Source organism: Alosa sapidissima, chromosome 18 (genome assembly GCF_018492685.1).
Source record: "Alosa sapidissima isolate fAloSap1 chromosome 18, fAloSap1.pri, whole genome shotgun sequence".
NCBI classification, from domain to species: Eukaryota; Metazoa; Chordata; class Actinopteri; order Clupeiformes; family Clupeidae; genus Alosa; species Alosa sapidissima.
In genome coordinates this window covers 1,052,343-1,175,549 of record NC_055974.1, presented here as the reverse complement: position 1 = coordinate 1,175,549, position 123,207 = coordinate 1,052,343, and the positions used below count along the sequence as shown (strand labels likewise).

At 41.8% G+C, this 123,207-nt stretch overlaps 6 protein-coding genes across 15 annotated transcripts in view; 3 read left to right on the top strand and 3 right to left on the bottom strand.

The window, feature by feature from the left end:
* Positions 1 to 5,174: 5,174 nt before the first annotated feature.
* LOC121690383 (low-density lipoprotein receptor-related protein-like) lies at positions 5,175 to 39,497 on the bottom strand. 2 transcript variants are annotated; one of them, XM_042070901.1, is made up of 12 exons: positions 39,400 to 39,497; positions 39,142 to 39,245; positions 35,488 to 35,827; positions 31,556 to 31,697; positions 30,754 to 30,956; positions 30,176 to 30,292; positions 23,076 to 23,176; positions 7,274 to 7,613; positions 6,887 to 7,031; positions 6,517 to 6,719; positions 6,210 to 6,326; positions 5,175 to 5,517 (listed from the first exon to the last, which is right to left on the bottom strand). In XM_042070901.1, the coding sequence occupies exons 2-12, from the start codon at positions 39,217 to 39,219 to the stop codon at positions 5,378 to 5,380; spliced, it is 1,926 nt and encodes a 641-aa protein (XP_041926835.1). In that variant the 5' UTR covers positions 39,220 to 39,245; positions 39,400 to 39,497; the 3' UTR covers positions 5,175 to 5,377. The 2 variants fall into 2 exon arrangements, with proteins under 2 accessions (XP_041926835.1, XP_041926836.1); XM_042070902.1 differs by lacking the exon at positions 39,400 to 39,497 and adding an exon at positions 39,334 to 39,397.
* Positions 39,498 to 40,572: 1,075 nt separating this feature from the next.
* On the bottom strand, positions 40,573 to 63,755 carry LOC121690384 (tetratricopeptide repeat protein 39B). 2 transcript variants are annotated; one of them, XM_042070904.1, is made up of 20 exons: positions 63,258 to 63,755; positions 59,225 to 59,259; positions 57,409 to 57,513; positions 57,101 to 57,232; positions 55,589 to 55,665; positions 55,425 to 55,492; positions 55,167 to 55,231; positions 54,135 to 54,240; positions 53,395 to 53,460; positions 52,973 to 53,081; positions 50,915 to 50,982; positions 50,407 to 50,466; positions 48,247 to 48,408; positions 47,846 to 47,937; positions 45,775 to 45,895; positions 44,843 to 44,954; positions 44,312 to 44,423; positions 44,040 to 44,156; positions 41,980 to 42,071; positions 40,573 to 41,913 (listed from the first exon to the last, which is right to left on the bottom strand). In XM_042070904.1, exons 1-20 carry the CDS (start codon positions 63,300 to 63,302, stop codon positions 41,909 to 41,911), a joined length of 1,749 nt encoding a protein of 582 aa, XP_041926838.1. In that variant the 5' UTR covers positions 63,303 to 63,755; the 3' UTR covers positions 40,573 to 41,908. The 2 variants fall into 2 exon arrangements, with proteins under 2 accessions (XP_041926838.1, XP_041926837.1); XM_042070903.1 differs by having other exon boundaries at positions 40,573 to 42,071; positions 63,258 to 63,750.
* A 5,949-nt stretch (positions 63,756 to 69,704) lies between these two features.
* On the bottom strand, positions 69,705 to 83,031 carry LOC121690382 (hepatoma-derived growth factor-related protein 2-like). Of its 3 annotated transcripts, XM_042070898.1 has the most exons (12): positions 82,929 to 83,031; positions 82,748 to 82,809; positions 82,304 to 82,442; positions 81,127 to 81,883; positions 79,746 to 79,873; positions 77,774 to 79,509; positions 77,633 to 77,694; positions 77,467 to 77,543; positions 74,129 to 74,230; positions 70,664 to 70,898; positions 70,508 to 70,541; positions 69,705 to 69,849 (listed from the first exon to the last, which is right to left on the bottom strand). In XM_042070898.1, exons 1-11 carry the CDS (start codon positions 83,013 to 83,015, stop codon positions 70,534 to 70,536), a joined length of 3,393 nt encoding a protein of 1,130 aa, XP_041926832.1. In that variant the 5' UTR covers positions 83,016 to 83,031; the 3' UTR covers positions 69,705 to 69,849; positions 70,508 to 70,533. The 3 variants fall into 3 exon arrangements, with proteins under 3 accessions (XP_041926832.1, XP_041926831.1, XP_041926833.1); XM_042070897.1 differs by having other exon boundaries at positions 69,705 to 70,541; XM_042070899.1 differs by having other exon boundaries at positions 69,705 to 70,541; positions 70,670 to 70,898.
* Positions 82,925 to 108,110, top strand: LOC121690379 (coiled-coil domain-containing protein 171). 6 transcript variants are annotated; one of them, XM_042070892.1, is made up of 23 exons: positions 82,925 to 83,029; positions 85,379 to 85,523; positions 85,985 to 86,159; positions 86,371 to 86,545; positions 91,654 to 91,844; positions 95,118 to 95,264; positions 95,627 to 95,787; positions 95,987 to 96,125; positions 96,464 to 96,575; positions 96,782 to 96,873; positions 97,707 to 97,796; positions 98,361 to 98,540; positions 99,108 to 99,275; positions 99,552 to 99,740; positions 99,989 to 100,598; positions 102,430 to 102,593; positions 102,837 to 102,983; positions 103,118 to 103,303; positions 103,704 to 103,849; positions 105,535 to 105,589; positions 105,817 to 105,948; positions 107,291 to 107,434; positions 107,745 to 108,110. In XM_042070892.1, exons 1-23 carry the CDS (start codon positions 83,014 to 83,016, stop codon positions 107,889 to 107,891), a joined length of 3,711 nt encoding a protein of 1,236 aa, XP_041926826.1. In that variant the 5' UTR covers positions 82,925 to 83,013; the 3' UTR covers positions 107,892 to 108,110. The 6 variants fall into 6 exon arrangements, with proteins under 6 accessions (XP_041926826.1, XP_041926827.1, XP_041926825.1 ...); XM_042070893.1 differs by having other exon boundaries at positions 91,654 to 91,847; positions 96,785 to 96,873; XM_042070891.1 differs by having other exon boundaries at positions 91,654 to 91,847.
* A 4,380-nt stretch (positions 108,111 to 112,490) lies between these two features.
* Positions 112,491 to 119,081, top strand: LOC121690187 (zinc finger protein basonuclin-2). Its single transcript, XM_042070610.1, has 6 exons — positions 112,491 to 112,547; positions 113,401 to 113,535; positions 114,374 to 114,565; positions 117,566 to 118,012; positions 118,265 to 118,450; positions 118,971 to 119,081. Exons 1-6 carry the CDS (start codon positions 112,491 to 112,493, stop codon positions 119,079 to 119,081), a joined length of 1,128 nt encoding a protein of 375 aa, XP_041926544.1.
* Positions 119,082 to 121,187: 2,106 nt separating this feature from the next.
* The window catches only part of LOC121690392 (endophilin-A1-like), a 16,660-nt gene continuing 14,640 nt past the window's right edge, over positions 121,188 to 123,207 (top strand). The window contains exon 1 of the mRNA XM_042070918.1: positions 121,188 to 121,343. Within this exon, the coding sequence (XP_041926852.1) occupies positions 121,299 to 121,343 (45 nt within the window). The 5' untranslated portion in view covers positions 121,188 to 121,298. The remainder of the gene's footprint in view (positions 121,344 to 123,207) is intronic.

Below are 123,207 nucleotides of genomic sequence, written 5' to 3'. Positions count from 1 at the left end.
GTGCAAAGTCAGTATAGTGTGAGTTCAGAGTTCGGATGGCCTGGGGATAAAAACTTCTCCTGAGTCTCTCAGTTCTGGCTTTGTGACTACATAGGCGTCTTCTTGATTTCAGCGGTAGGAATAATCCATTGTTAGGATGAGAAGAGTCCTTCAGAATCTTTTGGGCTCTTAGGAGTACTCTTCTGGAATAGATATCTTGTAGAGCAGGGAGTTGAGTTCTTATAGTACGTTCAGCTGAGCGCACTACTCTCTGCAGAGTACTACAATCTCTAACTGTGGAGTTCCCATACCAGGTGATGATGCTACCAGTTAGAACACTCTCAACCGCTGAAGTGTAGAAGGCCTTCATGATGGATGTAGAAACTTTGAATTTCCTTAGCTGACGAAGGAAGTAGAGTCGTTGTCTGGACTTCTTCAGAACATATTGAGTGTTAACAGTCCATGTTAAGTCTTCAGTAATGTGGACACCAAGGTATTTAAAACTTGTGACTCTCTCTAGAGGTTGCCCGCTGATCATTAGTTGGGTGTAACTGTAGTTCTGCTGCTGCCTTCTGTAATCCACTACAATTTCCTTGGTTTTATTGATATTCAGTGTCAAGCTGTTAGATTGACACCACTGTGCCACCTCATCAACCTGATCCAAGTAGAACTGTTCATTGTTGTTACTAATCAGGCCCAAGATCACTGTGTCATCTGCAAACTTGATGATGGAGGTATGACTACTGTTGGCTTTGCAGTCATGTGTGTAGATGTTGTACAGCAGTGGACTCAAAACACAGCCTTGGGGAGCACCAGTGCTGATGGTTAATGTCAGACCCATTAAGTAAAGGGTGTCCCTACTTGCATCAATTTAGGAACGTTTCCTAATGGATGCCCCTGCAGTGCAAAACATGTAATAGGTGCCTTTACAATGAGATAAACAACAGTGCTCCTTATAGCTATATATGGCTTTCTGATGGAATAAAAAAAAACTCATGAAGTGCCCTTTTACATAGCACTGTGGCACTAAGTGCCCTTGCAATGGAAAGACCCCAATGGAAGTCCCAGTATAATGAGATGTAGTGCCTACAGCCTTCCTGTAGCCTTCCTGGCAAAAAGGAATCATTTAGTCTTTATTTCAGTTTCTCTAGCAAGTAATATGCTGTTTTTAGCCTGACAAAAATGGTATATTTAGCTGCCAGAATTTCAAAAATCTCCTGGTGGAGGTCCCCCGAACTCCCCTCCAAGTCTGACCTACAGTACCGACACTTCTGTCTTTAAGTCAGATTATACAGTGTGTTCAGCTAAACATGTTTGTTTGCAGAAAGTTAACAATTTAAAGCATTTTAGTTCATTGTTTGTTTGATCAGAGGGCTTCTCATAATTTTAGCCTGGATAGCCTGATAACACAGTGTTCATTTCCATAAAGGTGAAAAACATTTAATCTTACTTGATACCAGGGGCACAAGGGCTCACAGGCCCCTGAAGTGCAAGCCTCTGTGTGAAGTGCTATGTTCTCAACCCCCAATATCTGAATGGATTATGTTATTTACCCTACTTGAATGGGCCCCTCAGTGAAATAACACATATGGTACTGTATATGTGTGATAGTCAAGCTTTATAATTGCCATCTTTTTTCACAGTAACCATCTGTTGATGGTTATGTCATATTTGCAAATCTCAGTTTGTCCATTTTTTTCCACAGCACTTGTGGTCAATCATCATTTAAAGGGGTAATTTTTTAATTGTTCTACCGGGGTGGCATGCCCCCAGACCCCCTTATCTTAGCTGTCTGTACCCTAGGGCCCAGTGGCTCCATCCTTGATACAGCGTAGCCTTTTGTATGGGGTCGAGGCCCAAGTTGTGAGATATGTGCCCATTTTGTTTTTATTGCTTAAAGAAGCACAAGACAAGATGGTGAAATCAGGGTAAACATGTCTGATACATACATCCATACAGGAACAAAACAACATAGAAAACAACTTACTGTATGCCATGTAGTGAGGACTCACTTTAATGTATGTGTACTTCATTGTTTTATTGGTCATTGTGCAGCAGCAGTGACACATGGATTCACAAATCCACACACACACACACACACACACACACGCGCACACACACACCACACGCACACACTATATTGGTATAGTGTTATCTTAGGGCCTTACAGGGATTGGTCACTGGCAAATGCATTGGAATGAGTTTTAGTGTATCGATTTAGACGGATGTTATGTCTGAAAACGGCTTCTCACACACACAGACACACATACATGCAAACAAAAGAGACACTTCTGAGCTATAGCAGGTTATGGTTTTAGGAACATCTCTCTACATAAATACATACACACACACACATACACAAATACATGTAGGCTATCAGTTGTCCAGTGTCCCCCTACAGGCCGCCTGCTGTTTTCCATGGTTGCCGGCCTGCAGTGGGGAGACGAATCAAGGGAGATTGTCCTCACCTGGCGCCGGTGTAGCCATATAAGTCATCACTATCCCTTCTATCACTCTCTCTCTCTCTCTCTCTCTCTCCTGTCGTTCCTAGACATCTTTTTGACACACCGCACTGCATAGCACATCTACTCACTTATACACGACCGACACACATCCACACACTTCATTTCCACCCCCTAGACATTTCCTTTATTCTACTTTAAAGAATTGATTTAGAATTGGAATCTGTTGTCAGCCTTGTTTGTGTTGTGTTGTGAGACAGGCGTAACACCCAGCCAGTCCTAAACACACACACACACACACAAACACACGTCAGCAAGTTTGTCGGTGTGTTTTCATATGTGGATTCAGTACTGAGAGAGAATGTTTTAATTTCAAAGAGTCAGTTCTTCTGTTATCTCTGGGCAAATATTGCTGGCTTTTGTCATAAATTGACAACTGAGGTCTGAATAATGACTGCACTCAGTGAAGAAATGCAGCTCTGTTACAACTGCACTTTGGTTGCAGTGAGGGCTCAGCCTGGCCTCTCAAGGTGCCCAGGTCTGTTATCGCCTACCACATTCTATTGCCAGGTTGTGCTTGCTGAGTCTGGACATTGTCAACGCTTTTGAAAGCTTGGTGATTAAGGCACTAATTCGCCTTATTCACCTGGCGGCCAGAACAAGGCTACAGGGTACACTTGCCATTACACCTCAGTCCAGCAGATGGTGGTAATGCACTCCGTTTGCAAACTGCCAAACAAAACTCATTGAAGAAGAAGAATAAGGAGAAGAAGAAAGTTAATTTGACTGTTTCTCAAAGTCAAGGATGGGTCCTTCAAAGCCGCTTTTTCAAGGACGTTACGTCATCAAATCTCGCCAAGCACTGTTCCAATGTCAAGGTTGCTGTAAAGTTCTATCAAGTAGAGTCCTTCGTTCTGAGATTTTCTGAGAATTTTCGAGGATGCATGCGTGTATCCTCTGTGTGCTTGGAACACCCACAATCCTGTGCGCACATGATTTTTAATAATGCACCTGCAGCTTCCTGCACACTAGCTAGTCTGTTCTATTGTGTGTTTTCCGAATGCTAAGAAAAGCCTTGCCTCGTCTTTGAAGGATTTGACTCAGCAGGACTCGTTCTACCAAGCACGAATCCTTGACTTTGACTCTGGCAGGCCAGCGCACCCTTCTTCTTTTTCTGTGAGCTTTTATGTTGGCAGTTTGCAAACGGAGTGCTTTACCATCATCTGCTAGACTGAAGTGTAATGGCAAGTGTAGCTTACCATGTAGCAGGGATGGAAATTAAATATTTTTCCACCTGCCACTGTGGCTGGTGGATTCCAAAATCTACCAGCCACTTAACTTTTTTACCAGCCACTAGAGAAATGGCATGAAAATGTGATGATAGAATTATAGTAGGCTACTTAAAATGATCACGGTTATCGGCATTATTGCGATACGACTGAAATGTGCTGAATTTTTCCCTAAACCTACAAGCACAGTAGCAACAAAACACTATAACTATAAGTCAACAGAACCACAATAATATGCCATATTGTCATGTCATAAAAGTGGTGTGGCTCCTTTAAGACTCCGTTTGTGTGAGTTCTGGAGCATCCTATAATCGACTCTCCAACTTGATCTAACTATACTGTACATCATCTGATTTAAATATTTACAGGTATCAAGGCTATATTTAACATTTCGTATTTATTTTCTGTTTGGCCTGTTATGAAATCATGCACTGAACAATAAATGCACAGCTCAGCTTTAGGAAACTTAATGCTTAGCATTTTGTGAAACTACATAGGAAAAACTCTGGTTTTAATATTTACAGTTATCTTTGCGATATTGTTAACATTTATTTTGTATTTGGCCGTATTGTGTATTACAACAGTCCAAAGTTAGACCTTGTAGACATTTGCTTCAATTTCAAAACCGGATTACTCTGGAACGGCTAATTGCATAACGGAATGTTTTACACCTTTGTGTTCGGTAAATTCTGCTGTTTATTCTGATATGTTTGTAATTTCTTGAATGAAAAGTTTGTGTGATATTCCACCACAACGAATGGGTGTGGAGATGTCCGCCTGTTTGCCTCATAGGTCTAAATAGTAGCATGTCATCTTTAAAATAGCTACGGGCCACTTCAAAAGATAAATTCGCATGAGAATATTAGTCTGTTTAGATACAACGCAGATCCACAGATCTCACTAGATTTGTTTATGCAGTCATCCTGAAATAAGCTAGCAGTGGCACATGAAAGCATAGCGACAGTTTCTTAATAGTAATGGCAAAAAGTGAAGCACTGCACCAGTGACTATAGGCTATGCTGCAGGTGGCGGCTCAGTTGTTGTAGAACTTCAAATCAGCGCGATTTACGGCTGGTAACGTTACATGATCCCTACAGACACTTTCTTATTTTTAACCGTCAATAACTATGAAAATTAGATCGGATCTGACTATTTGTGGTAGCCTATGCTAGCTCTATTTATCTACCCGCCACAGTGGCTGGTAAATTCACCAAATTCCCCGCCAGCGCACAAAACTACCCGCATTTGGGGGGGTGCGGGTGGCTAATTTCCATCCCTGCCATGTAGCCTCGTTATAATGGCCGCTGGCTGAATAAGGCGAATAGCATTCAAGCTTCTATTGGGTTTTGGTGATTTGATTCCATGTTACATATTTTCTTTTTGATAGAAATAATGTTATTAGGTGTGATTTTCTCTGCTAATCAAATTGTCAGATAAGTAGGTGTAAGATTACTATATTTTATTATACATTGTCTGACAGCAGTATCAATATGTATACAATGTTGCTATGGCATCCAATATTAAGAGAGCTGTAATAACATTTAATGAAAATGGTCAACTATTAATTAATGATTAATGTCATAGTTACATTATATTGATCAGATAATGGGGGGGGGGGGGGGGGGGGGGGGGGGGTCAAGTTGAGTGTTAAACAGAAATGCTTAATGGTGGTGTGGAAGTCATAACCTCATCATCTCCATCCAGACAGTCCAGGACTCCGTCATTATGAGCGTGCTGAGAGATACACACATTGGACTTGCAGTGGAAAGCCTTATCATTACGACATTCTGGGGGTAGTAAACACACACACACACACACACACACACATACACATACACACACTCATGTTATATTACAGTACATAATTGTAAGTCTATTGTAAGTGTATTACAGTATTCAGTCAGGTACAGCTATGTTCATGTATGTTAAATTTGAATGGTTCTAAAATACTACTCTTACTGACAGTGCATTTAAGGAAGTACTGTTGTTTTGCCTTACTCTTTAGAAGGGCTGCACACTATAAGGATCCTAATTCCCAGGCTGATTATAATCCTTTCAATCATATGTTGTCTTCTGATCAACTGCTCTGCTTCATGGAAGCACAGTGGGCCTAAATTGTGGGCCTACTGTCACATGCTTGTCACATGTCCAAAGGACAAGCTAACTATGGACAGGAAATGTAATCAAATACATTGTCATGTCTCGATTGACTCACTCTAATGGTCTCACTACAACAATGGTCTCAGTCTGTTCAACAACTCACCATGTGATCTCTATCAATGTAACCAATAACAAACTGCTTAGCCTATTTAAGGGAAGTTGACACAATGTTCTAGGAGTCATTCTGTAGTCAGAACTCCCGCACCACTTTGGTGTGTAGTCATCATCTTCTGAGCTGGGTATATATATATATATATATATATATATACACACACACACACACACACACACACACACACACACACACATACATACACACCTTTGCAGCACATCTCATCGCTGCCGTCTCCACAGTTGTTGATTCCATCACATGTTTTGTCATGCAGCACACACTTTCCATTTGCACACTGGAACTTACCGATGTCACATTTATTACCTGAAACATCAACAGTGAACAGATTTGAGTTTGTCTTTGAGTTGTTTTTGTCCCTAATGAAAGATATCTACGATAGGGCTCAGGTTGAAAAATGCCATTCTCCATTAAGAGAGGGAGACATAAGGAGAGAGAGAGGGTGTGTGTGTGTGTGTGTGTGTGTGTATGTGTATGTGCACATTTGTATTCTGACCTGGATGTAGATTACTACTGTTACTGTAACAGTTGGCCACTGCAATGTGACTTTTATCATTAAGTTTGACTGGACTGCCAATGTGACACTCAGCCAGAGAGTACTCATGTCCTTTACAGAAGACAGGAACACACACATCTGGCAGAATGATGTTCTTTCTTGGAACATCAGAGTACTTCATATTGGCTGCAGTCTTTGCCAACCTGAGGTAGAGAAAGAGAGAGAGAGAGAGAGAGAAATAAGAGGATACTTTATTCCGTTTAATGAATCTTATTGCTTTGGTAGTTTAAGATAGTAAGCAACACAGGAAGCAAATATGTCATGAGGTAGGCTATAGTGTCATTTGATTGGATGGCGGCGAGAAACATACGTGCGGAACATTCCACGACACGTAACATGGGCAGCAGCGATATTCCATCCCTCATGACACACCAGTGCTTTTGTTGAATCTTTAGGCAGCTGCACCTCAATCACCTCCTTCTCAGTCTTTAAGGATTCTTTGAAGACATTGTTAGCTACACACAAAAACACACAAACATAAACATCCAAAGTGTGTTGGCGTTCATGTATGTTTGCATCTGTGTGTCTGTGTAAACGTGTGTGTGTGTGTGCGTCTTTATGTCTGAGTCTGTGTGTCCATGTATCTGTGTACCAGTATATGGGTTTGTGTGTGGCAGCATTACAGTTAGTGGAAAACTTTGTAAAATTCTTGTTTGTGTACGTGTACTGTATGTGTGTGTGTCTGTGCAGGTCTCACAACGGCAATTGGTTCCTAGGTGAGAGAAGACAGGAATTGTATTGTTGTCCTTGCAGGTCTCTGCCACGGCGTGACATCGGTTCTTGGACTCCTTCCCATCACGGGTGCACACTTTCTCCTTAGCATAGCACTCATCTGGCTTAGGATCACATGTGCACATTGCAGTACCCTCTGAGCAGCGATGCCCCAGTGGACAGGAGACCTTTGCACACGACAGTTGTGTGTATTGCTGTTTGAGACAATCCTCTGGGCCCAGGTATCTGTCGATGTGTATCTGAGACTGTGAACCAGATGTGGGTTGTACTGCTGGCTTGCTGATCACCACTCCTGCTGAGGGGAGCTGTTTGGACAGATGATGAGACTTCAGATTATTTCCGCTATGTCTCTCTCTCCACACACACACACACACGCGTACGCACACACACACACCAAAACTAGTGAGCGGAGTGGAGCGCGAGCGAGGAGCGGAGCGGATGGAATTTTGTTGGAGCGGGGAGCGCTTTTTTATTCAGAGGCAGGAGCGGCCGCTCTGTCCCGCTCCATTTTCGCTCCGATACCGCTCACACCACGAGTGTAAGCCATGCTCAAATCCACCCTGAACTCACGTCTTCATAGTACAACCAATACCGCTACAATTCAAAACAAACATATTGACCATATTTGTAGGCTAGCATTCAGAATCGGGGGAGAGAACTTGTCTGTTATTCGCATGTCTCTCGAACCGTTCATCCGATTGATTTCAAACGTGGCAAGTATCTTGCTACAGACACAAGTAAGTGTAATGCCAACTTTGCCGTTGTTTGGATAACAAATGCAAAATATATTGGTAAATATACTGCGTATATACTTCTGCTCAATATTTGAGCCTGAAGCATATACAGTAAAAGAAGGTCTCGCAGAAAGACTACACCCGTTTCCGGTGGCGCAGTAATATCAAGGTAAGGTATGTTAAAACCGCTTGCCATAGAACTTCCAAGTCATGGACAACGGCATTTGCAAGCAAGCTAATCTAACAGGGACTCTACTTTCCAGTTAATTCAGTGTATTCCCAAATGCTTCAAGAAGTTTCATGTCTTAACCCATAACACGTAATAATTAAGTGTGCTTGCAAAGCAGCACACTTATTGTTCTTCTTAAGTTTTATTGGGGGCCAAGCAGCGAAGCTGCGAAGGCACCCATTGAGTTACTAGCTTTTCCTATTATTATTACACTTCCGCCATTGGAGTCTATGGCAGCCCATAGAACGCCTGGCTAAAAAGTGCAGATTTTTGGCAGAAAGTTTCGGGACACTCCACTGTCCACTCACACTCATTTACGGACCTCTAAACCCAGCCATCTAGCGCCACCAACAGGTCAAAATCTGTCCGGAAATTGAACCGCTGGGTCTAAAGTTATGAAATTTGGCACACTGATTCAGCACTGTCCCATGATCACTCTCACCAATTTCCAGAACTCTATGCCCAACACTCTAGCGCCACTAATGGGTCGAACCTGGATTGCATTCACGCATGTGACCATTGAGCGGTGTGTCCGATTTTCACATATCAGGCACCGTTGGAATCCCTGGACCGACCTAAGTTCAATGACCCCTATTACGTCACTTTCCGCCATATTGGATTTAGTCCAAACTCTACGAAAAATTTCAGCGGTCAGAAATTTCATCCGATTTTCACAGAACTTGACGGAGATGATCTTCTGCCCGAGCCGCAAAAACGATACTTGCCAGATTTTTCAATTTCAAATTTGTTTGCCCGTAACAGCCAATCAAATACGGCGACGAAGCCGCCAAACAGGAAGTGGACTAACATCTCCGTGACGCTTTGAGTTAACATAACAAAACTTGATACCATTAGTCAGGACAATGTCCCAATCACTCACAGCAATTTTTATGCATATACATTGAACGCTCTAGCGCCACCACCAGTTCAATGCTGGACATGCGTTCATGCGCGTGATCCTTGACTCTTTTGTCTGATTTTCACAATTGAGGTAGCGTCTGAATCCTTGGACCATCCCGAGTTTCATCCGATTTTCACAGAAATTGGCGGAGATGATCTTCAGACCGAGCCGCACAAATGATACTTGTCAGATTTTTTATTTTCAAGTTTGTTTGCCCATGACAGCCAATCACACATGGTGACGATGCCGCCTAACAGGAAGTGGGCTAACATCTCGGCTATGCTTTAATGTATGAAGTCCAAACTTAGTATAGGGACTTGGTACCTGATTGTGGAGATGCACTAGGAAATTGGCGTCATTTGGCCTCTACAGGGGGCGCTTCAATACAGGAAGTGAGCTTGTATCTCAGCAACGCTTTGATGTATGAAGTTCAAACTTGGTACAGGGACTTGGTATCTGATTGTGAGGACACAGTAGGAAATTGGCATCATTTGGCCTCTATAGGAGGCACTGTAATACAGGAAGTGAGCTCATATCTCAGCAACGCTTCGTTGTATGAAGTCCAAACTTGATACATGGACATATTAGCTGATTGTGAGGACATGCAAGGAAAGTGGTCTCATTTGGCCTCTAGGGGTGTTGCAATAAAGAAAGTGAGCTCACATCTCAGCAAAACTTTGGTGTATGAAGTCCAAACTTGGTAGACGGACATGGGAGCTGATTGTAAGAACGCACAAGGACATTGGTGTAATTTGGCCTCTAGGGGCGCTGTAACAAAGTAAATGAGCTTATTTCTCAGCCGTTCTTTATCCAATTGCCATCAAACTTGCTCATGCCATGGCAACGCCATTCCTGCTATAGCGCACTGCTTGGCCCCCGCATTGCTGCTTGCAGCTATATTTGGGGGCCAAGCAGCGAAGCTGCGAAGGCACCCATTGAGTTACTAGCTTTTCCTATTATTGTGAGCCAAGCAGCGAAGCTGCGAAGGCACCCATTGAGTTACTAGCTTTTCCTATTATTATTACACTTCCGCCATTGGAGTCTATGGCAGCCCATAGAACGCCTGGCTAAAAAGTGCAGATTTTTTGGCAGAAAGTTTCAGGACATTCCACTGACCACTCACACTCATTTACGGACCTCTAAACCCAGCCATCTAGCGCCACCAACAGGTCAAAATCTGGCCGTATATTGAACAGCTGGGTCTAAAGTTATGAAATTTGGCACACTGATTAAGCACTGTCCCATGATCACTCTCACCAATTTCCAGAACTCTATGCCCAACACTCTAGCGCCACCAATGGGTCGAACCTGGATTGCATTCACGCATGTGACCATTGAACGGTGCGTCCGATTTTCACATATCAGGCACCGTTGGAATCCCTGGACCGACCTAAGTTCAATAACCCCTATTACGTCACTTTCCGTCATATTGGACCAATATTGAACATATTGATTTTCACAATTGAGGTAGCGTCTGAATCCTTGGACCATCCCGAGTTCATCTACCCCTATCCCGTCACTTTCCGCCATATTGGATCTTCGCCATATTGGATTTAATACAAACTCTATGAAAAGTTTCAGCGGTTACAAATTTCATCCGATTTTCAAAGAACTTGGCGGAGATGATCTTCTGATCGAGCCGCACAAACGATACTTGTCAATTTTTTTAATTTCAAGTTTATTTGCCCGTGACAGCCAATCACACATGGCTATGATGCCGCCTAACAGGAAGTGGGCTAACATCTCGGCTACGCTTTAATGTGTGAAGTCCAAACTTTGTACAGGGACTTGGAATCTGATTGTGAGGACGCACTAGGAAATTGGCATCATTTGGCCTCTATAGGGGGTGCTGCAATACAGGAAGTGAACTCGTATCTCAGCAACGCTTTGATGTATGAAGTCCAAACTTGGTACAGGGACTTGATATCTGACTGTGATGACTCAATAGGAAATTGGCATCATTTGGCTTCTATAGGGGCGCTGCAATACAGGAAGTGAGCTTGTATCTCAGCAACGCTTTGATGTACGAAGTCCAAACGTGGTATAGAGACTTGGTACCTGATTGTGGAGATGCACTAGGAAATTGGCATCATTTGGCCTCTAGGGGGTGCTGTAATACAGGAAGTGGGCTCATATCTCAGCAACGCTTCATTGTATGAAGTCCAAACTTGATAGATGGACATATTAGCTGATTGTGAGGAGATGCAAGGAAAGTGGTCTCATTTTGCCTCTAGGGGTGTTGCAATAAAGAAAGTGAGCTCACATCTCAGCAACACTTCGGTGTATGAAGTCCAAACTTGGTAGACAGACATGGGAGCTGATTGTAAGAACGCACAAGGACATTGGTGTAATTTGGCCTCTAGGGGCGCTGTAACAAAGTAAATGAGCTTATTTCTCAGCCGTTCTTAATCCAATTGCCATCAAACTGTGAGTGCTTGCTCATGCCATGGCAACGCCATTCCTGCTATATCGTCCCGCTCGGCCCCCGCATTGCTGCTTGCAGCTATATTTATTAAGTGTGCAAAGCACACTTATTGTTCTTCTTAAGTTTTATTATTATTATTTTTCCCGTCTCCCTAATTTTTTGTCAGCCCTAGCGCCTAGGCCCTTTGAGACAGAGACACCGTTCCAACTTTAAAACGTCCGGTCAGTACCGGTGTAAGTTGCTCGCGAAGATGACATCAGGTGGGTGTGTTGTTCGTCCGCCATATTGGATTGAACAGAAAGCGAAACTAAATTTTCACAGGTCACAAATTTGGTCAGAACACCACGAAACTTGACGTACATTATCCTTGGACCAAGCCTCACAAAAGTTACCAGGAGGATTTTTGATTTTCGAAAGCGTTTGCCCGTCACAGCCAAACGAAATCGGCGGCGAAGCTCCGAAACAGGAAGTCGTCCATATCTCAGGAACAGTCACATATACCAAATTTTGTATTTGAACTCGGGACTCCAATGTGAGGGTGCATAAGCTAAAAAAAAGAGAAAACATTCCAAAAGTTTTCAGCATTTGGCAAACCACCCACCCGTATTTGGTAACTATCACCTTCCACATTTACAGTTGTACATCTATCACAATGCTTTCCAAGTATGCACAATGTCTCTGGGCAGCTACAATGTTTCCGGGCAACCTTGCCCAATCATGAAATCCTTGCTCAGCCATGGGATAGTATGGACTTACGAACTGAAATGGCAAGGATAACATGAGCTATTTATTGCTGACGTAAGACAGTTATTTTCACATTGACGGTATTCAAATTTAATTTTTCATTATTGTTAAATATCATGATGGGAGAGTATTATTAAAAATGTTACAAGTATGCAAATGTATATGTTTACGGGCATTTAGGTTTTACTGTGTTGTTTTGTTGTAAAGACATGCAAGGCATTCTGGGCCGTAATGAATAGTGGTCAGCACTCCATAGGCTACGTATTAATATGAATAGGTGTTTCTGTAAACCTAGAGACAATAAACAGCTATCTCTGTTACAAAAACGAGCTGGTAATCGCTCATTGAAGAGGGAACTATGATAAAAAGATTGTTTTCCTAAAAGCATGGAGTTGACGAAAGAATAAGCAAGCAATGTCACGTTAATGTTAAATAGCCTACATCTGAACGCTAGGTGGCAACGTTGTATTACATTTCACTAGTGTACTTGAAATACAGTGTGAACTTCACAAGTAAGGAAGGTGCAAATATTATGTAATTTTTCATGGGAAATTATTGGAAATGTTATTTCTTGTTTATTATGACCGCCGCTAGCGAAGCGGTCATATAGGGATTGTCAAAGTTTTTTTTTTTTTTTTACCCGTCATCTACTTCCTGAATTTTTGGTCAACGATACCCGGGACACCGAACCACCGGGACACATGAAATTTGGTGGGTATGTAGCCCCACTAGACTTTTATGGAAAAATTTCGTTTCGTCCCCGGGGTCCACTCCCCCCCCGTGCTGGGCCACCCGAACCGCAAAAAAAGCAGTTTTTCCTAAATAACTACCTGAACCGTGGCACCGAGGATGAAGAATCTTTTATGGTATGTTGGTCTCAAGGGCCCACATCAATCTGGCCCATAATCACTCATTTGTGATTTGCACCCCCCCCCCCCCCGGTAAAAAATTAAAATGCAATATTATTCTGCTTTAATCGCCCCTATCTTCAGTTAAGATGTTCAGAACTGCACCAAATTTTATTTTTATGATTGACCTGGCATTCTCTGGGGGTATGCCAAGTTTCGTAGAATTTCATCCATGGGGGGGTCTTAAAAAAAATAGATTATGTGTACATTTAGTGACTGTACACTCATTGGCCTGTAGATGGCGGTGCACACATATACACATGCACACACACACAGGCACCCACATACTATCGGTATTAGAACGGCCGATACATAATTACAAATTCAGTAGGATTAAAAGAAAGCCAAAATATATATTCATCATCATCATCATGGCTGCATTTCCAGTATTGGCGATAAGTAGTCGTTTGTCCACTAGATGGCGCATCGTTGCAGTGAGACGTAATTTTGTTGGAAGTTAAACGTGGGTTGGAATAACAATGGACGCTTCCTACAAGGACTATAGTTTACCGCAGAGAACGTCTAATAAGGATAGGATGATGTTCACATGAAATGTAATTCCCATTTCTTCTTGAAGCCGAAATAAATCTGAGGATGTTTATCGGACATGCTTGGTTTTTACTGCAGGTACGTTAATCTTATAATATCAATAAGGACCTAGGTAATGTTACCGTTAGCGTTGGTTGAGTGATGGAGGCCAATTTGATTGCATTTGTAGAAAAGCATGCGGTTATACCAAGCAAATTGATAGCAGCACTGTAATTGTATCTTTCGACTGTCATTTGTTGCATGTGCTACAAAAATCATTTTGTGCAATGGAAGATTTACCAACGTTACACCGGTCTGATACAGTTTTGCCTATACATGCGTGAGCCTGTTTATTTTGTTTTAAGTGCGTGCAGGGTGTGAGAGGGGAATCGATGTGCTTTGATTCCAGCTTGGTAGTTGTAGTCTGTGAAATTAAAAAGCACGTGTGTGTGAAATATCCAAACAATGACACCTTCATTTAATTATGGCTGCTTTAGCAACACACCTTAAGCTACTGTGTAGTGGGTCCCATTTAGAAGTGGCTACTTCATTCGCGCTTTCCTTGACTCATGGAGCTGCGTGAATTTTATTACAACTTTTTGCCACGATATAGCAGTTTAAGTCCGCTTGATACTGTAAGGCGTAAGCCATTGGTTTCCAAAGGAGATTTTATTTGTGTCGCCAGCATAGCCTATTGACAATTTATGTTGTAAATAGGCCTACCTTATAAGCCTACCTGTAGCTTAGGGAAGCTAACAGCTTTCTATTAGGATCTAGTGTGTTAGTTACAGTTTTGTCATAACTCCCTGATGCATTTTTGCATTTAGAATAGCCAGAGCGTGAACAATATCGGGTGCCTATGGACTAGGCTTGGTGAACCCAGCCTGATCTGCCCGCTATTTATTTTTTGATTTCTTAAAAGATTGAGGTTGGTCTGGTGAAAGCCAGACTAGCCATGGACCTATATTTGCACGAACAAATAACAGCTCTTCAACTTTGGCCCGTTAAAATGTGTATGAACAGTCTAGCGACGCATTTCATCAAGGCCCATTTGGACATGTCAGTTATTTGCACCACTAGATGTAAAACAGCATTTCGTTTCAGACTACTGTTACTTAATTTGTGCATTAACAATAACGTTTCAGACTACTGTTACTTAATTTGTGCATTGACAATAAAGTATTACATGAACTAAAGATGACTAAAATCTTATGTAGAAGAAGAAACATTCACAAAAAATCCATCCATCCAAAAATGACCTTTGTTTTTGATAGCTGTTGAAAACAGCACGGAACTGACAGAGATGTTTTTGTTTATAAATAAATAAATAAATAAAATTATGCTGATACCTTTTGCTTTTCCCAAATACAATGTAGCCTACAGGTGTAAGTGACCTTTCATCAATCCAGTTGCAATGGATGAACTGTGATGAACTGCCCTACTTGTGATTGTTTAGAGATGTTAAAGGTTTTATAACAATGCTACATCTTCTTTGGCTATTCTACAATCTATTCACCTTTTCAGCACCAGTAGGCTACTCTCTGTGCAGCCGCACACACACACTCAGGCATGCCAAACAAGCATACACAAAAGTTTCAAGAGTGGGGGATGGAGTAAAAGATGGAGACAAATTGAAGTGTGATTTATTTTTGCGGAATGGATGTACAGGACTGAGCGGCGGTCATATTTTGTACCGCTATGCGGTACATCTAGTTCTAATTGCAAACCACACACATCCATTCGTAATCACACGTACACTTGAAAATACTCTCATTTTGTTTATTTGATGTTGCCTAGCAACGCAGCTTTCAGAGAAAAGATTCTAGAACAGCTTCAGAGAAACACGTTTTGAGTTCGTGGCCAAGTACCTAAAATATCGGTTTCCATGTGTATGTGCTGGATGGTGTGCTTCCTTTATGAAAGTAAGTGTTTTATAGAGTTACAGACATAATGAGTCATGTTGTAGTGGTCAACATAAATGTGCCCCTTCTGTTATTAGCATGCTAAGCGGAGAAGCATGCTAAGCGGAGAAGCATGCTAAGCAGAGATTTAGTATTATTAATTTCTTGTGTGGCTAGCTATAGGGATGTTGTATACATGTATATGTATGTTGCTAATTGGGATTTATGTTGTTTAGCGTAATGCCATGGTCATTTGAAATGAGATGCTTGCACTCGTAACTTCGTCACTTATAACTTTAGGACTGCTATTTAGCACTTTAGCCCTAAAAGTAGCACCTAAGTCTGTGACAGCTTAAAAGAAGTGGCGAGTACTTCTAACTCCTAACGCGATGTTTTGAAATGTGTCTACTATTGTGTACAGGAGCTTCCAATCGCGAGGGAACTTGCATTGTAGGCATAACTAAGGGATGCAATAACACCACCAACAACCAAAACTAGCCTACTTATTGTCAACATGTACATTAAATGTAACGTTTCATGTGAATCAAATTAAAATGTTTTCTTTGCAAACACAGGCATAGGCATATGGTGACAGATTAATTTAATGATGCTGCTGTGTGAATCACGGTAAGCACGAATGAAGTGGCCACTTCTTAATGGGACGCACTGTATGGAAGTGGGCTAAGTAAAATAGAGATGTTTCAAATCAGATAAGGTTAATCAGAATTCTACGATATACCCGCTTGACAACGGCAGAGATAGAACTGGCCTTTGGCCATAGCAACCAAGCAAACCAAGCAAAGTATAGAAAGGTGATGAAATATACAGGTCAAGAAATATAGTGCAATGTAGACAGTAGTATACAGTTGATTTACAGACGGTGGTTTAGAGTAATATGAAGTATTCCTTTATTCTGACATACATCTGAGATAAGCTACATCAATAGGCTCTCAAAACAACCCCAGGCTCTCAAAATAATCCCAAACAGACATAAGGTCTTTATAGAGCAAATCCATATAGATTATTTGTCAAATAAACCAGTAAAACATAATTAGGGGATGGAATATATAACATTCACACTCATAGCTCATATTTTTTTTAAAATAAATCAGTGAAAAAGTATCCTGACAAACAAGCAGCATTTTAATGCTTTGGTCATATTTCATAATTTCAATTCTTCTGTAGGTTACCTGATAGCCCAGTTTGAGAGGCGCAAGACATGTGACATATTTATTTTTGCAGCCAATCACTGCTGTCGTTCTATTTTATTGATTTGATCTTAGTCATAGAAGCTAAATTTGAAGACAGGCTACAGGTAAAATCCAACAAACCGCATTCACCCCATGTCAATAGTTGAATAGCCCTCTCCTAGAGCTTTTGAGATATTGCCACTGCTACAACACTGAAAGGCACTGTTAGAATGCTTGGATCAAGCCAGGTTCAGCATAGCTATGCCACTGTCTGCTCACGTTGCTGACCGGACCAGGGCAAGCACACTTTCGCAGTTCCCGCCGGAAATGCAGTCTAGTTTTGAACATGTTAGGCTACATGTCGGTGTTGAAGTGTTTAGATTCCCAACGCTATGTAGGCATTTTAACAGCAACTATGGCTATGCGCTAACACCAGTCAGCTGAGTTTAGCAATAATGTACGGAGATGGTTTCATAGTCTCTTTGACAGCTCAGTGACATCAGGTATGTAACCTACATATTTATGTTTTTGCCAGCTAACTTTTAACATGATCTTCATATTCATTGTGATGCTATATGGACCTCATGCACATGAAAGATTAATATCATGTTATTATGTTGTTTAGAACACACCTTGAAATAAAGTTTTCACCTTACAACTTTGCTGATAACATTTCAAATAAATGCCAGTTAGCGCATTAGCAAGGATATTGTGTAACGTATAGGCTACTGTTAGGGTTGCCACCTGTCCAGGATTTTCCTGATTGTCCAGGATTTTCATGGTCTGTCCAGGAAAATAAAAATAAAAATCCTAGACACTGAATGTCCCGGATTTTTGTACATGATGCGCAAAATGTGTATTTCAGTTTAATTGAAGCGTGCCTACGTCCATAAACGTATACACAGCCTTATTGGCTCTACAAAAATGACATAGCATAACATGGGTGGTGGTGGTGGGGGCACGCACCGTGGAGGTTCATTAGAAATGGTAAGGTGGAGACAGAGAAAGGAAAGTTTATTCCACATAAGCAAAAAAGCAGAACTTAATTATGTATTCCCCCTTTTTTCTCAATACTGCCCCCCCCTTTTTTCTCAATACTGCCCCCGGTGTCCACAACTAAAAACTGTTGAAAATACAACAAAATAATAAAGGTCTGCTATTAAATAAAGCAATTAACTAAACAAATAACTAGAAATTGTCATTCTTACTAATTTTAGCTATACAATTGTTGCTTAGAATGACGGTTTTTATCTTGGTTTAGATGTGCGAAAGGCGCCGTTGCTTACAAACAAAAAGGTCGATTGGATGGTCAAAATGTCCAGGATTTTTGTCAGACACAGGTGTCAACCCTAGCTACTGTTGATGTTGTTTTATAGCCTTTTGCTTGTGCGTAGTTAGGCCCACTGCTGGATTTTGACAGGAGCTCGTGATATCGCTTTAAAGTAAGCTACTTGAGCTCACGCAAGCTGTCAAACACTGTCCACTGCACCCCTCTGGTTTATACATCCAGTGTTTATGTTGGGTAACTGTATCTGGATGTGTTGCTATCAGAGCAAGACATTAGAGATGGCGCATGACATGCAGTGATGCCTATAAAAACAATAATAACAAAAATGCTATTTAAGCACCGAAATCCACGTTGTTATTCAATGCAGTTACTACCGTTTGCATCGGCCATGGCCGGATCTAGAATAGGGCTGGGAGGGGCAATGCCCTCCAAATATTTCTTCTGCCCCACCTAATTGGTCAATTTTAATTGACAGCTATTGAATCTGCCAATCACACTTTTCTAATTGGTCCCGTCTGAATTTCGAGGGTGCTGATATGCTGGTTGGATAGGATAAATAAACTACCGGAGCAGCAGCGACGCGTTCCCCTACCATTCCACACTGAGTGCATCACTTGCTGTTTCATACTTCAGTAGAGAGGGCTTAGCTATATTTCCATAAAGGTTATAGGCTACTAGAAGTAATATAGATCTTGTTGCTGGTTTAAATAAAGACCTTTTTTGTATTATTCTCGTTTGAATAAGGTTTGTTTTTAGCTAATGTGCATGTTAGCTTTCTAAGGTGATCTAGCCAGTTAGTTTGTTAACATTGGTCATTGCTTAACTGTGTTATAAGCAGGGTGGGAATTTTACGGTGGCCACGTCGTTGCCCCTTGCTGATGTCCCTTTGAAAATCGGAGGTTCACAGGTCACTGTGGCCTTGGTGCCCATTTCTTTCTATATTCTGCTTTGCATCCGACTAGCGATTTTTATTTAGCCTATGGCTTGATTAAGCTTAGCATTCACAACGCAAATTAATTTAGCCTATGTCTTCTACGCAGTGGAGAATGTGACAGCGCACGGAGTAGGCTATGGGAGTATAGGCTGAAATAGCCTGTACTCAGATATACTCCGATAGCCTACTCTTCACAAAGATATTACATGTATCACATCAAACGAAAGAGCTTTTTCTCAGCTTTTAAACGATGTTGGCCGCAAGTTGTGGTAAACGGTTCGCGAGAAAAGTAACTTTAATTTATCATGTTACATTCTGCGCCCATCTCCCCACCCATTCATCTCGGTGAAATACTACACGATTTTTTCCCGAACACATGACAAACCATATATTAGAAGAAACAGCAGACCTTACCGAATAAAAAGGTGTAAAGCATTCCCCTGTACAGTTAGCCATTCCAGAGTAATCCGGTTTTACATTTGCAGCAATGTCTAAATGCATGTCTCCAACTTTGGGCTTCAGGTTTCACAGTGTGTTCAAATTGTCCAATACATGATTTCATAACAGGCTACATAGAAGAGTTTGTCAAAGTAGCCTTAATGATGACAAAATGCTATGCATGCATGTATACTATTTGAGTTTCTTAACCCTTTAGCCGCCAGGGTAGCCTGGCTAGCGCCACCACTTCTCAATGAGACGTGGTCTGGGAACCAAAAGTTAATTTTCTCGTATTTGAAAAAAAATGCCCAGATCCGTTTATTGGGTGCCACGGATGTCTATCAAATGCGTCTGTGCATAGCTCATCATCGTCTTGCTTTCCCCCCTGTTCTGTGATTGGTTCCCTATCTCAGGCGAAAATTTGCTCCATGGTCTCCAGGCTGCCTTAGCAGCGTGAATCAAATCGCACGCAAGGCAGCATGGGAACACCCAGGCTACCGCCAGGGTTTAAAAATATAAATTGGATTTTTACATCAAAATTTCAAAAAGGCCATGGCTTGCAAGTGGTCAGAGATAAAGTCCTACTGTAAATGTGAAAATCATTGAGTATGACCAGAAGTTTATGAAGGGGGTAAATTTACTCATCTAATTTTACTATAATCACAAACCCTATGCTACTATACAATAAAGTAGCCTGGTCAAATCAGTTCCATATCGCAGGTGACTTTGAAGTTCTTCAGAGCCCTATTTTTTACAACCCCTGCTGTCTATACCACGTCCATTACGGACACTATCATCACTACTGTCACTGGCACCTCCAGCTATGTTGGGCAGAGGGTCGAAATAAGCATGGTATGCTTAGTGGACACTGTCGAAAAAGACGCACCTCCATTCACAGACGCTCCGTGGCTATCAGTCAATAGACGATCGATCATATTCTCCAAAAGGCAGATATTCTCCTTCAGAATCAGAATAGGTGAATAACAGACCCAAGACTTTTTTTTTCAACATTTGGTGTATTTCTGCTTCAATTTGTGCAAAACTAAGGCCCGCATCGCTTCCGCGTTATGGAGGAAATGCACGTCTTCTTCGTGTGTTTCTCGCGTGTTTTCGCGAGCTTCCTGAAAACTTTGAAAAAAAAGGTTGAGCTTGAATCGAAGCTCTGGGTGTCTGCCAACTAGTGGTCAAGAGTACAAATGAGATTTTACACTGTACTCGCGTCTATCGTCTGTTTTATTCAGTATTGACTCTTGTCGCAATATTGCGACATGGGCGGTTAGAGGGTTAAAGCTGAACTGTGCTTTAATTGTTCAATACATGATTTCATAACAGGCCACATAGAAAATAAATGTTAAATATAGCCTAGATATCTGTAAATATTAAAATCAGGTCTATGATTAACAGTTCTATGTAATATGTCATGTTTGCTATTAGATACGGGTTTTAAGGTGAAAAGTAAGACATTTGTAGGTGAAACTGAGCGGGGGGGGGGGTATTCATTGTGCCCACTCCAAATTTCTATTTGCCCCCCCAATCTGAGCAGCCTAGATCCGGGCCTGGCATCGGCATCGGTGCCATATTAGAACCGTGTTTTGGTGCCCAACCCTAATAGGCAGCCACTCTGAAGTAGTCAAAGTCGATTCAAAACGAGTCAGAAAAGTCGAGACAGGACTCATCGTCAAAATTTTCGGTGTCCACCACTCTAGTTCATCCAAAACAAACCAGAAAAGGGACTCAAAGTGCTAAATACCGGAATTATCCTTTAAATATATCGGTAAAAGCAGCACACGTTGGGTTTCTCCACTCCCCCTCTCACACAGCGCAGGACCAGAGACAGAGAGGGTAAGCGGAGTTTTGGCAGCACTGAATCAGGGCACAATGTGGGTCAAGAAGCATGATGTTTGGATGATGATCATGTCTGACATCAACAATAAAGACTCCCTGTTTGCAGTTTGCTTGCATAAAATGATTCTGTGGATTTTGCAACAAAAACCAGAATCAGGAAGTTATTCAATAAGCTTAACAATAAACATAGCCTTAACTCAAAACAGCTGTTAAGCTTATGTCACATTCATTATTGGCTAATATAATATTCATGTTATGTTTATCATTTTATGTTTAAAGCAGGCATACCTGTGGGCATGTAATTGGGATATGGGTTTCCTACAGGAATGACATGTTTGACAGGGCACAGCACTATACATTTGAATAACACAGAGTACTTTGCATTCATAGATGAAATAGACATAACAAAATCCAAATACTATGTTGTTTTGAGCCATTCTGGTTATAATGGCACATTATGGATATAAGTAACAAATGTATATATATGTTATGTATATATAATAATGCCACAGCAAAACATTTCTACAATGGACTCTCTTTCATACACTCATACACACACACACACACACACACACACACACACACATTGTTAGATCATTACTATTAAATTAATTAACCATCAACGTTTCAAGTAACATCTTAAAAGTTTATGTCATACTATAGTTACCAGTGTTGCGCGGTCTGCCCGAAATTAAGCGGTTGCCCGCGAATGACCGCGGTTATGAGTCATAAACAAAATATTGTAATGATATTCGGGTCATTTGCGGGCGGGTCAGTTAAAATTAATTAAATATATATTTTCTACAAATAGGCCTAGGCCTACTTAAAATATCACAAGAAGGCTGGCATCAATACAGTAAAGCATCAATAGGCCTACAGTAAAGTCAACAGTAAAGAAGCTGAAGACGCGAGTTAAAAATAATAGACACCCCTTCAGGAAAAGCGATATAGGCTATGGGAAATTTTGGGAAAAGTTCTTAAAGAAGATGACAGTAAGTTATGGTCTATGTAGGCCTGCTTCTTGCGAAGCCATTTAAAAGTATGACAGCCAAAACGGGCAGCCTGCAGGAATAAATGTTATGGCACAGACTACACATCCTATGTATAGGTTCGCGCATGCATAAAAGTTACAGTTCGTTGTGTTTGTGACTTTAAACAGTGGATGTGCTTTTGTAAAGCTTTGTGCTTCATTCAGCATTATAAACCAGTTCTTACGCTAACGTTTTGACCAGCAATGTATCTCTCTAGCCTACCTTGCCTCACCATTTCTGTTTTCGAAAGAAAGATGTATGTCCATGGCCTTCAAATCTTATCCTAGTGTTCTAATCCTTGGTGGTTGCGTGCGTGCTTGCGCTCTTATTCTCATTCTCTCTCCTACGCAAACATTATGTTCTGCATGCCTAAATAAATTAGTTTGTTTTACAGAAATGGCCTACTGTCACACTGCATGCAGACTATAACCAAAAGCACACATTTTGTAAATAAGCGGGTCGGATCGCGGGTCGGGTATAATTTTGTCCTAATTAATATTCGCGGTCCGAGTTGCGGTCGGGTTGATTAAAATATCGGGCGACCGCGGGCCGCTTGTGACCAAACCCGCGCAACACTGGTAGTTACAGTATATTGATCAGATGGGGGGGGGGGGGGGGGTTCAAGTTGAGTGTTAAACAGAAATGCTTAATGGTGGTGTGGTAGTCATAACCTCATCATCTCCATCCAGACAGTCTGGGACTCCGTCATTACGAGCGTGTTGAGAGATACACACATTGGACTTGCAGTGGAAAGCCTTATCATTACGACATTCTGGGGGTAGTAAACACGCACACACATACAATACACACACACACACACACACACACACACACATTGACAAAGGTTAATTAATTTGGTTGATTATATAACATTGATGTATTTACAGTGCATGAAAATGCACTGTACTGTTATTCCAAGGCTTTTTACAGTGCATGAAAATGCACTGTACTGTTCTTCCTAGGCTTCTTATTACAGTGCATGAAAATGCACTGTACTGTTCTTCCTAGGCTTCTTCTTATTCTTCTTCTAACACATTTAATGCAGTTTAACGTAGAAACTTCATTCAAACTATGTTACGTAGGTCTTACTTAGGACAAGAGTGCTATGTATTTTTTAGGTTTGTAACTTTTATACTTTTTAAACTATTAATTAAAAACTGTTCAAAATTTCCCCATAGACTTAACATGGGCTGATGACATCACAATAGAGCCGTTAAGCAATTAGAATCCTATGGCAGGTGTTCAGGCCACCTGTCCCAACTGCCATTCTCAGGCTTTAAGCATACAAACTGGCCCTATTAAGACTACACATCCTGTTCAACTGCTTCCTCTGCCAAAAACTGTTTCAAAATAAAAGTCCTCACTACAATATTTCACTGTTAAACAATTTAACCCTTTAAACTACTGAACTTTTTAACTGTTCAGCCATTGTAACTGTTACTTATCATCAACTATGACTCCTACCCACTGTAGCTAGTTAGCATGGTTAGCATAGTTAGCATTGTTGGCATTTTTAGCAAAACTGCTAAAAATGATTAGCTAAGTTAGCTAAGTCACATGGTTAGCATAGTTAGCATATTAGCATGCTAGTTAGCATAAATGCTAAAAAGGATTAGCGAAGTTAGCTAAGTCACATGGTGAGCATAGTTAGCATGCAAGCATGCTAGTTAGCATAGTTAGCATAACTATTAAAAATGATTAGCGAAGTTAGCTAAGTCACATGGTTAGCATAGTTAACATATTAGCATGTTAGTTAGCATAGTTAGCATAACTAATAAAAATGATTAGCTAGGTTAGCTAAGTCATATGGTTAGCATAGTTAACATTTTAACATTGTTAGCATGCTAGTTAGCATAGTAACTTGGTTATCATTATTACAGTGCATGAAAATGCACTGTACTGTTCTTCCTAGGCTTCTTCTTATTACAGTGCATGAAAATGCACTGTACTGTTCTTCCTAGGCTTCTTCTTATTCTTCTTCTTCTAACGCGTTTAATGCAGCTTCAACCGTTTAACGTAGAAACTTCATTCAAACTATGTTACGTAGGTCTTACTTATGTATTTTTCAGCTTTGTAACTTTTATACTTTTTAAACTATTAATTAAAAACTAGTCAAAATTTCCCCATAGACTTAACATGGGCTGATGACATCACAATAGAGCCGTTAAGCAATTAGAATCCTATGGCAGGTGTTCGGGCCACCTGGATCAACTGCCAGTCTCAGGCTTTAAGCATACAAACTGGCCCTATTAAGACTACACATCCTGTTCAACTGCTTCCTCTGCCAAAAACTGTTTCAAAATAAAAGTCCTCACTACAATATTTCACTGTTAAACAATGTAACCCTTTAAACTACTGAACTTTTTAACTGTTCAGCCATTGTAACTGTTACTTGTCATCAACTATGACTCATACCCACTGTAGCTAGTTAGCTAAGTTAGCTAAGTAACATGGTTAGCATGTTAGCATGCTAGTTAGCATTTTTAGCAAAACTGCTAAAAATGATTTGCTAACCATGTGACTTAGCTAACTTAGCTTAGTTAGCATGTTAGCATGCTAGTTAGCATTTTTAGCAAAACTACTTATAATGATTAGCTAAGTTAGCTAAGTCACATGGTTAGCATAGTTAGCATGCTAACATGTTAGCATGCTAGTTAGCATTTTTAGCAAAACTATTAAAAATGATTAGCTAAGTTAGCTAAGTCACATGGTTACCATAGTTAGCATGTTAGCATGCTAGTTAGCATTTTTAGCAAAACTGCTAAAAATGATTAGCTAAGTTAGCTAAGTCACATGGTTAGCATAGTTAGCATGCTAGCATGTTAGCACGCTAGTTAGCATTTTTAGCAAAACTACTTATAATGATTAGCTAAGTTAGCTAAGTCACATGGTTAGCATAGTTATCATGCTAGCATGTTAGCATGCTAATTAGCATTTTTTACAAAACTGCTAAAAATGATTAGCTAAGTTAGCTAAGTCACATGGTTACCATAGTTAGCATGTTAGCATGCTAGTTAGCATTTTTAGCAAAACTGCTAAAAATGATTAGCTAAGTTAGCTAAGTCACATGGTTAGCATAGTTAGCATGCTAGCATGTTAACACGCTAGTTAGCATTTTTAACAAAACTACTTATAATGATTAGCTAAGTTAGCTAAGTCAGATGGTTAGCATAGTTATCATGCTAGCATGTTAGCATGCTAATTAGCATTTTTTACAAAACTGCTAAAAATGATTAGCTAAGTAACATGGTTAGCATAGTTAGCATGTTAGTTAGCATAGTTAGCATAACTGCTAAAATGATTAGCTAAGTTAGCTAAGTCACATGGTTAGCATACTTAGCATTTTAACATTGTTAGCATGCTAGTTAGCATACTTGGTTAGCATTACTATCTTTGTTAACATAGTTAGCATAACTGCTAGCAAACATTAGAGCCATTCCAAGTGTCAGTTATCGTCAACTATCTACCTAAATAATTTAACCATTTAAACTATCCACTTATTTAACTGTTCAGTCATTCCAACTATATTAAACCTCATCTACCTAGCAACCAATATAGTTTGTTTTTACTCTGTATGATATTTTACATCATATTTTTGCATTTTCATGCACTGTATTTCCTTCAGGAAATGCTTTTCTAGTTATAGTGTACTGTTCTTCATAGGCTTCTTCTTCTTCTTCTTCTTCTAACGCATTTAATGCAGCTTCAACTGTTTAACGTAGAAACTTCATTCAAACTATGTTACTTAGGTCTTACTTAGGACAAGAGTGCTATGTATTTTTCAGCTTTGTAACTTTTATACTTTTTAAACTATTAAAAACTATCAAAATTTCCCCATAGACTTAACATTGCCCTTTATGACATCACAGCAATTAGAATCCTGTGGCAGGTGTTCTCAGGCTTTAAGCATACAAACTGGCCCTATTAAGACTACACATCCTGTTCAACTGCTTCCTCTGCCAAAAACTGTTTCAAAATTAAAGTCCTCACTACAATATTTCACTGTTAAACAATTTAACCAAAGATCCTTGATTACTAGCAAGATAGAGCAACGTAATTCGTTACTATGGGAGCAAAACGGGACAGTTCCGGTCTGCATAAGTGGGAGTGTCACCTTACGTCACTAAATAAACTTTCTCTCTTAATAAGCAATAAGAACAGATAAACATAATTGTGTTCACAGTAGTATTGTCTATAATCATGTATGATGCCAATGAATCATTCTTTAGGACATGATATGAATAATTTAATTAGTCATGTGAACTGAGCTAGCTAGCTTAAAATGCTATACAAGTGGATGGGAGTAGCTATGGCAATACAGCTATGCGCTAACAAGTGACTAGTAGTTGAAGGACTTCGCTTAAACTTAATATACTGTTGCAAATTCACTTGAGTTTAACTAATGTCAGTAATGTTATTCAGCTAGTTGTCATTTCAAAGAAATTACACTTCTCCGTTTAAAATGTTACCTTAGCTAAGAGGCTAGCTAGCATGCTAACAACCGGACAGTAACTGGCAGCAGCATGGTCTGATATTAAGTTATTTTATTACAAATCCGAACGCTAAAAAATTATACTTTTAGGCTTGAAATGATCCCAAACACTGACAAAATTTTGCTAACCATGTGACTTAGCTAACTTAGCTTAGTTAGCATGTTAGCATGCTAGTTAGCATTTTTAGCAAAACTACTTATAATGATTAGCTAAGTTAGCTAAGTCACATGGTTAGCATAGTTAGCATGCTAACATGTTAGCATGCTAGTTAGCATTTTTAGCAAAACAGTTAAAAATGATAAGCTAAGTAACATGGTTAACATAGTTAGCATGCTAGCATGCTAGTTAGCATTTTTAGCAAAACTTTTAAAAATGATTAGCTAGGTTAGCTAAGTAACATGGTTAACATAGTTAGCATGTTAGCATGCTAGTTAGAATAGTTAGCATACCTACTAAAAATGATTAGCTAAGTTAGCTAAGTCACATGGTAAGCATACTTAACATGTTAGCATGCTAGTTAGCATAGTTAGCATACCTACTAAAAATGATTAGCTAGGTTAGCTAAGTCACATGGTTAACATAGTGCTAGTTAGCATAACTACTAAAAATGAAAACATTAGCTAAGTTAACTAAGTTAAGTAACTTGGTTAACATTATTATCTTTGATAACATAGTTAGCATAACTGCTAGCAAACATTAGAGCCATTCCAACTGTCAGTTATCGTCAATTATCTACCTAAATAATTTAACCATTTAAATGATCCACCTATTTAACCGTTCAATCATTCCAACTATATTAAACCTTATCTACCAAGCAAATCATTTAACTATATAAACTATCCACCTATTTAACTGTTCAGTCATTCCAACTATATTAAATTAAGTTGTGTATTTAGGTTATGTTGTAGCAATTTTAAAAGCCATTTGATAATCTTCCCCACTATGGGAGATTCAGTCATTCCAACTATATTAAACCTCATCTACCTAGCAACCAATATAGTTTGTTTTTACTCTGTATGATATTTTACATAATATTTTTTGCATTTTCATGCACTGTATTTCCTTCAGGAAATGCTTTTCTAGTTCATATTATTATATTATAAGGCTGTCAAATTAATTGATTAATTTCGATTAATTAATTTGAGAAAAAATAACTGATTAAAAAAAAATAACGCAGATTAATCGATTCTGTATGACCTTTGACCCTGAGACGTTGTAGTCAGTAACCATTAGACTGTAAAATGAAAGAGAGAGAAGAAAATGTGCTGCCTAGATCATTGATTGGAACATTTACTTTTCAAAAACGGCTTGATGGTGTTGATAAAAATAAAGTGTTGATTAAAATAAAGTCCTCTGCAATGTATGTGATAAAAAAAACTTCTTCCCGAAGCACTTTTGAATTTATTTCCTCAGCATATTAGGTCATATCATAGATTATTATAGCCATTATTAAAATAATAATAAAAGAGTTTTTGAACTTTAATGTCACTAAAATACTTTCATATATGCAATTAATTTAGATTAATTAATCACAGAGTATGTAATTAATTAGATTAATTTTTTTTAATCGATTGACAGCCCTATTATATTACAGTAATTGTCGGTTCATGTTCACTAGAGGCGATTGCTAAGACTACAGGTAAAGCTCAGCCTCCTAAAATATCGCAGAAAATTGCATCAAATACTGTATTACATTAGACTACTATTCCAACTAGAACATGCTAAAAACGTGTTCAACATCATGGCTAATTTGTTCAGCAATAAGGTTTTGCCTGTTATCTATCGTGATTTCGCACCCCTAATACATTGCTGTGACGACAAGATCCATCAAAAACCCAGACGCTCACCTAGCGTTCATGGGCTTCGGAAAAACCTTTTTCCCAGTGAAAACATCATCATTCCATGTCATTCACGTCACGTTATGTGTGAGTCAGAGGTCGGAAACTGATTTTGCTAACAGAGTTGCCCAGTTCGTTGTAGTTCGTTTGTAGTCCATGTGGCCTTTCATGTCCAACAGTTTTAATGTGAACTTGGGAATTTGCCGTTTTTGTCACTTGAAAGCTGCATATCTTTCTTTCACAAGCGTCTTACACTATATTTTAAGCAAATACAGTTGTTTATTTAGGATTAGTGAGTGTTTTAACCTTTGTTGTGGCATCCATGTTTGTCACACATTCCAACGGCAAAGCACATGAACACTTGCTGTGGGAAAAACAAAGTAGCCACGGGGGCGGTCCTTGTCATTCTGAAGTGCCATGAATGCACCATCAGCTTCACTGGACTTTCAATGGCACTACAGAGTGGGCTGATCTCGGTGCATAAAAACTAGATGTTTATTGAACAAACGCCACAAAATCGTCATTTCCAGGGAAGCCCGGCATCTCTGGGAGTGAATGGGGCAGTGGGATGGCCCGGACGCTGAGCTTCTGTATGATGATTGGAGGAACTGTCATAGTGGCTGGACTCTTTTTGATTGACAGCATATGTCGCGATCAGAGGAAGAGTTTCAAGTTCAGTGATGCGTAAGCGTTAGTATTGGCAGGTGAAGTTCAGAGGCAAGGCAAGTTGCAGCTCCAATTCCTATATATTTGTGAGCAATACAGTCGGTTTCTATTTGTCCTTGTACATATCCTACTGTAGCTGTACATACAACCATAATGTGGAGTTACAGAGTTTGTGACTTGCTTTGATTCAGTTGTGTATTTAGATTACGTTGTAGCAATTTTAAAAGCCATTTGATAGTCTTCCCCACTAGGGGAGATTCAAAATAAGACAGCAAGGCAGATGAACATACAGAATAGTCACAGAGAAATACTGTAACTCCAGTAGGCTACCAAATAGCCTAAGCTCCCCCCAAGGTGAACTGGTAAAATGTAGCCAAACCAGCTGCCACACTCACAATATAGCACCTTAATAATATTAATTTAATATTACCATTTTATCAGAGCTTCTCCTATTCCTAAAGACCAGCAACCTCCACTGATATTCATGTATGTTAATTTTAAATGGTAAGAAATCATTTTATTTGTAACAGTTCTCAAATACTCTTATTAACAGTGGATTTAAAAAAGAACTGTTGTTTTGCCTCATTTTTTCAAATGCTAAAACAAGGAAGCGTGTATGTATTGGTGTGTATCCCTATGTATGTGTGTACAGTATACACACACATACACACAAACATTTACGTGCACACAAACACACACACACACACACACACACACACACACACACACACACACACACAACATTCACACACATACACACACACACATACACACCTTTGCAGCACATCTCATCGCTGCCGTCTCCGCAGTCGTTGATTCCATCACATGTTTTGTCATGCAGCACACACTTTCCATTTGCACACTGGAACTTACCGATGTCACATTTATTACCTGAAACATCAACAGTGAACAGATTTAAGTTTGTGTGTGTGTGTGTTTGCCAATAAAAAAAACACTTGCAATGTATGAATGAGACTTAAAAGAGAGAAACAGAGGGAGAGAATGTGTTTTTGTTTCTGAGACATTGCACCTAAAGACATCTACCGATAAGGTCTCAGGTTGTACAATGCCAGAATTCCCCATTAAAAAAGGGAGACATTTTGTGTGTGTGTGTGTGTGTGTGTGTGTGTGTGTGTGTGTGTGTGTGTGTGTGTGTGTGTGTGTGTGTGTGTGTGTGAGTGTGTGTGCCTATACCCTTGAATCTGTAAACTCATGGTAGATTGCTGAACTGCTTTAATCTACTGGATTATTCAGAAGATTTGATTCCTAATGTAACTTGACTTGTAAAGTGTGTGTATATGTAAACATGTGTGTGTGTGTGTGTGTGTGTGTGTGTGTGTGTGTATTCTGACCTGGATGTGGATTACCACTGTTACTGTAACAGTTGGCCACTGCAATGTGACTTTTATCATTAAGTTTGACTGGACTGCCAATGTGACACTCAGCCAGAGAGTACTCATGTCCTTTACAGAAGACAGGAACACACACATCTGGCAGAATGATGTTCTTTCTTGGAACATCAGAGTACTTCCTATTGGCTGCAGTCTTTGCCAACCTGAGGTAGAGAAAGAGAGAGAGATGGAGAGCGAGAGAGAGAGAAATTAATTTGTCATATCAATAAAGCCAATAAAGTCATACCGATGTCATTTAAATGTGAAGGGGCTACTGTATGTAGAATTCTATAGGATTAGAGTTGTCCTGATTGCACCATTATGTTCACAACAACACTTCCACTGACTTGCATTATATTTGATACAGCACCACATAATGTACACAGTGCTGTTACAAGAGACACAGTCTGGAGCATGCTGCTTTAGTGGATATCTGAGCAACACACAGTATAATCATTCTTTACATTACATCAAAATACTTATTTCTTTACATTCTCTTGCCATTTCAAGGTTCATGTTGAATGTTTCAAACTTAAAAAAAACTATACATAGCCCCTTTTAAACGTGAGAAATGAAAGCAGGTGGTAAAGACACTCCACAACTGACTGCCTGACATCAAACCTTTCAAGCTCTGCCACCAGCTGCAAATGGATTCTGGTAGTAGATAGTAAGCAACACAGGAGGACAGCAAGCAATACAGGAAGCAAATATGTCATGAAGTAAGCTATAGTGTCATTTGATTGGATGGCGGTGAAAAACGTACGTGTGGAACATTTTACGACATGTAACATGGGCAGCAGCGATATTCCATCCTTCCTGACACACCAGTGCTTTTGTTGAACCTTTGGGCAGCTGCACCTCAATCACGTCTTTGACGATCAGGGATTCTTGAAAGGCATTGTTAGCTACACACAAAAAAAAACACACAAACATAAACATCCAAAGTGCTCTACTCAAAATGTGTTGGTGTTTATGTGTGTTTACACGTGTGAATGTGTGTGTGTGTGCATCTGTGTGTCTGAGTCTGTATGTCCATGTGTCTGTGTACCAGTATACAGTATGGGCAGGGTTGAGTAGTAACTAAATTACAAGTAATCTGGATTCCGGTATTTAGCACTTTGAGCCCCTTTTCTGGTTTGTTTTGGATGAACTAGAGTGGTGGACACTGACATTTTAACGATTGGTCCTGTCTCGACTTTTCTGACTCGTTTTGAATCGCCTTTGACTAGTCAGAGTCAGTGTTGCGTGGGTTTGGTCACAAGCGGCCTGCGGTCGCCCGATATTTTAATCAACCCGACCGCAACTCGGACCGCGAATATTAATTAGGACAAAATTATACCTGACCCGCGATCCGACCCGCTTATTTACAAAATGTGTGCTTTTGGTTATAGTCTGCATGCAGTGTGACAGTAGGCCATTTCTGTAAAACAAACTAATTTATTTAGGCATGCAGAACATAATGTTTGCGTAGGAGAGAGAATGAGAATAAGAGCGCAAGCACGCACGCAACCACCAAGGATTAGAACACTAGGATAAGATTTGAAGGCCATGGACATACATCTTTCTTTCGAAAACAGAAATAGTGAGGCAAGGTAGGCTAGAGAGATACATTGCTGGTCAAAACGTTAGCGTAAGAACTGGTTTACAATGCTGAACGAAGCACAAAGCTTTACAAAAGCACATCCACTGTTTAAAGTCACAAACACAACGAACTGTAACTTTTATGCATGCGCGAATCTATACATAGGATGTGTAGTCTGTGCCATAACATTTATTCCTGCAGGCTGCCAGTTTTGGCTGTCATACTTTTAAATGGCTTCGCAAGAAGTAGGCCTACATAGACCATAACTTAGTCATCTTCTTTAAGAACTTTTCCCAATATTTCCCATAGCCTATATCGCTTTTCCTGAAGGGGTGTCTATTATTTTTAACTCGCGTCTTCAGCTTCTTTACTGTTGACTTTACTGTATTGATGCTTTACGGTATTGATGCCAGCCTTCTTGTGATATTTTAAGCAGGCCTAGGCCTATTTGTAGAAAATATATATTTAATTAATTTTAACTGACCCGCCCGCAAATGACCCGAATATCATTAAAATATTTTGTTTATGACTCATCATCCGCGTGCAACCGCTTAATTTCGGGCAGACCGCGCAACACTGGTCAGAGTGGCTGCCTACAGGCATGCTCAAACATGTCCTAAAACAACTCTTAACGTTCGTTTTCAAAACTGTGCAACTGTGCAACACCGAGTGGTTAGTGGTGTTCGTTGATTATTAAAATCAAATATATCGGCGCAATGTATGATTTCCAGCCGTCTTATTTGCTATTGTGGAACTATTTTTTCAGACACCTCACAACCGTGAATAAACTTACGCTCAATTGTGAGCCTGATGTGTCAACAGACATGGTGACTATGTTGTGCAAAAACAATAATTACAATAAAAGCAGGGCTGTTGAGCTCTGTACGCAAGATTAGGCCTACCTCTTTTCAATCCATTATTATTAGATATTTCTTTTGTAAAGAAAAAGCCTACATCTATCCCTCATGTTATACCAACATATTTAATTCACCTGAATATAGGCTACAGTAGATAGAGGATTATTGACATCTGCTGTTGTCAGTGTGCAGGCTATCCTTTAAAGGCAGTTTAAAGGGATAACCAAAGTGCAGTTTCCTACCCGAAACTAGAAAGTTACTAGGTCGGCAATCGTCTAGAGAAGGCCGCTCAAGACAATGGCAGAAGTGCCGTTCTTCATGTTATATTTTTTACAGTCTAGTTATGAAGTTATGTGCCATCAAAATGATTTTGGAGACGTAATGTTAAGGTCGAAAATCTCACTTTAGCTGATGAGCTCTCACCCATCGCTGCCGTTCGATGCTTTGCTGAACATTGTGTAGCCTACCTGAAGGTCGTTGACACCTTTATTTGCAACCGACAAGTAGGCCTAAGTGCCTGCTTTGCAGGTCAGCACTCAGCTTCATGTTGATCTCGACCGAGACAAAAACATGGAAATATACGTTTTAATTTGTCAGTGAACTTACACTAGGCTAAACAAGGCCGTTTGCGCTATTGAGGTGACTGACTGACCAATTAAATGTTTACAGAGATTACTATCGACCAATGACGGTAGCTAAGGTCAGGCTCTACACACTTTCCACTCAATGCAAAGCGAACTGTAGGGGGAGGGCGTGACTATATGTGAATGAAAGACATAGATAGGCTATATATGAATGAAAGAGAGAGCAATGCAAATTCGCTGTAAACACGTTTGAGGCTAGAATAAGAAAATCCCGGACAACTTTGAAATTCCACCCGGACACATTTTTAGGTTTCAAAAAGAGGACATGTCCGGGCAAAAGAGGACGTCTGGTCACCCTAGGTTTCTGTGGCCATGCGGCCCCTCTAGGCATTAAACAAAGACACCCTCCCCTCCCCCAATGAAATGCTAATGTACTGGTTCCAAGGGCTATCAGATCCACAAGACAAAGGATGTTACCTTGCTATACTGTATCCATATGTCATGAAATATAAATGTATTCATGTTTGGTATCATTGTAATAGTCTCAGTACAAGGATTGTAATGATTTAATTGTAAGAATGTTTGGAACGTTCTATAAGTGACATTTCTGATGTATAAGATATCTCTCCTCATGCTGATCAGATAGGAATGCATAGGTGTGATACAGGTGTGAGTGGTCTGATGCCATCTGGAGAACCAACCACGTTGACTTGTGTTGCCGCCAAATTCTTTCTTTGTTTAACCCATACAAAATTGACTAACTTTCATTGTTAGAGGAACGAGAACTAGGACGAGAAGATGGTGAACTGAAGAAGAGAGAGAGATGTTGATCCAACAGAGGCCATGACCATAGACCATTTTTACCCTCTCTGCTTGTAACAGAATAAACCTGAACACCACTAACCACTCGGTGAGTTGCACAGTTTTGAAAACGAACGTTAAGGGTTGTTTTAGGACATGTTTGAGCATGCCTGTAGGCACTCTGACTAGTCAAAGGCGATTCAAAACGAGTCAGAAAAGTCGAGACAGGACCAATCATCAAAATTTCGGTGTCCAACACTCTAGTTCATCCAAAACAAACCAGAAAAGGGACTCAAAGTGCTAAATTTCGGAATTTTCCTTTAAAAGTCGGAAAATTAGATAGACCTAATTTGGATTGAATGCACACTCACAAACACACACAAGTCAAGTCAAGGGGCTTTTCTATACACTTTTCTTTCTATCAATTCATCTGAAACAGACAAAAAGGGTCATGCTCCTACCCATGATAATAACATTACAGTACATAATGCAATAGAAGGCATTCTGGGGCTGCATTTGCAATGTCAGACATGCTATTCTCCGTACGTATTTTAAGTCAGTGTAGCATCAAAATGAGCTTGACGCTATTATTTTAAGCCAGGTTTGATTTCAAGTCAAAAAGAAAAGGAATATTGGTGGAACAATTTTTTGTCAGTGTAAGAAATGGATTACATTTTAAAGTAATCTGACCCAACATTGTATATGGGTTTGTGTGTGGCAGCATTACAGTTGACAGACAACTTTGTAAAATTCCTCTTGTGTGGGTACGTGTGTGTGTGTGTGTGTGTGTGTGTGTGTGTGTGTGTGTGTGTGTGTGTGTGTGTGTGTGTGTGTGTGTGTGTGTGTGTGTGTGCATCTGTGCAGGTCTCACAACGGCAATTGGTTCCTTGGTGAGAGAAGACCGGAGCTTTATTCTTGTCCTTGCAGGTCTCTGCCACGGCGTGACATCGGTTCTTGGACTCCTTCCCATCACGGGTGCACACTTTCTCCTTAGCATAGCACTCATCTGGCTTAGGATCACATGTGCACATTGCAGTACCCTCTGAGCAGCGATGCCCCAGTGGACAGGAGACCTTTGCACACGACAGTTGTGTGTATTGCTGTTTGAGACAATCCTCTGGGCCCAGGTATCTGTCGGTGTGGATCTGAGACTGTGAACCAGATGTGGGTTGTACTGCTGGCTTGCTGCTCACCACTCCTGCTGAGGGGAGCTGTTTGGACAGATGATGAGACTTCAGATTATTTCTCCCCCCTTCTCTCTCTCTCTCTCTGCACACAAACACTCCACACACACACACACACACACCAACAATTAACAAAGCTATACATGACCCATTTGAACAGAAGGGTTTACATAATACGAAACAGATATTAATATCAAGATGTAGGGGACACACATACACACACACACACACACATAGGGCTCTATTTTGGCGATCAGAAACAGATGGTCAGAGGCTTACGTTTTTAAAGACATTAAAGGCGTGGCCAGTCCATATTCACTGCCCAAGGTTTCTTCCTTGGTAAGGGAGTTTTTCCTTGCCCCTGTTGCTCTTGGGTGCTCCTTGTTGGTGCCTCCCCCAATCCCAATCCTCCCCCACCTTTCTTATGCAGTCCTTGCCACTTAATCTACTAAACCCCTCTTCTACTGCACTTTTTACCCCCCCCCCCCCCCCCCCATAAATGCACAAATAGGCTGACACCAGACATAATTTCACTGCATTTCTTACATCCAGTAACTATATGCATGTGACAATAAACTTCCTTGTATCCTTGTATCCTTGTACTTACTGAATGGAGTGATTATGTGATCAAATGTCGGGGCTTGGCACAAAAAGGGTTGTTGTTATGTTTCTTAATCAGTCATGGATGTGCTTTGGGCGTAACATCCTTTAAACCATAAGAATGACATCTGTCATTCCCTTTAACAGCAAGCAGTGCAACTTCAAACAGTGCATCAGTATTTTGATAGTCAGCGGCGCATTTGAAGGAATCTGCTTGCACGTGAGACCATATGGAACAGGTATGTAAAAATGTAAATCAGGTTTCTAGGCCAAGTATACTAAGTATAATGTCTGATTTTAGCCTTATCAATTATGAAACTCTGATTAATACTGTTCAAAATCTCAGCTCTGCTACATCCCAACTGGACACTTTGCCTACTAGTTTTTTTCAAATCGGTCCTTCACCATAACAGCAAATGTGCTTCAGATTGTAAATACATCGCTACAAACTGGCACTTTTCTAGATCCCTAAAAACAGCAGTTGTAAAGCCCCTGCTCAAAAAGAATAATAATTTGAATCCGCTAGTACTGATCACAGACCAATATCCAATCTACCTTTTATTGGGAAGGTCATTCAAAAAATTGTTTTCAACCAACTAACTGCTTTTTTATCATCAAATAACTATTTTGATGCCTATCAATCTGGCTTTCGTGCTAATCATAGCACCGAAACTGCCCTTGTTAAAGTGGTAAATGACATTTGTCTAAACACTGATACAGGCAAAGCATCCTGGCACTATTTGACCTTAGTGCAGCATTTGATACAGTTGACCACTGTATACTACTGCATCGACTGGAGCACTGGGTTGGACTTTCAGGTGTGTAAAATCCTACCTACAACACAGTAGTTACTTCGTCGCTATAGGAAACTGCATCTCAACACCATCATCCTTGACTTGTGGTGTTCCTCAGGGATCCATCCTAGGCCTGTTATTGTTTAATCTTAATCCCACTCGGTCAGATTGTCAGGAACAACTCAATGTGTTATCATAGCTATGCAGATGACATTCAAATATACCTTGCTTTGTCCTCAAATGATTATGCGCCCCTGGATTCTTTATAACAGTGTTTCGACCAGGTTAACACCTGGATGTCACAAAACTTTCTTCAGCTGAACACAGACAAAACTGAAGTCTCAGTCTAAGATCTAAGATTACTACCATACTTGACAAAAAAAGAACTTAAGGCGACGGATGCAGTGAGAAATCTTGGCATCATCATAGTTTGAATTTTAACAATCACGTAAAATCAGTCACTAAATCAGCATTTGTTCACCTGAAGAATATTGCAAAATTAAGGAACCTAATGTCAAATAGTGATCTGGAAAAACGTTCACGCTTTTATTTCGAGCAGGATAGATTATTGCAATGCCTTTTTAACTGGTCTTCCTAAGAAGACTATAAAGCAGCTACACACCGTACAAAATGCAACTGCTAGGGTGTTAACCAAAACAAAAAGGAACGAGCACATTACCCCAATCCTACATTGGCTTCCTGTTAGTTACAGATTTGATTATAAAGCATTACTTGTTGTTTTTAAAGCACTAAATGGCATTGGACCAAACTACACGACCTGTTCAAACAGTACGCCCCAACCAGATCACTCAGGTCTCAAAATCAAAATCTTCTGGTTCAACCTGTTGCTAAAACAAAATGTGGTGAGTCAGCCTTTAGTGTTTATGCAGCTAGACTCTGGAACCAACTACCAGACAAGATTAACAAAGCACCCACTATCACTATTTAATTTTCTCATTAACCTTTTACTCTAATGCCTTATTTTAAATATGTGATTTTTATGTTACATGTGTGATTTTTATTTTTTTAATGTATGGTTTTATTGAAGGTCTTTTATTATTTGTTGGCATGCATTTTGTATGATTGTATTGAAGGTCATTATTTGTTGGCATGCATTTTGCCTCCTTATCGTCTATGTTTTCTTCAATTATACTGTTTTTCATTCTTTTGTAAAGCATATTGGAATGCCTTGATGTAAGAAATACGCTACAAATAAAACTGCCTTGCCTTACCCCAATAATATTCGAATGACTGAATAGAAATCCAAAGGATACAGTATTTGTCCTGCAGAGGATTTGCTGCTTACATCTTGTGACAGTGCATCTTCAACTGTGCCTTATATGCATCTTTCACTATAGACCAGGTTTTTCTTGGTCAGTGGCGTAATTTGGATCATGTGCCAGACCACACCTTATGTTGCTAATTACCGCACCCCTGGGCGCAAGGATTAAATGAAGATGAGCGCATGGCAAAAAATCAACACTTTATTGAGTGTAAGATAAGAATAAGCTTTGCGTTGCACTTTGCTCCACCTTGCACTGGGTACACGATAGGGGCTGACACAGCAATACTTTTGTTAATTGACACTCTGTCTCTTTCTCTCTCTCACACACTAACACACACACATGTCCATGTCTATGGAATGTTACAAGCAAAATGACTTCTATGGTGGTCACTACAAATCTGTCATTAAACATTATGCGGTTGCTTTTCATGTTACAGTGTAATTGATTTGAATCTTGTCAACTCAAAACAAACAATTTGAAAGAGAGTGTAAATCTTCAAATGTTTTCCCATGCAATGGACATACTCTCTGCTCCCTTTAGCAGAAAGCACTGATTTATCCACCAAATAGGGCCAGCAACACAATTGCCAACATACAACATGTGTGTGTGTGTGTATATATAGATATAGTTATATAGATATAGATATGAGCATACAACTTACCAAGTGTGCATTTTGGATGAGTAGGAGCAGCAGTGGTATAGCTCCCATCTGAGGCTTCATTCTTCTCTTTATTTCCATAACCCACTAACACACAGGCATGTGAACTAGAGGAAAAACACGAAATCTCTTCAACACACACACACATACAGGTAGGAGTAGGAGAAACAAATAAGTTAACACAGACATACACACTTTTTGTGTATTAAACAAAGACGCTGAGACAAACTGCCCAATAGAGGTGCAGCATCCTGTACTTACTTTTTGTTGGTGATAGAGAGACAGAAAGACAACGAACTCTGTCTGATTAATGATTGTCAATGCCTGTGAAGAAACACTATTGCACAAGAGTGAGTGAGAGAGAATGGAGGAAGAGGAGGGGGGTGTGCAAAAAGGAGGAAGAGGAGGGTGTTTTTGCGATGTCTTTATGCGCATGTGTCTGCAATAGTGTACAAACAAAAAAAACACATGATAAACTCTGAAACTATGCTCTTACAGAGTACCAACGTTTATACATGCATGTGTGTGTGACTGGGAGTTTGTCTGGTTGTGTCCAGACGTGTGTCTGCTGAGGCCCAGCTGATATGGAGTAGTACAGGTCACAGAGGGAGAATGCCCTTACTGGAAGTGCGTGTGTGTGTTGTCAGCAATGAACGTTCAACTATTAAAAGCTGAACAAACACAAGCCACCACTGTGTCTGTTCTGAGTGCTTTGCATGTCTACAGTTTATTATTTAAGAGCACACACATACAGACCTGGAATGTCTTTCTTTATGTACTGTAACTCTTATCTCAGCTGTGTACACAAACACACACATACATACACACACACAGAGTCAGCTGCTCACACAAATTCAAAACAGATCAGGGTTTCATCACTTATTCTCTTTCCTGCACTCCCTCATTAGCATTCATTTCTGCATTTCTGTTAAACAAATCTATGTTAAACAAACATATTTTACAACCTGTAACTAAAGGACTATGTATGTGCATCTTGTTTTGGAAATACACATTCTAGAGTCACAGAGCATTAGCCTTGCCCTCTCCCCTCCTCATACCCCGTCACCCCCCTGCCTCCACCCCGCAACTCGACCCCCATTGTGACTGTTATTGCTCATGTCTTGTCCTGGATGTCTGTACTATTATCATTCATTCCTCATTCCACTATTGCTCTTGTCTTTGATGCTTGTACCAATATGATTTATTTTTTTATTCATCAATTCATTGCTGCTCTTGTGTGTGTGTGTGCATGTGTGTGTGTGCGTCTGTGTGTGTGTGTGTGTTAGCACAAGCTGGAATTGGTATTTTCTGTTTTCTGCTTAAAGAAATACAAGGGAAGAGGGTGAAATGAGGGAAACATATCTGATACACACATCCACAGGGACAAAACAACATAAAAAACAACTTATGCCAAGTAGCGAGGACTCATTTTAATGCCTGTGGAGTGTACTTGTTTTATTGGTCATTGTACAGCAGCAGTGACACATGGATTCACACATTCACACACACACTGCTAATCAAACATAACAGTAATTCAGGCACTAAAAGACTTCAAAGACAGAAATTCCTCTCACAAAACATACACTGTGCGCTCTCTCTCTCTCTCTCTCTCTCTCTCTCACACACACACACACACACACAAACAACAGAACAACATACAGACCAGACTAGATGCGTGCTTACATACACATACACAGAGCAGACATACATTCCATATTTGTGCTATCTTATAATGCTGACTAGCCCCCCCCCCCCCCCCCCACACACACGAGACACTTCTGATCTATAAGCAGGTTATGGCTTTAAGAACATCTCTACATAAACACACACACACAAATATATGTATCAGTTGTATCCCAGCTAGTTCAATAAACACACACACATTCAACACACACACGTCAGCAAGTTTGTCAGTGTGTTTTCATGTGTGGATTCAGTATATGATGGTCCGAGAGAGAATATGTTAATTTCCAAGAGCCAGCATCATTTACTTGTTTATATTGTTTACCAAAAAAAAAGAAAAACACACAATCACTGCAAATGACATAGCAGGAAGGTTTAAATGATTACTGTTATTAATATTGTTACAATATTATTGCTTCATAAAAAACATTTTTACCCTCTTTCCTTCAGATTGCTGAGAGGCATCAAAGGCAGCCCAAAGCAGACTTTCGACAGTTAAGACATACATAATAAGACACTATAATATAACAACAGCAAAAGACTAATATCGATAATGGCCATCAAAATGTTAATTATTGCACCCATAGGAGTGAAACACACAAACAGTTGTATTTGGTCTCGGTTTGAAATCTTTACATCCCTTCAGTAGAATCTCCTCATGAATCCAAGTGTTTACATCTGAGTGTGTCATTACCAGCTAACACACATCTTTGTGCCTCCCCTCCCTGTTGTTTGTATGTGTGTGTGTGTGTGTGTGTGTGTGTGTATGTGTGTGTGTGCGTGCCTGTGCATGTTTGCTTGTGTGTAAGTGTTTGCTTGTGTGTGATACAGAGTGTGCTTACAAGGTTCATGTCTATGTTTGTGTTTATGTGTGTGTGTGTGTATATGTGTGGGGGGGGGGGGGATTTCAAGCATTTGTCTTTCTTTGGTGAGAATGAAGAATGACTTCTCATTGCACCCATCCAGAAGCCCTGTAGGTGCAGCAGAGTAATGAGTTGCTGGCTAGATGGCTAGAATGGCTTATGTGTGTGTGTTGGTGTGTCTGGGTGTGTTATGGTGTGTGTGTGTGTTGGTGTGTCTGGGTGTGTTATGGTGTGTGTGTGTTGGTGTGTCTTTGTGTGTTATGGTGTGTGTGTGTTGGTGTCTTTGTGTGTTATGGTGTGCTCACTGGGGAGCTCTTCAGACTGTTCAGCGCTGCGTGGATTCTAAAGTGGAGTCGTGATTCCATGGAGTAATCTTTGTAGTTCAACCTAGATACAAACACACACAGAAATATAGACAATCCTTTAAATACAAAGAAATGATGCACAAGAGGGGTCAGCTACCCTTTACCTAGTGCCTATTCAAAATGCCGTCCGTCCACAGGCTACCTAGAGATGCTCAGTTGTCCAAGACTATCCGAGTAAAAAGTTACCCTTTTTTCAGCTGAAAGTGAAACAAATGCCCTAAATGAACCCTTTTCTGACAGAGCTCTCTACAGCTGGCTAATTACAAGTGGAGTAAGGAGGCCTGTTTCCTGTGACAACCGGCAAAGATGGGGCAGGTACAGAAGCAATGGAGAAATCTGTGTTCGATTCAGAGTGCAGTGGACAACATGAGGTGACATCAAAACTGTATCATGTTTAGACTTCTGTAAAGTGACCAGATTCATCGGTCACAGTTTGTGGTTGTATTTCAGGACTATGTGCTGTGGTGGAGAGAGCGAGCAGCACCAAATTCCTGGGGGTGCACATCAGTGAAGACCTCTCCTGGACCACCAACACTGCATCACTGGCGAAGAGAGCTCAGCGCCGCCTGTACTTCCTGCGGAAACTCAGGCGAGCAAGTGCTCCACCAGCCATCATGACCACATTCTACCGAGGCACCATTGAGAGCATCCTCTCCAGCTGTATCGCTGTGTGGGGCGGAAGCTGCACTGAATACAACAGGAAAGCCCTGCAGCGCATAGTGAACACAGCTGGAAGGATCATTGGTGCTTCACTCCCCTCCCTGAAGGACATTTACACCACCCACGTAATCTAAACGTAATTTCGATCTCTTTGTATGTCTGGAACATGTGAAGAAATTGACAATAAAGCTGACTTTGACTTTGACTTTGACTATGTGACTTCACACACAGAGCCTAGGGCAGGGGTGGGCAAACTGCGGCCAGCGGGCCGGATCCGGCCCGCCAAGCACTTGCATCCGGCCCGCCGAGCATTTCATTTGGTTATCAGGCTGCCTGCAGTTTTTTTCCTGAGATAGAGACGATGTTGGTTAGCTTTACTGCAAACTGCTTTTCACTCTCCTTAGAGAACATTTACAATGTCAATGTCAAAACATCATGTTAAATAGAGATGATAGGCCTTCTCTTAGTTATCTCCTTTGCAGCAGATCAAACGTGAACGTTATGTGATCCATTTAATTAGGAACGCGTCTGCGATCACGAGAGGGAGAGAGAGCGGCAGGTTCCAGCTGGCTTGTCATTGTTAATAATTGATATCTCCTTCTTATAAAAAACTTTTAAAAGGAAATCATAAAGGCAACAGTAGTTCCCACTACTGACCATTTATAAACTGTGAGAGGGCCCAGCCGTAGGTACAGCACTAGCCATAGCGGAGCAGGCAGAAGATCATTGAGAAATAAACGTGAATTATTCTTAAAGCGACAGTGCACAATTTATACATTTGTTAAACAGCATCAAATAAGCAGTATTTAAGCAATTAATATTTTAAAACAAATACTTTTGATACTAAATGATAGGCAATAAAAAATGTATTTTTTGTGTGTGATGTGATGTGTGGTTGGGGTGGGGGGTGGCCCTTGAGCCAAAAAGTTTGCCCACCCCTGGCCTATGGGGATGGGGGCAAAGGATCATAGGAATGGCCCTCATTGGCTAGGCTACTTTTAAATCCACAAAGCACCATTTCTGTGGTAACTAGTAAACTGAGTTAAGTGGAAATGTGGATGTCATCCAAAACATGTTTTTTTTGTTTTTAATGAGAAAAACATGCCATTTTGAGTCAGATTATTTCTCACAATAAAACCATAATCCTGCTCTCTGCTGAGACAAATATGCAGAAGATACATACATATCTTAATGGTCATTTTTGGCTGGAAGTTTAGCAAATATAGCCTTTGCTGCTAAAATCAACACATTTGCTCATACTGTGTGGTTGATACACTAAAGCCATTGTGTTGTGCAATAGGCCAGCTTTCAATGACAAACACACACTTACTTTGCATCTTCAACGTATTTGGTTGCTTTGGCGAAATCCCCCTGTAGTTTGTAAAGTAACCCAAGCTCATAGAGTGTGAAGGGAACAAGATAGTGATCGTATCGGATCCTCTTCTCACTGGAAAAACATACACACAAGAAGACTACGATCAGATCATATTTCCCACTCTTCTCAGAGGCAAAAAAAAAACCACACACACACACACACACACACACACACACACACACACACACACACACACACACACACACACACACACACACACCACTTACCTAGCCAGCACCTGTGTGAAACAGAGCTCTGCCTGCAGTAGCCGATTCAGGTGCTTCAGGCACAAACCCTTCAACAGCTGCACCAAACACTCGTCATCCACAGTGTACTCATCTAAAAGAGAAAAACCGAGTAAGGATGGAGATACAGAGAGTGGGAGTGGTGTGTGTGTGTGTGTGTGTTAGTATCTTTATGAGTGTGTGTGTGTGTTAGTATCTTTATGAGCATGTGTGCGTGTGTGTTAGTATCTTTATGAGCATGTGTGTGTTAGTATCTTTATGAGCGTGTGTGTGTTAGTATCTTTATGAGCGTGTGTGTGTGTGTGTGTGTGTGTGTGTGTGTGTGTGTGTGTGTGTGTGTGTGTGTGTGTTAGTATCTTTATGAGTGTGTGTGTGTTAGTATCTTTATGAGTGTGTGTGTGTTAGTATCTTTATGAGTGTGTGTGTGTGTGTGTTAGTATCTTTATGAGCATGTGTGCGTGTGTGTTAGTATCTTTATGAGCATGTATGTGTGTGTGTGTGTGTGTCTCCTACTGGGGGTGGTGCGTAGGTTCTGCTCTGCTTTCTCGATGGTGATCAGGAGGGCCTCCGCAGCATCTGACCTCTTTCCAGCAATGGTGAAGCCATTCCATATATACATCATCTCCTACACACACACACATTTACAGAAAAAGCTACATGTATACAACCATTGTAACAAAATTATTACCTGTATTTACACACACACACACACACCTTTTTAAATGTAATGCCCCTGCTGGTCATGTTTGGTACTATCTGCCATGTGTACCGGTATTTTGTTTTTTGTGCCATGTGCTTCTGACTCCACCCCTCACCTGCCATGTGCCACTTCTTTCTTCACTTCACACCTTTATTGACTTCCCCGCCATTCTCTGTACTCATCTGTTTCCAACTGTCCTGCAATTATCTTGTATACTTAAAGCCTACATTTAAGCTTCATTTGTCAGTTTGTCCCAGATTGTTTCTGAGTGTCCAGCTAGTCAGTTTTCTGTAACTTTGCATTTTTTACTTTTCCTGGTTTAGTTGAATTTGTTTTTATTGATTGGATTTCATAACCTTTGCTTGTTCCTGTTCTGGATTTTTAATCTGTCTCTGGATTGTGTCTCTGCCTGTAGGCTTTTGGATTATCTGCCTGCCTCTGAGTGGTTGGTGGCATTTGTTTGTTCATTTGTAGTCTGCCGTTTTGAAAGACTTTGCTTGTTGTACTGGTAGGAATAAAGGTCTTACAATTGAACATCCACTGGTTTACTGAGTCAAATTTATCATCCTGAAAGATACACACTCACACTCACCTCACTCGCTCACTCACCTCACTATTCTACCTCACTCACCTACCTCACTCACTCACTCACTCACTCGGTCACCTCACTCACTCACCTTACTCGCTCACTCACCTCACTCACCTCACTCACCTACCTCAGTCACTCACTCACTCACTCACTCACCAGGGCAGGAATGACCAGTTTGACAGGTGTGGGTGATGCATATCTCCGAGCCTTCCTCACAGCAAACTTTTCAATGGGGATGGATTTCCCTGCTAAACGCTGTTTCAGCCCTTCAACCTGCCTAGCACACATAGACACACACACACACACAAACACACAAAATACAAACACACACTGCTGATAAGGTCACTATCCCATTACAGGTATAATACTCTGCTTCCTATAATTGGGTCATTCCGTGTCAAATCAGATAAGGTTGTTGCTTCACCACCTCTGGTTTTGTTCAAATCATGTCTATATCATGAATGAGTCCCAAAACCAAGGCCTGTAAAATATCTGTACTATGGCTGTTAGTCCCTGATTCAAGCCTGACAAAACACAGTATATGGGAAGCAATGTTTGGCCATTAATATCTTGAAAAGTATTATTCATAGTCAGCCCAACCTTCGTAGGATTGGAAGAAAAAAATTCTCAGTATGACTAAACCATTAAAAGCTTGTATGACATACTCATTGATTTTCAACAAGGTTCCAGATTTGGTGTTATAAACTTTTTTGTACATATTTGGTGTCAATCATTACTTTTTTAAAATACAATATAATGTTCCCCACATATAATGGGAACACATATTTGAAGGATGAAACAAGGGAAGGATCTGTTTTTTGGTCATTTTCAAAAGACTAAAGTGGTATGTGAGGTAGTTAGTATGGAACTTAAAAATCTATATGAAAGCATGTATGGACATTTAGTGTAGAACAGTGTTTTTCAACCACTGTGCCGGGGCACACTAGTGTGCCGTGAGAGATCATCAGGTGTGCCGCAGAAAATTACCCAAATGTCACTCACTGATGCAGAAAAGCAACTGTTGCATCAAAGAATTTATAACCACATGCTCTCATTGATTGTATGATTGCACTATTTGTGGTATGCAGGCATTGTAAAACGGGGGCCCCATATCCAGTATTCACAGAATCATCACATATCCAGTTCATAACAACAATTAAATTAGATATAGTCACCTACAAATGAAACAGAGGGCCCTTGTTTTATTGAGCAGGTCTTGCATAGAAGCCATAATAAGGCCATATCTGTGTATTATTTTAGGCTATGGTATGTTTATTTTTTCTTCACACAGGATGTTAGTGTGCCGTGGGACATTTTAAGTGTCAAAAGTGTGCCGTGGCACAATAAAGGTTGAAAAACACTGGTGTAGAAAGTATCAATGTTGTACCATGGTTAATTAGATAAACCTCCTCAGGTTCTTCAGGAGCAAGTAGGAAGAAGCAGAGATATATTAATGTAACTAACTAAGCATATTTATCTATGAAGGAAACATGATACAACATTGATGCTGCAGATACCTCAAATATTGGCACAACCTGTAGTTAATGAGTTAACAATACCCTCAATATCTTATTTAAAATCAATGAGTATGCAGTACAAACTTTTAATGGTCTAGCATTACTGGAAATATATTTGTCTTCCATCCTACAAAGATTGGTCAGACTAGGAATAATACTAGTGTAAAAAGAAAACATGAAAACTGAATTAAATTGAAACCCTGTGCAAAATCTGAGACGGTGCAGCAACCATTTTCCTGGATTCTATCTGATTTGCCCCTGAATGACCCATCTCATTATAAACTCTTTGACTATGGACGATTCAGATCAAAAGGCAAAGTATTAGAAGCTGTGCAAAGACAAGTGCATACATAACGGACTACTTGCAGAACAATATGAAAGGTGAATCAGAAGCACATAACCCATTGCAACTTAAAGTGGTCATTCATATTTTTTTGCACTGGTCACATATAAGAAATATCACTGGGAAAGTCCATTCAAGCCAGTGGAACTTTCTGCAGCATTCTGAAGAGCCTTATATAACAGACAATATAATATGCATGCTATATGTATTGTAAACTGATGATGTTTTGCCTACTACTATGGAAAAGTATATGCCTTATATTATTCCACACACACACACACACACACACACATACACACACAAACATTTTAGTCAATAATAAAAAAACATATTTGCTATAGAGAGTTTATAACAGCTCTGTCCTCACCTGAAGAGCTCCACCACATTCTCACCAGTCTGACGCACTTCCTCCTCCGACATCATGCTCAAAATGGCCGCCTTCTGGTACATATAGATTGCCTAGCAACACAAACCATGTTAACCCCTTGTGCAGAGGCACCTTTTAGTGGTACCAATATGGTCCAAATTGAGAATGTTTGACAGAATCATGTGAGGGTGCTTACGTTTATGTGTGTAAAACATTAAAAAGGATAATGACCTGGAGAACGAGAACATAAGAATGAAACTGTGTGTGTGTGTGTGTGTGTGTGTGTGTGTGTGTGTGGGAAAGAGAGCTTGAGGAAGATAATGTGTGTAAGAGAGAAAATGAAAGTGTGTATGTGTTTGTTTGTGTGTGTGTGTGTGTGTGTGTAATGTGTTTAATATTACCTTGGACCAGCGGCTCTCCTTGAAGAGCAGGTCTGCGTACTTGAGTGCTTGTCCCCACTGTTGCTGGAATGAGTGACACCACATCAGTTCCCAGTAGCACAGGTGGTGGATCTGTCGCCACTGCTGCTGTGCACCAATACACTCCTGGAACTTCAACTGAGCCTACACACACACACACACACACACACACACACACATTATCCCCTCCATATAAACGCAATGCATATAGTGCATGGCAAATACATATACACATTCACCTTCCTCCCCAAGCATGAGTCATTATGACACACATATTGCAACACAGACACACAAAGAGATGAATTTGCACATCCCCCCCCCCCCCCCCCCCTAAACATGCACAAACACACACAGCTACAGCAACCCTCCTTCCTACTAACACACAAAGCCCGTCAACACCCCCACCCCCACCCCCCACCACACCACACACACATTCGTGCTCGGCTGCCTCACAGCCTGGGGAGTTCCCAGATCATGTCATGTGATTTGCATGATCGGAGTCTGCTGACCACCACACCAGCACCACTGCATGTCCACCTCAGGGCCCGTCAGAGAACAGCACCCAAAGGAGTGGAAGCTCTTATCCATTAATTTGCACAGGCAAACACATTTCAGCCACACTGTCCCTCACTCCTCCACCAAGCAAGTCTCTGTCAGGATTTTGACCATATTTATATTTATGGTCTGCCTTGTCTGGTGGTGACACAGAATGCTGAATGTGTTTTTTTTTCTGCAGCTTTGGCGGTTTTGAAAGGCAAAGCGAGTCATGCTTTTTCCATGTTTCCTGAGAGGAAGACATTAGAGATTTGCCTGTGAGACTTACCAGTCCCCTATATGCAAATGAGAATAATTCAGAATACCTGCTGGAATCTGCTTTTTTCACTGCACATGGGGAGTTTTACTGTGTTAAACTGCATAAAACCAGCACACTCTCCCTTTTATCACAGAGGAGTCAACGTGATAATGTACAATCTGCGGATATGGATTCACACACAGCAAACAAAGGCTGGTTGGTTGACATGGATGTTTCAAACTTTTTTCTGCTGTACACAAGCTCCCTTGTGTATTTGAAATAATATCTCTTTGTGAATCTAAAGAAATACTTATGTTTTACAGGTCAAACTCGGTAAAACACCACCCACTAAGCTACCACCGATTACACTACTACACATAAACACATGGATGAACATAGCACCCAATAAACTACCACACACAAACACACCATCCAGAGAACCAAGAACCAAACATACAAACATACTACATTAGCACACATATCATACCAGTAAATGTATCAATGTGTCCATACTGCATTGTCTGTACGAACTGGGTGGATGACGGAATTTGCATTGTCTATATGATGTGGAGACCATATCCACAGATGCCCAGCAGACTGTCTCCCAAAAGTGTCCCTGAATGGGAACCTCTTTGTCTCTCTGGACTCGGTCAAAAGGGCAGCCGTGGCCTACTGGTTAGCGCTTTGGACTTGTAACCGGAGGGTTGCCGGTTCGAACCCTGACCAGTAGGCGCGGCTGAAGCAAGGCACCTAACCCCTCACTGCTCCCCGAGCGCCGCTGTTGTTGCAGGCAGCTCACTGCGCCGGGATCAGTGTGTGCTTCACCTCACTGTGTGTTCACTGTGTGCTGAGTGTGTTTTACTAATTCACAGATTGGGATAAATGCAGAGACCAAATTTCCCTCACGGGATCAAAAGAGTATATATACTTATACTTATAAAACCGTCTCTGAATGGGCACCTCTTCGTCTCCCCGGACTCGGCCTCGGCTGACTTAACTGGCCAGAGGCCTTAATGAGAATCAGGAGAGCTCTTACAGCCAACACGCCTGACTCTGATTAAGGACACTGACCTCAATCAGATGTGAATGAAGGGGGAGTATTGGTTTACAGTGCTTCTGCCCCCAGCAACATGTCTGCTAGGCCTGTAGCAAAGGGCCAGCAAGGTCAATACATCACCGGTTTTTACTCCAAGCAATAAACTCTCTTGGTATGGAGAGTCAAACAGTCTGACCAATCATAAGCACATCTAGATCTGGATAGACAGCAGAGCCGGGGGGAATTGTAGCCAAGTGGTCATCATGCACCAGCGGTGAGTAGTAGTAAAGTCCAGTGGAGGAGAGACACCCACCTTCTCAAAGTTGCCCCTGAGTGTAGCAATCCTGGCTGTGTAGAACAGGATGATGGAACCCTAGAACACAAACACAGTTCCAGTGCCACATTAGACAAGATATTGCAGTATTGCAGGGGTTGCAGTACGCAACCTTCACAATGTTGTGTGTGATTATTGGCTGTGGAACCCATGGGGAGACTCACAAACCAGAGAAGAGATAGACTAATGCTATTTGTCACACTTAATCGACATGCTGAAGCAGCAATGAATGAGTGTCCCCCTTGCATCATAGTCCAATTAGACTACAACAAATGAAGAGATTCAAATATATTCTCCAAAGAAATTCTCAAAGAAATTCTCCAAAGTGCAATGTTATTCACTGCACAGAATGCAGAGAGAAATAACGTTTACGTTCAAGTGAGGACACAACCTCCCAAAGACTGATCTTATCATGCACTGCTCACGACAGGCCCTGCTTTATAAATGTTTCGTGTACGCATGTGTGTGTGTGTGTGTGTATTCACACCTTTGGGAATTTTTCCTGGTAAGGCTCCAATAGGGCCTCTGCCTCGACCAAGTTACCCTCACCAGTACCTGCAAAGACACAGATGTAACACCCAAACACAAACATGCACACACACACACACACACACACACACACACACACGTCACTTCTGAGCTATAGCAGGTTATGGCAGGTTAAGTTATATAAGACAAGCATAATTAATTTTTAATTGTATTAATCATATCAATATTGTATTCTACAAGTAGTTCAATAAAAGTTTTGCTTGATTGTAGAGTTATCATTTACCCTAAACCTGTTGTAATACTGCCATCAACATGTACAGGGACACTTCTACAAGTAGGCCACTGTAGTCAACCACTGTGTATTGTGTATGTGGGAACACAGTGTGACAGAGCTGACTCAAGTCCTATTTCTGTGTCCTTATTAATAGATGAAGACTGCTGGCTGCATATCCCAGTCCAGTTGGCAGGGACCAAAGACTTCCCATGACACCAAGTGAAAGATGCCAAACATTAGCAACATCCCAAGAGTGCTGAACTCTTGCTGATGGGGATGATGGTTACTAATTTTGATGACACTGTGGTTGGTCCCTAATTTAAAGGGAAGGCAAGATACAGTCTGTCACCAAGCAAAGTTCTGCTGCATGAATGACAGCTATTGCGTGGCATGCGGGAGCACTGAGCAGACTCCTCAATGTCTTGCCCATGGTGTTCAATTAGGACAATGATTTGGCCTCGTTATTAAATTAGCTTTAGCTAGACTTCAGAGAAAAGATAGAGAGAATCATGAGAAATGGAGAATGAGGGGGGGGGGGGGGGGGTGGCAAGGGTTGTTGTGGTTTTTGAATATTTATTTTAATTAATGACATGGAAAACATAATGAAGCCTACTGTTGAGTCATTCGAACATTATTGGGGTCAATGTTGCTTTTTTCGGGCTATGTTTTCGAACCCATTGTCAGTCAATAGTGAAAGTAATTAACTGTGTATAACTGTTTTGTTGTTGACTATGACACCACGGTGAAGTTAGTTTGACTTTGCCTATGAGTTCAAATAATAGATGAGTGCAGATGCTTGTAACCTATACTCTGCTAGTCACAAACAGGTTTTAGTCTAACATGGTTTAGTGGAATACCTGTTCCATACAGTCTCACGTGCAAGCAGATTTCTTTCAAATGTGCCACTGACTATCAAAATACCGATGCACTGTTTGAAGTTAAAGGGAATGACAGATGTCATTTTCATTAGTTTAAAGGATGTTACACCCAAAACACTCCTATGACTGATTAAGAAGCATGAGAACTGCCTTTCTGCGCCAAGCGCCCGACGTTTGATAACAAAGAATGTGGACTGGACACACCCCTAAATGTATTTAAGCTATTCGCCAGTGACCATGCATTTTAGATCGCCAAGATAGGGCCCTATGACTTATTTTAAGGAGTCTTATCAAGACAAATTTACTCAATGCACTGGCAGCCAAATTGCTTGTTTTCAGGATGAGATATCTTATAATAAACAAGTCAAACTTGTTTTAAATTATGTCAAATGATTTTAAGAGAAATAATTATGTAAGTCTCTTTATACTGAAAACAATGCCAACTAGATTTTTTTATGTTGATATAAGATCAATAACACTTGGTTAGATTGTATTAGATAAACAGTTTTTGCAGTGTACACAATTTTAGTGTACACCTTTAAATGGCCTTAATTTTTTCTAAGTTGATTTACTACCTTTTAATACTTTTTAAAACCCTGCGGATACCCTGAATAACTAGGCCATTGGAATGTACTGTGTTTATTTCTCGATAAGTTTTACAAAATCTAAGCAAGAAAGGGCCAAACAAATAAGATAAATATTTCAGCACGGCAATCTATGCAGTACGCCATTCTGACTACCATTCCGGTGGTGAGTGACGCAGACACAGGAGACGCAGAACTTCGATAGGGTCACATCGGCGTCGAGGCAACGGCGTAGTGATTGTGTGGAGTCGACGCAGAAGCATAAATCAGCCTGTGGTGTGGTGGTGTGACGGGGGATGGTTTGACTGGTGGTGTTTTACCCAGTATGAGGCAAACGTAGGTGTGGTAGAAGAGCAGTGTGAGCACGCTCAGTATGGACCTCAGGCCGTTGCTACCTGCCCCCTCCTTCAACTGAGAAAGACCAAACTCCTGCAGACACACAACACGCCCGCACACACACACACACACACACACACACACAAACACACACAAACAGTTCACATTCAAACTGTGGATAAACACAGAACCACAAGCAATATATGACATACACCAGTACATGATACAATGTGCAGACACATTAAGTGCAAACACGTAAATTGGCACATAATTAAAGACATCAGATAGGTGATTTTGTGCACCAAAATATGTAAAGGCACAATATGAAGAGCTGTGTTTCACAGGACACAATATGAAGACCTGTGTTTCACAGGACATACATAGGACACACACAGACAAGGCTCACCCTGTTTCCTGAAAACCCAATGACCTCCAACAGCCTCAGTATTTTTGCTGGTAAAAGAGACAGCATCTGAGAGAGAGAGAGAGAGAGAGAGAGAGAGAGAGAGAGAGAGAGAGAGAGAGACTCATGGTGTTGTTGCTTTGATTACATGTTTAATTATACACTGGAATTCCAACCTGTAATTCAACTTTGTTCCACTTGAAAGGTTATCATGTTACCAGATTGCTGGGCAGGGTACTGCTCAATTCTAATCAGCTAGGCTTATAGTTATATTCTCAGTGACTCCTTTCTACTTCCTGGGAACAGAGTTTCTTCATAAAACCATGCAAATCTTACTAGTCTGAAATAGCATTTACATAACACTGGGTGGCACTAGTGGGCATTATGGGTCGGTCTGGGGTGTCATCCTACAATATTGCAATAGGTCACATTCATGAATTAGGAAGCGCCACATTAGCTAGTAAGGTAATAATAAAATGTATGTAAATGTAAATAAATGTATATAAATATATGTATTTTACTCATGTTTATGTTGACACTAGATACATTCTATTCAACATGTTCACAGTGTGGACAGTAGGGCAGTATTCAAGGTTATTATAGCAAATCAGTTTGGCTGAGTATGTGTGGTAAAATGATCGGTCATGAAACCTGCTCTCTCTATACTGTATGTCTCTATTTGTGTGTGTGTGTGTGTGAGTGTGTGTGTGTTTGTTTGTATGTGTGTGAATGTGTGTGCTCACCAGGTTGAAGGAGCCAATCCCCAGCTTGACTCCACCCTCAAACTGTCTTAAGGCCTCTGTTTCCACGCCGCCCTCCTGAGCCGCGCTCAAGAGGTGTTGGCAGTCCCTGCGCACACACAATGACATCACCAGAGCAAATTAGATCACAACTCTGGATGGGGCGTTTCCTGGCACAGCTGAATGACCTGAGGGGCATTTCACAAAACCTAGATAAGGGATAAAGCTAGAATTTTTGGTTATCCTGGCTGAATTTAGCCTTGACTTGGTTTCACAAAAGAGATGGCACATAAGTTACCATGGGGATTTATTCTGTGCAGCTGGCCTGGTTAATTATGTTGTCTTATTGGTTCAGCCAGCTGTCATTGAAATCAGACCTCCATGTGATATATCATTGTTTGCTTCTTTTGTTGATAGACGTTTGATGAATAGCCTACTGTAGTAGTTGATTGGAAATGGTGGGCAATTTTCCAAAGGTGTTTGCAACAAATTTGGTCCTAAAGACAATATAAAGGCATATAATCATACTATGTATAATATATCTTTACAGTGGCAAGCACTTTTCTTTAAGACGTCGCATGCCAACACAAGGAAGCACTCACACGTGGGTGCACACGTATATTTGCATTCAGTTGGTCCACCACGCCTACTCTTGTAGTTTTACAGAAATAGCCGTATTTCTCCATTCAAAAAAGAAACACTTCACTTCATTGTCTATATCAAAAGCAGTTGTCACTTTTTAATTCCAACTGAGGGTTCTTTGGAGGAAACACAAGAACACATATGTATCCTGAATTATTTACACCTGGCTTGTCCTAGTCGCTGTTACTGATCCAGGATTGGTTGGCGTTAATGAAATGTGGTGAGCTAGGATGACCAGAGAACGCTAGGTCAAGCCAGATCAGTAGAAAAACTTTTTCTATGGCTCTGGGTCAAGCTAATTCTGCCTTTGTGAAATACCCATCTGATGAGGTTGCTTCTATAAACGAGGCAACAAACAATCTGATCTGTTTGTATGTGATGTCATGTGCTTACTTGTAAATCTGGTAACTTGTGCGGATCTTGATTCCTCCTTTGATGAAACTAATCATATTTTCATCCTGTGAAGATAGGGACCACATAAACAAGTGTAGAAAACAAAGTGTGTGTTTGTGTATGTGCTCATTTGCTCATTTATTTCATTGAGCCACATTAAATGAAACTGACCTTGTCAACAAATCACTATGTTGTCTCGTTTGATGTAGATTATGTAAATAAATATATGCTGACTCATGTATGTGAGTGCACACCCACCTGTACAAAGGTTAGTGTGGCTTTTTGTAGCAGGCATTCAGCATAACAGATCTCTGCATGCATTTCCTCTGCAGAGAGAAACACGTGTTATAGGCACAATACCCAACACATATACCCACAAACCCAAACGAGACACACACATACGCACACACTCACTCACTCACCCTCCTTCAAGTTGTCTGAGGCTTGTTTGGTTACCAGGCTGGATATGGATCCCACCACTGAGGTTCTCTTTCTGAACCTGAAAAACAGCCGCCAGAATTCTATGACATTCAAACACATTATCATTCAAACACAATGTTTTGTGTTATGCTCAGGTGCTAGTGTGTTAGGTGATGTCCTGTGTGTTAGATTATGTTGTGTTAAGATCATGTGTGTTAGATTGTGTTATGTTAAGCTCATGTGTGTTAGATTGTGTTGTGTTAAAGCAGCACTAAAGAAGATTTGCTCTCGCGGTCCCCCTACAGCACAATAATAAAGGAACTAAATGTACCTCTTTGCAACAAACTATAAAAAGCTCCCATACAATATATATACAATATCTCGAGCTAGGTAAAACCATTTTTGTTTTTGTACCGATAGTACTCGTTGACCTCAAGAAACAGAGATCTATGTGAAAACACGCCAGACTTCTCCTTTAAGATCCTGTGTGTTACAGCTTTTCTTGATTGCTTGGACTATTACCAGGCTCATGAAATTAAAATTCAAACAGCAACTTTCAAAAAACACATTTCCCCAAACTATAAACACTACTCTCCTGTTAAACAATTAAAATTTGTTGAACTTTTAGAGCAAAATTTTCTTTTAGAGCAAAACTTTTATATGACTGTTTGCACTATGCTCTCATTTAGTAAGCACTAGAATTCAATATCATTAACTCAAGTCACCACAACTCAAACTCAATTAGCAAACAATTTTCTAGCTAGAAGCACTATGGCCCCTAATTTCAGTGATACCTCTTCTGCCAGGCAGGTTATGATGATAAATCAAATTTTCTGCTAGGGCGTGGATTTTGTATATGGGCGTCACTGGCAACAGTCTTCTTTAACAGGGAACATTTGAATACACCTGTCCAACTACCAACTATCACTGTCCAAGATTCCTCTGGCAAAGAGATATTCCATTCCCTTTCTCAGTAAGCTTTAATACATGTGTTGCATATATGGGCTACTGTTAGTATATCTAGTAACATGCACCTTACGAAAGTTCCAAGTGTAGCTGGAGTATTGTTGCAAAATGGGATAACTTCAAAGTGTCTGGCAGCCAAACTTATATTAAATAGTCGCAATATATCTTCAAACTTCTCTTTGAACTCTCCAATCTCAGTATGTCCATTCTCTTCTGTTGATACAGTACTCATTGCAGTAACTAGTTGTTGCGATAGAACTGATCTCACCAGTGTATAAGCCTATGTTGTATGTTTTTTTTCCCTTTGTTTTTGCTTTGACCTGTAACTTTGACATTTTGGGAGTTGAGTGCATATTTGATTTATGTTTACAGTTTTGGTAAATGGATTTATAATTTCAGAAATGCATTTTAGAAATTGAGAAAACCTGCAAGATCCTGTGTGTTAGACTGTGTTACGTTAAGATCCTGTGGGTAAGGTTGTGTTGCATTGGGATCCTATGTGTTCAACTATGTTGTGTCTCTGGTCGTGTGTGTTGTATTATGTGTACCTCTGGCAAGTGTGCAGGGCTTCCTTGATAGTCGTCATGGCAGCCTGGATGTCTCTGTGCTCAAAGGTCATGGCTGCTTGCATCACAAGGATGCTGCTGTAGCCCAGTGCATGATACATGCTGTCTTTAGACCTAAACCCCCCCGCCCCCATACACATACACACACACACACAAGCATACAGGCACATACATGTACACACACATTCAGACAAAGGAAAAATTACAACTTAGTCAAGTTCCTCTCAAGGCAACTCACCAAATCTTTGAAACACGCACAAGCACACACACACAAACACAGATAACCATACCAGGGCCGGAGGAGATCCAAGGCCTCTGAAAACTTGTTATTGAGGACAAGGTTAAGGGCCATGCTGCACTCCTCAATGGATGTCTGCAGGTCCATCTTACAGGCCCTGTATTAACAAACACACACACACACACTGCTGTTAAATTAGCTATTATCATGTTGGTAAATAAACGGCAATAATTACTGCATTACATTAATAATAATAATAATAATAATAATAATAATAATTCATTTTATTTGTATAGCGCTTTTCAAAGACCCAAAGTCACTTACAGAATGGGGAAACAAAGAAGGACAACAGTACCACATACATACATACATACACACACACACACACACACACACACACACACACACACACACACACACAGACACACACACACACACACACAGACGCACACACACACATGCACACACACACACAAGAGCAGCAATGAATTGATGAATAAAAAAATAAATCATATTGGTACAAGCATCAAAGACAAGAGCAATAGTGGAATGAGGAATGAATAATAATAGTACAGACATCCAGGACAAGACATGAGCAATAACAGTCACAATGGGGGTCGAGTTGCGGGGTGGAGGCAGGGAGGTGACGGGGTATGAGGAGGGGAGAGGGCAAGGGTGGGGATGGTTATGGTTGTGGGTAGGGGAGGTCGTAGGCTTGTGAGAAGATACAAGGATACAAGGAAGTTTATTGTCACATGCATATAGTTACTGGAAGTAAGAAATGCAGTGAAATTATGTCTGGTGTCAGCCTATTTGTGCAAAGTGGGGGGGGGGGGGGGTAAAAAGTGCAGTAGAAGAGGGGTTTAGTAGATTAAGTGGCAAGGGCTGCATAAGAAAGGTGAGGGAGGATTGGAATTGGGGGGGGGGGGGGGGCACCAACAAGGAGCACCCAAGAGCAACAGGGGCAAGGAAAAACTCCCTTACCAAGGAAGAAACCTTGGGCAGATCCACGGGGGCTAACCCAACTGCCAGGGGTCTTGGTGTGTGTGTTGGGGGGATGACAGGGGAGATGGGATAGTGTGCTGTGTATGTGGGGAGAGGGCAGTGTGCAATATGTGTGTTGGAGAAGCTTCCTCATGAGACAATGTGCTGTGTATTGGGGGGGGGGGGGGGGCAACAGTGTGCAATGTTGGGGATGTGTGTTGGAGAAGCTTCCTGATGAAATAATGTGCTGTGTATGTAGGGGAGAGGGGGGGGGGCAGTGTACTGCAAGTATGGTGAAGGGACTTACTATTGCAAGCAGAGTACTGTATGTATGATGTATGTTTTTAGAGGTATGTTTTTAAACGGGATTTGAATGTGGAAAGTGAGGGGGAGTCACGGACAGATTGGGGGAGTGAGTTCCAGAGTCTGTATTCTAAGAATTGTCTCTAGGGACAATGGAAACGAGAGTGGAGCAATAACAGAGAGATATACTCTTCAAATTCAACACAGGCTAGGAAAAAACATTATTCACGCTGTCTTTTTTTCTTTACTTCTCTCGGCTTCCTTATTGTTGTTCTTCACACTTCACTGCATTTATTCAGCTCATCAGTTGTTCCCTATTCATCTCTAGTCAGCTTTTTGCTATTTTCCTTTCTCTGTTCAGAATGGCCCTGGGCTATGAATGAGCGTATGAATGCGTAACCACTAAATGGAGAATTTCACTTCTGTGTCAACATATAGAAATAAACCATACTGTATGCAATCACATCTCTCACATTTGAATATGTGCGCACACATGCACGCTCTATCACACACACACACACACACACACACACACACACACACACACACACCACACACACACTCAGACGAGTAGTACTCACACAGGGATCCGATCGAAGGCATCTTCAAAACAGTCCTGCCAAAAACAGAAATTCAGAGAGGTTAACAAGAATGAATCAGTATAGTAAGTGTGTGGGTGTGTGTCTTTGTTAGGCTATGTGAGCATTTAAGGTCTTCCTGGAGTATCGCTGGCAACCTACCAGGTCTGCTTTCTCAAAAAGTGTACATTAGTCAATAAGAGTGAAAAAAGCAATCACTATAAAGTAAAAAACATAGTATAGGCCTATAAACTGTTTAGCATATGTAACTAAAGTGTTACTGATTTCCCTTAAAGGGCTGTGAAGTGACCTAGATACCTGGGGTGCAGCCTACTTAACATACCAGCCTCAATTTTTTCATATTTGCGTGTGTGTGTGTGCGTGCGTGCGTGCATGCGTGCGTGCGTGCGTGCGTTACCATGCACAGTAGCAGTAGCGAGTTTATCTGTCTACATGGTTTATCAGGGATGTCACCCATATGTTGATAGTGTGAACAGATTACAAGATAGGTGGCATGGTGACAGAAAGAGAGATAAGAGGAAAAGACAGAGAAAGCCAGAGAGCATGTGAGAGATGGAGAAAAAGAGGGAGGGATAATTATAGCACTCTTAATCATTGCATAAATCAGTCGAGTCGTTCTTGCAATAAGACAGCATCCTCTATGTGTATGTGCGTGTTTGCGTGTGTGTGTGTGTGTGTTTGTTTGTGTGTAAATCAATCACTCAGTGCATGCGTGCCAGCATGTCTAAATGCCGTGCAGGCTCTTTAAATACCTATTGACTCTCTTTAATGACATTATCACTAGATAGCAATGAAAAAAGCACATTAAACTAAGGCTTGGTAAGTGTGTGTGTGTGTGTGAGGGATTGGCATTATGGGAATGATACCATTTGTGTTTGTGAAGCCAATTGTGCATTGTAGCTGTATCCTGTGCTATGCTGTGCAATGCTAAATAGGCTTGGTTGTCAGAAATCCCCTACCTATAAATAAGGACTTTAACACCATTCCTGTGTAGAACTGAAATAGAGATCATTGAGGAATGTATGTGTGAGTGCATGTCCACGAAAGAGAACAAGAGAGAGATAAAGAGATTGCAGAGTAGAGGTGTATGTATGAGAATGTACAGTATATATGCATGTCCAGTATATATGCATGTACAGTATATATGCATGTCCTATATGCATGTCCAGTATATATGCATGTACAGTATAGATGTATGTCTAGTATATATGCATGTACAGTATGCATGTCCAGTATATGCATGTACAGTATATATCATAGGTTCTCAAAGTGCGGCCCGGGGGCCAATGGCGGCCAGCGGAAACATCTGATAACATCTGTAAAACTGTTAAAACTGTACAACTGTACTGTGTGCTTTGAAAAGAATGAATCTCCGTTTAGTGGTGTTTCGTGGCCGTCAGGTTTTCCTGTGGTGCTTTGGTAGCTGTAATTGGCCCTGAAAAAGGCCTATGCTGATAAGAAGCAAGGCACACTGAGACTGTTTGTTCTAAATAAGTTTGTACTTGAAATGGACTGCAACCAGAACTGTTATATCCCAAATTTGTCTGTTGAGGGTAAAGAACCCCAGGGATTGTGTGTGCATTGCAATTTTTCTTAATATTTTCACAAGTTTTGTCAGGTTTAGCCTCAGTTATGAATTAAAATGTGTTTAATGCAATAAATATAAACTGTAGAGATGCAACCTGCTCATTAAAATCATTACAAATGGGATTTTTTTCCAATTGTTTTGTCTTTTTCTCCCCCCGCCCCTTTGGCGGCCCTCACTTCAATGTTGGGTTCCTGAATTGGCTCTCACCAATCAAAACTTTGAGAACCCCTTGGTATATATATGCATGTCCAGTATATATACATGTACAGTATGTCCAGTATATATACATGTACATTATGTAAGGGATAATGTATTGTCCGCCGGTAATTATCAGAAAATAAGTCCCGACAGGGAGAACAGAACCCCGACAAGCAGCGGAGGGGTTTTGCTTCGACCTGAATAATAATAAGCATGCTTTAATATGTGTTGTTGCGGATGCTCCATGTGGGAGTTCAATGTAAATGTGCATTGTGGTTTGTTGATGTGTGTGTGTGTGTGTGTAGCTGTTAGTACACATGTTAGTGTGCAGAGGAAGCCACTGTTCTAGTTTCACACAGAGGGCTAGAAAGAGGGTCATATGCTCTCTCTATGTCATTCACGCATCAATACCCTGAATCATTTCTCTCTCTCGCTCTCTCCTCTCTCTCTCTCTGTCTCACACACACGTACAAGTGCATGTAGTCCGGTGTGTTTCTGGGACATCTACCACTGTTTCTGTTGTACATTCTCTCTCTCTCTCTCTCACACACACACACTCACTTTCTCTCACCTCACACACACACACACTTCAATGTTACAGTTAAAGTTGACTGATATTTAGCAGATATTTTTATCCAAAGTGACACAGACTCACAATGGCAGGTTTGGGAATGTATGCAACTATGCATTTCTAGGATATCCACCCATCTCTCTCTCTCTCTCTCATACACACACATTCTCCTTTTTTCCCCTTCTTGAAGGTTTGGAATGATCTGACTAGAGAGAGAGAGAGAGAGAGAGAGAGAGAGAGAGAGAGAGAGAGAGAGAGAGAGAGAACACGGACAAACCTGTACTGCAGCTTCAGTAGTGGATTAACTTCCATTCTTGCATACACCCATTCTATCTCTCCCTCCCTCCTTTCTCATAAACACACACACACATGATGACTGGATTGGTCTGCCCGTGCCGTGTAGTATTAGTTTAAGTGGATTACCCTCATTGAGATCACAAGCTTATACACAGACATGTAGTATAGACTGCACACATTCGTGCACACATACATACAGCCATGCAACAATCTCGCTCCCTTCCACTCACTGACACACAAACAGAAACACTAAAACAAACAAACGCGTGTTTGTGTGTGCGCGCGTGCACGCACGCACACACACACACACACACACACACGCACACACACACCTGCAATGGAAAAACACCAGGTGGGTAATAAGATCTCTTCCAATGATGGGAGAGTACCCAGCTCAAAGTGCATCACAGTGAACACACATTTTTATTATTTTATTTGGAGCAGTAAAATGAGCATTTGTGTTATGATTCCACAAACAGCGATCACTTCCTTCCATCTACTTCCTGAATGAAATTGGGTGTGTAGGCTACTTTGTGTGGTTGATGCATTGATAGACAGAAAGAGAAAGAGAGAGAGGTTGGCCCAGTAGGAGTATTTTGAATTTGGAGGTCATTCAACAGTTAACTTGGAGTGTACGTTTGTTTCCTGTAAAGGATAACTTTGTCCTTCACAACGCAATAACGGTGGGAAATCATGTTTTTTCTAATCATCTTGTCATTTCGCTTGCAATTAGGCTGCTGTTTTGTTGTGTGGGTATCATTGGTCGATTGGTGGCAGAACGCGCAATGCCACCAGGTGGCCACAGGTATCGATTTCATAACCGAAGCATAAGAGGACAAGAGTGCGGCATCAACTCATCTCTTATGGAGGTTTGCGTCACGCTGATTACATAATTCACTGATATAGAAAGTTACCTCAATGCTCCACTGCTCCAAACAATTCTAAGACTCCCATCTTACAGTGGGGCTAAACAGTGAGGCTAAATGTACGGGTATCATGTAGATGGGGCGGCCCCATTTCTTATCCGTTAAGTCGGGCGACTGTTGTCCGCTGTAATCTGAGCTCTACCGGCTCTCTGCGACCTGGCTCTGCCTTCCCGATTTCCGGAGTGCTACGTCGACATCCAGAGCTCCGGAGAAAAAAAACATAATACCGAGACCTGAGCGTGGAGTCGAATTATAACCCAGTTTATAAACATCCATATAAACCTATACCTGCAGTGGTTTATAAACCAAGTGCCACTGCCACCACAGTGGCATGTTGACAAAATTATAGGCTAACCTAACCTTCACCTCAGACAGATCGAGGCATCAACACCGTAACGTTGTAGACACAGGTGATCAGACGCGCAATTCACTCACCTCATCAATGTCATTGTTTCCAGCTCCGTTTCCCACCCGAGCCATTCTGAAATCCCTGAGATGATAAAACGCTGACAAGAGCCTCTCCCCAGGGGCAGTCTGACTACCGCAACATCCGTGGTAAACGTGGCATACCGTTCAGCCCAAATATGATTTTCCCTGTCTGCTATGCGTTTGGTGCGCACTCTCGGTTTCTCTTGAGTGGAGCTGTTCTCTGTCTTCCGCTAGACCGATCTCTACCCCCTTCACACTCTGTCACTCACTCGCGCACGCTTTCTCTTTCTCTCTTTCTCTTTCTCTAGCTCGGTCGCTCGGTCTCTCACACACAACCAAACACACCTTACCGCGGGAACCTCCGTCGTTGTGCTGACGTACGTAAGGAACACCCCGTTGCCTCGGCGATAAAATACACTGTAAACGCTCGTCAACCCTGCACATCTCGGGTCAGGCAGCTGAAGGACATGCGCGTGCGAAATTAGGCCTATCAGTAGGCCTATCTGAAAATGTAGTGAGTTTGCTGTAGCTGTGCGGAAACAGTTGCAGTTAGCTTCCCAATGAACTGCGACCATTGCCCTCCCACGCGTGTTGCTATTTTAAGATCTGAGTTCTTGTCAGGGTCATATATACTCAAGCCGTTTTTAGTGTGCTGTTTTTGTATGGGGACTTTTCTTGTCCCTTTACATTTAGATTAGATTAGATTAGATTCAACTTTATTGTCTTTGTGCAGAGTACAAGTAGCCTACAAATACAACGAAATGCTGTTTGCATCTATAGTATAACCAGAAGTGCAAAAAAAGCAGAAAAGTGCAATGTGATATAGAGAGGTGGTGCATAGACAGGACAATAAATATAGGGCAGCGTAGACAGTAGGCTATATACAGTTGATTTACAGAAGGTGGTTTAGAGTAGGCCCTAGTATAAATTAAATATAAATATGTGCAGTGTATTAGCAGTTAGGCCTACCTTAAAGGAAAATTCCGGTATTTAGCACTTTGAGTCCTTTTCTGGTTTGTTTTGGATGAGTGGTGGACACCGAAATTTTGAGATTGGTCCTGTCTCGACTTTTCTGACTCGTTTTGAATGCCTTTGAGTAGTCAGAGTGGCTGCCTACAGGCATGCTCAAACATGTCCTAAAACAACCATTAACATTCGTTTTCAAAACTGTGCAACTCACCGAGTGGTTAGTGGTGTTCGTTGATGTTCCAAAACAAGTAGCTTAGCGAAATACAGTTTCTGTCATGTTTTATTTTGCATTTTGTAAAATCCCATTGATTTCTGTTGGAAGACTCATTGCACCGTTGATATTACTGCGCCACGTCTATGCTTCAGGCTCAAATATTGAGCGGAAGTTTATACGTGGTTGTAAGGTGTCTGAAAAAATAGTTCCACAATACCAAATAAGACAGCTGGAAATCATACATTGTGCCGATATTTGATTTTAATAATCAACGAACACCACTAACCACTTGGTGAGTTGCACAGTTTTTTCGTTCCGCCTATCTCCACTCAGCCATCTGGGATCGATTCATTGGAGTGGTGTTTCAGAAGGCTGGGCCTTATCAAAAAATCCTTGCATATGATTGGATAAGCCACTTGTCCGTCATCTATTGACGTGCTACTTCAACCACTCACATCGAAGCCAACCCCTGACGCTGAGAACAGTCTCACAGTCGCTTCTACGCTAAGTCGCATCTATGAAACTCCCGCCCTGCGTCCTGATTGGCTCTACCATACAATCTGGCGCCGAAATCACTCTCAACGGAACCGATCCCAGGTGGATGTGAGTGGAGCTAGGTGGAACGAAATTCATCTGGCGAGAGTCAGGTTAACAGATATGTGCAATGTAGTAGCAGTAACATTATAATAGTAGTAGCCTAAGGCCATCCTTAAAAATATTTTCGTTTGCCGTAACCCGACCGACCCTATCAATTTAGAACCAACTCAAATATGTTTTTTTTCCCCTTTTAGTCCGACCGACTTGCCGGTTGTAAACTTGCGTTCATACCGACCGGTTGTTTTTTTTTACTCTAAACAACCAATACAAATGCAATAAAATATTATTGCAAACGTTAGCAGAAACAAATGTTTCTGCTATCGATGTCATTAAACATGGAGCCATACAATAAAGTGGTGGTATAAGCATTCATTCAATGCGCGTCTGCGCGAGAGAAACTGAAACTAATTGATAACGTTGGTATCAAAGCTCCGCTTCAACCTGTTGGAAGGCTATTTATTTAACGACACTTAAAGGAGAATTCCGGTGTGATATTGACCTAAAGTGTATTGAAACATGATACCGAGTGTGAACGTATGTCTCATAGCCCATCTCGACTTGTCCCCTGCACTCCAAAATCTGGCGCTAGTTAGCCGATGCTACCAACAACTTTTTCAGTAGTGGTGCTTCGGCATCGGGCTAGCCATGCAAATAAATCACTGTTTTACACCCATTTACGAGGCTCAATGTATCTCCACACTTCATTGGTAGACTTCCAAGGGCCCTGACATTTAAAACGAGACATTGAGAACTTTGAAAAAGCACTGGTAGTTTACTTACAAGACGATTTATACAGACAGTATCTTCACGAAGTTTAACATTTGCAGCCATCTTGAATTTAGTCACGATAAGTCGAGCAACGAGTAAGAATGAACAGCTATGATAAGGGATCAGATTCCAAAAATAATTCAGTGGAAATGCATGGATTCCAGTTTCTTCCAGTAGCAGCAACTGGAATCCATGCATTTCCACTGAATTATTTTTGGAATCTGATCTGATCAGGCCGATGGTAAGCTTGTTTTTATGCTGGCAACAAAACAAAAGGGTTCATGAACGTTATTCTTTATTCTAAATGTGTACCGCCATGGCGATAAAGAGAAAGAAGTAGGCTATGATTTGAAATGTAAGCGGACTGTTGTCAAATTTGCCAAATAAAATATGGGAGAAACGATAGGCTATGGTTCATGCTCTCTCATGCTGTTTCATTTGTGCCGAAAAAAGGAGAGAGAATGACACATTACGCACAACGGTTTTGGTCAGGGCTGAAAATGCAACTGTATTTGACAGAGGACAGATATAGGTTGTTAGTGACATTGACAGTGTGATACCATCTCTTTGTAAATTACGTATTGATTAAAACGTGTTTCATCTGTTCTGGCTATCCCCGGTATTTGGATCTTATCTCACTCAATGAACAACATCTCAACACTAAATGAATCCGTAATGTCATCGGATATCCTAGTCATATGGGTAGACATTCAGTGTGTTTGAAATAATTAATTCGATAATATTTTCCATCTTTGCAGAGGAAAAGTTTTGTGTAAAGGGAATTAAAGGCCTGTCTCATATAGATGCCTGTCTCTAATACTAGCCGGTGCAGTTTGGCGATTTGGGAAAATAAAAGCCCGGGCTATTATTTGGAGTTTTAAGGTATGTACAGAATGTACAGCTATGTGCAGTGTGGTAGCCTAACAGTACCATTGTAGTGCAGAAACAGTAACAATATAAGAGTAGTATAATATAAGTGTATGTGCAGGATAAATAGTATGAACAGCAGTAGAAAATGGCTATATGTAAGTGTAATTACAGTATAGATAGAACACTATGGATGGGATAGGGTAGTGCAAATGTCCGGGGAAGGGGGGTGTCAACAGGCACAGGCAAGGAGGCATCGGGCAGGGGCGGGGCAGGGGCGGTGGGGGGCTTAGTTGGTTGGTTGTCACCGGGGTGTAGAGCTAGAGTTCAGTAGGTGACAGCCGCAGGAAAAGAAGCTTCCTCTGAACCTGCTGGTTCGGGTGCGGAGAGACCTGTAACGCCTCCCGGAGGGGAGTGGGGTGAACTGTGGTTAGGGTGAGAACAGTCTTTGATGATGCTGCGCGCCTTACACAAGCATTGCTTGCCCTGGATGGAGGGGATCGTGAGGAACCAATGATGCGTTGGGCAGTTTTTGCCACCCCCTGCAGTGCTCTTTACTCACACAATTTAACACTCTTCTCTGGGTCAAGTCGAGAAATCAGCCCAATTAAGTGACTCTATAGAATGGAGCATGCTCAAGTGATTTGAATTATCTCCAAGCTTCCATGTTTAGCAAAAATGTGTGCCTATCTTCAAATGCCGTTTTAAGGCACTATCAGTCTGGGTTCAGAGCTAGTCACAACGCCATTATAGCAGCAATTAACTGTTGTGGTAAATTATACGCTGTTAGTGATAAATATTTTTGTCTTTGACTTTGACTCCACTAGGCCTTTCTTGAAAAACAGTATTACAGGATTAACACAGGATTACAGTGTTTACACACAAAAAAACGATTTTGGGTCCATTTACACATATATATTAAGTATAAGTATATATACTCTTCTGATCCCGTGAGGGAAATTTGGTCTCTGCATTTATCCCATTTATTTGTTTGAGACGGACCCAAATATTTGGCTATTCGGCTATTTGACAAACTATCATGTAAATCACACATGCTTGAGCTCACAAAGAAGGTGAAAATTAAATTGGATGCCCTATGCAGGATCAGGACTTGCGTATGCATGCAGCCCCATTCACACTGTAGTTATTAGACACAGTTTAAAAAGGTTTGCACTTACCGGGGACGGTTTTAGAACTCATCATTGTAAACTTTAGGAGTATGGGATGGTCTATGATAGGAGGGAAAAACACTGCCTCCTTTTTGTTACATTACAAAGCAATTTACCTTTCTACATACTTCTCTTTTAAAAAAATAAATCAATGTCAAATTAGATCTTGTATTTTTTGCACCCGATTAATGGAATAAATTACAAGAGGTATTAAAGTTAGACCAGTTTGTGTCAGTAGACAAATGTAAGGGTATAATAGACAATATTACATTACTGTTGTACAGTGTTCTTGCTCTGACTACTTTTTTTCTTTTGAATAACATCCCCATGTCCAAAAGAGCAGGGACGCTTTTATAAAATGCAGATCTTCTAAACCCATTTAGTTGCAAAAAGGACATAGACAACATATCAAATTATTCAAAAAAATGTTAATATTTCATGAAAAAATCAGCTCGTTTTCAATTTGGTGCTAGCAACAGGTCTCAAAAAACAGGGACAGGGGCAACAAAAGGCTGAAAAAGTTGTGTAAGGAAAACACAATGGGTTCAAGCTCATTTAAGATGGACTGAGGCAAAGTAGAAAACTGTCCTGTGGTTACACCGAAGTCGAGCACATGATGGTATGGGGTGCATTAGTGCCTATGGCATGGGCAGCTTCCACATTGCAGCTTACTGAATGGTGTATACAGGTTTTGAGCAACATTGGTTGCCATCAAGACGTCTTTTTCGTTGGCACAAAATTACAACAGTATGACTTCATAATAGACAAGTCCAGGTGTTAAAATGACCTGCTTGCAGTCCAGACCTGTCCTCTTGCATCATGGAATGTAGAACATGATTAGGATCCCAGATTGTTGAGCAGCTGAAATCCTATATCGGCCAACAATGGGATATTTCATTTAAAAAAACTCCAGAACTGGTCTCCTCAGTTCTCAAACATCTACAGCCAGATGTGTTGTGTTCAATTAACATCTTTTTATCTGTTTCAACAATATTGATATGTTGAAATTTGGACAATCCCTCACATCCACTACACAACTTACTAGTCAATCAACAAAGGGTTTCCAATTGGAGGCTGTCAACTGTAATGGCGTCCTTACACCAAACAACTTTGACAAGATTTGGGAAAGATTCTTGAAAGATTATAGTCTTTTGAGTAGAGCTTGAATGGGGGGCATTAGTTAAAAGACTACAATCTTTCAAGAATCGTTCCCAAATCTTGTCAAAGTTGTTAGGTGTAAGGTGGCCAAAAGCTGACAAAAAGACAGATGCAGAAAGACTTTTTTACCCTATGCAATAACATTTTATAATTAGTAGGAGAAAAATAATCTGTGTTGTCTTTGTCTACAGTATGTCTTTATCTTTAATAAAATATAGGGTTTACTTGATTTGCAACCATTGTTTTCTGATTTTATTTATATTTTACAGTGTCCCAACTTCTTTGGAAACAGGGTTGTATGTGAAGTTTTCCCTGAATAAACAACAATGATCTTAAATCTTCTTACTGTGCTTTAGATCATACTAGCCTCCTCTGCCTTTCCCATTTGTTTCCATCCGTTATTGGGATCAACCCTCAGCTCTTCCTGTGCTGCCTACACTCTGAACTGACTTATTCACAAGAGGTGTGAACAGTTTCCCAGTTAATGTGCGTAAGCAATAATTGTACTAGCCAATCACATCATGTAAGGGTGAGATTTGTTTTAAATGTGACACAGGAGTGCGTTCCTAATTCTCCTCCATGTGTGTCCTATTCGTCCAGATGTGTTTGTATCGGTATAAAGTTAATCATGTGAGAGATCTTGATTCTAGACAGATCTAGAATTGTACAACTTTATCTGTAGACCAATCAGTAGGTGCTGAAAAGAAAGAGTAGAGTCATCTGTTTTTCTTTCTTTATTTATAAAAAGAATTGATGTGCTAGTTAATGCTCACAGAAAAACAGGAACGTGACAAACCTTTTCAGGACGGAAACAGATCCATCAAAACTGAGGTGGATTTTTATATCTGTAATCAAACTGAAAAAAAAAAAAAATTATAGGTAGCGTGTAGCCTATTGTAAGTATGTTTGCACTAATGCAAGTTACTCATATAGCTTAACTTATATTTCAGATTTGACCTAAGTTGTGTGTTCTCAATGAATGGTAGTGAATTTGTGTATGTGTCAGTGGGAACGATTGTACTTTCCTCTTAATCCTCTACGCAGTGCAGAGTAATTCCCTGTAGTGTGTGTGTATGTGTGTGTGTTTCTATTTGCATCAGCCAGTGTTTTGTAAAGCCAGCCGGTCTTCTTTGCTGGCTTTAACTAAAATTAAATTTCAGCAGTACTGTTTATATCTTGATCTCTCTCTCTCACACACACACACACACACACGCGCGCACACGCACACACGCACGCACACTCATGCTCTCAACCCACAAACAGTGCAAACAATGTGTAAAAAAAGACAAAGATACATGTTCAAAGCAATAGCAGCATTTAAATTAATTGTGCATGTCAGTGTACTGTATTGTCTACAGTATGTGCCTGTGTGAGTGTGTGTGATGTTATTGTGTATGGGCTTGGTGTGACTGGATGGTCTGGGTAAGTTTCACAGCATCTTCCTAGAGCACATTTTTAGTCTTATATAAAAATATATAAAAAAACACAAACGCAAAGACGACAAAAACAAAAACCTGCTTTGCAGCTCCTTCCAGGCAGCTCACACCACTGAAAAACAGAACACACACACACACACACACACAGAGACACACACAGGCAGGCAGGGTTACTAATGGCAGGTCATTTCTCAGGTTGTTTGTAAGTGAATATCAGTGGCAACTTCATCTCACCTGTACCTTCACTCCCTACTCTTTCCACCACACTCCTCTCTTCTCTTCCCTCTCTCTTCTCCTCCTTCTCCTCCCTCTGCACTCGCCCGATCTCCTCCTGCTGGCGTTCCTGCTGGAGTATGTTGATGTAGTCGGGAGAGAGGTCCTCCTCACCACTCAGGTACACGCTCTTGAACTTGTGGTAGAGCATCGAGGCTTTTTGCATGATCACCTCGCTCTCGTTGAACTTGCGGATCTGTCACAAACAAACACAACAAATGTCAGAGCACAGATACATACCACCAGCATAGAGAACGGAGATGCCACAAACTAGGCCAGTGTTAAAGGGGTGGGACAATCATTTCACAATATTTGTCAACAGTTAAAGGTGTAACAGTATACAATTCGGTTCAGTGTGTGGATTAGCTGCGTATGCTAATGGCTTGGTTGTCAGAACATGTTTGTTTCCCCCATCATAGATCCCAGGTTAAGTATGAACACCAGATTTTGTTGGTACTGAACGGGCAGGTACTGGGATTGCAACGTGCAATTCTCTGAATATGACATTAAATGTATGGGATTAGAATCACGGACATGGACTTCATCTTTAATATCTAGAGATCCCAAAAAAACAGACAAAATGTTTTATTCCATTTCATCCACAGTCACAACACTAGGCTGTTATGGCTTATGTGGGATTATGCAATTATGTTGATAAAGTGATAGTTTTCCACATATTTCAAAGAAATTACCAATTCAGACAGGAAACTCGAAGCAACACAGTTCATTTGTTTTGGCGAGAACTAATCAGCACTAGCCCCAAAAGTTTGTTTAAATTTCCATTGTCTGCAGATAGCTCCTGTGCTATGTGCCATGACCACAATTTCTTGCCCCCTTCCCCTCCCATGCCCTCACCCAGATCTGTTTGGGGTAGGGTGGTCTTACACTCTTTTATTTCAATGTCTGTTCATTTTGTTGCATTCTTCATGGAGCAGCAGCAGCAGCAATTATGCAGCATCACCACTAGGTTGTCTGAACTATACAAAAGTAGGCAAGTTTCACCTTTCTGCATTAAATTAATGGTATTGAATATTGGAGCAGATAATGATAAACTGACACCAGTAGCAGAGCTACTGAGATACTTTTGCGCCACATTATATGTACATGATAAGAGCACTGACCAACTCATGCATCCTTAGCAGGGACAACAGACTAGCCTAGTCCATCGGTCTGGGAGTCAACACCCAAGGCAAATTCTTTCAATTTTGAAAAATGAATTCTTTTTTTTGTTATCAAAAGTCAGCGTACATCCATAGTTTGTTAACCAAAATGGTTAAATTACACATAAGTTCAGTTTAGAAAGTTCAGTAAACAGAAATTTACATTTAGGGTCTACAAATCAGCACAAATCCCCCTGCCCAATCAACCATGAGCTCCAGTCCTGACTGCCACCATAACAGGACCAAACTGCATCTGACCACAAACTGCTCTTTAACTAGACTGACTGAGAGGTGTCCTGTCATTGTGCAAATGGGGTCAGTCAAGCGTAATGATTAGTAGCTGAATCCAGGTGTGTTTAATGAGACGGTCTTTATGCAAAGTTCAGCACTCCAACCATACAGGCTGCAATTACAGACAGTTTACTGCCTAGTGAAAGATCCATTGTCCCCGGACAACTTATGAACAGTACATTGATGTTCCAATGAGTAGTTTTGCATGAAGTGAAATTAAGCAATACTGCTCACACATGGCGTATTCTATCAGGTTACTTATAATTTGAACTCGTTCCAATTTGTTCTTGAAGATAAGACGCTCCTCTGAGAAACTGCCTGTGGGTTTATATTTCACTTGGCATGTACAATCCCTGTTGTGCTACTGTAAGTCTACTACCTTGTGGCTGTGGCCTACAAAACCATCAGTTAGTGTATTTGCAATATCTGAAGAAGATGGATAGATTACCGGTACTTTATTCATCACAAAAGGAAATTATGATCTTATAGCAGCAATTAATAATATTAACATGTATCACACATATACATACAAGTCAACAATAAATACATTTAGGATATGAAACCTCTGTGCAGATGATTATCCTCTCCCACTGAACAAACTTAAGAGGTAACATGGTATAGTAGGGTTGGGATAAACGATTATTTTTTAAAAGATTAATCTAGCGATTATTTTTTCGATGCATCGATTAATCTAACGATTCATTTTTTCAGTCTGATTCGATTTCGATTCGATTATCGATTATCTCCTCATTAATTGGCTAATAGCAACTTATACATGTTTATTTACATATCTGAATGAATTAAACATGAATTCTTTAACATTGCAATATATGTTTATTGCTCTTAAGATTCCAAAATAAAAGACTATACAAGTGCAAAGTAATGCATTCTTACTCAGAGGTAGCATTCAATAAAGTTCAGTAGTGTATAGGTTTAATTGAGTGCCTGTCACTTTAAGACGTCTTGCAATTAACATTAACACAGTTAAAAGGCTGCTGATGTGTTCATGCAATTCATAACGTAGTTAGTTCAAATAACGGTTCGTACTTCCTTGGGACAAGCACTTTTGAGTCTTGGAAAACACCTTTCCATTTACATCGGGAGTCAATAAAATGAGCCCTGCATGAGTAACGAAATACAAGCAGCTGTAAGTAAGCATGCTAAACTTGACACCCAAACAGTATTCTAACATTAGCTTTGAGATACTGCTTGATTGCATACTGTAACTTAACTTAGTACATTGAGGAGACTAAACTATGTTGTGATAAGACCTTAGCAGAGTTTACTTTAACTTTAATGCAGCAGTTTTGAACAAATTTGCGCTGCATGGTCACGATGCTAAGCGGATTTAATAGCAATTTAGCCCACTGTGTTCTATGCAGTGCTTCTATGTTCAATTTGATCTCAGTTTTACCTTTCCCTTATCTAGAGGACATTAATTCATAATTCCATACTGTTCTAGACTTTCCAGACCTGTACAAACATGATGCATTTGTATAGGACAGCATTGAGAGCCTATTACTACTACTGGCAATTATGAGGAATTCAGCAAGATCCTCTAGCATAATCTAATTAAACTCAGCATACCAAGTATGCTTTTGTCTGGGCCACAGGGGTTATCTTACACTACAACTTTGCAAAATAAGTGGAAATACAAAGGTTGGTTTGTAACGTGGTTGCATTTCGGTACTCATGTGATCTTTAACATCAGTGTGTGTGACCAACTTATTTTCATAACCACAGATATTACTTGTAGCATTAAACATCCGCAATTCATGTTTCAATTGTGCTTCTATACCAAATGGTCTAATAATAACACATGAATATTGCATTTATACCAGCATAACCGTATTACTACTGGTCTACTAGTGTGTGACTGACTATATTGATATAACACTGACTTTGTATGCATATGATCATGAGTATGTATGAGAGACAGAATATGTGTAAGAGTGTGTGTGTGTGTTTATCCTACCCTGCTAAGTGTTTCAATGAGCTCTTTGTGCTTCTGCAGATGCTGGGAGGACACAGGTACTCTTCCCAGCTCATCTAATGCCAGTACACACTTCCCCACATCCTGAGAAGGAGAGAGAGAGATGGAATATTAGAAAAGGCAAAGAGATCAGTATCGTGGCTGCACCAAAACCGAAAGGAATTTTCACCAGATAGCTCCGTTTCGTAAGGATGAATGATTGGGATAGTTATGTAGGTGATGGTTAGATCAAGCAAACAGTGCTGCTACTCTCATCGAATCATCTCCCCCAAACTTCAGTTTTTTGAGTGCTACCAGAGCAAATAAAAGAGGTGGGGGGATAGCCACAATTTTCAAGACGTCTTTTCAGTGCAATCAATCGTCATTCGGTGACTTTACTTCATTTGAATATCTGTGTGCATGCATTAAGTCTTCTCCTCAGATTTTATTACTGACAATTTACAGGCCTCCAAAACATTCAGCTAAAGTTTTTCTTGAAGAGCTAGGTGAACTGCTATCAGTTGTTTGCATAGAGTATGACTGTCTTATTATATCAGGGGATCTAAACTTGCATGTGGATAATCCTGAAAACAATTATGCCAAGGAATTCATTGCACTAATCGATACTTTCTCCCTAACACAGCATGTACAGGGGCCAACACACTCTCTCGGCCATACCCTCGACCTTGTTATCACAAAGGGTCTCGATGTCTCTACAGCTGTTAAAGACCTGGCCTTATCTGATCATTTTTGCGTGTTCTTTGATGTGTCTATGTCCCCACACACTCAAAACACAGCTATGATGGTAAAAAGGAGAATCATAAATGATCAGACAAGTGCTCTCTTTGAGCAAGCACTTTCACTAAAGTCAAGTCAACTGTCAGACTCTGAAGACTTATTTGATCACTTTAATGCAAAAATGGCAAACATTATGGATGACATTGCTCCATTACAATTCAAGAAAGTTAAGGACAAACAGAAAGCACCATGGAGGCAAAATCCAGCAGTTAAACTTCTAAAAATAGAGTGTAGGAAGACTGAAAGAAAATGGCGTAAATACAAACTTCAGATCCACTATGAAATCCATAAAGAGATGCTCCGCACATATAACTCTGAAATATGCAAAGCAAGACAGTCTTTCTTTTCTAACATTATCAATAGAAGTTCAAATAACACTCGTATTCTATTTTCAACTGTTGATAAGTTAACAAATCCCCCCTCACAATTAGCGCCTGAACTTCTCTCAACTAATAAATGCAATGAGTTTTCATCTTTTTTTAAAGGTAAAATTGACAAAATCAGACTCAACATATCTGCTCAATTACAAATTCAACAACCTGAACTTCCAGCAACAGAGGGAAACTAAACTTGATGTCAGAGTTCAGCTTGATAGACTACGAAACACTTGAAAAAACGGTACAGAATCTCAGCCCTTCCACATGTGTCTTAGACACTCTGCCTACCAATTTCTTCAAAACTGTTTTTCACCTCATAGCGGCGGATGTCCTTCAAATTGTAAATGTATCATTGCTGTCTGGCACTTTTCCTAAGTCACTGAAAACAGCTGTTGTAAAGCCACTTCTCAAGAAGAATAACCTGGATGCCTCCATGCTAAACAATTACAGGCCCATATCCAATCTACCTTTTATTGGCAAAATTATTGAAAAAGTAGTCTTTAATCAATTAACCACCTTCCTAACATCAAATGGGTATTTTGATTACTTTCAGTCTGGTTTTCGGGCAAATCACAGCACTGAAACAGATCTCATTAAAATTTCCAATGACATACGCCTCAACACAGATTCAGGTAAAACATCAGTCCTAGTGCTACTGGACCTTAGTGCAGCATTTGACACTGTTGATCACAATATTTTACTACACAGACTAGAACACTGGGTTGGATTTACAGGCATAGTTATCAGCTGGCTAAAATCATATCTACAAGAAAGGAGCTTCTTTGTTGCCATCGGAAACTGTACCTCAACACCAACATCCTTGACCTGTGGTGTTCCCCAGGGGTCGATCTTGGGGCCACTATTATTCAACCTCTATATGCTCCCACTTGGACAAATCATTCAAAATAATTTGATTTCATATCATAGCTATGCAGATGACACACAAATTTACTTAGCTCTATCACCAAACAACTATGGTCCTCTTGAATCTATGTGCCAGTGTATAGAACAAATCAACACCTGGATGTCTCAAAATTTTCTTCAGCTGAACAAAGAAAAAACTGAAGTAATTATATTTGGTAAAAATGAGGAAAGACTTAGGGTTGCCACTCTCCTTGACACAAAAAGGTTGAAGGCAAAGGATACGGTTAAAAACCTTGGTGTATTAATTGACAGTGATCTAAATTTCAACAGCCACATGAAAGCGATAACTAAATCAGCTTTTTACCACCTCAAAAATATTGTCAAACTCAGAGGGCTGATGTCAAAACATGACTTAGAAAAACTCATTCATGCATTTATCTCCAGCAGGGTTGATTACTGCAATGGACTGTTCACAGGCCTTCCTAAAAAGACTATTAAACAGCTTCAGGTGATACAAAATGCAGCAGCTAGGACTCTAACAAAAACTAAAAGAACTGACCACATTACTCCAATTCTTAAGTCCTTGCACTGGCTTCCAGTAAGTCACAGAATTGACTTTAAAGCACTATTGCTTGTTTATAAATCAGTAAATGGAGCAGGACCTAAATACTTGTCAGACATGCTTCAGCAGTACACACCTTCTCGTCCTCTCAGGTCCCAGGTGAAAAACCTGCTAGTAAAACCTACAGTTAGAACTAAACATGGTGAAGCAGCTTTTAGCTGCTATGCGGCTCAGCTGTGGAACCAACTTTCGGATGACATTAAAAAGGCCCCAACTGTAGCCAGTTTTAAATCTAGACTTAAGACCAAACTGTTCTCAGACGCTTTCTGCTAACTGTGCCGAGTTACAAATTCTGAATCTGCCTCGATAATTATTCTACTTTGTCTTTTATTACTTTTTTTTACTACTTTTGCCTTTGTTTTTGCTTACTAATTATTCTTTATTTTTAAATGATTTTACCTTGTGTTTTATGTTTTCTTTTTATTATGATCTTTACCTTTTAACTATTCTTTGACTATATTGCCCTTCTATGCTTTTATTTGTTATTATCGTTTGGTTTTGTTTATGTAAAGCACATTGAATGACCTCTGTGTATGAAATGTGCTATATAAATAAACTTGACTTGACTTGACTTGCATCTGCATACAAAATAAATATCAAAATAATTTGAAAGACCATGATATTGTGCAGTGTAGCCCTGTCATGTGAGGTGATTAGGCCAAAACTTAAATGTGACTTACTGGGTTTCCAACAGTCAAGGAGATGCGGATCTCTCCAAGGAGCCTGTGCAGTCTGGAATCTGTGACGGAGTCTGTGACTGTAGAACAAACACTGTTAAGCGCGTGCGCACACACACACACACACACACACACACACACACACACAGGAATGAAAACAATGACTCACCAATTTTGATGCCTACTTTCCGCTCTTCTTTTCTTTCTTTCTTCAGTATTATAGCCTCATTCCTGAGACAGAAACAGACTTGCATTAATCCTGGGGTTTATATTTAAATTTGTGTGTGTGTGTGTGTGTGTGGTCACTCACAGCTTCACACTGGGAGGGTCTCTCTTGCCCTCAATCTCCTGCACACTTCCATTCTTTTGCTCCTTCAGAATCTCAATCTTCTCCTCTTTCTGAACTTCCTTGACCGCTGTTGGTACCTCCTTCTTGTTCCGAAGTTCCCTCTTCTCATCTTTTGCTACCTCTGTTTCTCCTGTTGGCATGTCTTTCTTGTTCTCCTTCCGAAGTTCCAACTTTTCTTCTTTGGGAACTTCCTTGACCTCTGTTGGTGCCTGCTTCTTGTCCTCCTTATGAACTTCCTTTTGTTCCGTTGGTACGTCCTTCCTACTCTCCTTCTGAAGCACCCTCTTCTCCTCTTTTGGAACTTCCTTGACCTCTGTTGGTGCCTGCTTCTTGTCCTCCTTATGAACTTCCTTTTGTTCCGTTGGTACGTCCTTCCTACTCTCCTTCTGAAGCACCCTCTTCTCCTCTTTTGGAACTTCCTTGACCTCTGTTGGTGCCTGCTTCTTGTCCTCCTTATGAACTTCCTTTTGTTCCGTTGGTACGTCCTTCCTACTCTCCTTCTGAAGCACCCTCTTCTCCTCTTTTGGAATCTCCTTGACCTCTGTTGGTGCTTGTTTCTTGTCATCCTTCCGAAGTTCTCTCTTCTCTTCTGGAACCTCCTTAACCTCTGTTGGTGTCTGCTTCTTGTCTTCCTTCCGAAGTTCTTTCTTCTCTTTTGAAACCTCGGTTGGTGTCTGCTTCTTGTCTTCCTTCCAAAGTTCTCTCTTCTCTTTTGGAACCTCCTTGACCACTGTTGGTGTCTGCTTCTTGTATTCCTTCCGAACCTCCTTTTGTTCGGTTGGTACCTCCTTGTTATCATTACAAAGCTCCCTCCTCTCCTCTTTTGGAACCTCCTTGACCTCTACTAGTGCCTTCTTCTTGTTATCATTACGAAGCTCCCTCCTATCCTCTTTTGGAACCTCCTTGACCTCTACTAGTGCCTCCTTCTTGTTGTCCTTACGAAGCTCCCTCTTATCCTCTTTTGGAAGCTCCTTGACCTCTACTAGCGCCTCCTTCTTGTTGTCCTTACGAAGCTCCCTCCTATCCTCTGTTGGAACCTCCTTGACCTCTACTAGTGCCTCCTTCTTGTTGTCCTTACGAAGCTCCCTCCTATCCTCTTTTGGAACCTCCTTGACCTCTACTAGCGCCTCCTTCTTGTTGTCCTTACGAAGCTCCCTCCTCTCCTCTGTTGGAACCTCCTTGACCTCTACTAGTGCCTCCTTCTTGTTGTCCTTACGAAGCACCCTCTTCTCCTCTTTTGGAACCTCCATTGGTGATTGCTTTTTGTCATCCTTATGAAGCTCTTTTTTGTCTTTTGGAACCTCCTTTACTTCCGTTGGCACCTCAGTCTTGTTCTCCCTCCGAAGCGCTCTCTTCTCCTCTTTGGGAACCTCCTTGACCTCTGCTGGTGTCTGCTTCTTATCCTCCGTTCGAACCTCCTTTTCTTCCATTGGCACCTCAGTCTTATTCTCCTTCTGAAGTTCTCTCTTCTGCTCTTTTGGAACCTCTTTGATCTCCATTGCCACCTCAGTCTTGTTCTCCTTCCGAAGCTCCCTCTTCTCTTTTGGTATGTCCTTGACCTCTGTTGGCACCTGCTTATCACACTCCTTCTTTTCCTCCTTCTGTGTCCCCTTCTCCTTTTCCCTCTGTCCTCTCCTGACTTCTCTGCTCTGCACGAGATCCTGCAAAGATTTCAGCACGGCAGAAACGCTGTTCTTCTGGAAGGACAGAAGGAGGGATAGAAGGAATCAAAAGGAATCAAAAGAAATAAAGTGTATTATTTGATTGTGCATGCTGCCCATAGGATTCCACTGTATAGCCATTTTGTGTCTGCCTATCATAAAAAATCTCTCTCTCTCTCTCAGAAATGACAGATGGATCACAAATGTTTCTGGGAGCTTTTTAAGTCATGCACACACACACATAAAACAGGTGGAAACACCAGTGCCCTTACCTCCTGCTTTGGGGAGCTCTCACCTACTCCCTCACTATTTTTCTTCTGCTTGGGCTCTGGTTCCTCCTCTCCTCCCTCCTCCTTCTCTCCTCTCCTCCTCTTCCTGCCATCCCTCTCCTGAGACTCATCTGTGGAGAGGACAGATAGGATTAGTGTTCTTCTGCACGTGTGTGTGTGTGTGTGTGTGTGTGTGTCTCATTACAAGACACACACACAGACAGGAGACAATATAGGAGACAACACAAGCCATGGTTGGATGGACTGTAGTGCTAAATATGGCAGGCCTGTGACAAGCAGACCAGTCCAGCTTTACAAAGAGGTAATCACATTGTCCTTAATGATGTCAATTGTAAGAAACAGTGTTGTGAAATATGATGTTTAGGGCTGTCAAAATAACTGATTAATTTCGATTCATTCATTTGAGAAAAAATAACTGATTAAAAAAAAATAACGCAGATTAATCGATTCCGTATGACCCCGAGCCGTTGTAGTCAGTAACCATTAGACTGTAAAATGAAGGAGAGAGAACAAAATGTGCTGCCTAGATCATTGATTGGAACATTTACTTTTAAAAACAGCCTGATGGTGTTGATAAAAAATAAAGTGTTGATTAAAATAAAGTCCTCTGCAATGTCTGCAGGAAGGAATTTGCATGTCACCGGAGTTTATCAACTCTAAAGTCGCACATCAGTGCAAATAAATAGTGTTGACATTGAGGGGAGTGTATTTTCATTATGTCCCCTAGGTTATATCTGTGGCCTGAAATACCTTGTATGTGAAAAACAACTTCTTCCCGAAGCACTTTTGAATTTATTTCCTCAGCATATTAGGTCGTATCATAAATTATTATGGCCATTATTAAAATAATAATAAAATAGTTTTTGAACTTTAATGTCACTAATGCTGATTATTCAATGATTCATTTGAATTTAAATATTTAAACAGCAGAAATTATATATGCGATTCAGTTAGATTAATTAATCACAGAGTATGTAATTTTTAATCGATTGACAGCCCTAATGATGTTTTTTGGGGTGCAAACCAAGCAAAAAGCAAAAATGTTTTTTGACTCCAGTAAAAGTTGATATTTACAGATATTTGTAATATCTGAAATATAAAGATATTTACATATATATATTTTTTGGTCACATTATAATCTCAATTTGTGGTAAAATTTCTCAATATGTTTTAGTGCAAGCAACTATGGAATTGGAGCTCTCTCCCCATTGATTCAGAGTTTTGCATGACAGAACTATCTCCCTGGAGGCCTTTACCAAAATTTCTGATGGACAGCACCATTGTTTGCATGTGTTTGTCTGTGGATAACATGTGCAGAATTCATTACTTGCATGTGTGTGAGAATGTGTGGTGTGTGTCTTACCTGCAGCACTGGCTTCAGTGCTCTTCTGAGGAACCTGAGACTGTGCATCCACTTCAGCCTGGGCTTTCTGCGAGTGGGCAACTTCCTGAGATGGTGTGACCGCCTGGAGGGGTGTGTCTTCCAGCGAGAGTGTTGTCTGTGGAACGGGTGTGGCTTTTGGAGAAGGTCTGGCCTCTTGGCGCGCCACGTCTCCCTGAGAGGGTGTGTCTTTCTGTGGCAAGGCGGCTTCCTGAGGAGGTTTGAGCTGAGCTTGTGTTTGAGAGGTGGACTTAGGGGGTGTGGCAGTTATTGTAGCTGGTGTGTCATTAGGGCGTGTATCTGTAACTTTTGTGGGCGTGGATTTCTGAAGCGTGGGTATAGTCTGGGTGGTGCCTGATTTCTCTGTTGGTGTGACTTTGGGTATACTTCGGGACCTCCGCTCAGAGAAAGCAACTTTCTCTGAGGGCGTGGCTTTAGCGGAGCGCAAGGACTTCTGAGAGGATGTGGCTTCTGGAGGTGATGCGGTTGCGTCGGCGGACACCGACCGCCGAGTGGTCGTGGCTTTCGGAGTGGCAGTGGTGCTCTGTCTAGGAGCCGCTGTCCTTGCAGGCGTTTTTTTCTCTGTGGTCACAGGTGGTGCTGCAGAAGGTGGCTTTCCAGCTGAGGCTTCTTCCCTTGCCATCTTGGCAGGAGATGGCGCGTCCGTCAAGGAGGCACTGGCGGCTGCCCTCTTCTGGGCTTTGCGCATCTGTTCCACCCTGCTCAGCAGTGACACTTTCTATGCCAGGAAACGAAAGAAGAAAAGATTACTTGAATCAACATCTGCACGGGAAAGATCAAAAGATGTGGGTTGGGTGTGTTGCTCAGCTGCCAAATCCTTAAGGGAAGCATGACACTGATCAAATTGGCAGTTATAGCGATAAGCTTCTTTGGCTTCATACACAACTTCCGTAAGACTTAGGTTTAGGCTCAATGTGGTAACTGGAAAGCCCAAATAGAGGCAGCCACTAAAACATAATATAGCTTACAAATATACATGCTTCCAATCATATATTATACCATGAATTTCTTGAATTTCCCCTTGGGGATCAATAAAGTATCTATCTATCTGATATGTGTAGACTATTATAATAATAGCACGCATTAACATATTTTTGAAAGATTTAAAATCTAAAGATACTCAATGTAGATGTCTCACTTTTGGTCCTTTCAGGCATATTCCTGGATCATGTTCAATCTCCCACATTCCCTCAGGGAATCCTCCTTTCTTGATTGGCTTGTTATATTTGTCCTTGTTCGGCCAATAGGGAACAATTTCATTGGGGAGCAGAAAGGTTCTGGAAGGCAAGGGAAGTGGTGTCAGAGGAATATGACCCCTTAGCAACAGATCATTTACTCACTCACTTGCCCACAGGGTTTGTTTATGTTAAACACACAAACACCTTCAGATAAATTCAAATTCACACCCACATCCAGAAACACACAGAACACAAACTTCCAGTTTCACTGATAAAGTTTGTATTTACCAAAACACAAATTCAGCTCCAAGGCCATGCTTCCAAATACCATTTGAAGCACATGACCAAGCATGCATACATACAAGTACACACACACACACACAAAATACAGAATGCTCACTCACGTCTGGTGCGTGCCATAGAAGAATATGGGTACTTTATTCTTAGGTCCCTTGCCTTCCCCAATCTGTAGAAATATGAGAATTGATCAAGCACTGCATGCAAACATAGCTTTGGCTTAAGACTTAAGTAGAAACTGTAACAGAATTCATCCGCACAACAGGATTTTCATAGCAACAAACATACCCTGGCAGGCCAGAAAGGATAACCCTTCATCTTAGCGAAGACGGGCTCCCCAGGTTGAAAACTGTGACTATTCTTCACAGCCTTCATGTTCGGGTTCTCAGGTAATATCCTATTAAAAAATGGCGTATAGTAAATGCAAGTAACAAGCCTATTGCGTTTAAAAAGTTATATGGCAATTGTAACACTGGTAACTTGATAGCATAAAATGTGTCACTTATGTCCTTCGACTAGCAAAACATACGGGCGTGTTCGCCATGCACACACAAAAAAACAGCAACAGCATTTTCACAACAAATGTTCAGCACAGCTAGCTAACGGCTAACTGCTACAATGGTCTTGACTTAAAACGTATACTTCACCACTCAAGAGTTGAGTATATTTCTACAAGACGAAAACCTCAGTTTAATAGTTTTGCATGCCATCACTGGTATGAACACGTAATCCAAATGAATGCCCTTTCTATAAAACACAAGCTACAATATGTTGCTACATTGTAGCGGAGGCGGGTCTGCAGCTGACTTGCAGACAGCTGAGCAGGATTATTCTGACTTCTGATGACTTCACATAAACACTCGCATGTACGCCTTAGACAAAATACAAATAGAGACATAGATACCGTCAGTGTGTCAAAACGAACGAAAGCACGACTTTAAACCTCGCTAAGCAAGCCGATCCGCCACGACCAGCAGCTTCTGCCAACGTGCAATTCAGCTCGCACAAGTCCCGTTTAGCGCATCCATAGAGCGTAGCCTACCGTCCAACAAGAGGCTCGGTGGAACCGGAGGTGGAGCCTTTGGAAAGCTCAAGACACTCAGGACAAGCTTTATAAATCCCAGGAGTATGTTATAGGCACTATTCTATTTTATAGAATCTGAAAACGTGTTGTTACACGCAACACAAACTCACACCAGAATCTAACTTCAAAAACAAAGAGAAGCGTGACGTATCATACGGGTCAAATTTAAAGTGTACGTGACATGAGCATCAGCTTCTAGGAAATTAAGCTATATTTTCATAAAGAGCGTTTTAATGACATTAAGAAAGCTGGTGGGCAACTAATGCAATAGCCTATCAGTAACATGATTTATTTGAGGGTCCAAAACATAAAGAACTCGTAAGGGAGGGTTCTGTCGAGAGAAAGGGTGCTTTTCCTAAGCCAAATGTATGATGCAGTGCAGTAGTAGGGGTAACGACCAGATTCCCTTTCAATTTAGACTTTGAATTTAGAGTGACAAATGGTAGTTTACATGTAGCCATACTAGTGTAAAACTGCGTAAACAAAGTAAAAGTAAAAAAAAACATTTTTCGCCACTCTATGCATGTCTTAGATTCTAAACTCTTTGTTGAATCTTGTGTACATGTGTGTCCCTTTAAACACGTCCAATCTGTTGACCAATTACGCGATCTCCTGTTAAGAGGAAGTGACGACAAAACATATACAGAAGAAAACGACCATGGCGTCAGATTCAAACGGATTCTCAAACAATTTAACTTGAAACAGGTAGATTCTAGCATTTTCGAATATACTGTTTTACTGAACTCTGTGGTAACACTAAACTCGTGCAACATGAAATAGACGTCCAAATGTTGTATTTAAATATGTTTTCCGCGTTAGCTAGAAGTAACGTTAATGTTACGCTCAATATCTAAACACACCACAGAGCTTAGCAACACTGGCGTTATCGTTAAGGTGGTAGTTGCTTAATGTCGATGCAACGTTATACTCCGAGTACTGAAGTGAATTGTTGTTCAGTTAAATAAAAAATAAAAACACTCAATCTAAAAAACCGAATTGCCTATTGAATGATATTGAACGCAACGTTAACGTTTAAAAAGTCAGACAGACAACGACCACTTCACTTACACTTCTTCATCGATTCACTTAGCAGCCAACGTTACATCCGAATGGAAGTCAGTTGAGGATCGGCAATGTGTAACGTTAATACCAAAGATTGTCTAGTTATCTAGCTTTATCAACCGCCTCTGTTAATACCGTTAGTTATGTTTTTAAGAAAAACCTTTGACTGGAAGATGGAATATTATGGACGATAACACTAACGTCATGTCACATTTCGATAACGTTACGGAAGATATTTGTTCTACTAACTAGCAGCTAACGTTAGTTATTGTAAGATTCCTTCAAGGTAACAGGGTCCGAGATTTGGGCAGTAATGTTTATCATGATCGCACTCACTGCGTGTTTGTAAGACTTAGCAGTCATAGCTTTACTTCGTCAATACTCAGTGTTATCCTTATCAATGTCGTTTAAAAAAGAATGGCAAAAATTGTATGTACAGAATCCGTTGTAGTCAGTTCAAGGTCAAGCGTCACACAAATGCCAGTGATACGGTTACAAACTGCGAAACCCTTACATCTGACTGTGCGTGTGCTATTGGCGTTTTGTTCACAGTCACTTATTTCGTGTCTCCTGATTCCTCTCTGGGATTAAGAGGTTGTGGTCATGCCAGGCGAGGTCGGAGAGAAGGCTCAGGCAGGGGTCCGGGCCAAGCGCAGGGATCCAGGACATAAGGCTGGACTCCGGGCATCTCACCCACGGTCCTCTGCCCAGCTCAACTCCCAGGAGGAGATCGTCAGGTTTGGAAGTGCATTGATTGTTTTGCCGACTGAGTAGAGTGGTTGGTTAGCTACAGCACTGTTGCAAATAACGCAACAGGTATATTCAGCCAAATTTCTCATCTTAAATGATACTTTCATTTAGCTCATTACAGCATCAGTCATGCACCTTTGTGCTTACATTGGTCTACTTAACTAATCACCAACCAGCCAATATTTGGTGAGGTTGATTTCATAAAATGTAACATTACAGAGCAGCATCAGGGTTTTGTATGGCACCTATGTACCAGTTGTTGATAATTGACAATTATCATCATCACATCAGCACATCACACACACATGATATGAGCTAGAAGAGATAGGTTGTAATTAATGGTTATGGTGTGTTGCTTTTTTCCAAAGCAACTTACAGTATATGAACATTATAAATACATTTGAAAAAGCCTGCATTAATGGTACTTGACTTGATTTTCATTTTCTAGGCTAAAGGAGGTGATTGTGGAGTTGGAGTGTGAGCGTGCAAAAGTGCAAGAGTGTGACAGAAGCAAACAAGCATGTCAGAAAGGGGCCAGAGAGTCTGACCCCACTGACCTGAGATGGCGGATCAACCAGCTGGAGGGAGAGAAACTGGAGCTAGGCTCTAAACACAACCAGGAGGTAGGCTAATCAGCCCAGTCAAGAACCACACGAACCAGTCAGTGAAATAAACCCACCTGTACTGCAAGTCAGGAGAGAATCTGCAGAATCTATGAATTCTACATCTCTTGTATAATCTGAAGAACCTGTATATTGATATTGGCCGATATTGATGTAGGCTTTTTCCTCTCCCCGCCTTTGTTCTCTTCTGTTGTCCTCTCTCGGTCCCTAGGTCTCACAGCTGGAGGCTCAGGTTGCTAGGCTACGGGCACAGGTTGAGCGTGGGGAGGCTGTGCGTCAGACACTGGAGTATGACATCGCCGTGGCTACGAGAGACTCAAGCTCAGAGAGGAGCAAAGCAGAGGCCAGGTTGTCTGAATTGCAAAAAGAGAATCAAGAACTCAAAGGTATGTACATATGTGGGTTAATTTGCGTTTGTCACATGCATCCACAGAGTGAATTCAGTGTTTCCCCTAGAAATTTTTCCAGCAGCGGTGCTATTACTTGGGGGGGGGGGGTTGTTGCGCATTTTTTTTTTTTTTATATATATCATACCTTCGTGTTTCTTTTGTGGACATTTTCAGCTTTCTTTTACATTATTGGTTAAAAATGATAGAAGAAAAATTAAATGGCACGACCATTTAATGACCATTAATAATTAAAAGATTATTTACAATTTATTTAAATTTGTCTTAATGGCAAAGGCCACACCCAATCTGCGAGCACTTAATTTTTCTGGGCTTTGAATTGAATTGAATTGTGGGGGGGCCATTAATGCTGACACGCATGCACGTAGCCAGATGCTCTCCTTGTAGTCTAATTCTCAGTCCCAAAACAACAAAACCACGTATAAAAAAGTAAATACTCACTTTTCTTCTACATCACTCCCACAGTTACCATACAACTCACTCACAATTAACTCGAAAAAGACCTAGGCTACTTGATTGAAGTGCGACCGTTCGTCTCACCGTCAAGATAACGCTGAAGTTATGAGAACATGTCTTTCTGATAAGAGAATATAGGCTCCTATATGTCTAATGCCGTAAATGTAGAAAAGGTCTGTTTGTGATAGCCTATTATAGCTAAGTGGACAGAATTTAGGCTATACGTATATGCCAACATATGCTCATATTTCCTTTTAACTATCAGACAGTTTAAACAGGCCTAGACTGTGTTCGCCTAGCTTTCCCATGCAAACATTACATATAGCCCTACGCTAACGTTACAAGTCTAGGCTACAATTAACGTTAAGACCATACACCTTGTAGCACATTGGTTTACTCTATTGCATTACTTACGTTTTAATAATTTGTCCTTGAATGTTGATGGAGGCTCATCTTTGGGAAATCAGCTCTCTGGATAAAATTGTCAGCCGGAGCAAGAGTTCTCAGAGTTGACGACACGGGGGTAAATCCAATCAGCAGAAAGAACCGCATCACAACAGTAGGCTAAATCGCAACAAACTTTTTTCCCCCCATGTTAAATTCATTTCGGTAATCATGAATTGGTTTCTTTTATTTGATATAGGCTAGGAGAGGAGGATGCATGTTTCACATTAGTGTCAATGTGTCAAAGCAGGCTTTGGATCAGAGGAATTGCTCAAGCTTAACATATGGCATAGGCTACAAGCGAATTCACGGCATACAAACAGCTTCGTGATGAAATATAACTAATATCATTTTTTATTGTCACCAGGCCTATAAGTAGGCTATTTATTGTGTAACCTACAAGTGAACGATGACACCATGGGCTACACTGTGGCGGAGCAAGACCCCATCAGTCGGATAGCTAAACAATGTAACCGTGTTCAGAACGTAGGCTAGCCATACGGGCTGCAGACTTGTCTTTGGGCTTGTAATCACCTGACACATCATGCCGCATATATGTCCTGAATAATGAGAGGCTAAGTGCGGATTTGATGCACTTAACTTACTCAAGACTTTCAGAAAACAATTTCGAGATGACGTTGGCCATTGTGCTTTTACAGTGTATTAAGTGAATCTCGTGATATTATGTTGCAGCGGCGCTGAAAATCCAGCGGCGGCGCTGCGCCGCTGTTAAATACATTGTAGGGGAAACACTGGAATTGTTAAATCCCCGCTTAGAATCTATCACACTTTTCTCCACATCTACAGTCCTCATGTTCTTCTGCATCCATTGTTTGCTCACTCACTCATTTATTTGTTGTGCTCAGTGCCGTAGTCACCATAGACATTGGGGGTGACGTGTCCCCCCCCAATATTCAGATATGACCAAAATGCCCCCCCCCCAATATACTGACATAGAAAAATAAATAAAGAAAACGCTATACTACAGGAAGCCAACAAGCACCATCGTCTGAAATGTCATCAAACGTACGTAACGCATATGAGTAACCTAGTGATGGTTCAAGAGAGAGTACACCCCTGAATGGTTTGTCCTGACGGTTTTGCGTTTTTCGTTAGTGGCGTGCGCTATCAAAGGCTTCCATTTACTGCACATACAGCGGTGCGGTAGGCCTGTCAACAATATCGCAAAAGCTACTGGTAGGCCTACAATTCTCAAAAAACTTGTTGGAAAGGTGTAGCACAGGCTAAGGCAAAATTCATTTTTGGACCCGATCAGACTCGAAGGGAATTTTGAAGCATTTTCCATACTGTAGCCTATTATTTTCTCGCAATGATGGCGTAAGTGAAACTTAGTGCCCTTTTAGTTTAAATGATGAATTTGTGCGTGCCCGTGTCAGTCATTTCTTTCACGTCTTTCAACATAAATAATGCATTCATATGCTAGTAGTAATGTCAGAAATTAACTTGTTTATAGGCCTCTTAGTAATGACTGTTGCATCTTGCATGTTACTGTACATTTCACTCAATCGCGCATCCATGCAGGCAAAACGTAGAATTCATGCCAAGTATGGCAACAGCACACAACTTAGGGAAGAACGTTTACAATGCTGGCAGTGATAGCTTACAGTTAATGTGAATCGTGGACAATAATTAAAGAAAGAAATCGCTCCATTCAAATAAATGCTGTAGTATTGTTTCTACATGGCACAAAACGTAATTTCTGTCAGAAACCAGGCTATAATGCATGGGGTAACGTGAGGTGAGTCAGACAGAAGAGGGTCCTGTCTTAATAGCCTATTCCTGAATCATGTCCCTTTCAAACTACATTAAAATTGTGTGTTTAGCCGCCAGTATAATAAAATCAAAACACAAATAAAAAATCGTATTAGGCTATAGGTCCAACCCTATGTAGCCTCTCTAAGCCTTAGTTTTTTAAAATACTCAGGTGTAAGAAATTAGTCAAAGAGCCATTGTATTCTGTGTAATATAGAGGTTAACAAAGATTTTAGAAAGAACTCTAGTTTATAATGTTATAATGTACAATACATTTTGGAGACAAATGGAGTCATAGCTACCCGTATTTTCCGGACTATAAATCACACTTTTTTTCATAGTTTGGCTGGTCCTGCGACTTATAGTCAGGTGCGACTTATATATGAAAAAAAATATATAACTGAACATGTTTTTAAATGTTAATTTATATTAACTGACATGAACCCTACATGAAACATCACAGTCTACAGCCTCGAGAGAGCGCTCTCAAATGCACAAGTCCTGTGCACTTTCAGTCAGAGATTAGTGCTTGCTATGCCTGAAACACGCGTGCATACTTAAATGCTCAAATTATGGCCGGGATTCTATTTATAGCCGGCCCTCAGATTCGGACAAATAAAAGCCAGTATAATTTTGCTTCAATTTAACTCATAAAAGAGCTCTTCTTAATAATTTATATTGTTGGTTGGTTTAATATTGTTGCCAATGAAAAGTCATCATCCTACACCATGAGTCTCCAACACGTTGCTCTCAAGCTACCAGTCGCACGCAGCCCCTTTGAGCTAGAGGCTGAAGCAATAACCTACATTTAAACACAATTGTTGCTGCCATGCATCAGCCTACGAATTTTATAAAAAAAAGTAAATCATGCATAATTTAAAAAAATAACTAAATGTAGGCTATCTTAGACCTCTTTGGCTATATGGAATAAGGTTTCCTTTGCAGCACAGCACACGTTCCATGAGTGAATGAAAGCGGATGCCTTATCTCGCAATAAGCGGATGGAAATCCAGACACTCTTTCAATCATGAAACTTAATGAACCATTGCCATTGATATAGGCCTATGCCGCTCCTATAACGAAAAGTATAGGCCTATGTCTCACAGTAAAACGCAAGAAATAAAGGCCTACACGCCATGGTCCAAATAAAGGTGCTGTGCTTTGCTTTGTGTTTGGGACTTTTTTTAGTATGCTCAATACGTAATAATTTATGCGCAATACCCGCAATCCCGCGCTGAAATGTAGGCCCTGGTTTTAAATGCGCATCTTTTTTTCTCTCGCTCCCTCGGAGGTGGCCAGCGAGCATTTGTTCTGTTGCTTGTGCCTAAATATCGTCCAAAATGCTTGATTGCATTGCATTCTTCACATTTTTAGCTAAATTTTCATGTACCACATCAGCATTTTTGTTCAGTGAATCTTTTGTAAATTGCTTTACAATAGCGTCGGGCCCTTGTCAGCAGCCTTCGGCTTGCCTCTTGCCACTATTCACTCCTTCATCTTCAACATTCCCTGTAGAATTCTCAATATTTTTGGCCTCAATGTGTACAGTTACATAGTCTGTCTGTTCTTAGTCTTGGATTTTGTGAAATAAATTTCTAAATATCACCTGCTTGCTGCAGCTTCGGTCTGCACGTCCTTTTAAAACCGCATCTTTTTCTTTCTCAAGCATTTAATCTGCTGCCGGCTTGTAACTCCACATCATCCAAAATGCTTGATTGCATTGCATTCTCCACATTTTTAGCTAAATTTTCATGTACCACATCAGCATTTTTGTTCAGTGAATTTTTTGTAAATTGCTTTACAATTACCGTCGGGCCTATAGGCCTATTGCCTGGCTTGCCTCAGCTTCGGTCACGTCCTTTTAAAACCGTCTTTTTCTCTATCATGAGTATTTAATCTGCTGCCAGCTTGTGACTCCACATCACCCAAAATGTTCCCAAAAAATCTTGGCTGGGGGGACTTTTTGCATAATGTACCCAGGGGTTCATAATCCATCCATGCCCATGTCCGTCAAAAGTTTGGAATACCCTAATTGACTGAATTAACTAATGACTTGTTTGTGATTTTTAGTCAAATAATATTTCTCCATGGCAGGAAATGTAAAATTCTGTTTGGGGGTCCCCCAGACACCACCACAGATTTGGTCCCCCCCAATGTTGACATCATGACTACGGCCTTGGTTGTGCTTAGTCCTGGCTCTGTAAAGCCATACACTATTTCAGCCTATCCGCTCCGTCTGGCATCTTTTGTCTTGTGTGTCACTGCCTTGGAGTGCTGTGGGTTACAGTATATAAATAAACTTACCCTACCTTACCTATCAACACTTTGCTTTCAGGAGCACTGAAGGAAGGGGTGTCATTTGATTGCCCCTTTGTTGTTGTTATTTTTCATTTTCATATTTGTGTGGCGGGCAGACTTGAATGTGGAACTCTGTCAGACGGCCCAGGACATGCAGAGGGCTCTGGAGATTAGCCGGCAGGCCCGGGAGGAGGACCAGCAGGGCCTCAGTGCGGAGCTCACCGAGAGGGACCAGCTGCTGCTCACGGCCCATGCAGAAAACGACCAGCTCATTGCAGACAAGAACAGACTGCAGGCAATTCTTCAGGTAGTAGTAGTAGGCCTTTATTGTCACATGTGAAAACACATTTTTCCTTATTGTCACTTTATTATCACAGTGAAATTAACTGTCAACCTGTCCATACACAAACATACATACAATATGACAAGGGGGTAGACAGGACAGGAAGACAGGGCATTGAGGGAGAATACAGCATAACATGAGGGGAGGAGAAAAAAGCAGCCCACGGACTATGCTCCTGTGGGGAGTACAGTGTGGGAACAGGACAAATACACCTTAGCAACATAAGCACATAGTCAGTACACTTTACAACAACATGAAAGACACACAAAACTTGCAACGGGGGGGGGGGGGGGGGTGGTAGGTAGGGAGTCCAGTGCAGGCAAGCAGCCATCCGGTCCTGCGGCGCTGGTCACAGACCCGCTTGTCAGACTGGGGGTACAAAGCAACGAAGGCGAGGTATGGGGGTAGTGGGGGGGGGGGGGGTGTGGGGGGGGACTGCATGTCTGTATATATGTTAGGAGTTCATAATGTGTAGGCCTGGAGAGTCGCTCTGCCTGGTATCACAATCTTAGTGCCTCAGTCCGCAGGATTGTCAAAGCGATAACACAGCAAGTTGCTATGGAGACAGCCTTGATCATGTCCCAGACAGAGTCCACAATCAGCAGGTGTCTGTAGGAAGTAGAGAAAGGAACGCAAGAGCGTCTCACTGCAGTGCTCTTCCGGGGGAGTTGTTTTTCCAGCAGTGGCCTTGGCCGAGGCCAGTGCTGGTTAAGGGGGGCCAAAAGCAGATAAGATTGTATTTGTTTGGTCTTGGGGCAGGTAGCCACATTCCAATTTACACGACTACCCTCTTAGTCCATTCTGGTCCAATTGCCGTTGTAAAGCAGTAAGCATTAGGGCTGGGATAAACGATTATTTTTTAAACGATTAATCTAGCGATTATTTTTTCGATGCATCGATTAATCTAACGATTCATTTTTTCAGTCCGATTCAATTTCGATTCGATTATCAATTATTTCCCCATTAATTCACTAATAGCAACTTATACATGTTTATTTACATATCTGAATGAAAAAACATGAATTCTTTAACATTGCAATATATTGTATGTTTATTGCTCTTAAGATTCCAAAATAAAAGACTATACAAGTGCAAAGTGTAATGCATTCTTAGTCAGAGGTAGCATTCAATAAAGTTCAGTAGTATATGTCTAATTGAGTGGCTGTCATTTTAAGACGTTCGTGTGGGAATCCTTGCAATTAATATTAACACAGTTAAAAGGCTGCTGATGTGTGGATGAAATTCATAACGTAGTTAGTTCAAATAATGGTTCGTACTTCTCCTTTGGACAAGCACTTTTCCAATTACATCGGGATTTTGCAAACATTCAGAATCAATAAACTGAGTGTGTGGTGGCCGGTTTTGATTTTGTGGTGCCCAGCCACAGATTAGTCAACGTATGGAAAACACTGAAGGTGTAAAATTAAAAATATTTAGCAGCACACGTTATGCTTGATGAATCGACGCTCATATTTTGCGTCGACGTCATCGATTACGTCGACGCGTTGTCCCAGCCCTAGTAAGCATCTCCATGATGTTATCCAACCTAGTATCCATCAAATCCATCCTGGTATCCATCAAATGCTGGACGGTCCCAGTCTGGGTGCCGACAGCTCTGCCCACTGCTTCAATCATGAAGGGCAGCCTTATGGGACTTTGAACAGCTGTCACCGTTTTTTGAATTCCTCGATAAATCAGGGCAATGCCTAATCCAACCAGCATAAGACCTGTTATCATGGTTCCGAATAGGTAGGTATCTTCAATGTCCTCCACGGAAAGAGCTGCCAGGCACACGAGGTGAGTATGTGCGTGAGTGATTTAAGGAGTGAGCGAGAGCATCAAAAGACTGCAGCAGATAGAGACCCATAGTAACAGCCAAGTAGAACTAAACGTTTCTGACCTTACCGGCGTCCTAGACAACACCCTAATTTACCACCACCCCCCATCCCTCCCCCCAGAAAAAAAAAAAAAAAAGTGGGGAAATAACATTTAAAAATGACTGTCATAAGCATGGAATAAATAACAGGAAATCTATCTCAAAAGATACACATCCTGGAGGATAAAGGATATTTTGGACCGGAATTGCCCCAAAACAATTAAGGGTGGGAACCAGAGACTTTATGGTGTTGACGGGTAGATACAAAAGCTGCTGCATAGCATGTAACATGAAATGTCCTAGCTAGCAGGATGAAGCTAGCAACATGAATGACTGCTAGCATAGTTTTAGTTCCAACCAGAGGTGAAACAAATTGAGCACACCTAGCTGCAAATGAATAATAATCTTTATGTAAATCATTATGTTATTCTGGATTTTAGAAATATCTTTGGGTAGAGTTTTAGCCGGTGGCACATGTTTAAAGCAACACGCCAACTTTTTGGAAAAGTAGCTTATTTGCGTCTACCCCTGAGTTAGAGAAGCGTATACATCCCCTCCTCCCTGGGGAAGATGGCAAATGAGCTAATATCCCAAAAAGTTGGCGTGTTTCTTTAAGCCCTAATTCAGTTGCTTCCATTACTTGCAATTTCCACCGTAGAGATACACATTGGAACATAACTATTTTGTGAAGTATTAGAAACTTGATATTTACAATTGATATAATTATATTATGGGTTGCAAAACTAGGATGGCAGACCGCATATGAGGAAAACGCATCACCCCCTGTTGGACAGTGATGGGATTGCACTGACATTTGCTTCATGGTCGTGGGGCCTAAAATTCTTCCTGCCATAGTATTGCTTTTGACTATAGGAGGATTGCATGATGAATGTATGCTTTACTAATGCATTCCCCACATATTATTGTGCTTGGTGATGCATTAGCATCAACTTGCTAAAGGAGGGATTATCAGTCATAAAAATAAAGTTAACACAGTGAAGTGCATGTTACATATACAGCTGAGCCATAAATCCTATTATATTTTAGCACCTATGTCACTCCATCTATCTCATACTGTTATGCGCTCCCTCTTTCTTTTGCACCATCTGCCTCTCTCTTCCTCTTTTTCCCACTCCCTCTCTCTTTGCCTCTCTCTTCCTCTGTTTCCCACTCTCTCTTTCTCTGCCTCTCTCTTCCTCTGTTTCCCACTCTCTTTCTCTGCCTCTCTCTTCCTCTGTTTCCCTCTCTCTCTCTCTATGCCTCTTCCTCTGTTTCCCTCTCTCTCTCTATGCCTCTCTCTTCCTCTGTTTCCCACTCTCTCTCTCTCTCTCTACCTCTCTCTCTGCCTCTCTCTCTCTCAGGAGCAGGATGACACCCTGCGGCTGCTGAAGGAGAGGATGGATGCGGAGCAGAGTGAGCGAGAGCGTGACCGACGAGGCCTGAGGCAGCAGGCCAGTGAGCTCAGCCATTGCGTGGAGAGAGAGCAGAAACATAGGAAACAGTTGGAGGTGTGTGTGTGTGTGTGTGTGTGAGAGGACATGAGTTAGGGTATGAGCTAATCAGCAATGTGAAGGGGATGTGGTTAGTGCTAGTAGTGATGCTATTAGAAGTTAGTTTCGTTTTTTTAAGATGGAGCCTCTCACCCCAAAAGCAATGACAGCTGCATGACTTGAGACTAACTTTCAGGGGCCTCACAGTGGGTGAAATGAACACCAAAAATCTATGAAAATAATGGTGGTGTTATGTATGTGTGTGTATGTGTGTATGTGTATATTGCTCTCACAGGTAGTTTGTTCTCTCTTGCTGAGAATAGAGAGAAAAACGAGGTGACTAGTTTTAACATGCAGACGGCGTGTGTGTGTGATTGCAGATGAAGCTGAAGACGGCCGAGGCTGCCTTGCAGGCAGAGCGGAGTGTCCAACAAGAAATGACCTTAGGCCTGCAGGTCCTCCGAGAAAAGCTCAAAGAGGCGGAGAGTGCACAGACGCGCGAGAGCCAACGAGCCAATGACATGCATGTCAGACTCGTACAGTATGTTAGATTCTCTGTGTGTTTGAGTGTCGTGTGTGTGCAAGTGAGAGAATTCTTATACTGTTTGTTGTTTGCAAACATTAACAGCAAGAAGGTTTTTGTTGATTATTGAGATCAGTTACATTTGTCATAAAAGTACTTCCTCCCAACCGTGGAAACATTTCTAATTCTTCTGAGTAATGGATGTGGATGTGTGCAGAGTGGAGAAAGAGCACGTGAGCACTACCACGGAGCTGAGAACACTGCTGAAGGAAGAGAAGGCCACCTCCGATCGCCTCATAGAGACCATACAGGAGCAGCAGGGCACGCACACACACACACAAGAGCAGCTGAACGCGGTACACACACTCTCCCTCACACACACACACACACAATCACAATCACATAACATACGTTAAGCATGGGAACTTTTCTTCCAGTTCAGACGGAATCTTTTGACAAATGACGGGTTTCAGAAAAAGGTCACAGGAAGCAGATGAAAACATATAAAGGTCATCTGACTTTCAGTGAGGCTATGTGGCCAACTTGCTTTCTGACTCTCTCTCTCTCTCCCTCTCTCTCTGTGTCTGTGTCTGTATGTGTGTGTCTGTGTCTGTATGTGTGTGCCTGTGTGTCTCTGTGTCTGTATGTGTGTCTGTATGTATGTCTGTATCTGTATGTGTGTCTGTCTGTGTAGGCTGTACAGAGGCAGAAGTGTCTGGAAGAGGTGTATGACGGCGTCCTCACTGACCTTGTGCAGCTGCTGCAGGAGCACAGTCAGCAGGGGGAGACAAACACACACACCACAGGTTACACTTGGATTCTCGGAAACTCTCCAAAGTGTAGAAAAAGGGCTGTGTGTGTGTATTGGGGGGCAGGGGGGAGCAAGTGAGATTATAGAATATATGGGAAGTTTCACAAGGCCTAAAAATGAAACCTTCTTGAAATATCATCATTTATGTCTGTTGGCTTTGTGTTTATGCATTTATGTATACTGTGTGTGTTTGTGCTACAGAAGACTGCAAACCCAGTCCTTCTGTTCTAGTGGATGCCCTCAGAAGAACACTGAGTCACTACCAACACAGCCTGGAGATGGCACAATCACAGGTAGCGCACATACATATTTCTACATAAATAAACACACACACATACGTATACACATGCGTACTTATAGATACATACAGGCATAAATATTTCACAGTACAAAAACATATTTGCCACAGTGGAGAAAGAACTCTAATTCTAACTCTTTCGGGTGTGGAGGGGATATGAATGGAGCATAGCGTTAGTTCAGGCAGGCCACGGAGTCACGCCCAGCAACTTGGCTAACTGCTCATGGAACAGAGGTCGTAATTCGTCCGCCGCTCCGGGCCCTCGAACCCGCCACCTCGACACACACTGGCATGGGAGTCGAACGCTCTAACCACTGGCACAGGCTTCCAACTCAGCGGTTAGAAGCGTTCTTAAGGTTAGGGCTGTGAGGATTTACACGGGCAACTAGCACGCTAGCTCAGTTTGCCTCTGTTACACTCAGCTGACTACCCAGCTGATTGATCAGCTGATCACTCACTCTTATCTTGGTGGGAATTCAGGGTGCCCTATTTAAGCTGCAAGCAGCTTCTCTGCAAGCCTTTTTGCAACCCATCTCCTCCTCATACATCTGACTTCTCAATGCCTAGTTGTTATCATTGATGTCTGGTCTGTTCTGTACCCTATGGGGGCTTTATCTTGCTGCTCTCTCTGCCTTAGGCTTTCCATGTGGTAGGGCAGGGGGCTCCCAGAACAGAGCCATACTGCCAAATGAAACATTATGCATTGCAAATAGTAATTAACTATCTGGACAAAGTGGTCCTGACTGAACTATGTTTAACTATAATTACTGTAACTTAACCTAACTTGTGTGTGTGTGTGTGCATGTGTTTGATTATCTGTTTATTTAGATGCAGCAGACAGAAGAGAGAAATAAAATGCTCTCTCAGGATATCTCACATAAAGATGAAGTCAGCAACACCATGAAGAAAGCATCCCAGGTAAGAATATGTGTGATGCACCCTACAGATGGCTAAAACATCACTTTAAACACTGACAGTAAAATATATCCATGTGGTGTTAATTGATACAAGGTTAATTTGGTCCACCTTTTTACCTTCCTCACTGTCCTTTCTGGGGCAGCCGTGGCCTACTGGTTAGCGCTTCGGACTTGTAACCGGAGGGTTGCCGGTTTGAACCCCGGCCAGTAGGAACGGCTAAAGTGCCCTTGAGCAAGGCACCTAACCCCTCACTGCTCCCCGAGCGCCGCTGTAGCAGGCAGCTCACTGCGCCAGGATTAGTGTGTGCTTCACCTCACTGTGTGTTCACTGTGTGCTGAGTGTGTTTCACTAATTCATTCATTGGGATAAATGCAGAGACCAAATTTCCCTCACAGGATCAAAAGAGTATACATACTTATACTATCTTCTGTCTTCCTCCAACTGTTGTCTTCTTTCTGTCCATCTCTGTTTTGTCTCCCTCCTGCCTCTTCTTTTGTTCTTTCACCTCCTTTCTCTCTTTCATTCTCTCTGCCCCCCCCCCCCCCCACCCTCCTCTCTCTCCAGGAGCATGCTGCGCGTGTGTCTGAGCTGACAGACGAGGTGCAGCGCTTGCGCTCCAACTGCACAGATGCAGCCACCGCAGCAGACAGGGCGCAGTCCCAGCTGCAGGAGCTCAAGCAGCACTGTGCAGACATGCAGGCCCACGTCCACACACTACGGGAGCAGTTCCAGAGAGAGGAGCAGGTACACACACACACACACACACACACACACACACACACACATTTGTCAGGTTTGGCATCAAGGCATCCATGGCCTACTGGTTAAGGAATTGGACTTGTGACCAAAGGGTGGACGGTTCAATCCCTGACTCGTAGGAAAAATGTGGGTGGGGGAAGTGATTGAACAGTGCACTCCCCACATCCACATCCACAGATGAGGTGCCCTTGAGCAAGGCACCTAACCCCCAACTGCTCCCCGGGCGCCAGGATTGCTCCGGGTGTATGTGTGGGCTCTGGGTATGTGTGTGCTCCGAGCTCACCCCTTGGATGGGTAAAATGCAGAGAACAAAGTTCCATATAGGAAAAATAAAGGAAATTAACATTTAAATGAAGTTAAAAGAGCAAAATAAAGCAGTAAAGACTGTAGAACTGAATGGTGATTTGAACAGCCACTGTATGGGAGTATATCAGTCCCAGAGACAGACCACAGTGAGATTGGGCAGCAATTCTTCCCAGCGTGGCAGTCGGCTGCAGTGCTTTAGACCCCGTATAGACATGACTTGTTTGTGTGTGTGTGTGTGTGTGTCAGGAGAAGCTGGCGTTCCTCCACTCCCTCTACCAAAGGCTGGTGGCTGGCTGCGTTCTTATCCAATCCCCTCATGGCCTGCTGAGTAGTTTCTCCTGGGCAGAACTTTGTGCCGTGCTGCAGGATCAGACCGACGTCCTTCTCACCGACCTGCACGCAGCTAAAGAGCAGGTGTGTGATGCATTTGCACCTACCTGTAGGTGGTGTATGACAGAATCTCCTTTCCTCTTCACATACAGTGTCCATAGTTTATGCATGTGTGTGTGAGCTTACAGCTGTAGTCTGTGCAGTGTGTGTGTTTGTGTGTAAGTACAGGTTAATGTACCATATATTACAGAATATCATTTATATGTGTAAGGAGTATGTATAATGATTCTGTGTGTGTGTGTGTCTGTCTGTCTGTCTGTCTGTCTGTCTGTCTGTCTGTCTGTCTGTGTGTGTGTGTAGGTGCTTCACCTGGAGGCTGAGTGTGAGCGTAAGGCACGTTCCCTGCGGGAGCTGCATGAGGCCCATGGCGGAGCGGTGGAGGGCCTCACGGTGCAGCTGCGTCTCCGCGAGCAGAGCTGGCTGGCCCAGAAGGAGGAGCTGCTCAGGCAGCAGAGCAGCCTCACCGACGAGCTCCACCTCAGGACCCAGGTGCGCACACACACACACATACAAAGGCCCTAAATTGAAACACGGGTATTCAAAGTCTTAAATCTTAAGTGTCTGGCCAAACATTGTTCTCATGTCAGAGAAAATATACATATTTACATAAATAGTTTTAAATATGAATATATGTAATCCCTAGCAATTAGAAAGACCCACTACATTGCTTATATCACTTGTAAAGTACAATGTTTTTATTGACAATTAGCATTTCTGTGTGTATGTGTGTGTGTCAGGAGCTGCGGCATGAGGTAGACGCGTCCAAGGAGCGCATGTGTGCAGTCGAGCGGGAAAAGGCCTCTGCGGCGACGCGTGCTGCTGACCTCCGGGAGCGTCTCCGGGCGTCCGATGGCCTGTCCTCGGCTCTGCTCCGGGGCGCCGCCCTGCTGTCCGGCTGCCTGTGCCCTCTCCTGCGCCGCGTCCGCGACCTCACCCGGCAGAAGCGCGTGTTGACCGCCCGCCTGGACGCCCACACCAAGCTGGAGCGCGAGGTCCAGGCCATACTGCGGGCGCTGTCCAGCACGGGTCAGGAGGAGAAAACACACACGCAAACGTGCAATCCCACACCTGAGGCGGAGGCGCGCACGCAGCGGAGGGGCGTGTGGGGGTTCCGGTGTGCGGTCATCGGGGTGCTGGCCGCCCAGAGGTTCCGGGCACTCGGCAGAAGCTCACGCGTGTGTTTCGCGGCCGACAACCCGTACGGAGAGGGGGCAGTGCGCGTGAGCGTGTGTGAGCCCGAGGGCAGGAGGAAGAGGAAGGATGGGGAGAGAGGGACGGAGGAGTGGACGTGGACCCAGAGCTCTGCACTGAAGACGCTCATCTTAACCGGCACAGAGGATTGCACAGGTGACATACGCTTCCCCTCACAAACAGTCATACACATCTACTAACCTTAGAGGGACTCGTAGTATTGGACTTCTTTCATATTAAAAGACACACACACTCACACTATTTTTGTTATGTCTCCTTATAAATAGGGATGCACGATATATCGGCGGCCGATATATTATTAGCCGATAAGTGAAAAAATGAAAATATTATTATCGGTCCGATAACAGAATTCTGGCCGATATTTTTTTTAAAGTCCTAGGCCTACGTAAGGTATTTCACCACTCTAACAAAATCTGTGGATATGCGTTCATTTGGGAATCTGTGCATCTCAAAATCCTCTCGTGAATGATCCGCCATTTAACCTTAACAGAGCGGAGCTCAGCCCTATCTAGAGCCGTCTTGTGCTGGTGTGTTTGCACTGTACCGCGCTGGTCGGGGAAACAAATAAACAAACTCGTTAGTGGGACGAGTACATAAGTAGGCCTAGTTCTAAGTTGTGTTTTAGTATTATATTTGCATTACTTTAGCTTGGGTTTTGTATTATTACCTAGAAATATGCTAACCATTTGTGCTTCAGTTCCAGACAGGTCATCATAACAAGTTATTAAAACCTTCGGGGCTAACTCCTTTCATTTCTGCTGCAGCAGGTTGTGCGCAACAGAGTAGACGGACATAAGATACAGTCTGAGGAGTTGCAGCTTTATTCATAGCTTTATTTGAGTTGAAACTAAACCTAAGTTTCCCTCACAAACTGATTTGGTCGCTATACTGTAGCTTATTCCAAGCTGAGCTGTTTATGAGTGTTTAGTCCTAAATGAAAACGATTCAAACTCTCTTGCCACTCACTCGCAATTCACTGACGTCAGGTTCACTTAAAGGAGCCACACATACTGTAGGGCTAGGCTACTGTTATGTTGTTGACTGCCTTACTATTGAGGACTATTATGAGTTCTGTCCATCATTTGGTGGTAGGTAAAATTACTGCAATAAAATTATGCTTATTAAATGCTTTCCCCAAATCACTTTTCACAATTTTTTTTTCAAGAGTAATATTATCAGTTATCGTATCGGTATCGGCCACAACAAACCAATAAATATCAGTTATCGTTATCGGCCCTAAAATTCCATATCGGTGCATCTCTACTTATAAATGTAATAATTATGATTAATAATAATATATTTGATTTATTTCATGGTACCTTTCAGAGCACCTAAGGTCACCTTGCAAAATCAGTAAAACATACATTAACATTAGAATATAAAATAAGCAAGTTGTGAGTTTTAAGAGCAGTTTTAAATTGAATTGAATTGAAGTGAGTGGGGAAGTGAGTTCCATTATGTGGGTGCAGCCTTGCGTACACCTGATGTTTGTAAGGGCCAGTAATCCTGCTGTAGGGCCAGTAATCCTGTTGTAGATGACCGTAAGGGAACAGGGGGGAGTGTACGTCTGTAGGAGTTCTGTGATAGGGGGGAGATTATGGAGAGAAATGTCATTAGTTAGATTGATCCATTGAGATATGGGGAGCCATTGTAGTTGGATCAACTGGAGCGTGACATGATGAGAGGATATTTAGCAGGTGATGATGTGTGCAGCAAAGTTTTAAAAGTTGGAGTGGATATGAGTTTATTTGGGGTGCCTGTCAAAGATTATATCAGGGAGTTGAGAAACACCTCAGTGGTGTCTTGCATAGTAGAGTAGGATTGCGACAATTAATCAATTAGGTATTTAATTAATCGACAACTTTTTGGCAATCAGTTAATCGGTTTAAGTACCTTGTTCTCTCTCTGTGTGTGTGTGTGTGTGTGTGTGTGTGTGTGTGTGTGTGTGTGTGTGTGTGGCATTCAGACATGGGTAGTAAGTTTTCCAGGTTACTGGAGAGGCTGGCTGCTGACAGTGACGGTTGCTATGGTTGTTACACGGAGAGGGGCTCGTTGTCAAGACAGCTGGCACAAGGACTCTACCGACTCAGAAAGACTCAGCCCATTTCAGCTAACCAGTACAACAGCAAGGTAAAGCTACATATGTACACATTAAGAATGCACTGATATTAAATGCTTTTTTCAGGAATATTGACAATTTTGAAGGAGAAAAAAGTAAAATGTGAAATAAATATATGAATATGTGATATTGTGTATGTGATTGTTTCTTGTTTATGTACTTGTGTATGTATGTGTGTCTTATCGTGTGTGTGTGTCTGTGTGTGTGTGTCTGTCTGTCTGTGTGTGTGTGTGTGTGTGTGTGTGTGTGTGTAGACTGTGGTATCCTCCCTTCAGCAGCACATCCTGGGCTTCACACAGCGCCTGCATGCAGCCGAGGTGGAGCGCAGGAACATGCGCATGGAGCTCACCCAGCTCCGCCGCCAGCCACTCATCCCCCCACCCCAGGACCCCAAACACACTGTAGGTGCCTCACACAGTGCCTGACAGGAAAAAGCCACAGAACCAACATACACAGAATACTGTATGTACTGTATATTAATGAAGAGTGGCGTGTGTGTGCGTGCCTGCGTGTGTGTTTGTGTGTGTGTGTGTAGGCGTGTGTGCCAGCGGCACATCTGGAGGAGCTCCTGTGTGAGCTGAGTGCGGCGCTCCAACGAGAGCAGCAGGCTCAGGAGCTGCTCCACCAGCAGGCCCAGCAGCTACAGGAGCTGGGCCTCAGCATGGAGCTGCACGCCGGGGACCAGCAGGAGAAGGACCGCACACTCACTATGGCCGTGAAGGTACAGAACACGCTCCACGCCCAACACACAGCTACAGGCTAGCACAAGAGGGATGGCACACTCAATTTGGCTATCAACAGACACACACACACACACACGTAGAAGCATGTACAGTTAGAGGAGCTGGGCCTCAGCATAGAGCTGCACGTGGGGACCAGCGGTCTCCGAGCGATCTCTTCCTGTCTTTCTCTCCCTTGACATTCAGATGGCTTTATTAGCATGCAAACACAATACAGAACACATTACAAAACCATAAAAACATCCATGTACAATATGTATGTACAGTGTGTGTATGTATATAGTGTGTACAGGTGTATATGTATGTAGTGTGTACAGGTGTATATGTATGTAGTGTGTACGTGTATACACGTATAGAACCATGTCCTTGTGTGTCCCTCAGAGCCTGTCGGAGTGTAAGGCCGAGCTGCACAGGAAGGACCAGTCTCTGCGTCAGTTGGGCAAACACCTGAGCCAAGCCCGGCAGGACAAACAAGAGTTGCAGCAGAGCATATGCACGGCAGAGAACGCACTCCGCATGGCGGTCAAGTAAGAGACTCATGCCTACACACACACACACACACACACACACACACACACACACACACACACACACACACACACACACACACACACACACCCATAGGGCTCTAATTTGAATGGTGCACGATGCAACATGTCAATGATGTGCTGCCCCCTGCAGGTCACACCCAAACATTGTTAGATGTCAGTCGTTCCTACGTCAGGCCTTCCTAACGGGATGTTAGAACCTACAATCTTTTATTCTACTGCAGGTGGCACAGACCTCCTGTCTGGCAGGGCCGAGCGTCTTCCTTATTTGACATCAAACCTTTACCCCTAACTTAAGTTTTTAGGCGGATTATGTCTTACATGCTAAAAATGATAAAAATGCAGTACAGCATATTATTATGATGGGCATTTGCATAGAACTGTAGACTTTTACAGCACACATGGCCCACTTTTGTGCACCACCCACAACAATATATATTGGTATTATTTTTGGCATTGGCAATAAAACGGAAGTGATGTGTGTTGTGATAGACATTTCATCAGTAGCAAGAAGAACATTTCTTAATAGAACCTTCGATAGTTTTATTAAAATGCATGGCATTCTAACCAGCAGGAAAGCTCATAATGGAACAAGTAAACTTCAGATCTATAAATACACTTCAAGTGCTCTCCCTTCTTGGCTCAGGAACTGCCCCTCATGACCCCATTCCTTGATCATATTACGTACAATGAGTGACACACAATTTCAACACAATAAAAGCAGGCTTGTTTGGTTGCATCATGTGATCAACTAGCATTGGACAAAGATTGAGTGGATGAGGAGGAGATGGATTTACAGGCAGCTGATAACATAACAAGTGTTCACTATTTGTCATGTTATTAAGTCACATGGGTAACTGAAGGGTACATGGATGTGTTGCAGCACTAAAGAAGATTTGTTCTCAGGGTCCCCCTACAGTTGAGAAGCGCAATAATAAAGGAACTAAATGTGCGTCTTTGCAACAAACAACTTAACTCCCATACAATCTAGAGTATATACATTCTCTTCATAGCTTTCGTGTCCTGAACAAAGTTGCTGATGTCAAGATCCCATCCCACATAAAGACATTTTGATTAGTTAATAGTCTGAATTCAAATCAGTTTTAAGATTTAATTAGCACTTGTTTGCAAACTTTATGATAAAATAGTTTGATCATAAATACAATAGTATCCATATAGCCGTAAAGTGCACATGCAATGCATTACTAATGAAGGTAACATTTGACACATACAAATAAAATTCTGAAAACCATGTGCCTGGCTGGTAACATTTTCTACTAGCCACTTTGGCTATATGCCAAATGAAACCTTGTTGAGCTTGGTAATGATCAACGACTATCGATATAGACTGATGAATCATTTTATTGTGATATATATTTTTCAGCCATATGGCCCAGGCATAGTAGCATAGTATTATTGCGTGGCCATAAGTAGTCCATACTACGGCTTCAAATTAGTGCCCATAGTCTCTCTTACTCACTCATTTTTAATCACTCATTCTCTGTCCCTCACTCTCACTCTCTCTTGCTCACTCTCGCTCTCTCGCTTATTCTCTCTTGCTCACTTTCTCTCTCATGCACACACACACAGCCATTCTTGCACATACAGATATCCATATTGTCACATCAGCATGTATTTATGCTTTTTAAAATGTTTGGTTTCAGAACGAAGGATTCCTTGGCCAGCTATATGAAGTCAGTCGAGAGTAGTCTTAAAGAGGTGAGGACTCAGCTAAAACTAAGAAATGCTGTTACTCACATGCTTAATGATGCTCTTGATTTTGACCTGAATCATATTCTCTCTCTGTCTGTCTGTCTCTCTGTTTCTCTCTCTTTCCCTCTCTCTCTCTCTCTCTCTCTCTCTCTCTCTCTCTCTCTCTCTCTCTCTCTCTCTCTCTCTCTCTCTCTCTCTCTCTCTCTCTCTCTCTCTCTCTCTCTCTCTCTCAGGTGAAGGAGCGTATTGTGCTCCACAGCCCCACCCTCTCCCCACGGGACATTATCTGGCATGTACCCAACATGCACTTGGAGATGCCAGGTCCCGAGAGACTTATGGGCGGGCCAGAGGTGGCAACTTGCCAGGTGTGTGTGTGTGTGTGTGTGTGTGTGGGGGGCACACAGAATATTTATGTCACGTCAATATGCAGTCTGTCATGATGACCCTGCAAACCCATAGCCATGTTCCACTGTGTGCACTAATTGGTCGTCAGATTGGAGGATCCGGATGGATTTCTGTCTAATGAAACAGACCTATGAAACAGGCCAATGCATAATGGCCACTTAACCCTTAGAACCCGATTGATGCAAAGTGCAAAAAAAAAATGACGTATCATGTATATTGATCCTTCTGGCTTATAAAAACAGACGAAGTGACCTGCAAAATACGTCATGTACACAAACCAACGCTGCATACCCATTACGTCTCGTACATCCTTCTGGGTTATAAAACAGATGAAGTGAACAGATGAAGTGAAAATAATAACTTCATATAGCTGGACTTACCCCATGTTTTTGTCTGTTTTTGAGGCAAAGCATGTTTATAATCCAACGCTATCGTGTGCTTCTCTATGGCAAAGCATATTCATAATCCGTTTTTGAGATCCTAGCAAATTCCTGCATGGCATCCAATTCAAGGCTCCCATTGCATCCCAATTTGTTCAACAAAGAAACACCTTTTTTGCCTCTACTTTGTTCATGGCAATGCAGTATAATGTTGTTGTAGAGAATCATTATGAGTGCAGACACCATAGGAACACACAGGCTAACACGCAAACTCGGGTCAAGTCAGGTCAGATCAGTTCGTGTCACAGATATGGAGCGCAGAAAGGTAATTTTTCATCACTAAATAAAAAAATGCCATTTATTTCTGTAAGGCGCACACCACATATGTCTGTAAATTGCTCAGCCCCAGAGAATCCCTCCACCATGGCAATGATATTGCCAGATTCAGGACAGTCAGCTCTACACACACATATAAGGCAAGTCGAGCTGCCAGCTTGCAGTGGTGAGATACATGTCAAAATATACTAATTTTTATAATACGCTTTTTGTATTTTTATTATTTACAAATCAAAATTAAATCAATGCAAGTATTAATACATTAAATTGTGGCAGCATAGGGTAGCCTTTGGGTAGCAACACCCAAATTTGCAAATTTATAGCATGTGTGTATGGCACTTACAGTACAATGACCAGGATAAATCCTTCTAACTAAAGGTAGTGAAAATGCCCTTAAAACAGTCTAGGGTTCTAAGGGTTAAATAAAATGTCTTAAAATAACTCACAAAAATATGTTTTACAGTGGTGATTATATTTTTACAGTGATAATTATGAAACCGAGTGCACTAAAAATGAAAAATGATTAAGCTTGAAGTAATCTTTAAACAATGTGCATGTTCTTGATTATGTTTGTGTGTGTGTGTAGGGTGTTGTGAGCAGTTTTGCAGAGGTGTACCAGCTGTTGTGCAGTAAGCTGGTGTGTGTGGAGAGAGAGCTGAAGTCACGGCACTCACACATCTCTGCCCTCAAGGAGGAGCTACACAACGCCTGCCTCCGAGAGAAAAGCCCTGTGGGTCACACACTCCCCTCACATCTGTCTGCCTGTCTGTCAATCTGTCCATCTGTCTGCCTGTCTGTCAATCAATCTGTCAATCTGTCTGCCTTCTGTCTATCGGTCATTCTATCACAACAAACATGTATTTTTCCCTTATTCAGTGTTATTGTAAACATAAATATTGCATAATACAATAATACTTGTCAGTGTTAGTAGCTCTGAAGCACCTGTTTACATACCTAGGCTTAGTGCTGGTTATAACTCCTCTGTTCTGGTCACATGACCTGGGCGGGGCCTGACGTAAACCCTTTCCTCTCTGGCTCAGGTGACCGCTGTTCCTGACCCCCCTGTAGTAGCCAGTGGCCCACCTGAGGAGGCGGGCCATTACGGACCGCTACCTGTCAAAGCCACCTCCACCTCTCAGAAGAGCACTGCTCGGCCAGGGAAGAAGTTGTCCAAAAAACACCTGTAAAGAACCGGCTAGCCAACCTACCGACCAAACTAACAGATCAGACTCATGAACAGAAAGCTGAAACTCTAACTGATGAACAGAAAGCTGAAACTCTAACTGATTTTCCTAGGAGACTGAGATTGTTTAAAAAAAATTTTTAAAAAAACTTTTGATATTATAAAGTGTTTTTGTACAATCAAAGTTGTTAGTGCATCTGCATTAAAATAAGCTGTGAGCTGTCACTGTCCACTTTGCAGTGATCTTAAGACATGTCACACTTACAAGTCACATTTGAACCTTATTCAAACACTATGCTTGCTGCCACATTATGAGCTCCTTCCCCCAACCAAACACACACACACACGCGCACACACACACACACACGCACGCCTCCCCCATGGACTTCTTCCCCTTCTTCATTTCATCTTCCTTTCTTTCCTCCCATCTCTTCTCTCCCTCCCTCATCTTTAATCCCCCTCTCCTTCCCCAACTTCTGCAGCCACTGTACTTCAAGAGTCCTAAAGTGACTCAAATTCTCCACACACACACACACACACACACACACACATTATCTTTAAATATACATCCTGCCAGAGAGCGGCTTCTCCGCATTGTGACAGGCTTTAGAAGTGGTCTTCTGAAAAACACTTCTAAAAGTGCTGATGATCCGTTTTCTTTTTCCTTTTTGAGGGTGCTATCAAAGCTGTGATTGGAGCCCTGCATCGCAGCGTGTGACGCTTAAGGACATGTTTGCCTCTAAGCCTGCGGTGGGAAACAGTAGCCTCTCCATGGCGACTGCCCCCCTACGCCAGTCTCTCATTTAGCTGCACTCTGTAAGCCCAGTGCGGATGAGTGCCAAGCTGAATGCATGGATGTGCTAGTTTCAGCTTAAAGTCCTCTGATACGGCGGCATTCAGGTCCAGCCTGGTCACGCACACTCTGTCACACACACTTTAGTCCGGTGCCATTCAGCTTGCGTCACCCATAAACACACACACACATACAAAACTGATGAGATGTCGTGCATGCGTACACACATGCTACAACGTTATTCAATGTGTGTGTGCGCTCGTCTTATTTTGAGAGTGAGGCGGACGTTCATGGTTTGTCCCACGCCTAATCCATTTTAGAGGGGCAGTGCGTGTCTAAGAGCCTTTCTCAGGGAGCAGGACGCACAACGGCCAGTGTCCGCATGCACCTCAGCCCTGCACACTGACATGGGCCACTCACACACACTCACACACTTCATCTCCCTCTATTCTGGTCATTTTGATACGTGGTTTTTATGTAGTACCTCCACATCAGTACGAGAGTTTTGGATTTAATGGGCCTGGTCTAATTGATCCAGTTTGCTATATTCACAATGTCCTCTGCAGGCGCAAGAGGCCCCCTGTTGGTCATGTTCAGCAGAAAGCGCTCTCAGATGGTGGCCCACCCAGCTCTCCTGCCCGCAGCGCGTGCTCAGGGACCGTGTGAGGGATGCCTTTCAAAGGGAGCGCTCCGAGGGAGAGTGGGTTTGCTTCATCAGCAGGTGCTGCTCTCAGAGGGGCCTGCAGGACCCAGGATACACAGGCATCTAAACCACCGTCAACACTCTTATAGTGCAAACACACTCACACACACTGCAGATGCTTCACATCTTTGGAAACGGTAAAATGTGTACATTTATATGCATCTAGTCAAATGTTTTTTGTGTGCAATTGTGATTATCTATGTCATTGTATTGGCTGTGTTCCGTGTGTATGTGTGTTTTCCTCGTTTTTTATATCTGGGTGTTTGTTCCTGTTAATTAGTTTCTTATGGGACCCTTATTACTAATTGATGAAGCCGCTGTCTTGGAGGATGCGGAGTCTGCATGGGAGCCCTAAAATAACTGGGGACAGCATCAAAGGCTCTCTGTGTGTGTGTGTGTGTGTGTGTTTGCCCCCCCAGCCCCTATTCGTCTAAGCCAGGGGGAGGACTCAGGTGACCCAGCCAAAAATCTCCCTGGTCCTTGCGGGAGCCGTGGCGAGTGGGAGGAGAGTGAGGAGGAGGAGACACTCTTTCATTCTTTCAAATCCAACCTCCTTTTCTCTCTCTTTCCAATGCCACCTTTCCCTGTCCCATATTGGGATCTGTGTCTGCCTAAGCGTACGTACGTGTGTGTGTGTGGGGTAGAACTCTTTGTGGGCGATCCAAATTGGCTTGCTGTCTCTGAGAATGGGGACGCGGAACAACAGAGAAAGTTCAGAGTGAAGAAAGTTGGTCGTAAGTTTGTCATTTGTTCTGGTCTTCCGCCCGTATAATTCTCTCGCTTTCTCTTGCTTTCCACCCCTCCGTCTCCCATCACATTCTCATTAAGACCTCTCTGTTCATCTCCGTTTCGCTCCTTCCTTTCTGTATATTACTGTTAGGCAGTTAAGGCAGAACGCAAAATGTGGAAGAAACGGTTCAAACATGCTGTGTAGCATCAAAAGCATAGATTAAGGAAATCTGGGAGGAAAGGACGGTGTTGGACATTAAGTTTACATTACATTAATTCATTTAGCAGATGCTTTTATCCAACGCAACTTGTATACGTCATTTATATTACATTCAGGTAAATAACAAATGATTGATTAAAGATTCTGTGGGAAAGAAAAGCCCTTATGATAGATATTGTACCAATACAACGGTGGAAAAACTAGTGAAACAAACATCAATGGAGGTCAAATAAACAGACAAAAAAAGGTTCTAAACTGCTCCCCAATGTAGCTTTGAAAGTATGTCAGTCCCCTGCGTGTGGACGAGCACACACACACACACACACACACACACACGTCTTCTGATATTATAATTAAAGAGGACATCAAAACTGGAAAGTGGCTCAGACTAGCCCCAACAGAATGGAATTTATCCAACATACCTGCCTCTTCTATCCCCTGTAGGCGGCCATGGGTTTTGGAAGTAGATGTGCTCCTGGGTACCACTATGTGGGTTTCCCAGCATCTGTATCACTGACTGTATGCAAATGCTTCACGGTTTCTAGCAAAGTTGTCTGTCTGATATTATAGCTCCTTAGAGATAAATGGCTGATTTCAGGCAAGGAAACTAATGTGCCCTTTCTGTCACACTGGTCTAAATAGCTGAGTGCAATTTGGTGATAGATTAGTAAGAGGAAGAATATCCAGTTTATCCAATAGAACATCTGTAGTCACATAAGACCAGGAGCAGAAAGTATTTGAAGAAAACATGCACCAGTCTTTTCATGAAATGTAGATTAGTAGCCGTCTCCCCCCCCAAAACATAAGATATTCTGGAAATAACAGCTGGAGTTCCCTCTGAGGGGAAAAAGTTTTGATTTCCATCACATCTTACATCTCTCTTTCTCACTCTCCCTTCTCCTTTTGCACACATACACACAGTTATTGTTTAAGCCGACTATGTTCTCTCGCTCACACACACACACACACACACGTTACATTACTTAAACCTAAGTCTGAGTTTATACAATCCACTCCAAACATTGAGACCCCTCCCCATACACACACACACACACATCTAGAGTGTGTGTGGTTATGAGCGTGTGCCCTGCGGAATAGCCCCTTGGAACGCTGATGGAGTCCTTTGTCAGCTGTTTCCTGTTTCTCTGGGACGTTCCCCCTTCCTGCTGCCACACACCTGACGTCTCACGAGAGTGGTGAGATTCACACACACTAAATCACACACACACACACACAGTCATATTCTGAGCAATGAAAGTGAAAATGGGGTGGGTGGGGGTAGGAGGTAGAACAGAGACATCTTTGAAACTCAGAATTGAATTCAGTACTGAAATACTTTGATTCTGAGATTCTCTCCACTCATCAGTCAAACCTGTTTTGTCAAACCTGAGCCAACCTGCTACACCTTTACCTGAGGGTCGAACACAGTGGGTCATCATGGGACGCAAAGAGGAAGACAGCAGAGTGTGAGGCCAGTCTCGGTCAGCAATACCAAGAGATAACATCAGCGACATGAGGATGCATTGACCAGATAACATCAGCACATGAGGATGCATTGACCAAGAGAGAACATCAACCACATGAGGATGCATTGAGCTGGGTTGACCCCTATGGAGCTTCTGCCCCCTCTCATGCTCAGATTGAGCTTTTTGTTTCTTCTTCTTCCCTTTCACTCATCATACTTGCTTGCACTCCTTAGTGTAATGCTAAACTGTGTGTCTGTGTTTGAAATGCTGGTGTGAAAGTGTGTCTGTCTGTGTATCCCAGCGTGTCTATTCCCTGGCGTGTGAGTTCTACTTCTTACTTCGGGGTACTCATCCTTATGGACAATCCTAAAGTGCTCCCTTCCAACCACACCTCTCTCCAATTCACCCACACCCTCCAATTAAATAAGAGAACCAACTACAGCGTCCTCCCATTCCTGTTGTGATGTTGAGAGACAGATAAAGAGAGTGTAGTCCGCACAGCTCTGATGGGGTAATCAAGACATTCACAACAGCAGAGAGATGCCTTATAGTTGTTGTATCCTGGCAGTTCTTGACAAAACATGCAGAGAAACCTTGGAGAAACAAGCTGAAGAAATAAGTTGTAAAAAGGCAAAGACCTAGACCTTCCAGGTCTCTTAAGGCCCACCAACACTGAGAAGTGGACTGACGAGATGGGGACATGGCAACATCACGGAGAGCGGGACGCCCGTTATCGCATTAACCCACAGGTAAAACATGTAGCCTAGTTAGGTACATGATCTAACCACATCTATAGGTGAAGTTAGCCATTTTCATGTTTTTGCATAGAATCACGGGGAGGCTCTAAGTGACGGAGTAATATGTGCGCGACTGCGCGGCTATCTGATCTAAAGGTAGATGTCAATTCATGCACGCACATTCTTAAAATAAAACAAAACTCTTCGATCTCGAAATAATTTAATTTTTAAATTCTCGAAAAAAAAGTAAGATAAACAGTTATTTGTTGTAGTCTGATCTCATTATTTGTTTTATAAAATTTGCGTTTTAAAAAATGAAATTATTGAACAGTTAGGCTATTAATGTGCAGAATTATTTTATTGCTGGGTTTTAGTTAGGCTATCTGCTATTTAAAACATCAGCGCTTAAGGAAAAGGATGGACAAGTATATGCTAACTTTGATTAAAAAGGTAATTGTTTAGGCTACTCTTGACGTGCAGAACTTGAAGTCAAGAACATGTGATAGGCTACGCTAGCAGGATGATACAGAGGTGGTGTGAATTTTAAAATGAACGCACCAGCTGTTTGTATATATCGCCCTTATTTAGTGTTTTGGTGGGTTGTATGAATTGGTGCTTTTGATGTAGCCTATAAACAATAGCCTATGCTACATAATAATAGATGTTAAACAAGATTAATTAATCGGCATTTAAAGTTGTACCTGATATCATGATCGTTCTTATCGCATCCTTTCATCAATTGAAGAGATAAGATACCCGGCACCACAAAGAACATTAATTGCTAGGCCTACTTACAGAGGAAAACCACAAGTCAAAATCAAGATATAAATTCTTTTCTCATTGTAGCAGTCGTTCTCTTTCTCAGGTGATCGGTTGCACTGTTCTGGGATGTGGCTGTGAAGGTTTCCAGCCTGAGAAGGTCAACTTGAGATCGTGTGGCCAGTGCCACCATGGATGGGTCGTTCATGGTAAAAACAGGCTTTCCCTTCAACATTTCAAAGTATTGTTGTCTCTACACATGTTTCATTTATCTTCAACATAGGTTTCTTTTTTTGTTTCGTTTTTATTTCTTTTTTTTACAAACGTGTTCAACATGCTTGCAGGGTGATTGATGATTGTTTGGCCATTACCATACATACACATACATTTTAATTCTTCTATAGTCAATACTTTCATAATTCAATTTACACATATTGAAATTAATAATTTGGTGAAAAACTAAGAGGTGGTAGTTGTTTTACCAAATTAATCATAAATTACATTAATTATAAAGGGGAAAGGTTTAAATGAATAAAACGTGTAATGTGTATACATTAATATCTGAATTAATAAAATACAAAATGAATATTATATTTGAAGAACACATGTATGCCATTAAAGTTATACCCTTCTGCAGTGTAATCAACTTTAATTGCAGTTTCAGTGCAAAATAGTTTCACATTTTCATAAATTATTTTGTGAAATATTTGGATGTTTAAATGAAGCCGTTAAGTTGCTTTGTTGAGTTGTGATATCAGGGATGAAACTGCTCTCTCTGAGGCAGGGATTTGGAGTTGGATGTTACAAACAGAATTTCTGACGTTTATAGATATACAAAGTGAAAACAAAACACAGTGAAATGAAAAGTAACTGGAATGACCTTTTATATGCTGTGGTATTGTGCTTCATATCAAGAGAGAGGTTCAGTTTGAGGGTTCAGTTTGGTTTAAAAATGCATTTTGTTCAGAATCACATAATGATCAAGTTTGTGTGTGTGTGTGTGTGTGTGTGTGTGTGTGTGTGTGTGTGTAGCCCTAAGTAAGTTGGGCTCTCCTCTGCCCATGCTGGGTGTGTGTCAGGTCGAGGCGGTACGAGCATCCCAGGTGTATGACCTCAGCAGTCTGCTGCTGTTCGGAGCCCAAGCGGTGCCCACACGCATGAAGATCCTCCTGGACCGCCTCTACAGTGTACTGCCCCCTGCTGACGTCAGGAACATACTACACTCACTGGGCTGGACCCTCAGGGACTATGTCAGGGGATACATACTGCAGGTCAGCAGACATTCACATACATTTTATTGACACACACACACACACACACACACAGTGGCAGGCTACATCATACTGTACATCAACAATATATGCACATGAACACAAATCATTACCTACAGCCACAAACATAATATAATATAATAATAAGTTTATTTTAATATAGCGCCTTTCTCAAACCCATGGTCGCTTTACATAGTAGGAAGGCAGGGAAACACAATAACAAACAAACAAAACAATACAACAAAGACAAAGGCAGGGAAACACAATAACAAACAAACAAAACAATACAACAAAGACAAGTTATCTGTATGAAGCTATGTGTTGGGTGTGGAGGAGAAGTGATCATTAACCTTCTAACACTGTTCTCAAAAATGACCGATTTACACATTCCCTGTACCATAAATATGGCATTTTTCATCAGATTGCCTCAAGATCTTATGATATCCTTCACAAAAGGCTTTTGAACACATAGAATTTATTTTGACTACACACTCCTACAACTTACCACCAAAACTATTATGCATTTCGTACACGTAATGAAATTATCGTGACACATAATTCATTCCGTAAACTGCTGACTCACGAAATCTATTGTAGCAGGTCACAAAACTGATTTTGTGATTCTGTTATGCATTTTGTCCACGTAATGGAATTATCGTGACACATAATTAATTCCGTAAACTGCTGACTCACGAAATGTATTGCAGCAGGTCACAAAACTGATTTTGTGATTCTGTTATGCATTTCGTCCACGTAATGAAATTATCGTGACACGTAATTCATTCTGTAAACTGCTGACTCACGAAATGTATTTCAGCAGGTCACAAAACTGATTTCGTGATTCTGTTATGCATTTCGTCCACGTAATGAAATTATCGTGACACATAATTCATTTCGTAAACTGCTGACTCACGAAATGTATTGTACGTGATTCTATTATGCATTTCGTCCACAGAATGAAAGCATAAGTCACTGAATGCATTTCGTAAGTTATTAAGTTATTGCGTGGACGGAATGCCTTCTGTAACACAACACTATACTTTTGTGGACGAAATTAAAATGAGATAGGCCTACACAGAATAATGCGTGTAGGTGCATTCCGTATTTACGTAGACAGAATTACTTTTGACCAAAAAAAGAGTTTATTTCGTCTACGACAGTGAATAGTACGTTCAGCATTATGTCCACGAAAGGAAAAGGCCACCAGTCAATTTCGTCCACAAAATGATGTGCTCTCTTCAGTGTTTCGTGGACACAATGCAAACCAATTTGTGCATTCCGTGGACAAAAGGCGTTACGATGTAACATGGTTTCGTAATGTATATATATATTTTGTCACACAAAAGTCATTCTGTCCACGAAATAAGGCATGTTACATTTGGCGCCCCATATTCACGCACATACAGAAACAAACACACACACACAAACACACATGATGTAGATGTTAATGTTCTAATAAGGGTCTGTTTACAATAATGTTCTATTAAATAATATTTTTTGTCATGGTATTGGTATTTAAGAGCAGTTAAAACTGTCCGGTTAAATTTGACCGCTAACAGTAAATTAAGTGGGGTAGCAACGAACAGTGTTTAAAGGTTAAACAGAAAGGTCTTGAGATGTGCTTTGAAGAAAGGAAGAGAAGGACAGGCACGAAAAGGTTGGGGGAGGGAGTTCCAGAGTTTGGGGGCCAAGGCACTGAAGGACCTGCCACCCAGGGTGGAGAGTCTGGAGCGGGGGATAGTCAAGAGGTTTTGGTCAGAGGATCTGAGTGAGCCGGAAGGAGTGTAAGGGGTCAGAAGGTCGCAGATGTAGGGGGGAGCAAGGTTGTGGAGGGCTTTGAAGGTGAGTAGTAGTACTTTGTATTTTATCCGGGATGGAACTGGTAGCCAATGGAGTTGATGGAGAATGGGGGTGATGTGTGCTGATCCTCTGGTATGGGTGAGGAGCCTGGCTGCAGAGTTTAGAATATATTGTAGTTTTTGAAGGGTTTAGTGGGGAGACCAAGGAAAAGTGAGTTGCAGTAATCTAGACGGGACATAATGAAAGAGTGAACCAAAGCATCACTGTGCATCACTAGCAGAGAGGAAGGGTCGGAGGCGTGCAATGTTACGGAGGTGAAAAAAAGCAATCTTAGTGAGTGATCTGATATGAGGATCAAAGCTAAGGGTGGAGTCAAGCTGAATGCCAAGGTTTTTAACAACAGGGGTAGAGTGAACAGGTGAGCCATCAATGTTGAGAGTGAGACGGGGAGATTTGGTGAGGATGCTTTTAGGACCAATCAGCAGAATTTCGGTTTTGTCTGTGTTGAGCTTGAGAAAATTGTTTTGCATCCATAATTTTAAGTCAGAGAGGCAGTCAGTGAGGGAGCGTGGTGGGGGGTCAGAAGGAGAGGGAGTGGTAAGATAGAGTTGGATGTCATCTGCATAGCAGTGGAAGTTGAGACCGTGGCTGCGAATAATCTGGCCAAGAGGGAGGATGTATATGAGAAAGAGGAGGGACCCAAGTACAGAACTCTGTGGGACACCACGAGTGACAGGGGACTTGGAGGACTGATGTGGACCAAGTGTTACAAACTGCTTTCTGTTGGTGAGGTATGACTGAAACCAATTGAGGGCTGTGCCAGAAACACCAATAGCAGGAGATTAGAGCATTGTGGTTGATAATATCGAAAGCAGCACTAAGGTCAAGGAGGATGAGAATGTTAAGTGAACCAGAGTCAGCAGACAGGAGGAGGTCGTTAACTATCCGTAGAAGGGCAGTCTCTGTACTGTGACATGAGCGGAAGCCAGATTGAAAGGGCTCATACAGGTCATGGTTGTTAAGAAAGGTGTGTAGTTGTGAAACATATGTTACTACACACACATGAGACACAACACACAATCCTACACTGTGCATCACTTAAAGTATGCATGGTTTGTATTGTTGATTGTTGTTGTTGTTGTTGAGTGTGTGTATGTATACATGTTGTCTGTGTTGTTATTGTTATTATTGTGTTTACAGGACTCTTTGGGTCGGGTTCTAGACCGCTGGGTGATGATGTCACACGACGAGGAGGTTGCGACCTTGCAGCAGTTCCTGCGCTTTGGTGAGACCCGGCCAATCGTGGAGCTGATGGGTCACCAGGCCCACGACCTCAACATCGTCACGGCGACCAGGCCCAATTCGGACATCCGCTACTTCATCGAGTGCAGCGGCCAATCACGCAGTGCTGTGTCACCGTTGGGTGGGGCCGGCAACAGCTTGCACCAATTTGAGAACCTGCAGGGGGCGTGTGTGTCCCTCCTCTCCCCTGTCCCGTTTGGTACACACACGCTCACACACACACCAGCGCTCACACACACACAGGGCCACGCCCGACTCAACAGCCTATCAGAGCAGACACCAAAGATCAACTCACCAATCAGGGACAGCTGTGGCAAGGGAGGGAGTTTTGATGTGGATAGAGAGGTGAAAAGACACAAAGCAAGAGAAGGTGAAAAAGAGAGGAGAGGAAGTGGGGAAGGAATAGGAGTGAAAAGAGAGAGAGAGGGAGGAAAGGAGGAAAGAGAGGAGAGAGAAATGGAGCGAGAGAGACCTGAGACAGAGTTGCCCTCCCTGACCACCTCTCCTGCCTTCCTCTCCTCATCCCTCTCTCTCTCGTCCTCCTCCACTGTGTCGTCCGGTGGCAGTGGTGGCGCCGCGTGTGCGCTCCGCAACAAGAGCCGCGTCAGCTGCTCGGCCTGCGCCAAGACGTTCTACGACAAGGGCACGCTGAAGATCCACTACAACGCCGTGCACCTGAAGATCAAACACGGCTGTACGGTGCCCGGCTGCTCGGCGCTCTTCAGCTCGCTCCGGAGCCGCAACCGCCACAGCGCCAACCCCAACCCGCGGCTGCACTCCCACGCGCACACACACTCACACACACACTCGCACACACACGCTCACACTCACATGCGCGCCCATACGCAGCCGTACGCGCACACACACGGCGATGCTCGCACACAGCAGGAGAGGTACTCTGGAGCACCTCATCAGGTGCAAGCAAAGCCTCACACACACAAACAGAGTCGGGCAGAGACGCCCGGGCACGGCGACATCCACTCCCATTGGCACACAACAGAGACACACTCACAGAGACGTGTGCAAACACACCTTCAGACATGCGCCAATCCATCTCAAGCACACAGTCAGACACACAGTCTCACCCAAACTCAAACAAATGCTCTCGCACACTCGGAAGCATCGACTCCCACACAAACACTCCCAAGCACCAGTCCAGCTGCTTACTCAGTGACACACCCCCACAGACCTCTGTCGCCGCAGAAACTGGCCTCTGTGACATCAGCACAGCCTGGGGTCGTTACTACTGGGGCCCAATGTGATAAACACATCTCTTCTGTTACCCACAATGCACCTGTTCAAGTGGAAGGTGGTGAGAGCCAAAAGAATGGGGAACCAACCAATCCCAGAGCAGCATTTCCAGTGCGAGAGCCCGCCCGCAAGAGGCCACGGCGAAAGTCCAGCGCTCCAGTGAAGATAGAGATGAAAAGAGGGGGAGATGGAGAAGGTGAAGAAGAGAGTGAACAAAGGGAGGATAGAAAGGAAAAGAAACATACAACTCAAAACTATCCCTGTTTGTGCTGTTCCAATGATGCCTGCAGCTTCAAGCACAATGACATTGACCACACACCTGCCATTCATGCCAATGATAACTTTTAACATGCAGTAGCATACTCTCCATAGTTAATGAGCTGATAGTCCTGTCATGTATAGGGACCCTTGTACACACAAAGACAGAGACTATATGTCTAAGTATACAGTACACATACAGTTACACATTCAAACTTATAGTATGTCCACGGTCCGGACCGGCGTCCACATTATACATATTTTATTTATTTGTTTGTTTACATTATAATTATTTTTTGTTTACAAGACAATGCATATTTAATTCCCATTAAAATGTAATGTAGGCAAAGATCATTAACATATACTGTACATGGTGTGTGTAAGGTAAAGTTATGCTTATATATTATCATTGTCACATAGGTATTATATGAGAAGGAAGAAAGTTGTTCTCGGATTGTACACTGCAACACTGGCATGGACATACACACATACTGTACATACATGTGCACACATACATACACAAACATTATTGTTATTGTTTTCATTATCCTGTAGTGGTTGTCGATTGTTGATTTGAAGACCTGTCTGGTGGATTCTATTTAAAAAATAATTCACTCGTGAACAATATTTGTCCGTTTTAGGTTCGTGCATTGGTCAGTCAGCAAAAAAGTAGCCTACATAGCATAACAACATCCACATGCAATAATACAACGACAACGTCTACAATGACCTATTCATTTGGACAACTTGATACAGCCCTATACAGGCTAAAGTTACCTTTAGTTTTGTTCTAGCGTTACGTGACGTCTGGCTTTAGTGCAGTCTAACGTTCTGACAAGCACACCAATTGCCTACCTTGTTCTTGTCCATCTGGAATAACTCCTAGCTTTGCTGCCTCCATCCTTTCTGTTTTCGTTGTTTAAAACTTGTGATATCCATGATGAGTATTGAGTTAGTGAATTAGCTCAACATTGTGTGCTGATAACTATATATAGATAGCCGAGTAAAAGAAAACAACAAGTAGCCTATTGCGTGCCTGCGTACGTATTCTCTCTCCTGCTCAAACAAAATGTGTGCAAGTTAATTTTGATAACGTGTTCACTAAATTTACGTAATAGAAAATGGTAAATAGCCTGATGGCATGCAGCTAATGGGATACTGTGCATAGTTGGGAAGGTATGGTAGGCCAATTTGGTGTGAATACACACACACACACACAAGGGACATTTTCTCTCGCTGTTGAGTAGCCTGATGGTACGCACAGTGCGTACGGACGTACACCTGCAGGCGCGCCTGCACACACACACACACACACACACATCTACTGTACAGGTATTACCTGGTCCACAGCATATAATATCGCATTTAGGAAGCCACCAGTGGGCAGCTGGTGAGGGTCGAAGTAGGTTTAGGGAAGCTGCTAGCACAGTCTACACCACATGGTGGCAGCACTGATAAGACTGGCGGCTGTGGTGAGCATAGATATGCATATCCCGCACCTGGTGAGTCGCTGTCCTAGGTGCTGAATCTGAGTGTGCGTTGCAGTCTCTCTCTCTCTGTCTCCCTCTCTCTCTGTTTGTCTATCTGTCTGTCTGTGAGAGAGGGGAGTGTTTGACTGTAATCCCTCCTGAACACATTTTTGTTTAATCAGTTGTAGTGGGAAAACCCCTGAAATATACTCTGTTACACGAAATAATAAGAGGTGCTCTGAAAGATTATGTCTGTTGTTGAACCTAAACTTTTGTTCCAGGGACTAGCTTAACTAGTCTCTTTAAATGAATACATAGCCTGTAACACGTCCTGTGAATTAAAACATTATTCTATTAGTTTGCAACACAATATGATATCCACCGAATGTTCAACCGGAAATATAACTGTCCTTTAAGGGGGCGTGATGTGTGTACATGAGTGTGCCCTGTGTGTGTGTGTGTGTGTGTGCGCGCGCGCGCGCTACGTCACGGACTGTAGAATGACATTCAATAACCCGATCATTATATCAGACAGTCCGCGAGCCAAGCAGGCAAGCCCTTTGGAGCGCGCGCGGCAAAGGAAAAAAGGACAGTTTTCCTCCGGTTGAAATTAAAAAACAAGTACCAGTGGAGATCAGGTGTGAACAGAAACGATGTCTGTCGCGGGACTGAAAAAGCAGTTTCACAAAGCAACACAGGTAAGAGCTTTAGCAGCCAACAATAGCGAGAACGAGAAACGAGCGCCAGGAGAGAAAAAATAACATACACAACAGCCTGCCCCTCGCCATCAGATGCAATGGCGCGTAGAGCTTGTTTTTAAAACGTGGACTCCTGAGCGACAGTTTTAACAGATAAATGGGAAAATGGGATGTTCATTTACGTCCACGTGCCGTCAATTCTTGCTTTTACTGTATTTCTCTCTCTGTGCTGTAGCGTCTTCGTGACGGGCTACATTGTGCCTGTGAAGTAGTGGGGGTCGCACTCATGATGCGAGTGTGAAAGCAGGGCGTGTGTGCGTGCTCTGAAATCGTGTGTTGTGTGTTGCGTGTGTTTATGCGATACAATAGCATTAAACCATTACTGCGAAAGTAGTTAGATCATTAGCAACTCTCACAACTCGACTGTTTTCTTTATAAATAGCTACAGTAATTCCAGGTGGCAGTTCATTTTCATTGGACTAGACATGACAGGAATAACAGTGGCAACAGTTGCAGTAGTGGCAGTGATTGTTGACTGGACTGTTTTAGGGTGGGGGCCATGAGTGGGTGAATTAAACGGATGTTAGCGTGTGTGTGCGTGTGTGTGTGTGAGAGAGAAAGAGGGAGAGAGAGAGAGAGAGAGAGTTAAAATAGCACACTCCACAGTGGTCTCACGCCTCCGCCAATCTTTGCTTCCACAGCAACGTGATGGCACTTCCAACCCAAAATAGCAACAACGACGTTCAAGCCCCAGAACACAAAGCCACATCGGGGCTCTGACGCATCATTCAGGATATTGATTTTTAGTCTGTGTGTGTGTGTGTGTGTGTGTGTGTGTGTGTGTGTGTGTGTTTGCAGATGTTATTTGGCCAAGAGGATCCAGGTGATCCTGCATTAAAGATGTTGACCAGGCCCACAGAGAAAAAAAGGATGGAACAAGGGTGACAACAAGAAAGGATAGACACACAAACAGACTTCTATTGGCATACAGTGCCACTGTGGTGTGTGTGTGTGTGTGTGTGTGTGTGAGTGAGAGAGAGAAAGAGAGAGATGCTCAGTTATAAATTAAACATAGGAAGTGTAAGCACTTGGGAATATTTTATTCATCAGTTGTACAGCAACATTCTCCGTTCACACACTGTCATTTACAGTATCAAACTCTCTCACACACACGCAATCTTTCTATATTGATGTTCACAGAGTTAATAATACTCCAATACACACAAACATAATACAACCACACACACACACGCACACACATACACACACTGGTTGATTTTCACCCTCCTTGCAAAGATGGCGCCTGGTGAACCTGATATTCTGGAACATCTAAGTGAATAATTCAAGCAATCTCTCTCTCACACACACACACACTCTCTCTCTCTCTCTCTCTCTCTCTCTCTCTCTCTCTCTCTCTCTCTCTCTCTTTCTCTCTCTCTCTCACACACACACACACACAGAAATGCACACATTCAGATCACTCCATGTTTTGTGGCTATGCCCTGCATGTGTAAATAGTGAACATTCCTTCAAAAGGAAACTAAGAAAAAAGAGAATCCCTCCACTTCAAAAATGCAAAACACACAGACATCTGCCCTCCACAGCATATCCACTACTGACCACCCAGGCTTGGAATGAGAACTCTGGGCCTGTATGCTGGTCAGTGATACAGTATTACATGGAGTTACATAACATGAATGGCCCCAACTACACTGAATGTTGGCCTATATGTCTGCAGCAGTTAGCTGTTTACAACTTACAACTTTGCTGTGTGTGTACATGACTAATGACTATCTTTGTGTGTTTTCTATGGTGTTAGATAAAGACATGTATGCACATGCACACACACACACACACACACACA

What these genes read in the sequence shown, in the direction of transcription:
- LOC121690383 (XM_042070901.1), bottom strand. Translation starts at nt 39,219, where the DNA reads ATGGAAATAAAGAGAAGAATGAAGCCTCAGATGGGAGCTATACCACTG. An exon ending in CCAAGGAACCAATTGCCGTT is followed by an intron (nt 31,698 to 35,487) that starts GTGAGACCTGCA and finishes TTTTGTGTGTAG; the next exon opens with CTAACAATGCCTTTCAAGAA. An exon ending in CGATGAGATGTGCTGCAAAG is followed by an intron (nt 5,518 to 6,209) that starts GTGTGTATGTAT and finishes TACTACCCCCAG; the next exon opens with AATGTCGTAATGATAAGGCT.
- LOC121690384 (XM_042070904.1), bottom strand. Translation starts at nt 63,302, where the DNA reads ATGGCTCGGGTGGGAAACGGAGCTGGAAACAATGACATTGATGAG. An exon ending in GCCTTCGATCGGATCCCTGT is followed by an intron (nt 57,514 to 59,224) that starts GTGAGTACTACT and finishes TTGTTAATACAG; the next exon opens with GGCCTGTAAGATGGACCTGC. An exon ending in AGGAGAGCCGCTGGTCCAAG is followed by an intron (nt 47,938 to 48,246) that starts GTAATATTAAAC and finishes TTGTGTTGCTAG; the next exon opens with GCAATCTATATGTACCAGAA.
- LOC121690379 (XM_042070891.1), top strand. An exon ending in GACAAACACACACACCACAG is followed by an intron (nt 96,576 to 96,781) that starts GTTACACTTGGA and finishes TTTGTGCTACAG; the next exon opens with AAGACTGCAAACCCAGTCCT. An exon ending in TGGAGATGGCACAATCACAG is followed by an intron (nt 96,874 to 97,706) that starts GTAGCGCACATA and finishes CTGTTTATTTAG; the next exon opens with ATGCAGCAGACAGAAGAGAG.
- LOC121690382 (XM_042070897.1), bottom strand. Translation starts at nt 83,015, where the DNA reads ATGAAGGCTGTGAAGAATAGTCACAGTTTTCAACCTGGGGAGCCCGTC. An exon ending in TATGCCTGAAAGGACCAAAA is followed by an intron (nt 81,884 to 82,303) that starts GTGAGACATCTA and finishes TTCCTGGCATAG; the next exon opens with AAAGTGTCACTGCTGAGCAG. An exon ending in CCTTGACTGTTGGAAACCCA is followed by an intron (nt 74,231 to 77,466) that starts GTAAGTCACATT and finishes TCTCCTTCTCAG; the next exon opens with GATGTGGGGAAGTGTGTACT.
- LOC121690187 (XM_042070610.1), top strand. Translation starts at nt 112,491, where the DNA reads ATGGGGACATGGCAACATCACGGAGAGCGGGACGCCCGTTATCGCATT. An exon ending in TTTCCCTTCAACATTTCAAA is followed by an intron (nt 113,536 to 114,373) that starts GTATTGTTGTCT and finishes GGTGTGTGTCAG; the next exon opens with GTCGAGGCGGTACGAGCATC. An exon ending in ACCCGCGGCTGCACTCCCAC is followed by an intron (nt 118,451 to 118,970) that starts GCGCACACACAC and finishes CACCTGTTCAAG; the next exon opens with TGGAAGGTGGTGAGAGCCAA.